Raw genomic sequence first — 126,521 nt, 5'->3', positions numbered from 1 at the left:
CTCACACACGTACTACGTACACGAGATCATGTTCATTCTCGATCAAAGACCCTGCAAGAATCTCGTGAATAGTTCTACGGAGGAGAGAATGCAAGAGGAAAGAGCGGAAGTTGACTTGAAATAAAATTAATTATAGTTTATTTTTGACATGCGTCGATACCATTTTAAAAAATATATATTAGCGCCTCAATTATTTAATTTGTATTTTATATTGCCACACGTATACACACACACGTGGCAAAATATTATTTGAAAGCGCAACAAGTGTTTACGAATAAAGATTACGTTTTAATACATTGTATTTTGATAACTATCTATTCTTCATATATATTATACCGTGTGTAAATGTAGAAAGAATTTTTGTATATTATTAGGACATATAGGACATGCGGAAAATTGATAACATATCATGGTGAAACAGTTTACTTTCCAAAAAAAATGCTGAGGCGTATTGAAGCGATTTAATCATTGTTCAATTCTCAATGCTGCAATTGTTTTCGCATTATTATTCTATATATATAATAATTATATATATATATATATATATATATGTAGGCGTATCTTTTATACTGAACTGTAGCCGTATCTTTTATCGAATATCGAATCGATCAATTAATTATTGATTATTGAAATGTAGGAATGCAGGGGAAGGCCGGATGAATTTAGTTGAATCAGGAAAAGAAGTCAGGTTCGGAAGATATATATATATATGTATTTATTGCGAGTCGAAAACGTCTTCGCTGTCCAAGTCCCGTTTCTATTCTATCTTCCTTCCTGCCGCCTCGATATTAAAGATCGTCTGCCGGTTCGTGAGAGAATGCGTGCTTGTATCTCGATGAAACGCTCCGAAGATGATGTTCTCAACAACAATGTGTTCGTTACTCAAAATCGCCGGTACTTATACCGCTCCTAATTTTATCCCTTCCCGTCAGGCTCGGGCCAATCGCTAAGCGACAGCTAAACTTTACTCGGATTTTGTTATTCGAACGGTCGCGTCTGTTATTTTCTAAGCCGATCGCTTTCTCTCACTGTCACACACGGTATAATAAATACAAATAATCAAACCCGAGGACAAAACGACAAGACGCACTCGACAATAACGTGACAACGCGACACGTACAATACATCCTGAAAAATAATAATGATCGCACGCTTACATATATATATATATATATATATATATATATATAACTATTAATGCTAAAATTGAAGTTATTTTGTTAATAATGAATTTAACGCTTATCTTATGATACATGATAAAAAAAAAGTTAGATTAATTTTGACAATTGAAGACAAATTAATTTTGTTCATTATTTTCCGAACAATCAAGTTTACGTATCACTTTTAGTTATAGTAAGTTTTGTCTATGTCTAAAATTTGATTAATTTGTCTCTTTTCACGTCTCTATCGAATTTTATAGCTATTTATTTAAAGAGCGAATGGAAACAAGTGTTTCAAATTTGACTCATGTATCTAACAATATTTATGCTACCGGTGCACTTGATATAACTATAAAAATATTCTGTATGTCTCTCTCTATAATTATATCACACCTCTTATTGAGCTTCCTAAAATAATTTATTGATGCAGATTACAAATTAATATTGGAAATATAAAATGTACAACATTGTTGCTATAAGAATATTTAAATTAGAAAATACTATTTGTTATTTTATAAAAGAATTAAATTTTCAAAATTATTTATACATTATAAAATAGAAAAATTATTTATTCTATTTATTTAAAAAATATGAAATAAAAAAGATAGAAAAATTTCAGAGAAAATTTTATATTTAAAATATATTATTGTATAATACTCCGAAAAAATAGAGGGGGAGAGAGAGAGAGAGAGAGAGAGAGAGAGAGAGAGAGAGAGAAGCATCTATACAGTTTTTTTCGACTAATTATCTACGTAATGTGACATTTCTGCCATTCTCATTCGCAACATTTCATTCTTATTTGTTCGAGACAGCGTGTAGGCGTCGAAAAAGAAAATGTTCGTTCTCAGAATAGATGAAGAGAATTGACATTGTTTGAATTTTTCGACACTCGTTAGAGTCGTTGCTCGAATGCTGCATTATTAAAAATTAAAATTTAATCTATATTTACAGAAAATTAATTTTATATATGACAAATTCGAGAGAAATTAAAAAAAGGCAAATTAAAGAAGTTTTAAACTTGATCCTATTTCAATTTTCTGCAATCGTAAATTAAACCTTCATTCTGAAATATCTTATTTGAATAGAATATTATATAATAAAACATATTTGAATAACTGTAATTAAGCTGAATATATGTATATTATGTAAAAAAATCTTTATAATTATTTAAATGCTTAAATGCAGAGCACTAAACATTTTTTTTATATTTTCTGGGAGAGAGAATTACTGCAGTAACTTGTAATTAACTAATCTTAAAAACTAATATTAGGAAAAATAAAACTAACCTGAGGAAAGATAATACTAAGAAAAAATAAAACTAATCTAAGGAAAAATAATACTAATATTAGGAAAAGTAATACTAATATTATAGGAACAATGTATTTTTGGCAAGTTCTCTCTAAGGTATTAAAAGTTAATATAAGATTGAGAAATGGCGTGTGCTTTCATTGTTTTAGTTTTTCCAAATTTTAGGATCCAATGTACGATTCATCGTTAGGTATTGACACGTCATTTTTCAATAGGGATAATTAAAATTGAAAATATACAATCATATGGATACCTATATATCAAATTTCAATTCTGCTACAAGTCATTGCTTGTAAATATATGTATATTTTTTCTTGTTTAGCTAGTTCTTAAACTAAAGCAATTATATAAATATATATGGTCATTATAAAACATGTACATAGCGCACGATACACAGTATAACTATGTGATAATTTTTTTTTTAATGAAAAATAATAAAATAATTATTGAAGCAGTTTCTTCGAATCTGAAGAATTAGAAAAATTTATTAAAATGCATTATTCCAATTTACACGTTTATGCATATACATATTATACATATATTATTATATACGTATACCTATCGCGTCAACGAAAATTCCATATCATTAACCGCTAATAGGTAATATACTGTTCAGGCGGAGTGAAATTTTTGCTTGAAATTTTCGATATCGATATTATTGAATATTAAAGGATGATGCAATAGAATTAATCAAAGAACGCGGGACAATAATGTAATTAATTAAAATTGACCAATTATTTATAGCGCCGAAGAGTAATTGGTCATATGTTATCGTGTAATTCAAACAATTAGGCCGAATAAATGAAACATTTAACATCGCTGTGTCCTGATAGGGCGTAATCGTTGATATATCGCATTAAAAAATATTACAATAATAATCGTATTAGCGTGACAACGTGCGCCAAAGTATTTGGATGTGCATTACGCGCGGGAGTGAGTCTCTCATTAATTCGTAATTTGAGACAAACGCGATATTTGCGTATCGATGAAGCCACACGACTGCTTTAGATCACGTGTATTTTGCATTCGATAATACATATAATATATATAAAAAAAGGTTCTCGCATATCGAATCGATTCGCACCAATTAATGTGAATTAACGTTCGTCTATAATTGTTGTGATTCTAATCGATTCTACTTTCTCTTCATTTAAGTATCGATATATTAAGGCAAAATGTAGAGAGAATCGAAATGATAAGCGCTTAAGATGCGATTAAGGTAATTGGCGTTTACGCAGTTGATGAACCGTAACGAGAATAACATTGTTGAGAAACCTGCAGAAGCAAAAGGTTCGCGTTGATTTCGCTTCCGCGGTAAACGTTGATCGAACGAATCGGTCGCACGTGTAACGCGTGCACAACGTGTACATACAACGACACGTTGAACGACATAACGCAGTTATGCGCGTACGCTCTCTTTCGCCGCGCGCGAGTTATTTCAGACTATAATAGACTGCCTCTTACATGCACGCGTAGCGTGTGTGTGTGTGTGTGTGTGTGTGTGTGTGTATAGCACATAGCACACGACTAGAAGTACACATATACATACGGCTGCCGGGGACGGATCGAGACTGGACAATGAGCGGCAGCGTGTGGCAAAGAGCAAGCTCCTATCGTCGGGTATCGTTGCAGAGATTGCAGACTGCGCGACGCTGCGTTGTAGCTGCACGCTGCACCATGCACGGGCGTGGCACCAAATCGCCTAATCTCAAACTAGACACCTATACAAGATATATGCGTATAGGGAACGTGAAAAGATCAAATAAGCAATTATGAATCAAATGTATGCCATGCATAACATATATGGTAAACATTTGAATAATCGTACACTTTGACCGCAACAAAATTTCATCTCGTCCTCTCTTTACCCTAATCTGTTTGCTCATCGCGCCACGATAAATCACAATTTTCCGCGATCATCGTGCTATTATCCGCATTGATTGTAGCCAGGTAGTTAACGATATCAAGGAAATCACGCATACATAATCAAATTCCCAGTTACTGACGGCAAGTTTTGATTTATTACATCGGGGAAAGTGAGAAACGAGGGAAACAATTGTTGTAGCGCACAATCGATATAATAACAGAGGGGGTCTCGCGTCAACTTTTAATTATTCTTTAATTCTTTTCAGTCAATATTTTCCCATTGAGAATTTTGTATACGTGACAGCGAGGTCATTATCTTTTAATTGTTAACTCATTAGAGAATTTTTTTTCCTTCTTTTTTTCAGTGAAATTGTCAGAGACCACTTAAAAAAAAATCAAATTTTGTTCTAAATTGGCAACTCGAAAATATGATTCACGAAAAGTTCTCAATTATTTGTAATGACATTAATGATGTAGAGATCATTGCCGCACCAAGATAGAAAAGAGAGAGGAACACCATAATTTTCATCGATTTAAAAACATGAAGAATCTACAATTGAAAGCAAGTTGATTTGGGGGATACCTCGTGTACGAGAGACGCGACGGCGAAAAAGCTGGCCTCTTCTTCGAAGCAACTTGATCTATCCCTTCAAGGTATAGCGTGGCCGTTCGTGCGCGAGAGCCAGAGAGCTGCAGCGTAACCTGTTTTCATTTTTATCGTCGGTATCAGGTTTCAGCGCAGGTGAGCTACGAAGGTGCTAGCCAGAGTACGGCAAACCAACCTATATTCATGGCACAACATTTCTCTCTTCTTCTTCATCGTCTACAAAATACATTGGCCTTCGAGGTAAAATATCGCATTGGTGACAATTCGCGCGCAAACGTATGTTATATATATGAATATGTCTATCGAAGCGAAATGAGCGCGATAAAAAAACATATAGAATTGAATTATTTTCATTTGCAACGAAACCAACAATCTAATGGAACGTTTATTTATTCATTAAAATGCAAAGCGTATCACTTTTAATCTGGAAATTCTTTTAAATTAAATACTTTATTTTTATGTCATTTTAAATATTTTGTCAAAATTCCTCTATCTATATATTTAGAAGCTTCGTAATTAATACATTATTCTTTTATAGAAACATGAATTCAAAATGGTCCAAAAATAAAATTTTTTATTTAGAATCGACATTCTCTTGATGAAAACGTCCTGAATGGAAGGCAATCGATCGAACAAGTTTTCAATTTTCAATATTAACTGTTCTTACATAATTTTCTCTTTCTCTCTATCTGCTCAAGTTTATTTGAAATTTTTTATATATTATAAAAAATCTTTGATTTCTTTCATTTATCTGGGACTCAAAAACTATTAATTCTTCGATTAATATTTCTAAAACAATTTAATGTGTAAAATTAATAAATAAAATCAAAGTATATATATATATATGTATATAATAAATAATATATTGTATAACAGTATATTCTTATTTCTAAAAAAATACAAACATTAACAAAATATTATCGTTATATATGCATAAAATTTAAAAAATGTATAATATATTCTTGTTTATTTCAATCGTGAGCACGATAAAATACAATTAAATTAAAAAAAATTATTAACTGAAGGTTTTATGTTTGTGTTTATATACACAGACATGGGCGTCCGCAGAGGGATCATTTGCCCCCCCCCCCCCCCCAGGAATCAGTAAAAAAATTAAACATTTACTCTCTTTGTGAATAAACACTGGAATTTATCTGCAATTTTATTTAATATATATTAAAATATATATATATATGATATATAATATATATATATATATATATATATATATATATGTTAAAAATATTAAAATAAAATAATGAAATATTAAAATAAAAAAATAATAAATAGAATTTAAAAAATTAAGGAAAAAAAAATTTAATCATGCCCCTCCCTGGAAAAAATTCCTGCGGACGCCCATGTACAGAGACGTGTATAGATATACCTAGATAGATAGTAAAAGTAAATAAAAAAACTATCGCGCAGAGGTTAATAAAAATTATATATGCAACAAATTTTTCTATATTATTTACCTCGACACCTAAATTTAAGCTATCTAACGTAATTAAAGCTATAGACTCTATGTGTACATACAAGGCTATATGTTTATGCAAAATTGAATGTAAAAATAATATTTCTCTCTCTCTCTCTCTCTCTCTCTCTCTCTCTCTCTCTCTCTCTCTCTTTCTTGTTATCCGTAAACTATATATATCTGAATTATGGCGTAAGAAAAATTTGTAATCTTAAAATATCTATGCAGGTAATAAATCGAGAAGAAAAAAGTATATACTTTTATCGTTTTTCTTCATGGTTAAATAAAACACGCTGTATTGATAATATGTGCTTAAACATGTAATTTACATCATAATTATACATTGTGTTAACGTTTTTCACAGAATTAATAAAGTATTGCGCGATAATAATACGCCCAAGTCAAGAGTGCGATGGAAGTATAAAACTCTAAAATGATCTTTCTTTCTCATTTTATTCTAGGGTATATACCTAGCCGTGTTTCTACGCTTTCTACGCGTCCTTATAAAGAAACGAACGTCATTATTTCTCTAGTTATGTTCTTACGTGTTAGATAAGATGATTTCGATATTTGTTCGAGAGGACAAGAGTTCTTTTCTCTCCTTCTCTCTTATTTTAATCTCTTTTTTTATACGTTTACATTAAAACTTCCCGCGTTCATCTACATATAGCTTCTTTTCCATACCTTCGATAATTACATCACAGCTATAATCTTCATCATCAACGCGTATTTCTGTCCCCTTTAACACACTGATTCTATCCTCTCTGTAAGTACATTAGACACGACCGAAGAGAACATCGAGTATGTAATGTTTTTTTCTTTTTCTTTTTTTTCTTATTTTACTTTGTTTACACGTTATTATGTACAGTTACAAATACGAACGCATTGTGAGTCCGCGGTTCTCACTCGGAGCATCGAGAGCACCAGTTTTTACTTTCCGTACGAATACGGAATTATGAAAGACAAAAGTGCTGCTCAAAACCGGTCGATCACTTGCGAGAGCCTGAAAGAGAAGGATAGCAAAGAAATGGAAGGAAAGAAGGAAAAGAGAAAGAGAGAGAGAGAGAGAGAAGAGTTTATGCTGAACAAAATTAAGAGAAAAGATACAAGAAAGAGGAAATATCCTTTTTCTGATAAATGACAATATATCACGGCTCATTGTCAATTTTTCATCTTAAAAATAAAATCAAAGTCAAATGTGGAAATAGCAACCGATAGCGATAATTAATGAAATCAATGAAGAATAGTAAACTGATGCACACACAATTGTATCGTAAGACGTAGAGTATGCTTCGAGAGTGCGACAATAGAAATAAATGGTAATGATATAACAGGAACTAGCACACACAAGACCGACTCTAAGTTTTCTGCCGCTTCGAATAGCTTCTTGCCTTCTTGCCCCTTTCCTCCTTTTCTTTCATTTTTATTCGAACAATATTTTTGTTGGTTTTTATCGATATCTGTACATTGCACTAACGTTTGCGTATTTTGGTAAAGGCTTATCAGAACACATGATCGAAATGCTGCATTGGAAGTTGGCCAATTGTTGAATATGTTATCGGAGGAAAGTACATGTCGTTCCTTATAAAATTTGGAGTAAATTTTTCTTCGATAAAAATTTCGAGGAAGACTTATCATTTTTCATACAATATTTTTCATTTCAACATTCGATACCTTAGGGACTAAATCTCAAATTAAGATTCTCTATTAAAGATTTTATTTCAAATTAAGCGAACAACAAAGTTGTCTTTTTAATATTTAACTACTTTAATATTTTCATTAACAAGAATCGACACCAAATTTTACAAGAAATAATACATCAGTTTTTCATCGAATCTGGGATACCCTGTAGATACTTGCTTTATGGATGCTTTCCTATGACACGGGGTCATTAATGTCTTTACAGATGATATCGGAGTGTATAAGGTGCACGGGATGTATATATACATTTCCCAAATTATATAATATGTGTAATTGTCATAGACTTGTATAATATACACTGAGCACTCTTATCCGACTATAAGATTGAAAGGCAGAGATGTATTATACAAAGATGCTTTCTGCATCATACAATGCTTACAATGGGGAAATGGCGATGAAGAACTAGAAGAGTAAGAATATGAGACGATCGGTTCTCTTCTTTTCTCAACATCAATTGCACATTCGAACCAACAAAAGTATCTTACACTCTTTATTGTCCTCGCTTACTCTAACATTGGCTTTAAGGTTCCCCAATAGGAGCGTTCTCTCAGTTTATTTATATAAGTCTACAGCAATTATTAATAATCCTGTGTGCATACGTTTTTGTGCAAAACAAAAGAGACTCGAAAAACAAAAATATCAGCTTTTTAAAATAAGCATATTGGCACAATATTTTACGTCAATTGTGATAATATAGTTATCAATCTACCATGATAATGTGTAATTTTTTATAATGGATGAATAAAATTTCTTTTACGTAGAATCAAACGCAACTACATCTTAAATATACGACGTAAATACAGGGTATTGCTATTTTACGGAAATGAAAATTTGAAACAAAAATATCATCAAAATACAAAGCATCATTTGCTTTTATCTTCCATTATTTTTATAATTTGCATTATATTCTTTTCTCCTTTATATGTATTTTGTTATTCTTCCGCTTGCAACATTCCCAACAAGTTGCGAGGGCATTATGACATAAATAGTCTAAACGGTAAAAACTGATTCACCGAGTTATCGCGGTGTATCAATCTTCTCTTCTCTTATCTTGGTAGATAAAATCGATATTTTAACTCGTCTTAAAATTTCCACTTTCAAACACTGACGTCGCGATACCCGATAAACAATTTTGACCCCGATAAAAAGTATCAACAATCCACAGAATGCCATAGAGAAGTAGCAAAAAAGTACATTTCGCGGTATGTTATCCGCATTGGCATTCCACGTAAACTGTCTTGTATCGCATACGTGACAATAAAGAAAAGGTTGTTTAACTATATCGTATTTACACATTATATATCGCGAGATATAAAAATACTAACGAGAAACGTATCTATATAGAGACGAGGTTCCCAGTAAGCAAACTTGTCAGCAGTTTGCCAACAGATTGGCAACAGATTCGTGCAGAAACTGCAGCAAATTGGCATCAATTGCGTTTACATTCAACTTGTGTTTTGCCGATATAGAAATCGCAAGCATAACACAATGACATCACAATGACGGCAGAAACCGAGCAGAATCCGTGATGGCAGATTTTTAACTAATGTTGATTATGCACGTGAAATAGCAATGTTTCAAATCCGCTCGATTTCTACCGTCAATTCGTCCTTATTAATATTTTATCAGCAAGCTTTGCTATATTTCTGCCAGCATCCCTATCGATAGTATTGCATACGACAAATTCTATATTTGTTATCTTCCTGCTGGCAAAATTTATAGCAAACACTTTGCGAAACCTGTCTTTGACAAATTTGGCTGTTCTGGGTTTTTCGTATGCATCGCTTTCTTTAGAAATTAATTAATTCATAGTCAAGTTTGGCAGTAATATTGTCCCTAGCTATTTGCATTCTTATTGTTGCTTACTAGATTTATTCTGTTCAGCTTCCGACATTCAATATTCTTAAGAGACGCACTGTATACAAATCTCAATTTGTTAGTTCCATCCATGCCACTGCATGCTAAAACCTTTACTAACTTGGAAGATTTCCAATTCTCTTCACGGATCTTCAACATATGAATATAAAAAAAAATGCCCTTATTACTGTTACACTATCACACTGGAGGTCGATAATAACAATCACTCGCAAAGATATCCAATTTGAAAAAGATCCAATTTGATGAAGATCCTCGCTGAACCAGATCTTACCGAATTAATAACATTTATGCGTTATTCTCGCTATACAAAAATTGTATTGCCTTAATTAAATCTAAATGAAGAAAAAAGTAAAAAAAGATATAAAAAATGCAGTTAATGACTACGCCGATCGATAAATATATTACTAAAGTCTTCAAAAGAAGAAGGGAAGGAGAAAAAGAGAGAAGGAGAGGGGGGGGCGTAGAGAAAGGAACATTAACTGAGTAAAAAGATGTAATAATACTAGTTTTAGAATAAATTAAGAAAATGCGAATGTTCAGCGAGATATCTCTTTACTATATACTACCATTGTGCTTGTTGCATTTCCTAAAGCAAAGAAATATTTCGACACACACACGCGGACCACTGGATAATCCTAACTCTTAAGGAGAATAATTAATAAAAGATAATAAAATAATACTCGACATATTTGCGTGTCGTAACAACGTAGCTATAGCCTATTCTGCACAAACGGCTCATAATATTCACACGTGTATGTGAACACGCGTGCGTTGAGTGTGTATATATAGATAAGAATATGCATAAGTATTGTATTCTTGCATTTCTAGAAATATAATAAATCTTATAAATATGTATGTATGTCTGTGTGTGTGTGTGTGTGTGTGTATTCGCTCTTGTGTATACAGTTTCTCACTAACACGATTGCAGCCCAAAGCGGGTTAACGCGCGCGTACGGAATTGTGATCCTTTTCCGTAAAATACGTATATACATGTATACGTGGAAGAGAGATATATAGAATAGCGAAACATGTGTGTGTCATGCCGCAAGTACACACCTTTCATTAACACTTGGTTTCCAAAGTCGCTCTCCTAACTTTATCGGGGTATTCAACGTCCAGTTTCTCCTTGACCTCCGAATAGCTACTACCCGAGCCTTCAGCCGATGATGTATGCGGTCCAACTTCTTCCAGAGATAATATCTCCGTATTGGTAGGCGAATAGCTGACGGTAGTCGCTTCACTCGTCGGCGATGTTACGCAACTGTCACCGACACTTCTGCTACGCGGCGTATATCGGGTTTTCTGGAGCTGTTGTATGTTGAGAGACAAACTGGCTTGCATCGACGGTCTTTCCAAAGGCTTCGCAGAAGGCTTGTCTTCGGTTTGTACATCAATATGAGATGGACTTCTCGAGCGTGGAACGTGAAGTGGACTTTCCGGATCTACTGTCAGATCGGATGACAAAATTTTTGAACTTGCGGCTAATCTGCTCGCGCAAGGAGAATATTTTGGCAAATTTATCGTAATTTTATCCGAGCCCACGGTCAATGACGATCGGCCGAGCTTTTTCAACGGGCTGCAAATAAGTTTCTTCTTTTTCAATTGCTTGGCATCATTGTAGGAATCAAAACTCTCGGTAGAATCGCTCTTCTCCTGTTCCTTACATTTCTCGAGGCCCTTTCTCTTAATCTTGGTACACGTGCAACCCCAAGGAAACTTCTTCGTGAGTTCTGTTGTCTTGGTATGTGCTGCTGCATCGGACCTTTTAAATTTCGTAATATTATCCACAATTGAAATTTTATTGTAATAACGTTGCCCGCTATCTTTATTATTAGTGCTATTCGAGTCCAGCGTCGACTCTATACAATTGTACTTGAATCGAGATCCAGGAGATTTTTTCTCCGCTATGGGCTGAGTAAGAGTACCTCCTCTACAATCAGTAATGTCGTTTTTAACATCACTAGAAGCATTGGAAAACGATGCGACCGACTTTTCTCCGATCGCACATTGTCGGCAGTCTTCCACTAGTATATCGATCAAAGCCGTATGAGTTCTTTGGTTGTCTGATTTTTTGTGATTTTGACCGAACGAATTCTTCAAGCTTCTGTGGACAATGTTTTTTTGACTTTGAGCAAATGGATTTTTCAAATTCTTCGGTAGATAAGTATGTTTCTTGATAACTTTCCCAGTATGATTGTAATATTGATAATCTTGACAATCGGACACCTTTTCGACAGCGGCAATTTTGCTCTGCCCTTTGTCCTTTATCGAGGAATCATTCCGTTTAAAGTTTTTACTCTCTGTCCTGACATTCGACTTCTTCGAGTAACTTTCGGCATTTGGATTCTCATCTTTGGAACGTGTTTTCTTGAAGGACTCTGAAGGGCAATTGGTTTCCTGGTTTACAGTCTGTTGCTGCTCGCAAAAGAAGAATACATCATCTACAGAGGCGAAGGATGATTCTTCGTCACAGGGAAGGACAGGTGTCTTCTCCCCTGTGTGAGGCGACTGCTAGACAAGTTTCTCCGTCGGGGAACTTGTTGAAATGGAACTGATGGTGTTGGAGTTGTTGGAAACGGTATGTCCGTGATTGCTCGCATGCATATGGCCTCCATCCTGCCCCCCCTGACTCTGGGAGAGGCTGAGTCGCCGTCAGTTCACCAATTCCACGCTTACAAATTGCTTCAGTCGTTCGAGGTATTGATTGTATAATTCTACATCATTATGGCCAGCACCCTGAAAAATTACATATTTATACATTTTGCTATCTATAGTATAAGTTTAAACACAATTTTAAATTTCAACATTTAGTTAGCATCTAATTAACATTTAATTTTATAATAAATTAGTATTCTGTTTTAAATTAGTATGCTGATAAAGAACGAGTTTAATTCTTTTCTAAAAATTATGAAAATTAAGCAGACAAAATATAATATATAATCGGATATTAAGCAATAGCAACTGTAATCAATGTAAATATGAATGAAAAAAGAAATAACAATTTGAAAACTAGTAATAATTTTTAATAAAAATCCATCTGATACCTCAACCCATAGTGGTTCTACTGCTCGTGGACATCTCTCATAAATTGCCAGACCATGACTAAAATTTATAACTTCGTCTTCGGTACCATGGATGACCAAAACAGGTGATGTTACTTTCGGTACTTTGTCTATGCTGCAAAGAAATAATAATATAATAACAAACATTGTTCTCCTAATGTATAATGATATAGCGTGATTTTCATGTTAAAAAATTTCTCATCTTTTCTATAGTCAAATAGATTTTACATTAACTTTTTTATTTCCAGTTATTTATCAAATAACCCAATATATTTTGGATAAAAAATAACAGTTTGTGATTACAATATAATAATTCCCACATATAGAGTCTTTTATAAAATCAAATTAATAAGCTCACACACAAAAATTGAACATATAATAGATTTAACACATATATGTTATTGTATATATAGTTGCTAATTAATATCAAATATTATGAGAATGTAAAGTTTAAAGACAAAAAAGTCAAACCTTTGTAACGTTTATCTCATATTTTCTAGTAGTTTGCCACTTGTATCTTTGAAAGAGAAATCATGCGCAAAAGTACATTTTCACTCTACGCATGCATAGTTTTGTGGTAAGTATAAATGAGATAAAAGAATAGTAAGGATAACAAAAAGAAAATATATGTAGTACATAAATTTCATGTACTTGTCGCTACATTTTTACAAATTTATAAAAATGTTAATCTCTTATTATTTATTACTTTATTTTATATAATTTCATTCTCTCTAATATAATCACAAACTTGATTCTATACTTTTCTCACCCACTTGTCTACCATACAGTTTGCGGTAACGTTTTTCAATATTAGTGGCATTATATATGGCAGGAGTATAACTGTTTAAAATTGTGATTACAAACAGTAAGTTACGAAACTATGGACAATATGTGTAAAATAAGTGTATTTTTGTTTTACATGAACAAATTATTGCATTCGTGCATGTATATGTAGATAGATATCATAGAATTTGTGCGCTGTGCGAAGAAAGCTAATTAGCAAGATACATTAGACATATTATGCGCCACAAATTTCAAACAAGTGTACATCTGCATAATATAAGTATACATTATACGTTGTTTGAATGCAAAGTCGTGTAACTTTTTAGTACAAAATATTGGCGATTTTACTTAGTCGGATCACAATAATAAACTAATATATAAAGGGAAATGTCATCAAATTGGCGCTAATTAATATATTCAGCGATTTTCTATTAAACTCGATCAATTAATAATGAACAATTGTTTAATTTTTTGCATTTTTACGTACACTTTTTATGTACGAGTCAGATCGACGCAAAAGACTTGTAATATTAAAAAAAAAATTGGAAAGAAAGTTGTACAGTGTCGAGGGAATTTTTGTTATCGAAAATAATGGTGTTTGACGTTTCGTTTCCTCGGGACTTATCAAGGATTTATAACCTTCAAGTTACAATATGGAAAGGAATTTCTAAGCTCTTTGCGCCCCGAAAGAAGAATAAATGCGTATAATTGATCGTTTCGAGCAGAAAAGAGAAACGTCGGGCTCGTCTCGTTCGGTCTCACCTGGTGAAAGCGTCAAAGAACCAGGTCCTCTTGGTTTTGGGAAAAGCGACTCTCATCCCGGACATGAGGGGCGAGTGGAGGACGACCGCCCCGACCTCGTATCTCGCGGCGAGGTCGACCGTGGGAACGGTGCCGATGCTCTGGCCGTAGAGGATGATGTTCTCCGGGCTGATGCCGTAGCGGGTCCGCAAGGCGTGCCACGCGGCGTCAATGTCCGCGTAGAGGTTCTTCTCGGACGGTTTGCCGGCCGAGACTCCGTAGCCCGAGTAATCGTAACTGAATATGTTGCAGTTGATGCGCGAGCCCAGTCCGAGATAGAAGCTCGACATCTGGCCGAGGTCTACGGCGTTGCCGTGGGAGAAGAGGATGGTGAAGCGCGCGGTCGCGGAGCAACGGACGAAGAGGCATGCTATGCGATTGCCGCGGGACGTCCTCGCGTAGAAACCCTCAACCGACTCCTTCTCGCGCTCGGTGTACTGCCACTCGGCCCGCTCCGACAGGGAGATGGAGAACTTGGAGCCCTCGTCCTCGACGAACGTGTACGTCGGCTCGGGCGGCAGGAAGGCCAGCTTGTCGGCGATTCTCGACGGGCAGGGCGGACAGCAAAACAGGCAACACAGTTCACTCAGACTTAACCCGTTCATCGTGCACCAGTCTGCACCGTCGACTCGACTCGACTCGTCACTCGTCACTCGTCACGTCTCCTTGTCGTACTTGTTCCAGTTCAGCCGAGTCGGCCGAGGCATCGAGCGATCGGGAATCGACACACGCGCTCGCCTCGGAAACTGCACAGATTACACTACTTTTTTTCCTCTTTCTTCTCCTTCGCCACTCGATGAATCACGCGCGTCGCGCCGTTTCCTCTACTCTCTACCAGAGTCCCTCACAATGATTCAGCCATGACGGCTCGCGCGCGGAGACGGACGACTTTTTCTCCCACCTTCTTCCTTCCTTCTTTCTTTCTTTCTTTCTTCTTGCCTTTATCGCAAACGCCGTGCCCCCACCCGCTCACTCCGCGTCCCGTATTTTCATCGTGCGTCAGGTGAGACTGGGCGCGAGATAGAAATCATGGTACCGCTGCTGCTGGTCTGGATGCCTCGGTGCAACCGGAACTTTGCCGACGATCGTCGGGGAACCGACGACGACCGATCAACTCCGATCAGCTCCGATCTTTCGTGCAACTTGTTTAGCCGCGTTCGCATTACGTACATTTCATTGCGTTTCATTTAAACATGGAATGGGCTCCGATTCTCGAATATGTCATATGAATACCAATACTTTTCGAAAATAGTCTCCTTGTCTTTAGTGATAATCTCGATTAAAAAAAAAAAAAACAAAAAAAAAATGATTCTTTCTTTTCCCCTTTTTTTTGACATTAGAAATATGGATTTTTCCAATCTCGAGCTTTGCGCGCTCCCGTGTGTATCGGTTCCATTCTATATAACTATATAATAGAAAGAATCGAGATTTACGCAAATCTTTTGTTGCGCGCATGCGCTTAAAAATATCAAGTCTATATCGGAATCTAGCCACAAAAGATTGAGAGAAAGGGAAGAGCACAAAGATTAGATAGATATATTAATCAATCAAATTAGAACATCAAGATTTTTCTTTGTCCGATCCTTATCTGATCGATCAAGTTCCAACTTTTCATACGTTCTTAATTTTTACAGCAAAACTCTGTACGATTGTATACAAAAATTTACTTGTCGGAATAAAATAGCGCTTCATTAATTTTTATGCGCGTGTATATCAGGATTAAGAGCTTATCCAGGCAAAAGTATAGAATGCATAATACATATGTATTACCAAATCAAACTATACAATTACAAAAGTAGCAATATGCCGTTTTATACAATTAATTTCTTCACGTATCATGCATCTATGCGACTTTATTGGGATAAACTCTAAAGGAACAAAGATTCTTGAATCGATCAAATGCTACTCAAAACGTAAATTTTCCAATACAATCGCCTTAGATATTAATTATATATATGTATATATTCTCTGTCATAATTTTTCTTCCAAGCATTCACACCTGCTTATTTGTCAGATGACTCTACTAAATTAAATTTGATGTATGTGTGTGTGTGTGTGTAAATATTTCTCTGTCTCGATATACATTGGTATGAGAAACAAAAAAAAATTCTGTCAACAAAGATTTTATTCGTATATCATTCGCATTCATTAGATGTTATCGCTATCAAAAATTAATTTATAATTATGCTTTCAAGATTCTTGCAAGTTTATTCTTAATACATTGAAAATATCAAGATTTGTATATACCTAGTAATACACCATTAGTTACAACATCTGGAAGACTGCTAGTCGAATCAGCTTGGACATATGGATCACAGTGGAAAGTTAAGACTGGATGATGTCCCAGAGTATTTGGATTATGCATTGTGCTGTTTGTAGCTTTGTATATTCTTGTAAAATCAGAAATGCAAAGATTAGTTGTTGGAAATACATTCGATAGAACATTTTTAATTAAATTCAAATACCGAATTTTATTCTAATTCTAGTTTCATACGTACTACTGCAATTGATGTAAATTGTGATGTAATCTACATTTTGACAACTTTCTTTTTTGTAAAATGGAGAAGATAAAGACTATTTTGAACAAGAAAAATATCAGACACACGATTAGATTGGACACAAGAATTGACTCAAATGCCATATACCGATATCTTTTTCACACATTTAAATTACACTTACTATCGTTTGTTATATAACTTGTTTGATTAAAAATCAATACCTCTTGTGAGATGTAAATCCCTGGTCTTCTATGCCCAAAAAATTGAGAACTTGCTGCTTCGTTGCCAATAAATGTAGCATCTTCTGTATATATAATTCTAATGCAGCTCGTCGTTGTTCCAATACTTTTGGTTGCGAGTTTCTTACTCTCTTTGGTGGAAATGGCGCGATATCTGAATTGTCCTTTTTCAACTGGAAATTAAAACTCTCTTTGATAACGAGGTAACATTAGTCGACAAGTGTTTCTCAAAATCATGTCGCGATAAGAATACAGTAACGAGAGAAAGAGGGAGGGAGAGAGAAAGAGAAAAGTATAACATAGTTTGTCAGTTATTTTATACATAAAATACACACATGTACATATTATTAATAAAATATATATGTATTAAAATCTTTCAACAATGAAAAAAATGGTAATTTTACTTTGATTATAGTAGAAAACATGCGAGTGCTTTTGTGATAAACCCTTCCTTATCAATAATTCTTTAGACAGAGAACGTACCGTACGATGTAACGCACTAAATTCGCTATATCTTCTCTCGATGGAATATCGAGTGCCAGTTTGCGATTCCAAAATCTCGATACAGTAAACATAATAGGGTTTGCCGTGTGACACATCGGCCAAACGGTAACCGCTAATGAAAGCTTCGTACATCTCATTGCCAACAAATTATATGTCTACAATGTAATTAATGTTAATAAACACAGTATTAAATCATACGTGAAACAACACACGTACAATGAACAATGCGAAAGGCAGATGATAGAAAAATCTACCTATCTCCATATCGGAGAATGTATATATTTATAAACTCACTAGATGCGCATAGAAGATGCACTATTGCACTTTTATTTGATGTTGCACATGCACTCGAATGAAGAAAGAAAACTTTACCGTCCTTGTCCCGCGTGGCGTGGCCAATCAAAATTTGAAGCCAATTCGAAGTCGATAATCGATAAATCGATTTTCGATAAATCGGCATATATGGCGGCGCGAAATGAAAATGTTTGGAAGCGTTTGATTGGCTAATCAAAATAAAACGAGTAAATAATTGCTTCATCTTGAATTGGAAGCATCTGTAGCGTTTTACTATAAAACCTTTAGAGCCATTTCACAATAGGTTGCAAATGCTTCCATTGCTAGTTGACAATTGTGAATCGACCAATCAGCTGACGAGTCGCTTCGCTCCGATTGGTCAGTCACGCTCTTTAGTAGATACTATAGGAACTCACTGCGTATAACGCGTAGAAAAATCAACCGTAATTATTTATCTAGGACAAGGAAGAAAAAAATGAACAATATAGAGCATGTTACATTATAGTAGATTGATTAATTATTTTTGTACGCACAAATGCACGCGTTATACATATGCGCTCTCTGATATGCGTTATATATATATATATATATATATATGTGTGTGTATGCAATTGGTCAGGATAGGGGTGCCAGCTGATCGTTCCGCAAAACTCAACCAAGTATAATCGCGAGAGAGAAAGAATCCCTTCGCTTATCTTTCCTTTGAATTTTTCTCGGGCTCGGGCCCGTCAAAATGAAAGCATGGTCGCATCAGTGTCGCAGTCATCAACATCAAAACCGTTCTCGGGGCGTTACTCGGTCGGCCGGGATTTCTTCTCCCTACATAGATATCGGGATTCAGCATTAGCGAAGCTAGTTATCGACTACGATATCTACCACAGACAGTTAGCTATGGTTACCTACGGCTAACCACGGCAACGGAAAGGAAAGGAGCGGGAGCGGGAGCGCGTGCGACGCGCTTGATTATACAGGATATATTGTGGTGTGTGTGGTATCTATGAATGAATCCTGTTGCGCAGACCGGCAACTTCCATCGTAAGGTAGTCGATAAGCGTTTCGCGCTTCGTGGACGCGCGCGGTTCGCGGCGGAGCTCCGAAATTGACGAGAGCATCGCTGTACCGTCACGTCGTCCGTCACCCTCGACTCGTCTAATCGCGCATCATGATACACGATCGCGAACGGAGCTACAAATTTGGGCGTGAGCGTTTCTCCATCAACCGTGCGTCGTGAGAGCACGTTGCTAGCACGGGCTAGGGAGAGCGGTATATTTTGGCTGGAGCTTTCGAGGGGATCGCGAGTTTCGAAGTGTGCGTGTCTCGAGGGAAACACAGGCGTGGATAAAAATTAGTGCGTCGAGTTTCGACTGTCTTTCAACTTTGCGTGTCGCGTCGAAAGCGAGGCGGTGCGGTGGGCGTGTGTGGTGCGGGGATGAACTGCACGGCGAGTGTAAAGTGAAATAAAGAGGTGGAGGAAGAGCGGAGAAGGAGGATTGGGGCGCTTCCTGTCCCTGTCCTGTGCCTGTCTCGGTGCCGATCTAAAAAAAAGTTTCGCAGGTAGAATCGCGCGATCGAATGTCTTTTCGATGTGACGAAAATGATGAAGTGTGGGAGAGAGTGGGCTTTGAGTGAAGGCTTCGATACCTCGAATCATGACAGAGGCGTTGGACGAGTAAGTATACATGTACAACAGAGAGAGAGAGAGAGAGAGAGAGAGAGAGCGCAGTTTTATTCTCTCTCCTTTCTCGGGACTTTGTGTTCCATTTTCTTCGAACATATATCCGCGTTGTTATTGCTCCTTTGCGTTCCTTTCGTGTTAAACACTTCGTTATTCTTTTAGTCGGGTGTGCTTTTACACCTTCATTTCCTCTCTCTCTCTCTCTCTCTCTCATACTTTTTTCCTCCTTCGTTTACTCATTTCATTATGAATGACGCGATTTAAATTTCTCACGATAAATCTTTCCGTAACGTCTCGTAATATGTAATAGTCTATAGCGTATTTGTATACTCTTTTCGATCATTTTTCTTGCTCCAATTTGTCTTTATTTCCTTTTTAGCTCTTTCTTTCTCCCTCCCTCTCTCTTTTTACGCTTTTCTATTGTATGTATAGCTTCCCATTCCTTTCCTTTGCTTTCCTCTTTCATCCCTCTAATAGTGTGTTATCCACTGTTCCTGTATGGACGGCTGTTCATTCATTGAATCGATCTCGGCTCAGCGTGTGTAACATCTGGCTAAATGTCGTCCGCGCGATATGTTCTCATCATTCGCGCAGATATACTACGATCATATCAAGTTTTGAGCTCCAAAAGGCTTCAAACTTGCTCATGCATCATTTTATTTTTTATTTTTAAATATCTAATAGAAATATTGAATTATTTCGATTTAATATAACAAGATGTATTAATCTTATATAATTATATATAAAAAATTGTTCAAGTTCTTTATCACACACACATATATATATATATATATTATAATGACACATTACAAAATAATGTGCCTTTTGTATATGCTCTCGAATTAGAAATTAAAAAGTATAAATAACTCAACATCATTTATCGTAATAAGCAATATATTGTTAATAAATTATGCAGAATATCTCTTACAATTGGTATTAAATGTCCTTTCAAATTCGTTCAACTAATATGAAAATATATAATTTTGTCTTAGTAAAAAGATTAAAGAGTGTCAAAATATATTATTATTTTAATCTTTTAAACCTTTTTAACATTGCACATCTTTCTGTAACTAAATTAAAAGCTTATAATGATCTACATATTTATAGATAAGTAGAGAATATAAATATACTTTTTGTATCAAGCCTTGTTTTCAACAAATTTGATTTTGGAAGCTGATAAATTAATAATATTTTCTCAGCATTCTCGTGAATCATGCTATTTAATCTCGCATATAATTGCTATCTTATTTCATGTGAATTACGAAAAGATGTACATGTATCTATTATATATACATATATATATATATATATATATATATATATGTGTGTGTGTCTATTATTAAGTTTATCAATAATGCGCAATATAGTAAGAATTGTTATATTGTAGTGGTAACTATCTGGTGAGGGTCCGCGCCCAGGTAATGACGAGAGATGATAGTTCAGGTGGTTGGGTTCCTTTGAGTGGTGGTGGCTTGGCAAATGTCTCGGTTAGACGTAGGATTACTTCATCAGGAATACATCAAACAAACAATACCAATGGAAACAGTATTTCTACTACAACTAATTCTGCACATCCTGTATCGAATACTACTGTTGGTCTTCAGAGTCATGGATCTTTTAATATCTCTCCACCAGGCGCAAATAAAAGAAAGCATGAGTACCTTATTTATGGCAAACGCATTACAGATCAATCGGTAAATCTCACAGTTTTTTTATAATACTTTATTACAAATTATATTTTAGAAAGATGTTTAAATATCGCAACATATATTATAATATCTATATGTACAGCACATATTTAAAAAATTTACATATCTCTTATCTTTCAGGTTGTCCTTAGCTGTATAATTAAAAAAGATTTTGAATATAATAAAGTAATGCCAACCTTTCATCACTGGCGAACGGGAGAAAAAAAATTTGGATTAACATTTCAAACTGCTGCCGATGCAAGAGCATTCGACAAAGGAGTTCGAACAGCAGTTGAGGAATTGTTGGAAGGTATAGCATTTTCCTTGTCAAAAAATCAATTTTGAAAAAATTAATAATTATTCAAATAAAAATATCGCATTTAGAATACATCAGAAAGATTCATATTTTTAAGTTTTGGTTCATTAATAATTTCATCTGTTTATATTGTTTTTATTTTTCTCTTCTCTCCATCTCAATACACTTGTTACGTCTCAAGTGTGAAAAGTTTAATAAACTATTGCCCACAGCAAATAAATCTATTATTATATTTATTTTTATTTTATTAAGTATCTTATAAATCAAGGCTATTTTCCTGACACAGAGTGAACGATTTTTTCCATGTGACTGATACTTTTTCATTCTTTTCTATATTTTATTTATTTTATTTCACTCTTACTCATTGTTTTCAATAAAATGCTAATGTATCGTATTATAATGAGCTGTACACTATGTCAAAGTCATTTATGTTATTACAAAGTAATTATATCTTTATAAGTATTGTACAATAAGTAGTGTGCAAAATTTTTTATACAATATTTTATTAATTCATTTGCACTCATTATTTTGCTGCAATTTATTATATGGATTGTGCAAATGGTAAGCTAATATATAATTATAAATGTATATGTTATTATTACTTTCTGAACTCATTGTCAAATTTTACATCTTGTATAATGTAATATAGGCTTGTCTGATTTAACATTAACCACCAATGCTCCAGATGCTGGGGACGAAGATGTTTTTATGGTAAGAAAAATTATGATTTTATTTATCAACATTTTTATTAACTTTAATCAAGAAAATTTTCAAAAATGTTGCGCATTCATAAATAGAGGAGAATAAAATAAAGTTTTCTAAAATTGTAAAACTTTGCAGACTTTGAATTTGCCAGTGGAACCACCTGAGCCACGTTCTTCTTCAGATACACCTCATGGAATAGTTCGAGTACCAAATTATTCTCAATATTCAGAACTTCACGCCGATTCACACCGATCTATTCATCATATTGGTGGTTCTTCCGTTAAGGGTCCACCATCGCAACATCCCTTGGCATCTGCTGCAGATATCGGATCAGATAATTATCCTTATGTGCAACTTACGACGCTTAACCATGAATATTTATACCCAATCATCGATGATCACAAAAGTGAAAGATTAGATGGACATAATACTTCCAATAGTGGAAGTTCTCTGAAGAAGCCAGATATTATAATATCACAACCTTCAAAAAATACTATGAAACGTAATGTACGTTTACGTTGCAAGCATTGTCAAGAGCTATATTCGGAACAGCATAATCCGAAAGGTTCCTGCGAATACGCTCCTGATCCAATTAGACGTGGAATTGCGAAAGTTTCTTGTTTATCATGTGCCCAATGTATGTTATATCATTGCATGAGTGACGCTGAAGGTGATTTTGCACAAAATCCTTGTAGGTAAGTTTATAATATTTCAATTGTCATCAAAAGTGATTGCTCTCTATTATTTTCTCAAATTTATATATGCATAACAAACGTATCACATTTCAATCATTTTTTTTTACTTTATGTTGTACTACAAAAGTTTATATTTCTTTAGAAATTTGTTGCATATTCAATTTTTCACTTGGAGATTGTATAAAAAATATTAAATCAGTTTTTTTAAAAAATAAGTTTGGACATAATACTACTCTTTTGAAACTATATATGCGTTAGTATGTTTATATTGTTACTACAGATTTTTAATTTTTTTTCTTTTGATTGATAATTTTTTCTATACAATCTCCTTTTAAAAATATAATCGAAAATTTGATCATATGATTGAATAAATTATAAAATATTAAATCATGCAGTTGTAGCACAGAAGAGGGATGCGGACGCAGATGGTTTGGTTTAGCCTTGTTATCATTGATCGTTCCTTGCTTGTGGATATATCCTCCACTTAGAGCTATACATTGGTGCGGGATGTCCTGTGGAATGTGCGGCGGGCGTCACCATCCTATGGAATAACTGGAGGAACCCTTTGATGTCTCTGCTCCGTATTCAATTGGATCAACCAACTTTTCTGCATCGTATAATGCAGTCGCCAATGTGTATGAATGTCATGATCTGAGTATGGGTCGTTGTCAGAGATATCAAAGGGGTAGACAACTTCCGGTACATGCACTTATTCATCAACGTCATCTTTAAAACAAAATACAGTCAAAGTGGAAATACCCAATTTAGCACAAGATGTCGCATAGCTCCAACATAATGTATATTCCGTACATTTTGTATATTTTATTAGAACAAAATATGTTATTTAGTCTCACCTGTACATTAAACAATTTGTGGTAAACTAGTATTTACAGTTTGAATGATTAATCTATGGAAAGCACATCAAATGGATTCAGACCAACTATTTGTGATACATGGTGCACATTGTGAGAGTGTAACTTCTGTGAGTTGACACAAAAAAATTAATTTTTCTGTTTTCAATTTGACACTAATTTTTACACATACATATAATATTTAATGGAGAAAGATATAACTATATAAATAAGATAAATTATAAATAAATTTTGCTGAAAATTGTCAGAATGGAGAATGTCAAAACGTATTTGATTATTAGATTCTGATTCAGTTAACAATTTAACTCGCTGTGAGTTAATCTTTATTAATTTATTTTCACTTTTTCTAACATCGTAGAATTAAAAAATAAACTTTCTTACAAGTTTTTTTTTAAATAATATGACCAATGATTGACAAATCTAACAATGTGTATATTTGAAGATAAATACATATACACAGATATATACATATAAAATTGTTATATTAAAATATTTCAGGCGCATAATTTTAAATTTACGTTAATATATTTATTTTTTTACATTATAAAATTTTATTTTAAATTATAAGACTATATATTTTATCACATAGAAGAGAGCACATGTAATATCTAAGTCATAATATTCTTTTTTTAAAGTCATTTTTTATTTAAATATAAAGTTCTGTGCTATTTGTTATTTAATAATATTAAAATTCTTGTAAATATCAATGATAAAAATTGCTACTGTTTTATAAAGTATCGTCGCACATAGAAGTTCATTCTCATAATATTTGCCTTTACTTTTTACTAATTCACGTTTAGTACGCGCGCTGGCACGTGTGTTGTGTGGTATTGTGTGTGTATGTGTATGCGCGCGCGCGCGCGCGCGTGTGTGTGTGTGTGTGTGTGAGAGAAAGAGATTTATTTATATAAATAAATTAACATATTTGTACTATACTTTTTATTATAGATATATGCAGAATGTTACTAAAATATTTTGATAGAAAAAAGATTATATCAAGCTCAAGAAAAGAACATATATGCAAAATTTGCTTAAAATTTTAGTAACATTCTGTGTGTGTGTGTGTGCGCGTGCGCGCGCGCGCGTGTGTAGGATTTATACATAAAGTATGCAAGCTTATTTTCTCGGAAATTAGCAGTAAAATAGTAAATTCATACTCTTTACATATTAAAAAAAAAATTATATATATGTGTACACACGTTATCTAATTTAAAAATAATTTAATTTAATAAGAATGTCTTTATGCTTAAAATGTTAGAAGAAATGATATATTGCTAATTTTAATAGCTACCGAGAAAACAACTTGCAACATTTTATGTAAAGTCTGTATATATAGAAATGTATAAAATGTTTCAAAACCACATGTCCTTTTAATCACAGCTTTTTTGACCAATTTAGAGATGTTTCGCGATGGATTTCATTATTTAAGCGCATTTTTAACATTTTTAACATTACATGTCTTTGCGATGTTATAAGTATAATGTAAGTTAAAATTGAATTATAAGTGTAACATAAATTAAGATTTCTGCAACCATATTGGATTATAACATGAAAAGCAAAATATCTTGTAGAATTTTTGTTGTATTTTATGTAAATAATCTTTTACAGTCTTTGTATTTGTTAAATCTAGATTTATAAAATAAAGACTATCTTTTCTGTTTGTGTATTAATAAATAGCTGTATTTTATCAATTTTAGTCACAAGGTTTATTCCTAGTGGAATATAAGACACGTGTGGCTTATGAATTACATACTACAATCAGTTAGATCATAAAAGACAACTGAAAAAGTTAATTTCAATTAATTTTATTCCAACATATTTTATCAATATATATTATAAATAAGAGTGAATAAAACAGTTCAACAAAGAAATTTAATTTTTCGCTTCTTAAATAATCCAATATGGCTACAGTAAGTATTCACAGACTCTTGAAGAATACAATTATCTATTTTCTCCTCAACACAAAACTTACATTGGGATAATAATAAGTAAATAGACTTTTCATTTATTCAAGTATATATTCTTATTTCTTTAAATATGAGATACCATAAAAATGTAAAACATATACATATATTTGATAGAGAACTTCTTTCTGTTTAAAATAGAAATTTTTTCACGATATTTGATTTGATTTAATAATTCAATTTGAATAATGAAGTGTTTATTTTTAAATTTATGTTACCCTAATATAGTTTGTGTGTATGTTAGAAGTATTTTATTTTCTAGTTAATTATTCGGAAATAAAATAGATATTTAAACATTTTAGTTAAGAAATATCAATTTAAAACAAACCAAAAGAATCTCTGTAATAAAAAGAATATTTTAGGGTTTTTTATGTGTGTAACTAGTGGCACAATAAGAAAAAAAAATGACAAATTTACATAAAAAAATAAATTAAAAATTTAGAACAAATTTTGTATGTGATTTTTTTTTTTTTTTTTTTTTTTTTCAGAAAATCGATTTTAAAGATTATAAAAATTGGAAAAATTAATTTCTTATCTATATTTCTTATAAGTTATTAGATTGGCGCGTCAGGCTTTGGTATATGTTTCATGTGCGTAAATATCATAAGTATCATTATATTCAAATGAAAAAATTTGTGTAGCACTTAAACAAATAAGAACAAGTGCCACTAAATATTATTTTTTAAATATTAAAGTTAAAAAATCAATTAAATTTTAATTTTTTTAAACTAATTAAATAGTGGAGAAAATAGAATTCACAAGATTTCGAATTTATTAAAAAGTAATAAACTTTATATATATATATATATATATATATATATATTGTGAAGAATTCTATAGAGAATGGAAGAAAAATACTATATATTCAATTCGATCAGTAAAGAGATTTTTATATGAAATGACATTATTGACAAGAATTTATGTTATCTATAATAAAAATTTAAAAATACTCTTGTGAGATATTATAATATTCCAATCGCGCCAATCTAAAAAGTTAAACTCGATTTTTAATGACCTGGTGTAATGTCACATATGTTAGCAGCAATATTTCAAGTGTAACTCAAATCAGGTAAAATTATCTTATAAAAAAAGAAGCAGAACAATAAAACAAAAAATATTTAAATTAATTTCATGTGACATGTAAAATATCAATAGTACATTTCGCTTTCTTAGAACATTATTTATTGTTTAATTTTCAAAAATTATCTTTATGAAAAAAAATTTTTGTGTGAAAAATCTTATCCCTATATATAATGAATTTTAATGTAGATATTTATTCTCATATTTAATCAGAAACTTTAAACGTTGTCTTGCATATATAGATAATTTTATATTACAAGTGTGCTTATTGTATCTTCTTCGAATATTATAATAGAAACTTTGTTGATATTAGATTGTTTATTGCTATAAAAGTTACTAAATTTTATGTAAATTTCACACATTACTGTTAATTTTAAGTATTTGGGTGGTATATATTTGTAATATAGTAATTATATACTTGTATATATAATATTTTATTAATGGTGGAAAATATTTTTTTAAATACACGCACGCACACGCACATACACTACACATGCATATATACATATACATATATAGAATAATTCTATTTTATATTGTACAACTGATATATTTTTGAAATTATTTATTTTTAAAACAATAATTTGAAATAAAAATTATAGATATATAAATCGTGTGATTAACATCTATAGTTTTGTTCCATAAAAAGAATTTGAGACTTCTACTTTTTTTTTTAAGAGAAGTAAATTTTCTTTTTTGAAATATATAATTTATATTATACCTATATGATTATCATAATTTTTGTATAAATATCAATTTTACTGATTATTGTTCATACAAAAGTAGAAACACTAAAAAATAATTATCAAATGTATAATATTGATTATTTTATAAAAAAAAAAATATAGAGAATATTTAATGGAAGAGTATATAAGAGAGTACTCTATAAGATATTTCAAATTTTATGTCAATACAATAATATCAAAATAAATTATGAAATAATTTGTATTTTGTAAATTTGGTTTTATAATTTTCTACCTTAATACTTTTACATTTAACTAAAATAAAAATTAGGAAATAAAAATAGGAAAATTGATACATACACGAGTTTCAAAAAGTTTAAATTTCGAAAATCTCTTGAAATAAAACCGTGCTGATTGTATACGAGAAACGTTTTTGTAATTTTTATTTTAAATATAATATATATTGTATATTTCTTAAGTGAATAATTTGAGAAATAATTAATTGAACATTTTAAAATGGGATATCCTATATACACAAATACAAAGCTAATTTTCTCGACAAGTATGTTGTGATGAAATATACCAAATGAAAAAATTGTGTGATAATTCCTACAAGAGCGTATGTAAATGTATAATTAAGTGAGCGTATGGACTTTTATTTAAATTGCTTTAATAACAAAGCAAGTATGATAAATGTGATCAAACTCTAAAAGATTCAACATGTCTGTAAAAAGTTAGAATGTATAAGATAGGAATACAAATTATACACATGAACGCGCGCGCGCACACACACACACATACAATATATAATAAAATCTGTATGATAATATTGGTTGTTGGTGATAATAAATATAGCTAAAAAATGAGTCGGAATATACATATATATCTGAATGCAAAAGAGAAGATTTCATATAGAGAGTGAAAGCAGAAGGAAAAGAAACAGAGAAAGTCAAAAGAAATAAAAAATGATTAAATAAATTAATAAGATTATTAGAAATACAAAAGAAAAAAAGGATAGAAAAGAGGGAATAAGAGCACAAAATAAAAAAAAAGGAAAAAACAAAAGAATATACATATATATAAAGAGAGTGCTTTGGCTATAGAACTATATAGTCAAAGAGAGAATAGAAATGAATAGAGATGGAGAGGAAAATAAAACAATATCTTGCGTGCGTGTTACATGTGTGTGTGTGAGAAGAAATAAATAGAAAAGAACATAATTAAGGAATGCAAATTTATGCGAATGCAGGATATTCCATATATCTTATTACTTATATTATTTAGTATACTTTTCAGGGTAAATATTAAAAAGCATTCGATATTAGTTTCGAGCTATAAAAAGAATTATATTATTCTCATAGTCATGTGCAAGAATATATGGCATTTAACAGTATTATCATTGATTTAGCATTGAGTCAGAATGAAGAATTAAAGAGTTTTGAGAGATTAAATTTACAAAATATGTTGTACACACACACACACACACACACACACACACACACACACACACACACACACCCACCCACATATATATTGTATATATTAGCATTTATCAATTATTAAGTTCAAGTTTCTTTAAGTGATATTTAATCAAATAACACGTACATAAAGGCATCATTAAAAAAATCTGTAATGTGTTTAAACTTCTTTTAAAAAATTGTAACTTTTGTAAGACATAATCTGGGATATCCTGCATGTATATTAATCATATTTGCATTCATGAATAAACAAATAATAAGTTTAAAAGTTCTCAAAGAAAATGAGAAAATGTTTATGGTGCCTGTTTGAAGAGAGTATAATATCTTTAATATTTGTGGCAGCATGTTGGTTTGAAAACTAATTGGATATTTTGCATTAATCATATGTAAATGCTGCAAGAAAAGAGAAGTTAGATTTTTAATTCGCGGATACATTATATCATAAATGTTAAATCTTGTAGAAAAAAGATATGTATCCCTTATAAAATCTAGATATATATAAGAAATAAATATATTGTATTATAAAAAAAAAAAAACGTTTTTTATACATAACACAAATGATATTTGTTATTTTTTAAAGTGTTTGTAGACTTATTTAATTTATGATAATAGTTTTACATATATAAAAATATACACAACACAAGAAGAAATGACGCATTAATTTCCGTAATTGTGCTATTTATTATGAAAAAAATGTACAAATGAATAATATTAATTACAAATGTATTTACATGCTCGACTTAGTTGAACGAAAAAAAAAATTAACTTTTAATAGCTTTTTAATGCGGCGTTGGAGTATGTCCATCCACATAGAAATTTCTAGTTGCCTTCGGTAACTTTAGTTCTATACCATCTAATTTTTTGGTCAAAATTATTTGACAACCTAAAAAAGAAATATATAAAAAGGATGTGTGTAAAAAGGATTTATGCGGATGTGTGCATGTATGTGTGCATATATGTAAGGCTAAATCCATATCAGGTTGTAAAGTAATAATTAGAAAATCATTGTGTCTCTTTCTTTATATTAAAAATAATTTTTTTTGTACTTGAAATAAATTTTTTCATCACAGATTCACACACATTCTGTTTTAATAAAATATTAAATATCAAAGATTTATTTTATATATAGATATGTATATATGATGATAAATCTTGATGGTGAATCTTGAAATGAAATGATCACAAAGTCTGTACAGTTTAAAAAGAGAAATTTTCCAGATACAAAACATCTAAATATATTTTTTTAGGAGTGAACTTTAAGATTGCAAATAATAAATGTTGCTATACCCAGTCTAGAATTTTCCTTCAGAAAAGGTGCTAAGTCTAAGAGATCTTCTTCTTTTTCCTCAGGAACCGAAAGTTTATCCACATAATCGTGATGTACATATACATGACAAGTTGTACATGCTAAGGAAGCTTCGCATGCTCCTTCCATTTCAATCCCATATCTATGAGCCAAATAAAGTACATTGTCTCCTACTTTTCCTTTTATATAATGCTTTTTGCCTTTTTTGTCGATAAAAGTGACATTAACTCTGAAAAGATAATCCATAAACTATTCTTTTCTATTTTACTTTTCTTTTACACATTAGAAAATTATATAGATTTAATCAATATTGCAACAAGTGTGTTAATAAGTAGCAATATTATATTTAAATTATTTCCAAATTTTTCTAAAGAAATATGTAGATTGTGACCATACATTGCAATACATGCATACATACATATGTGGGTGTGTGTGTATACACACATATATTAGGAGTATATAATAAAATTAATTAAGATTATAATCAAAAACATTAACATTAACAAAGCTCTTTCATCAAAAAGAAATTTACAAAAATCGTTTTCTTATAACTGAAAAATTTATGTTAATCTATTCCTTTTAATCCTACATTAACACATATATAAGAAATATAAATTTTATTAATTTTGATTCAAGTAGCATATAAACATAAACCATTTTAAATATATACACTTTTTTCTCATTTCTTCGACTATAAAAAAAATGCATTTTATATAAAATCTCAATCTTGTTATGTAAAAAATTAGTATGACAGATTTATCCATTTTTTAAATAAATTCTAAAAGTGTAAAAATACATTTATTTTACCTACATATCAGCCTCTGTTTTAGGATCTTGCATTTCATATTCACCATGAAACATACCTATAAGAATATTTGTTTCAGTTTCAGTTTTTTTTAAGTGAAATATTAAAATTGTTGATTAATATATAGGAGAAATGTGATTAATCTTTAAAAATGTCTTTAAGTTTAAGAAATCTGTTGTATTGATGAGAAATAGTGTGATATATGTATATATTAAAATTGAAAACGAGCATTGAACTTTGCTATGCGTGGTAAAAGGAAAAGGTTAATGACAATGATTTATATTGTGTGCAAAGTTGTTTGCAATCAACAGCTAATTTAGATCCACGAAATTAATCAACTGATTAATTAATCAGATATTCTACTTTCCACACGTAGCAAAGTATGAAAAAACATCTCTATATTTCTATCCGTGTATATATATATATATATGTTTACATATGCTTAAATCAATTTAATCTCAATGATCATTATAATTGATGATAAATTGTTATAACTTTGAAAAACATTTTTTACGATTAGTCACTCTTCTCGAAACGCATTAAGCAATGGTTTAACTTTTTAAATATTTTATTTTTCGTATAAAGATTAATCAAATAACTATATTTTCGTCTAAATTAAAAGTAAGCGGCTTATATTAAATATTTATTTCATTATTTGCGATATTATCCATACTTACATTTAGACGTATGCATTTCATGGTTAGATAACCTAATCAAATGGTTAGTAGGTACATTTCTTTGTTTCAAGCGGAATGATAATGATCGGAGTATAAATGCCATATTTAATATGATTTAATATTTCACAATCTTAAGACAGTCGTATATATTAATCCATTGATCTTTATCAATAAAACAATGATTTTGTATGTACACATAAATACATAAGAGGTTATGTTAGGTCTGTTCTCATCAGTTGAATTGGCTGCACTAGTTCAGAGTTTATTTCTTTCCTTCCAATGGAGTGGAAAAAGATAAATTGGGTTTGTTCTTTATTGCTGCACTAGTGAATTAGTGTGTACATTGGTGCAGTAAGTTAGAGTGAAACAAAATATATTTATCTCACTTTAACGTATTGCACTAATTTGCCAGTGCAGCAATAAAGAACAAACCCATTCTAACCTAGTGCAGTGAGCTATAAAAAGAATGAACTTATATATATATATATATATTGATAAAAATGTACAGCTTTTTATCAATTTTACATAAAAATGCGATTATATTGTTCTAATATAATATATATTATTGTTCTAATATTGTTTAGTTAAAAAGAACAGACCTATATAATAATTGATTATCTATTGAATGAATAAGTTATTGAATTTCTGCTGAATAAAAATTAATTTTTTTTCAATATTAATTCTTTCATATTTAGAGAGAGAGAGAGATAGAGATACTTATATATATATTGTCTACATGCGTGTCATTATGCAAATAAGACATTTTGAGAGATACGCAATAATCATTTAATTCAGATGATTAATGTACACAACACAGAAATATTTTAAAGTGATTCTTTTATAGGTATATGTAGCTTTGATTTCAATAAATTAGATGCAGATTGTGTATAACTAAATATGCGTGAACTGATAACAATTATTTATCATCACTTTATTATTTATTAATAATATTTATTATACATCGAATTTTTTTATGTTCGTTGCTTTTAATTATGTAAAAATACATGCCGTTATTATTTTTGCATCATGTTAATTTATTATTTAATTTTACAAGTCTCATATATTTTTTAAAAATATACTTTTGATATTAATTCCATGTGAATTCAAACTGAATTGTGTGCGAGAGGAAAAGAAAAAAATATATATATGCACAGAGTAATTATAAAATGAGTAAATTATAACAAAACTTTTCATTGGCAGAATACTGTGTTGAGCAACTTTTTAGTCACGCTCTCGACACCAGATATACGCATTATCGAAAAGTCGCTGCCACGGTGACGAACCTTCCCAGTTCCAATCTATTGGTTTCCAAGGCCATTGCCACATTTGCGTGCACCTTTCTGGATGTGGCATCATCGCCAGATGTCGACCATTTTTAGAGCAAACACCGGCTATGCCATTTACACTACCGTTCGGATTCATGGGATAACGTTCAGTCGGATTGCCGGAATCGTCCGTATACCTAATAAATAATACAACGCATGTACAAAAAGAATGTGATCTTAATCACACTAAACAAATATACAAACATAAAATATCTTACAATGACAATGTTTCTCTTTCTTTCACATTTTTTTCATGAAAAATTGTCTTTTTACGTAAAAATTCGCATAATAAATTAATTGAGCAGAAAATAAAAATATAAAAAGCATACCTGATTGGCAAGCAGTTATTTCTCCTAAGAGATTTTAGAAGCTCCTCGCGAAAAATAAATCTGCCTTCTCCATGAGCCACCCATATGCCAAGAACGCTACCCTCCATTCCTTTTAACATAATCGATGGCGAGTTCTCGATTTTAACAGTGCTCCATCTACATTCGAATCTTTCCGACAAATTATGATCCAAATAAATTCCCTCGTTCATATTTTTTTCGATGTCTTCGTCACCTATCCATCCTAGCAAACTCATCAATTGACAACCATTACAGACCCCCAAGCTAAAAGTGTCTTCGCGAGCGAAGAATCGTTGCAACTGTTCGCGTAGAGATGGATAAAAGAGGAAGCTGGCTGCCCATCCTTTCGCAGAACCGCAGACGTCGGCGTAACTGAAACCTCCGGGAAATATAATACCTCGGAAAATATCCAGGGTAACATGGTCTTTCAGCAGATCTTGCATCGTAACGTCCCAAACGTCGAAGCCAGCTTCCAATAGAGAAGCGACCATCTCTCTATCTCCGTTAATTCCTTCTTCTCTTATCACGGCTACTTTGATATTTTTCGATGGATTCGTTAATATCGAATTAGATCTAACGGGATCGAAACTGAGACGGTAAGCGGGAACAGTTCGTTCTCGTAGCTTAGAAAATTCTTCCAAGGCGCAGGTGACGTTTGTCTGATGGCATTCCAGCTGATAACTGGTCTCTTCCCAAATACTCATCGAATCGATTACCGTAGTTTTTAACGCAATATTACCGCGTATTTTGACGATCACTTCCGAATTCATTCCGAAGTCCGTGGACTCTCCGATCAAGTACACGGGAACTTTGTAGCGCTGAAACATTTCCATCGCTTCGTCACGATACTTTTCGTCAATCTCCAGTATCCAGCCAATCTCCTCGGAAAATAAAATGTTAATAGCAGATGCAGATTTGTGAGTTATGTCGACATTTATCCCTAAGATTCCGGCAAAGCACATCTCTAGAAGGCATGTGATCAGTCCACCATCGCTGACATCATGACCGGCGAGGACCTTTTTATCGGCAATTAATTGTTGCGTAGCATCGAAAGCGTTTCTGAAAGTTTGCGCATCTTCGACATCCGGGACGTCGTCGCCCAATTGATTGTAGACTTGAGACAGAGCCGTTCCACCGAGTCGGCTTTTTCCACCAGACAAATCGACAAAGAGCAGGTAACTTTGCCGTCCTGCGGCAGGAGCCTTGAGATCCGGGGTAATTACTCGGCGAATGTCGGGACACGGCGCGTAACAAGACACGACAAGAGCGCCGGGTGCTTTGACGACATCCTTCCCGACACGCGTGGCCATACTGAGCGAATCCTTGCCACCATCGATCGCGATTCCGAATTCTTTCATCAGGGAACACATCGCCGAACAGGCTTCGTAGAGCGCCGCGCCTTCGCCTGGAAGTTTCGCCGGCCACATCCAATTCCCGCTGCATTTCACGTCCCGCAGATTGCTGATACGCGCGAACACTAGATTACTGAGAGCCTCGGCAACCGTCATTCGAGCGCCAGCCGCGTCATTCACCAGTCCTTTAATCGGTTGTTCGCCGATAGAAGTCGCGATACCTTCTAGAGAAAAATGTGAAATAGCTACCACTGCAACGTCTGCTAGAGGAATATGCAATGGGCCGACACATTGCTGCTGGGCCACTAAGCCCGTTACGCAACGATCCACCTTATTTGTTAGATACCTAAAAAAAAATGTTATATCGATTTTTTTATGTTTTCGATCTTGTGTGTGTAATATTTACATATAATTGACAAAAAGAAATCATATCTAATTGTAAGTTTAATAAGAAATTTAACATCTTTGTTTCCCTCAAAAATATATAAAAAACATAAAACTAAAATGTTCTATTGTAAAATGCAATAATAAAACAAAATATACCGCTTGCTAGCCACCGAAGGTAATCGAAGAACTCTATCCAAGGCGCTAAGAACTGTCAATTCATCGGGCAACTTCATGAGAAATTTCTGCGGCGATATCTTATTTAGATGGAAAACCTTACGAGGCATTTTTCCAAGAATAACTTCTAGATCTAGATTCACCGGATGCTTGCTGCTATCCAGGCTTAGGCTTTCGTCTTTGTTATTAAGGTACTTTGCATGTTCACAATTTTCTTCCTCGGAAACGATGATTTTTCCATTCCCAGTGACAGTGCCAACGAAATTGATGGGGCATTTCTCACGCGTCGCGATTCTTTTTAACAAATCAGCGTCCTTCGATTTACACAGAATCGCGTTGCTCTCTTGATATTCCGCGCCCCAAAGCTCTAATGTACTGATACTAGGGTCACCGAGGTCAAAATTCTTAGTAAAGATTACTGCACCAGCGGGCTCCACTAGTTCCTTGAGGACGTTACCGTTACCACCGGCACCTTGATCGTGAATACTGAGAATCGGATTGTTATCTCCTAATTCCGTGCATGCACGCACCACGCGATTTAATTTCTGTTCCATTTCGGGATCACCTCTTTGGACGGCACCAAAGTCTAATTCGGTACTGTTGTCACCCTGTACCTCTACGGAACTCGCTGAACCACCACCTACGCCGATTCGATAGACGGGTCCACCGATTTTTATCACTTCCATACCCCGTTCTGCTGGAACCTGAACAAGGAACAGCTAGATATATGTCCAGTAAATGATATATAAACTGTTTTTTTTTTCAGCAAAAAAATCATTTCTTACAGTGTGATAAAAGGAACAAAATCTGAAATAATTTCTTTAAATTTGAAATAATTTTTAGATGTATACAGATATTAAGTTAAACATGTGTAGATTGAGCTATATATATTTGCACTTATTAATGAGTAACAATTAAAAAGAAATTCTCTAGGCATAAATATTATCAATTATCGAATACGAATAATGGTTGAATAAATGAATAATTTATTTATTTAAATGTATAGTGCAAAAAAATTGATGATTTTTTACTTTTAACATTATAACTCAGTATGGTAGTTATAAGGGACAAAAAATATAACATAAAATTTAATAAACATTAATAATGCCGAGATAAGTGATCTAAAGAAATTAATTGTTGCAAGATAGATTATCAGCAATACTTAAATAAACATTAGAGAATCTTGCCTTTTTAGCCAAATTTGCATCCATTGTTCCTAATCCTCCACTGAACATTATAGGTTTGATCCATTCTCGTCTCTCTCCCGCGATATTGGTCGCTCCATAAGAACGCGCAAAGCCAGACACGACAGGTTCCCCAAATTTGTTCCCATAATCGGAAGCGCCGTTACTCGCTTCGATTATTATTTCTAACGGCGATGCCATGTTACTGGGATAAATTGCATCCTTTTCCTCCCATGGCAAATCATAGCCTGCAAGAGAAGAATTATGTATTTAGAGCAATTTAGCAATATTGCAAATTTAGGAGTTTATTTCTATTTAATAAATAGGATAATCTGATAAATTTTAGTTTTTTAATCATAAACGTAAACGAATAACTGTAAGTCCAAGATTAGACATGTGGAACAATCAGCATTATATATACATATAAGGATATACATATATACACACACACACATTCACACATAAAAGGAAGGGTTCAATTTGGTTAATTTAATTATTATTAAAGTATATACCTGAAACATGAAGATTACCAACGCTGTAACCTGCAGTGCCCGCTATGTAATTTCCTCCTCTACCAATTCCTTGAACGTCTCTTAATCTTCCTCCAGTTCCTGTTGTGGCACCACTATTACGATATTATTTGTATTTCAACAAGAGGATATATAAAAAGCATACGTATATAAATAAATTTAAATATAATAAAAAATATATTAAATTACTCGTCAGTGATGAAATAAGCTAAATCGTCAATATACATATAATAAATAAAAAAAGGATATAACAAAAGGAAAAAATTTTACAGATTAATTCAAAATTATTAATTACAATAAGATGACATATTACACCTCTAATTTATATATACTATTTCAATTGTCAATACTTGTGTTTTAAATTATCATTCTGCAGTACTTGAGAGATTTAATAAAGCTCATATACAATTTTTAAATTAAGATAAAAACACTGCATGAACATATAATCGAGTCATTAACTTGAAATTTTATTCATTTATCATGTAATTTAAATTTACCTAAAAGGTGCCACACCAGTTGGAAAATTATGCGTCTCTGCTGTAAAAATGAGATGCTGCTTGATGTTTTTTAGATGAAAATTGCTACATTTGTCAGTTTTTACAGGACGCAGGACAGGGACTTGAAATCCTTCTATAGCACTACTGTTGTCGCTAAATTTAATCACATTGTTTGAATTCGAATAATTTTGTGTATCCATAACCAAGTCAATTAAGGATTGTTTTTTTTCTTCGCCATCCAAAATAATACGTCCCTTAAAGAACCAGTGGCGACTATGTTCACTATTAGATTGTGCAAGATCAAAACATTCTACGCTTGTTGGATTACGTTTTAATTTTTGAAGGAACAATTTTGTATAAAAATCTAAATCCCAGTCATCAAATGCCAAACCTGTGAAATAAAATTATAGAGTAAAAAAATTGATATAATTTGAAAAAATATAGAAAAAAGATTAGAACAAATTATTCATGGTGAATAAAAATCTGTACATTAATTTGCTAACGCAATAAAAATGTATTTTATGTAATCTTAATCATTTTCGAGAATTGTATTTATCTGAATACTGCCATTTGTTCCGCTCACTCTTGAGCTTCTATTTTCATAACAATTACACACTTTAAAAATGTTAAAAGATATTTTAATTTTTAATCCAAAGGAAAGCCTTAAAAGTCTAATTTTTCTTAATCACACACACATACACTCTACTCACCCAATTTCAAATTAACTTCTTGCAGAGCTTGTTTTCCTTCTTTGATTAAATCGACTTCAAACCATTTCTCTGGCCTAAAGCCATGATCAAATGTTTCGATTGGTTTTACGTATCTACATTCTGTCATTCTATCTCCCAATACATCTACAATCTATGAAATAATACGTTATTTTAAATAAAACAGATTGCATCATATACATTGCAAGTACATCTAATATTATTAATCATCATAGGAATTTATCACCAATAGTCGAGATAATGTAAAGAATATACATACGTTGCTTTCTACTTTCTCGTCAAATGTCCCTTTAAACTTGACGAGATATCTAATTGCCCTTTCTACCCTCGTGATTTTATTCAATTTCACAGATTTACAAATGGAAACTACATTAGTAGAAAATGCTGTTGAGAAGTTCAACCTATAACAGAGAATTGTTTTATAAAAATCATGAGAAATTGAATTTTATAGTCAGAAATAAAACGCACAATTATATGTATTATGTATGCAAACTTTTACCTGGGTCCAATTTCAATAACAATAGCATTATCTTGAACATGATTGAATACACTGTTATATTTCAAGCATTCTCGTTCGAAAGGGGGTCCCAAGATCCACTTTAATACGACTTCCTCTTCATTCTCGAGCGGCTCGGTGGTCTGCACGTAATAACACAATTCTGTCTCAAGATCGGTCACGGAGGCTTCGATTTCCGACACTTTGTGTAGTTTACTCTTCAGCTGGCCTGCCTTCAATCCAGGAACCTTGTAAAATTTTAAGATGCGCATCTTCGAAAAGAGAAAGATACGGCGAAAGAGAGAGACAGATGCTGACAATTGTACGACAGACACGCAGAACTATTCAAGATTAGAGTGTGGTAGAGCGCGTTAACCATCTCGTTACTCAATGTATTTATGAAATGATATCGCGTATATCACTTTATGAAGCAAGAAATGTTTATGTCGTTTATTACGATCCGAAGGTCTAACTCTGAACAATTTTGAGAGAAAGCAATACACGCGATATAGGAAAATTAAATTACAAAAATCAAGTCAAACAATAAAACATATGCGGCTACATAATTCGATCAGTAATTCAATATTTTTCAAGCATATAACACGCGCAATATAGTTTTTTTTAAATATAAAATTTGAATTACCAATCCTTAGACGAACTTGTGATTTTGATCGTTTCCATAAAAACTATTATATATACACACGTGTATATATATATATATATATATATATATATATATATATATATATATCGATTCAATATTCGATTTTTCAATCTTCGATAGTATCGCAATGATTATAAATCTGTTTGATAAATAACAAGTTTTTTATAAAAATTATATAAAAATACGGTTTTCAAAATTTCTATTACAAGTTTTATTCGCCAGAAAGTTTAATGTAATTTTTAATGTAAATTAAGAAATAAACTATTCAAATAATTTCATGTTGTGTAAAAAAATAATGATAAAATATATATTTTTATTTCTTTTCTATAAAATTCTAGCAAATTTATAAATTAATATTTGTGATATTTTTGCAATTGAAAAATTGTAGATTCGTGATTCGTGGTATGGAAAAAAAGCATAGAATTCAAAAGTTTTACGAACAAAAAGTTCAAGAGTCAATTTAATTATTTCAGTATCTAAGGAGAATATGTATAGAATGTATGTACTGGGTATCGATTCTGTAATTTTTTCTAAAGTAAAAACGTGAAAAGCAAAAAATTTCCACCAATCATGCATTGATTTTAAAATGAAATCGATGTGCGATTGGCGGAAATTTTTCACTTTTCACATTTTTACTTTAGAAAAAGTTACAGAATCGATACCCTTATGACGAAAAGGTCATTGATTGCTATCGATTGTTTGTCGCTTTGTGACTTGTGACGCTCGTGAAGCTAACTGCTTCATATATGATATCAACAAGTTGCTTCATAATTGCTTCATCGACGTTGAAAATATAATATAAGGTTATCATGAGGTCGAAAGAGGTAGTGCCTTTAAATATAACATCTGAAACTTATATATATATGTATATATCTATAAATTAATATATCAATATTATAAATTTCATTAATATATATCTATAAAATTAAAAGTATATACCAATGAGCCATGAAAAAAAAAACCAGTAATTTTTATAAATACTACACACTTATGCACACATACACACACACATACATACACGCACACATACACAATTTTTACACTACATTAATTATGTCATTACAATAATTAGATTTTTTATGCTTGACATTTTCATTTTTTTTAAATATGACGACGATACTTGTTTAAAAAAAAAAGGTTTCATACACATAAACAAGAAAAATTACACAATTCAATAATTTGTTTTAATATAATAATAATAAAATATTATCCAATAATGTTATTAAATATTTTATACATATACAATAGTATCGCATTTGTATGGTGTTTGTGTCTTATCATTAAAATATATTAGTGTTTTATAGTATAGCAAAGATTTTATGTAAGTAGACGAGTCCTTTATATGCAATTTACACAAGAAAAAAAATAACACAAGTTTTTCACATTTAATCTTGGCATGCTAATAAATTTGTATTTTATTCGCAGAAAGAATTTCGTTTAGCTTACTTTCTCTAATTTTTATTTATTCTTTTTAATCTAGTCGTCTCCGATGTCAAAAGAGAAGGAATTGCAAACAAACTGCGAAAACTAAGCAATTAAATTCACATAATTGTTTGTTTGGTAAAATTTATAGAACAAATTTTAAAAGATAAATATAAATTTTTCTAAATGCAATTATGTACATGTAATATAAAATAGATGCCATAATAGCTGCGTCAATATTAGTCATAATTAATTTGGCGCAAAAAATCTATTGTATTCTTCAAATAAAATTAGAGATAAAATTACTCAAGTTTAAATAATTGATGATTAATATATTTTTTACATCTAGAGTTTTTGCACAATTTTTTTTTCTTAAAAATTTTCTTAAAAATTTCGTGGACTTTTGACATAATTGAAAATATATTTTATTAGAAAGAAAAGCTTTATATATTTTACAATGCTTGAATGCAATGGAGTTTTGTCTCTCTACAAAGAATCACAAGACAATATAGTTATAGAAATCGATGACATCGATTTCTGTAACAATATTGTTTTGTGTAAAAAGATAAGTTTTATTATATACTTCAATATAACAAAAATTTATTCAAATAGAATATCCAAAAAATGTTTTTTTTTTTTATATATAAATAGTACTTTATAATTTACTAAACTACTAAATAATTGAAAGTCAATTTTTTCATGTTTAAAACTTTTTCTAATAACTGATCATTAAATCTTCAGATTTTCAGATTAAAAATTTCCTTGAATTTGTACATTTTCGACTTTCAAAATATTTAAATTTTACAATTCTCATATTCTAAAATTTACATGTATTTTTAAATCGTAAAACTTTGTTCTTTAATTATTTTACAAAATTATTTATTTAATAAACGATAAAAGGGGAAAAAGAATAACTTAAAAAATTTTCTTTATAAAAAAAATTTCTAAAATTCGTAAAATGAATAAAAAAATTAGAAAAGATTATATTAGTGATATATATTTGATACATATTTTAAGATATTCTGAATCCACATAAACGTCATGTGTGGATGTGTCTACATATAGCGCAAGTTTATTTAAGTACGTAAACTATTGTCTATTTTATAAAAAAATTGTATGTTTATATTTGTAGATTTTTGGATTCTTATATTCTAGGATTCTCGTATGAATTGTTTAATTCCTAGAATTATTAGAATTATTATAAAAAAATTTTTTTAAGAAAAAATATATTTAAAAATTTATAAAATCGTAATGCTAAAATAATTTCAAGTGCTATGCTCAAATATTTAACAAATTTTGGAAGCCATAAATTGTGCAAAACTGTGATATACAAATTCTCATTATATCTTAATCGTTCTAAGATTTCTTTTAAGATATTCTATGTGAATATCACATTGTAAAAATACATCTTATAATCCACTACTTGTAAGCAGCAGCTTATTAATGCATAATTTTATAAAATTGTAAGAAAATGGCATTCTTTATAAAATTGGCAATCTTTTTTTATCTTTTAATATCTCACAAAAAGACTTTTCTATATTTCTGGTATGAAAAATCAAATATTCACAAGCTATTATAATTTCTATTTTTAAAATTATGGGTGCAATTCTGATTTATGCTGCAACATTGCTATATGTACGAAAAATTCGAAGAAATTAACAATAGTTAATTAACAATATAATCATATTAAAAAGTGTACAGATTTTTCGCACATAACTTTGCTATTAGACTTTGCATATAAATCGGGCTTCTTAAATAATATAATAATAATAATAATAATAATAATAATAATACTAATACTAATAATAATAATGATAATAATAATAATAATATACAGGACTCTCAATTTGCAAAATAACACAATGATATACAAAAAATTGCGTTTGACAGATTAGTGCAGATTATGTAAATCTATTTACATAAAATCTTTGGCAAAAATCATCGATTCATATTTTGGTGAATACAGGAATGAAACAAAAGTTATCAGCTGTTTTACTTTGATACAAACTTTTAAAAAATTTAATGAAAAAAACGAGTTTTATATACTATAACGTCTTAATTAATCGATTTATTGTTAAAAAGATATACGATTCATAAAACATGATATCTATAATAATCATATTATATTATTAATAATAATAATTATACTACCCATATATATACATACATACATACATACATACATACATACATACATACATACATACATACATACATACATACATACATACATACATACATACATACATACATACATACATACATACATACATATATACATACATACATACATACATACATATACATACATACATATATATATATATATATATACACGAGGTAGATCATTTTAATCAATACATGCAGATATCTCAAAAAGTAAGCAAAATTGAAAAATGTTTTATACAAAAGTTGTAGGATTCAGAGGGGGACACTGGATGAAGATCTTGACCCTGACATTGGACAAATTTAGGGGTCATTTTAAGATCAACTTGATTTTCTTAAATAAAATCACCCATTTTTCATATCATATTCTTGTAGCTGATGTCGAGACCTTTATAATTCAAAAAGTACTTAATGGAAAAATGTTTTATTATAATGTTTTGGAAAGGTCTCGACATCAGCTACAAAAATATGATATGAAAAATTGGTGGTTTCATCCAAGAAAATGAAATTTTAAGTTAACCTTAAAATGACCCATTTTGACTCCATTCATCAAGTGAAGACCTTGACCCTTTCTCGTCTGAATCCTACAATTTTTGTATAAAACACATTTTTCTATTTTGCTTACTTTATGAGATATCTGCATGTATTGATTAAAATGGTCTACCCTGTATACACACACACACACACACACACACACACACACACACACACACACACACACACACACACACACACACACACACACACACACATACACACATACACACACACACACACACACACACACATACACACACACACACACACTCTAATCATGTTTAATAATCTGACTTAAGCTGATATATTGTTTGGTACATCAGCAAATAATTTTCTTCCATAGGATTATTCTTGAAGGAGCTTTATATGTGAACACTCTATACATATTTGGCAAGATTCACACTCACATGCACATACACGCACACACATACATACGCGCGCGCGCGAAAAATCACATTGTATATATGCTTTCGGTGTTTTATAAAATAATGAAAAAGATCTAGAAAAAGAGATAATTTGTGAACACAAAATTCTATGTATATATCATATTTTATAACATTATGCAATGAATTCCTATTAATTGAAAGAGATGACAATATATAAATATATGTTATCATCGAAATATATCCTTCTCAAAAATTTTATCAAATAAATAAAACAGCTAATGACTTATTTCTTCTTCTGTATATATATAGTATTATCCGCAGTAAAGAATTGTCTCACACACGTACATATGTGTCGTCCACTTTTCAGTTTTTTCTTCTGCAAATAATTCTGATCTCTTTCGGTATACGAGAACGTTCCAGCACCGCTCATGAAATGCACCAAATCAAGAAGGATATGATCGATGGAACGTTTTCTCAGGTGTGTTTCAGCCAACGCTATCGTCCATCATTTCAGTTTCCGTTTTAAGCTTAAGATTTTCTGTATTCGAATCTCCAATCGCTTCTCCGCGTGCATCGACGAACTCCTGTTAATATGTACATATACAAAATATATTATAAAACATATAAATATAGGGATATAAAACATCAAGAATATTGACAGATTAATCATTCGCTTTGATCTAATCTACCTTTACAAAATTATTCTAGTGTGATCAGATTCATCTATTGTTTAGCATGTAACAAGTTTTTTCATATGTTTCTGATGCTCAAGATTCCTGAGTTCTTACTGCAGCCATATTGGATTATAAAGTCGGATTGTACGTGTATATATTGTTATGTAAAAATAAATAATTTTTTGTCTCAATTTATATTAGATAGAATAAACTCATAAAATTTACTTCTTTACAGAGATGGAGAATAGTTGGAGTGGAGAATTAATGGCTGCGTAAATCGATTTAATTAACTACATTAAGGTCAACTTTTGCTGGAAATTTAGGATACATAGACTGAATTACATATATTTACTAATAAAAGATAGTTAAAAAGAGTTCTCGTTTCATATTTTATCATCAAACGTGATTAGTAAAAAAATTTATATAATTTCTTGATTTTATTTTGTCATTATTTATAGTATTGATTACAATACGAAGCCGACTTAAATTGCTTTGTAAAATTTCATAGTTTTTAATAAATCAATAGAAAATGTATTATTGTCAAATTGTTTATATAAACAAACTGTATAAACTATACAAAACTCTTTAAAAGTTAAGTAAAAGGATCAAATAACAAAAATTATATAATTATAAATATTATATAATTCGCAAGTTATAGATGTAATAGAATATAACAATTTACTGATAATTAAAATAATATATTGACAATTTAATTATTATCTCTGAGAAAGATGAATATCACTTCCAGCTATTTCTATTATCATTCATTTTGAATATAACTTTGGTGAAATAGAGAAGTTTTTATATTCTACTCGTACTTATTAAATAAAAAAGAGAAAATAATTTTTTCAAAATCAATTTCTATACTTTTTACATAAATATAATACTTATAATGTAGATTATAGTTTTCATTGAGAGTAATGAATATAAAAATGCACTTTAATGCAACATATATATTTAATGCATAAAATAAAATATAACAAAGTTAGAAAATCTTTCTTACGTCACGAATGATGTCATCGTCTTGATGCACGTCATCTGTAAAACAACATATTGTACATTATGAAATTATTTTACAATAGCTAATTAAATAAAATTACTACTTTAAATAAGTGTATCTTTTTTTAAACATTTTGCAAATGTAAATCTCAGATCTCTTGTTACGCTAGTGAATAGTGCTTGAGATACTTGTTATAGTATTTTTTAAAGTGATTATATTGTGTTTTGAAATTCATTACAAGTATTGAAAATTTATAATATATATATATATATATATATATGTTGCATTGATTTCCAGTACTGGTGATACATTTCAGAATGCGGCCTATATAAAGTCTGTCCTCTTCAGCTGAACTGGCTGTACTAGTGTAGAGTTTATCTTTTTCCTTTCAATGAAGTAAAAAAGATAAACTCTATACCCAATGCAGCTAGTTCAGCTGAAAAGAACATGCCTATAAATATATCGTGATAATTATAAGAGTTAAAATAAAGTAGAGGACTAACCAGTTGCCGTTTGCGTGTGAGTTGTCGTGGTTATCATTTCTGAAAATTCACGGCGCTGTACGTCAGTATCGAGTGCATGTATACGTTCTCTACTTCTACGTAATTCTTTTCGTAATTTTTCTCGCTCTTCTTCCCTCTCTTTTGTGATTTCCTGTAATTCACTCAAATTTATTATAATATTGGAAAACATAGAACCTGTTTATTTTATAAATATATAGTTAAATCGGCCTAAGAGCCAACGCGCGCAAAAATTAATTCTTTCTTTTTCGCGGATTTTTAAACTTGACAGATTGTCAAGATTTAATTGGGAACTGCGTCTTTTGGTTTGAGACTATCAGTTTCATTCCCCCTTATACCTCTGTAGAAAATCTTAAGCCAATTTAACTATATATTTATGATATTGATATCTCAGAGAGCCGTCAACAACGTTTTTAATATCTGTTTATTTTAGTTGTGTTTTTTTGGCCCATTTCTGTTATCTATATAATAATAGGATATATTAAAAAAACATAATAAATATTAAGCAATTATGAAGCAAATTTATTTTCTCTGATTCAAACATCTTATTTTCTCTTACTTGTTTCTTATAAAATGTCATTAGCATTTTTTAAATATATTCTATATTATGTAGATAACACATTATAAAAAATAAATTTATAGTTTATATATTCTCACAGTTTATATAATTTTTAATTTTAAATTACCTATATAAACAAAATGATAAAGCATTTATAAATGATGTGACTTTATATAATTTATAACTCTAACAGAATGTACACTGTATCATTTTATATTTTATAATATCTTCATTTATCTAAAAGAGCAACAGAATTTCGATTCCAATCATGATGCTTACTATCATTGCACTTCTAGTTTGGTCAGAGACACACATGTAGTATTAGTATTCTAAAGTTAGATAAATGAAGATGATGAGAATGAGAGAGAAGAAAGTAAAGTACTTCTATGTTATATATTTACCAGAAGTTGTGACAGTTGAGAAAGCTGAGATGTGAGATAATGACAAATCGGTTGCATCATTCCTACGATCGATTGCTGAGGATGCGTATGACTTCGATTTAACGAAGGACAACCGGTAGCTTCGCATGCAGCGGGAGGTGATAATGTCGATGATCCGCACGATGCAAATATCGTTTCCGTTTCGCTTACGTTTAATGCAGAATTCAACATTCCCACTAGTTGATCCGCTGTAGGCAAAAGTAAAATGTAACAATGTAACATATATATATGTATATATATATATTATATATATAAATACATATATAAATTTTAATCCTTTTAATGTATTAAGATTTAAAAAAGAGTTTGTTTCTTAATAATACTTTGGCTAATAGCAGCAAGTATAAGTTCAACAGGTTCTTTTTCCACAGTGGATGGGTCGGATGCTATGTCTGCCACATGCTCGAAATCTTCTTTAGGAATATTTAATATATCCGCCATTAATACGTGTTTCTCGAGTAGAGCCTGTTTAATTATTTCGTCCTTACGTCTCAGACATTCTGAAAAATTACAAATGTCTTGTTTCAGTAAAAGTAAATCATAATACCGTTCAAATTCTCTAGAAGATTTTATATTGAAAATTATATATAAATATGTGTGTGTGTGTGTGTGTGTGTGTGTGTGTGTGTGTGTGTGTGTGTAAACTTAAATATATTTTAGTAAAATGATTTAAAATTACACTAAAAAATGCTTGTACCTATTGGTGTAAGAACCGGCTCTGCAATATGCACTGGTGGTACTTCTACATGAACTTCCAGTGGATCTATCAATGAGAGCTGAGTGCACGTGATCATTCGTAATGGCTCCGCTACACCTGTATGTAGTAAAAAAGTGTGAATCACATCTTTAAAAATAAATTAATTTTATTATTTAAAAGTACTCTATAATATTTTGTTAGACTTGTATTATACATATGAACACTGATTGTAATTCATATTTAGAAGCTTCTGATTCTGTCTATATTGCAACTATATTTGAAAGAGCAGCATTTTTTATGACACATTTCGAAATAAATAATCTGTGCGGCGTGGAGAAAAAAAGCGTCACAATTCGCGCATTAAATATAAGTGTATAATAAAATGTGTCAAAGATCACTTATTCAGTTCAGGAATTAATGTCTGCAGTTGTAAATTATGTCCAACTATCCAAGAAAAGTTGGATATTCAGCATACTTTTTACAACAGATATTATTATAATGCAAATTTTTACTCGGAATACATACCTGTCATTGGCGATTCAGTCGATTGCTGTTGCATCCGTTGTTGCGTTTGTTCAGTTGTGGGAGTTTCCGTAGTCGTAGTGGTTTCCTCATCTTGCTCTTGCATCATGTTACCGGCAGCAGCGTTGTGTCCGAGGTCCCTGGATTCTCTATTTTGCGATTGAGCCTTCTCAACGATTACGCTGTCCGGTTCGGAGGACAATCCTCCATCCTCCATCGTATGCGTCGGTTCCTCTGGGAGCATAGTGGGCGGCGTCGGTCTTCTGCCTTGACGATCGCGCGCCTTGTAAGCTTCAACGGCCTCAGAGATGTGCTTGCACCAGAGTTTGCGCTCCGCGGAAGACGGCGCCACTAGATTATACATTTGTGCGCCGTTTTGCGAGGTATTGACCAGATACAGAGAGTCCTTTTCAGCAGCATTGTGGCGTACGAGGACAGTGGATAACTTGACGATTGGACTGAGCACGGAATTGCCTGCCTGATTGGCCGTGTTAATAAACTTTAGTAGATATTTGTCGTCTTGTCGATGTAGGAAGAAAATTGTATCGTCGAGTAGCACTACGTGCAGATCCACTGGCTTTGGTACCGAACGATTCGGCATCGATCGATTCGGTTCGGTGCGCCGCCACTGCAGCGGTCCCTCGTAAATCAGTTTACGCTTCGTGATGTCAAGATTCTTAAATTCTTGCACAGTCGGGTGATCGAACTTGTCGAAAGCCGAGCGATCGATCGTTCGCTGAATCTCAGCGAGTCGCTGATGATCCTCGGCCTCCCTCACCGCCTGATTAACGCGACTCAGGATCTCTTTGCTTCGCTCAAGGCTGCGCAACACGGCTGCCTTTTCTCTTTCGTTACTATCCGGCGTGTATTTGGCGAGATTCTCAAATAGCAACGGGTATTTGGTAAGTCGCAACATGCCGGTGAGTATGTGATCTTTCAACTGAAGCCGACGGCACTGCCGCATCATTTCCACATCGTTTAGGAAAGCGTTCAACTTGGAATCTTTGCGTCGGCGATCGCGCAAAGCGTCCAAAGCGATTTGCTGCTTAGCGCAGTAAGTCGACGCGGCCTTCTCGAACGCCTCACCGGTCTCGCCGTCGAACATCTCTAACAGAAGTTCACCCACGTCGCCTACACACGGGTTCTCCTTTTTCTTTCGTTTCATCGACTGGTTGAAGCGCGAATGGATCATCAACATCTCGTCCAAGTTGGAGAAGAGCAGTTGAATCTGATCCAACGGCAGCACTTGAGATTCCAACAAAGGTTTGTGGAAGACTTGCGAGAGGACATTCAACGCGCGAACGTGAGAGCGTTCGGTGTGAAATAATTCTGAAACAACCAACAAGTTGTCGATTAATAAATATTGTCGCGTGCATACAAGATCGAGGATAGATTAGTCATCGTAATATTCGAATGACAATACTAGGGATTCGGATGGAAATGGACAGTTTGAACAAAAACGTGCACGTTGGAATAATGTAGATCTCTCGGTCTACATATAGATAAATAAGACCTCTTATAATTTTAAAACAAGATACAATTACTCACCGTTGATAACTTCTTGTCTTTTTTTCTCGGAATTGCTAAGTTGCGCGAGTACGTCCTCGCTGACAGCTTGGCTCCAATCCGGCGGATCAGCCTCGACCTCGGCATCACTGTCCAATGAAGTTGAAACCGCCGATGTGGTAGGGTGTACCTGCTCCAGGCTGGTACTGGGACTATCCAGACTCCTATTCGACAGGCTGCTGTTTGACGAGCTGCCGGCCGAATTCCCGGGAAATGTACCGTAAGGCTCGCAATCGCTGGAACCGACTCTATAGTCAATCGTTAGCGATTTATGCATTTCGCTATCGACTAATTAGAACATTTACTATCGTTGGACATGTTATACATATAATATTTCGCACTATCGTATCCATTTTTTAAGCAGGACACATTCGATTTTTGAAAGAAACCCTAAATTTTTCTTTGTTTCTATAATCTATTACTTTTCGAAAAAGTCGATTTAAAAATTTCATATATGTATACCTATGTTAAGATTGTAGAAAATGAAAAAGATTTTGATATTCTTCTCAGCAGCAATGCATTTTATTTTAGCCTTATGTCTCCTTTTCAGCCTAATATCTCTTTTTCTTCTTTTATGAAGTTTGACTTGTTATATTTTATAAATAAATGTTTGCTCCGTCTATTTTACTAATGGGAGATGTTGCTATATAAAATATATCGAATAAATAATTGGTTATCAGGATAAAGGCACTTTTGTAAGATGAAATAAATAATAAAACTGCCACGATATCGCTACGAAAGTAAAAATCCTTTTCTGTTCGCACGATGGGTATTGTAAAAAATACCTTTCGACTCTCGTACATCGCTCATTAAGATAGCACAGATGATCGTGCGTAGCGTCGTCACTCGGCATAAATATTTCGGTAATGCTTTCATCGGTATCCGAATTCTTAAGGGTGGCGGTATCAGCTGACCGATCCGAATGTTGGGTTACCGCCATCGCCACCGGGGGATCGTCCGGGATCTCATTATCGTGAGAACCGGGACGAGGGTGGACGCGTCGCGAACCGTGTTGCCTCATTTCTCTTCTAATCCTCTGACAATGAGGACTTCATCGACACGTCACACGACACGAAGAGAGACACGCACGCTTTGCGTCAACGTATGCAGCGTTAATATTTTCAGATTCTCTTTGGTTTTATTATGTTTAACGTTTACTATACTTTAGCGTAAATTCCATATGTTCATGTTGTATGAAATAGTAGGTCAATTATTTAAAATATTAAGATTAACGAATTGATAGTAAACAGCCAGATTTTAAAGGTCGCTGGTTCAATAGCTGGTTTCGAAGGCTATATAACAATGCAGTGGCATTTCAATCTAAATTGTAAAATGTGTGAGGTAACGCTTCCAATAAAGAGAGACCTTTCAAAGAAATACAGAACGTGAAGGAAATTGTCACGAGCTACATCTTTCTCTTTAATACATTTGATAGAAATTTTGTTTTTTTATTTAAATATTGAAAAAACCTGACAGTGAGAGAATATGCTTAATTCTTGACTTGGCAAGTGCCATATAATCTTTTCAGAGCTTTTAGGTTTAAAAATATATATTATACTATTGTATTAATTAATATTTTAAAATATTCTTTTAGTTTTAATGTGTGATATGTGTGTGCTTCTTCTTTTTTCTTTAAAAATATTTTTTTATTAAAAATATTTTTTATTAAAAATATTTTTTTCTTTTATATATATATCAAAGAAATGATCAAAATCGCGACACTCCATAAAAAATAAGAAAGTTTTGTTTGTAAATGCGCATCCACATTCACAATCATTCTAGACGAAACTTCTAGACAAGGAGAGGCTAAAAGTGTTTATATAATATAATATACATATACAGGAAGAATCTCTTTTTCTCTCTTTTTCTCATTCACTCAAGTAAACGCACCTTGCACTAACATAAATGGCTAAAATCTGTGGTTCAAAGAATTGTGCTTAGTGAAAGACACTTTGTGCAATCGTATTGATTCGAGAGTATCGATCGCTTCGGAAATAAAAGCCAAGACATATCCGTGCTCTGACATCATTCCATTTACCAGAACCCATATTAGAGGAACCTGATAAAAACGGACCGTTTTTTTCCTGTTCACACAATCTCTTATCGATTCTTTAAAGTAGACATAAAATAAAGAGACTTTTCTAAAAAATCATCATTCTGCGAATATAATCGCGGCTCGAAGTTTTAGATTATTTGATCACCTCTGTTAACGTATCATATTTTCTCGTATAAAAATGGTATTTGTCTATATAATTATCTGTTTTCTATATTTAGAGAGAGAAAGAGAGAGGAAGGGGGGGGGGGAGGGAAGAAAGAAGAAAAATGAGAAAAGGACGATTTTAATTTTCCTCATTCAAATCGTGATTTGATTCATATAACTAATTTAAGAACAATTTTTTCCATGTCCACACACACAATACACACAAATTCACGGTTTTTTAAAGATATTAATTTGCATTTTATTAATTTTTACTAAATTTTTTTTATGGTCTTTAATCGCAAGTTAATCTAAATGGGTAAAATGCGCCAAGCATATAAAGAGAATCAAGTACATAATAATAAACCAAAAAATAAAATTGTTTTTATATTCTTACGACACATGACAGTAGCGATAGATAGTTTATTCTTTTTTCATAAAATCCAACAGAAGATATTTTTTATTACAAAGACTTATCTCTAATGTAAATCACTTAATTTTATATATATATATATATATATATATATATATATATATACACATATATACATATGTATATTATATAAAATTATTTAAATACGAAAGCGAGTACAATATAGATTTAAAGTCAATTGTATATTTTTAGAAATTTGATTAAAAATATGTTGTGATTTAAAAATTTGATTAAAAATGTCTATATAGTTGAATTATATTGTACGTAAGTGGTGTACGGTTCTTTTCTCTTCGCGTGTATCTTTTTTTAAGTAATCTCGAAATGATGTTCGAAATGCGAAAGCAAACACTGCAACCAGCATCGATAAACTCGTTCGTCATTTATTAATGAAATTACAAGCACGAGTTCTCTGTCCGCTGTATAAATAATTTTTTTATAATTCTCATGGAATATGCGCTCATGAAATATATATCATTGATCGAAATACTTATTAGTTCTCTCTCATCGGTTATCAATTATTTATAAAACGATAATTGTGCATCTTTCGAATTTAAATATATAGTCAATCGTGCGTTCCTTAAATTACTTCTTTAATTAACTTTCAGAGATAAAAACGGAAAGCTCTGCAGTATTAAATTAGTTGCGACGTTCCATTTAAAAATACTCTCGTACTCATCAAATCAGAATCGTAATTATAATTTGGAACAAAATAATAAATTTTACCGAAATGTCTCGATAAAATAAAATGGACAACTTGTGCGTTATAAAAAATAAGAATTAGGAAAAGTATGTCAAAATACTTTAGAAAAAAAGAAAAAAACGCTGTTATTTTTTCGAAACAAGTAAATTAAAAAAAAAAAAAAAAAAAAAAAAACAAATATATATATATATATAAAGCTTTTTAAATATTTTTTTTAAATAGATTCGAATAACATGTATTTATTTGTCCATAAAACAAAATCTGAGATTTTAAATCTCTATTTTTAAAAGTATTTTGCAGCAAAACTCTCGATAATCAAATCGATTCAATCACTGTATCGTCATGAAACTTTTTAGGAATCTGCACGCATAACTTTATTTGAATGATTAATCCACACATTTTCCATAGATTTTCCCGGAATGATCGAAAGTGCACGATTGGATTAAAGAACAAAGATAAGAGGAACAGCGTTGATTCATATATCAACTCAGAAATCGAATCGACCGATGTTTCTGAATTTTTCAAGCACTACTTTTACCATGGAATAATTGATAAAAGATGAAAAGCGGGACGAGAGCAGATCCGAACGAGAGTGCTCTCGTAAGACGAATCGAATTGTGCCAGACGAAAGCGGCGGAAAAGTTAATTTCAAAAGCGTTCCGAAAGCGTGGGTGTTTCGTGCTGTCGAAGCGACGCAATAGCCATCCGCGGAATTGAACGTTTAACGTCACACTGAAGACTGAAGGCCTTCCGTTCCGAACGAAAGCTCTGTATACACACCTTCGTACGACAAGAAATGAGGCACAAACCGAGTCTGCGCTCTTTGCACGTGTTCATTATGGAAAAGTGATGGGGAGGTGAAGACGGCGAGAAGGAGGAACACTGCCAAAAATTCACAGATCTGCGTTTCATATACGACTTTAGCGGCATGCAGAGTCGAGCCTAGTCTAATCAATCCCCGGCCCCGGTCCGACTCCGTATTTTTAACAGCTCGCTCCAATTCGCTTCGATTCGCTCGAATCTGATTTCATTCCATTTCTTTCTTTTCATCTGATATGATAGTGCGAATATATCACATTCTTTATAAACGCGCAATGAGTTATACTTTTCTACCACAATAATTCACTTATTTTTATTTTATTATTTGCATATTGCGAGATGCATTCGTATGACGTATCAGCTCTTTTGAAAATGCGAGCGTAGAGCGAAAGAATAACGAGAGATAATGAGAGATTTCGAATAATTTAAGTTTTTGCACCATAGCTATAAGATTCGCAAGAAAATACTGAACAAGTTCTTTTCTCGCAATATATTAGTTAATTTTTTTTGTACAAGGAAAAAGAAATCATAATTTTTTCTTTTCGACGTCATTTCACTTCAATAAGGTATTCAATAAGATAAAATAGCGCGCTAAGAACTATTGCATTTCTAAGTAAGTCTGTTTATATTCTATATATATAATATTACTAGATACATATAAATATTTATTATAATAAAAATATACTCACTTTGTTTTGGAGAGATTCGGATCGCTGGTCTTCCTCTTTTCTCTCAGTTGCCGCTGTAATTGAAAATATGCAATTTTAGTTAAAGTTTACTCAAGTTATTATACATAACTATGCTAGAGCAATAGTTTCATTGCTGAACAATGTAATAGTACATGAGGTTTGTGAATATTTGCTTGATTTTTTGCGTTACATTTCTATTGAAAGAATATTTCACAGTTTACAATCTTAATTTTGTTTTACTAATTATAATAGACTAATAAAATAAAAGACCATTATCTCGTTCCATAAAAAGGAAATGTCAAATAATTTAAGAGTTTATAATAATATTCGTTTAAAATTGAGAAAAAGTGTAAACATGTGTCTAATTCTCTCCATAAATTATGTAATAAAATAAATAAAATAAATTGTTGAAACAGCTTGCCTATCCGCAAGAGTGTACTATCATGCTAATAGATGATAAATTTCCTTGATTGTGAGATGACAATTTTTATATTTAAAAAATGTAATACGAAAAATTGAGGCACACACATGTTTATATGGTATGTAAACACTCATGTTTATATGGTATGTAAAATTATTAAACTTAAATTGTATGTCCGCGCGCGCGATTTAAGTATAAAATTACACACACACACACACACGCACACGCACACACACGCACACGCACACATACACACACATATATATATATATATATAGTATTTGACTAAAAACGTAAAATACATTTGATCAAAAACGTATTAAATTCAATATTTCGGAATGTTTCTAAAATAATTGAATTAATGGTAATTGTAACATTATATTGAGTATTTATAAATGATGTTTTTAGTTACCTTATGATGTATCCGCTCCTTGTAACTTTCAGACCTGTTGATGTTTGACGTCTTTGGCTTACTGGAAATATTTTGCTGGACCCTAAGTAATTGTAATTAACAAAGCGTAAATTTTTTACTGTCCACGATGCAAACAAATCGGACGCATAGTGTAAGGAATATTAATTATATTCAATTATACTCGCGATACTATTACATAAGCAAAAAATTATCTGAAAAATCAATAATTTTTGAAAACATTAGATGCTAAAAAAACTCAATAAATAAAAAAAGAAATACTAATTAAATGCAGAGAATACAGAAATTTAAAACTAATAATTCAATTATAATTCAACGCTTATGTGGACAGAATAAAAAAAAGATATACACACATACACACAATCTACTACAAAGAATGCCAGAAAAGAATTAATGTAGGTACATTTTTCTAAGCTTCTCAATTTTAAAAAGATAAAATATAATATCTTTAAAAGTAATTTTATGCGTTACAATTCTCAAGCATCTCGTATTTATACACATCGATAGATTTACAAAAGTTAGTTCATAAAATAGAAACAGAAAATAAAACAATACAAAACACATTCGATTTAAGATCTCAGACATTATACACCGCATTGATTCAAGCAACAATTAAACAATGATAAATAATTGAACTTGGAAGAATAAATGAATATATTAATATGTTTCGCGAAGCATTTCTATGTGTGTGTGTATGTGTGCATGTGCAGAATTATCAGTATGAATAGAAAAACAAATAGGTAGATAGACAAATGTCACTAACTAGATACATACATTTCGGAAATATCTTCTCGAGATGAAGGATTATCCATATTATCGATATGATCATTAGTTCCTCCTAAACCAGAAATTCGTGCTCTTTCGCAACTGCTGCGAGCATTTCCGGTTAGACTGCTTGAGCGCTGTTCTCCTAAAGTTACAAATATAAACGCAGAGTTGAAATCAAGATCGTAAACAAAAAATGTATAATTCAGATACATGATTTTTAACCAAATGTTATTTCTTAATTTACAATTTATTCACTCTAACTATTCTACATGATTTTGAAAAATTGCTATTAATTCCAACATGTACATGTGTGTGTGTGTGTGTGTGTGTGTGTGTGTGTGTGTGCGCGTGTGTGTGTGCGCGAGATTATTAATATTATTAATTAACTCATTATTATCGCCTGTATATGCTATTATTCTGAGTATTTCTGAGTATTAAAAATATTTCACGCGTGCAATTACTTTATTTAGCCGAAGTAAAACACAAATATTTTACATATTTCCACTTGCTAAATTCAATTTTATGTAAATTCCTTAATTAATATTATTTTTTTAACATAAGGATTAATTCCCTTCGCTACGTTGCTAAATTTTCCGTATATTAGTGAGTTTATTAATTAAAAGTTCAATTTAAAATGTTATTAAAAATATTATTTATTATATTTTGTTTCTTAACGTTATTTTATCTTGCTCTCCTCTCTATATATCCTTTTATATCATAATTTTTCACATTTTACAGTTATAAAAGTTGTGCTAAATGAAAAATGCAAGCACTATTTATCGCTCGGTAAAATTATTTGTTTAAAATAAAATTTCTACAAATAACGAAAGGGGGGAAAATCGCGCGAACAAATTTGATACAAGATTGATTTGTTTCGAAACTCGTGGTTATTGCGCTGGCGCGATAATATACTGATATTATTAACAATTGACATAATTGTACTAATATTATGTTAACAAGGTCGGTATTATTTAATAGAAAATGCATTCGATTTGACATTTTCTAATATGTAATTACTGATGTGTATTATTATTTCTTACTTATTATAATAATTCTAAGATGATTTATAAGAGAGAATATTTTACAAGAGAATAAGTTTTTTTTACAAAAATAATTATTATGATCAAAAAATACGCAGTAGTTTTTTCGCATCTAAATATGTAGCATAATATCATAATTCCATGACAATAACAATAAAAAAAGCAAGAAAAAGATGAATAAAAAAGAAAAGAGAAAGAGACTTACCATTTTCTCCATCCGTTAATGTACCGGAATCTTCTTCATTTCTTTTGATTTTGTCTACTGCAAAATAGAACAAAATAATAGTTTTTTTTTCAATAAAGCAACAAAGAAGAGATAATGTAAGCCAAAACGCTAATATCCAATGAACAAATATATATATATATACATACATATATACACATACATATATTATAAAACTTCATTATCTAACACTTTCTGTGTAAAATACTTTGAAATCAAAACTTTCAAATTTTATGATCATTCCTAGTCAGTTTTTTTTCTTTTATCACACAGTAGACGATAGTTTACAGATTAAAAGAGGATAAATATGTAAAATACATAAATGATTTCAACTTATACAAGATGTAAAAATATTTGACTTAGAAAAGTATTATTTTGAAAACATCTTACTTTCATGAAACAATCATGAGCATTAGAAGCTACAGGATGGCTTAAATTTAACATAAATAAAACTAAATTAATATTTATAATATATATTTATGTATTATATCTATAATTGATATTGAGTAATAAACGAAAAATTGAAAAATGATTGACAATGATAGATTGACAATTAATAGTCTAGACGTTTCATAAATAATTTTTAAATTATTTTCACACCGATTTTTATTAGCATTCTGGCTCGCTTTGTTTTTACTCACACTACTCATAATTTTTAAATAACAAGTTATAAATTTGTACTGTTTTATCTAAAGTTAATTTAAAACTGCATGTGACTCTAGTTTTGAAGTTTAACTTTACGTGAGAAGTTCAATATATAAAACAAAATATATTTATTTTTAGCAAAAAACACGCGCGTGCGCGCACAACGTGGCAAAACGCCATATTGTTGTAACTCGTAGTAAAAAAATGTAAAAAAAAGCTTTTACACATAAAGCAGTAAAATTTTTTTGATAAATGTTTCTATATTAATAATTTTATTATGCAGTTATATAAATAACAAAAAGCTGAATCCTCAATAAACAATTAATTGTCTTTGTCTAATTAAATCTATTATAAGTTAATTTTAAATATTAAAATATTGAAAACTAATCTTACAATGTAATATATGGTTCTGAGAATGATGATGATGGGATGGAGGTTTCCTCTCTGGTCGAATACGCTCCATTAGTTTACTGATTCTAGGATTGGCTCTTTCTTTCCGCATCAAAGGACCCGGACAATTTTCCTCTACCACACGGACACATTGTCGATGTACGCTGAGGGAACAATCTGTTAATCAATTAATGAACAATATAGGTCCATTACTATTGTATTATACAAATATTATATTGTATTATAAAAAGAAAAAACTTACAAGATATATATCCAGTTATTCGATTAAAAAAAAATGAGGTAAATATCATTGTAATGTAATAATAATGAAAGTACAATATATACATATGTAGATAAAATACTTGATTTGAAAGTTTAGTATCAACTTTATCGAAAAGATAACCAATATTAATTCTCATATGAAATAAAGAAAAATAAAGAAAAGTAAACTTGAGAGAACTATTCTGATATTATATATTAAATGTTTTTAATTATTTTAAAATTTACACAATCTTATCTTTTTATAAATTGCCTTATTAATTTGAAATTCATTCTTTATTAACAAAAAACATCAAGAGATCAATATTTTTAATAATTTTATAAGCGATTGAAGATGAAAGATTTGAAAAAAATTAAAATTTTTAATAATAAACTTTGCTTGAATAACTAACATTTCTCTCACATTCAATTCTCATTCAATCATAAGTTGTTCCAGGTACACTTCATTCTCTATACTCTATAATATAAACTATTATGGACAAAATTAATTTATGTAATAAGTAATGAATAATTCACAATGTAAATAAATTTCAACAACGCGATTACATTCCTTTTTTATTCCAATAACAAGAACTAGAACACAAAGATTGATTGTTTGTAAACAATACGTTTTACAAATAATCAATTAAGAGCTACAAAGCTATTTGTATTTTCCCATGGGTCTTATAAAGATTCTAATTATGTTATCATATGTACATTTTACGTACCACTACACAAATATCCTTGAGGACCAATACCACCAATGATAAGTTGACAATGATTGCAGTAAGTTATTGTGAAGTATTGATGTGCCACGAAATGATGCCCTCTAATTGTCATTTTACGTGTTTTTCCAGTGAGTAGTCGCGCTTTGATGTTGGATTTGTCTTTCGCGACAAAAGTAGGCACTCTGTCGGCCCATACCGGTCGCAATTGAAATATCTTTATTAATATTGTAGCTAGACCAGCTGCCGTTGTGAATAGCCGCAAATCCACGTGTTCCTTTTCTATATCCTCCCTGAAATTTTGTATAATTTGTTCACATTATATTATTGTCCGATACAATAATGTATGTCTCTGATCAACGTTGTCAGTTGTATACAATGTTGTGCTTATAATTAGATTTTAAAATTAGCTAGATAAAAATGACATAAAAAATAAATTCATCTTAGATAAGATGAAAATGATTTTGTTTTAAATATATCTAGATAAAAGATAAAATTATATGACGATTCATCTAGATAACTTCCAGATATTTTTACATAACATCACTTATGTAAACAGTTATAAAAAAAAATATAAATTATAAAAAATTATAAATTATAAAATTATAAAAAAATATAAATTATAAAAATATATTTATATTTTTATAAGTTTTTATCGCTTATTGCTTAAATTCTATTACTTATGTATTTTTATGATATGACTAAACTAAACTATCTGAATATTATTTTAGATAATTTAGCAAAGATAACACTTTTTGTCATCTAAAATCCAGATATAGATAATACATATTTTTATTATCTATATAAAGATAAGATTACGCCAAAATTTCATCTAGATGATCATCTATATAATTTCATTTAAACAACAAATACTGGTTGTATATCTCTTAAATATACAATTAGTATATGTTATTAACTTGAGCTCATTGAGCAATTATAAAGAGTAAATCTAAAAAGTGAAACATTCTTAAATATAATTCTTTTTAATTAGAAGATAAAAGAGATTAAAGAAAACAATCTTACAAATAAGGTTCCATCTTTGGCAGCAGGTATGTCTCAATAATTTTTGTTTCACGCGTTTTGTCGGATATGCTCTCATCGAGCGAAATATCGGTCGGGCCAAAAATCGTAGCCAAACCTGCGGTTCTTTTTTGCTGGAAATGTGTCAGTTGTTCGTTCAATTCTTCCTTTGCTCTATTTCGTGCTTTCCAAAATATCTGCATACAAAATATTAAGATTTTATCAAAAGGTCTATTGCATTTGTTAAATTCAAGAGAAAAAAAAACTATCAAAAGAAGTTTTACTTTACTGTGAAGTTTAATACATTACTGTATAAAATAAAGAGTCGCGGGGAAAGTTTAATTATTTAATTTTTTCATAAATATTTATAAACTCTCAATAAATTATAAAATTGAAATTTTTGCGGATATCTCATGTATATAACATACATAAAAAAAGGTTTACTCAATACCTGTGACATACCTTTCTAAGAATTTCTTCTTTATCAGATTCCTTTAAGAGAACGTCGTCTATTTCATTCGCAACATTTTCATCTACATTGTGCAGACGTAATGGCTGAACCAAAAGAGAGAGTACTATTTATCATATCAATCAACATAAGGACAAATATAAAAATAACACGAATTTAAATTTTGTTAAATCAGATAAAGTACACATTTAGGTTGTAAAGTTGTTTTATACAAGAGGTAATTAAAAGATAATACAACAAAATTATAATTATATATTGCAAAAAAGGCTATTAAAGAATGTGAAGTAAATGTGTGCATAAGAAAAAAAATTACAAAATAATACTTCTGAGATTCTTTTTTATATTATCAATTGAGTGAAAGACTTACCGCACCAGGTACTAAAAAACTAGAATGAATCTCGTATGCCCATTTTCTCATTTCTTTGGCATTTCCCTCCTTGTATAAATCCGTTATTAAATAGAATAACTGCAAAAATATACCAATATATTTTATAATTTACATTTTTATATACAATTGTGTTTTATATTTTTGAATATAATAAATGTTCAACGACAATTATACATACCAGGCTAGAAGGATCGCTATTAGATAAAACGTAATTAATAAATACAGCAAGATGCGCATGATGTCCCCATAGCCTGGATAAAGATTGGAACGGTCCGTGATCTTCTAATTGACCCTGAAAATATTAGAAAATCAACATCTAAAGATCTTGAAAGTATTTCAGACACGCAAATTTGTAGATAACTTACAATTTCTTGATCACTGACATCATCCTCTTCCATTGACATAATAGGCTGTTGGAACGCTGGCAATCCAGGAATGATATCAGTTGCAAGTGTCTATTACAAAAAAGTTGTTATTATAAAAAAATACATCAAAAACAGCGGTGAATATTTACAATATATTATAATTAAAAAATTATTTTACATGATTATATATACAAGGTGTTAAAAAGCTAAGTACTATAAATTTGTGTTATGAAAGAAAAGAGCAATATGAGCATTTCAAATATAGGAACAATGGGCTAACAAGGTTGTTACGAATGTTTAATTGAATGGTTACAACGTCCTTATATATATATATATATATATATATATATATATATATATATATATATAATTATTATAAACTCATAGACATGTAATAATATAACTTTGAAAAACGCCACCCAGAAGCAATTTTAAATCACGATATTATGTCCCTCTCGAGAAATGCTATAATTATTATATGAAACATTTTTCCCAAAAACATTTTATTTTTAAAATAATTGATGGCGTCACTTAAAATAAAACATGTCTATTATATTAATGATACAATCAATCGAGTCATAGAATCGAGCCATAAAAAATTAATTAAAAATAAGAAATTGAAATAGAATAACGAATTGATTTTGAAAGTAAAATCAAAAACTATCTTTTTATTTAAATTAAATTTCCAAGTTTATCATATAAATAATATAAATATTTAAGATTTCCGACTATATTGGATACATAAAGGTGCAAAAATTAATTAAATTTTAACAATGCAAGAAACAAAATTTACAATTTTTATAATTTCCATTTAATACATTGTAATCCAATATAATTGCAATAAGAAATTAGAAGCAATACGAAAATCAAGTAAAATATAATGTAAGGAAATATAAATTGAATCAAATATTTACATCATTTGGTGTAGATGAAAAGATATCTTGTCCTAAAATGGGGGCTGGATATGGCGGCGGTGGTGTCCCCGGTGGTGTAATATGCGGTAATTCATTGATATCAATATCATTGTGTCTGAGGTGTCTTGGAGGTGACAAATCATTCATTGATTCAGATGCAATCAGGCGTCTACTAGCTTCTGATGGAGATATGGCTGTAGTTCCTAATTGTTCTGGACTCGATTTTGTTCGCTGGTGTTTAGTGAGCGCGTTTGAAGCACTCAAATTGGCATCTTGGGAAAACTAAAAAATAATGCATTATGAATAATTATTAATATATGTAATGTATGTGTAAGTTTTTAACTACTTATTCCAGAAACAGTCATTATAGAGAAACAGTGTTGTATGAAAATTATATTTTGTGTTATAATGATTATATTTTGTTATAGTTTGTATGTAAAGTATACTTATATAATTACATTTTATTATATGTACATGTATACCTATTTTGTGTGTGTATACCACATACACACACACACACACGCACGCATGCACGCACGTATGTATCAAGTACATATATTTTTCTACAGAATATTTGTTAAACTCTCTAATATAAATGTTTTGTTTTCTAATTAATATATATATATATATATATATATATATATATATATATATATATTGTTTAGAGTTTATTTACTGTTTCAAAGTGCAAAATCAAATTGTAGAAAATGGAAAAATTAGATTTGATGTATTATAAACAACTATAGTACTACTTGTGTCTAAGTTAATCTTAAATCTTAACATCTAACTGAGGGAGAGCGAATAGTCATTTTAAAATTTTCTCACTCTTAGATTCCCTGATTTTCTTGTAATTTTACTGTTATACATACACATTTATCAGCGCGAGCACAAAACAAATATAAAACAATGGATATTAATGTAATGGTATCGGATGATTAGGCTACTTACAGAGTTAGGAATACTGTGACTGACTGTTGAGGACGTTAAATGAGTCAACAGATGTCGGTCCAGTTCCGGCTGGGCTGTATTTTGCATATTTGTGACGGGTGGAGGTCTAGGAGGCAAAGGCGGTGGAGAGAGACTTTGCATGGATAAGGATTTACGCGAGGGCAGTGGGGGTGGCACGTCTGCGCCACTGCCGTTATTTGAGAGTGGATAATAGCCCGAGGAGCACGAAGTGTTTGTTACCAATGAGCAAAGCTGTAAGACACAACAAAAGATTGCTGTTACCGAAAAGGCAAAGCTGTAAGACACAATAATTGGTTAGCAAAAGTGGGCGAAAGCTTCGGTGCATTCACTCTAATGTTTTAGATCATAGATCGATATACAGATTGATCTGTTGTCGCCAGATCAGTCGCTAGTGCAACTGGAAAAAAGACAATTGTAAAAAAGTGTAAAGTAAATATTTTTTATAACGTTTTGTTTCTAAAACAATGCTTATCTTGCAATATACACATATATGTCTAATGCATGTCAATAGTACTTATCAAAATTATAAAAATATTAAAAATTTTATATATATATGTATACATATACATATATATATATATATATATATATATATATATATATTATATGTACATAAATAATAATAATAGAGAATTAAAATTATCAAATTGAAAACTATTAATGTTATTTTTGCTTTGTTATTATATTTTATTCATATTCTGAGAATAGAGCTATCCCATTCGTTAAAGCAAATTCATTAATCTATTCTCACATTAGCAAACGTGATGTGACATAAACAGAGAAAAGATATTTTATTTTTCAAAATTTTTGAAGTTTTATATAAAAAAAAAATTCATTAAAAAAAATACTTTTTTTCAGAATTACTTCATTTCCTAGTGGTTGTATTCTATAATAGATCACTCTGTATAAACCCATTTGCCACTAATAAGAATAAATGTCAGATTTATCAGGCATTTTTTAGAATCTTATATAATAATACAGGAACGAATGAAAAAACATTAGCTTGGGATTGAGCTAAAAATGCAATTCTCAGTAAAAAGATCTTATAAAAAAAAGCTTAGTTGAAACATTATTGTTCCTAACGATATAAATACAAATTTTTATCATATTATATGAAAAAAACATTGCACTCAAAAAGAAAGTTTGAGACTTGTTAGCAATAATATTTTATGAAAGTATGCTTTTTTTAGACACATATTACCATATGTATCACAAGATGTATCATATTTCTTCAATTCTGTTATTTCTTGTATAATCTGTTTAAAATATCTATCTTCAATATAATAATAATCGAAATACATCTAAATTTTTTTACAATAACAGATGCAACATATTATATCGTATATTAGTAAATCTTGTAGCAACAAGCACATGTTTGTAGATATATATTTTTACTGGAATTTTTAATATAAAATTAATTTTTTAATAATACAAGCTAATGCCGTTTCATTTAATTACTATCTGTATTTTCAAATTCTCAGATGCATTAGATACCCAGATAACCAAATCTGTCGAGAATATATTTTACAAAGTGTATGCTACAAATTTTGTTGGCAGGAAGGTTATTATTGTAGGATTTGGAGTATATGCAATGCTGGCAGAATACTGGCAGAAATGTTTCAAAGTGAAACAAAGTTTGTCGACAATATACAACGGCACAAATCTAGAAGATTCTGGTATACTTGAGACATAAGTTTGACAAATTAGCGACAACTTCTGCCGATAGAACATAAGCAATTTAATACCGCTAACAATTATTGATATACCGCCAACATTTTGCTTGCTAAATAGGTTAATGCTCTTCTCCAATAAAGGTGCACGTAAATAGTCTAATGTTGAAGAAATTTAACATACAAGGGAAAGTATATTACGAGAAACGCGGAATAAATATGCAGACCTGTTCGTTAGTCGTGCTAATCGCTGCGAGCTGTTCCTGCAAGGTGCGTACTCTTCTCTCAGCACCTGCTAGCTCTGTCTGCACAGTCGCAACGTTGATGTTTCCACTGCCAGTGCCAGCCTTTGCTAACTCACTCCGTAACTTATCTACATAACTTTGTTCTTTCTCCAACATAAGCTGGAATGTGTGAACTCTTTGTGTTTCCAATTGTCGCTTCTTCTCAAGCTGTAAAAGATAAGGATAATATTTAAAACAATAGCAATATATAGACATGTAGAAAACTGTATTGTTACTATATTTACAGTTTTCTTTGAATTTTGAAATAATTTAAGATAATTACTGATATTAATTTATACATCTCATGATTTTATTTTTTTGTTACAGAGGCTCTAAAATGTGTTGTGCAACATGTGTAATAACGTCTTTGCATCTTTCTTGTCATTTAGATTATCATTTAGATGTGTTTTGTTTTATATTTTCCAGCCACATTGTCAAATATACTTTATTGTTTAGTAAAAAAGTCAAAATGTGAGAGTCTCTCATTCATAGTTGAAGAAACTGAAAGCACGCTCCTTGTACTTACATCGACTGGTTGTGGAGCTGTGATTCGAGCATTACATGAAGCACCGCCCGCCGGTGCGGTGGCTGCTCTGTGAAGAGAGATGGTCGTTTGCGAGGGTGACATATTTCCGGCCGCCGACAAACTGACTGGACGTTGATGCTGCTGTTGACTCACGGTACTGGCTACTCCGACTTGCAAACCGGAAGCTATCGTTGCTGTTGCTGTCGCTGTCCCCGTCACTGCCACTGCGTTGTTCGCTGGCACTGGCTTCTGTTGCACCGTTAGTACCACTTGTGTCGATGCTGCAACAAAGTTCAAACCTCTCAGGCATGGTGTATCGTCATATAAAATGTCATGTAAAAATAAATAAAAAAATTTAATATTTTTTACAAACCATCTTAATCTCACCACATTCATCCCTTCGCTTTTCACATTCTTTTTTTCTTTCTTTAAATAATTTCTTTTACCTTTTTATCATTTACTTTAATATCACACATGCGCATACACATAACTCTGTTCATATAACAACTTATCTTATTTGTAATAGTTTTATACGAAGCAAATAATGCTATTAAATGCGATTATTTTTTGTGTAAATGTGGATCTAAAAAATATGAGATCTGTGCAAATGCTAATCGATACTCTAGATAGATTTAAAAAATAAAATTCCGAGAAAATTTATAAAAATTTATTTAACAAATATAGAGTTGTTATGATTATATTAGATTTAACTGTTTATTTATTACTCTTTCTTTTTCTCTTACATTTTATTTGAATGTTCCAATAAATGTATAATTAAAATTAAAAAATATAGAAATTATTAAAATTTGACCTTATATTGTTAAATTATTCCCTATACTATACTAGTATCCGTTTAAAAATAAAAAATTAAAAAATTTTTAAATTTAATTTAATGTGTTATAAGTAATAAATATTAAAATTTAAACGGGCAATATAAAGTCACTAATATTAAAAAAATTCACACGATATACACATAGTATGCATCAGAAAATAAACTTGAGTCAGACACACACACACACATACAAACAAAAATACGCACGCGCACACACAACATACAATGTATGTATACATACTTATATAAAAGTATTTCCATTGTAACGTTTACAACAATTAGCAGATATACATCTTGAATGTCAATTGTCAACAATTGGAAAAAGAATTAAGCGAATAATATTAATATCGTGCGCGATATTACGATTTCTGAGTATGCTTGTAGAAGAAACATAAACAGTAATGTTAAAAGCTTGTGTATGCGTCACATCTGTATGCAATAGAGATGAAATAGACGACTGAAACGATCACTGCTATAAACTTGCATGCTTACATCACTGCAAATTATTCTTATGCTTGAATTTCATGTATATTTGTGTATGAAATTGTGTACAACCATAATTTCAATAATTCTTTTTATAAGAAAATTTTGATAAAACAAAAGATACTTATATTTATGACAGAATCCTTGTCCACAAATTATTCATAAATTATTATTTAAAAAAAAAAGAAGGAAAAAAATCACAAAATAATACCATTTACAAATTTATACATTGAAATATTTCATAATAATATATACAAAATTTTCTAATATAGTAAATATAAAACTATATATAAGAATATAGAATTATTAGAATTATAAAATACACACAAACATTTTCTTCTAAAATACAGTTCATTCTAAATACATCCTCACACTTTATAATACCATTAACATATATCTTAATAAATAATAGAAAGTAAAAAATGAAAGACAAATAATACCATACCTTGCAGCATCAATTCCTCAATCTAATAAATAAGTAAAAATTAAGAATAAACAAAGGATACTTACATTTTATGAGGTGAACCACATCTGTGTGTGTAGACTGCATCACGTTGACTCCATTCACCTTTAATAAAAATAAAGAAAAAAAAACTACTTATCACATCATATGTAACAATTTATTTAAACAATAAGGTTATATATTCTTTTAATTCAAAAATTTCTCAAAGAAATACATTTCAAGCAATTTAATATTAATAAAATTATATGAAATAATTCGTAATCAAATATATTCTTTATGTATATTCTATCATCTTTTCTTTTCACGCTGTTCTAGCAATATAAGACTATTTCACATTTACACATTGATCTTATAATCTTAGAATAACAATTGTTGTCATGTGTATAATCAATGTAAATTCATTATGACATTTTTGGAAAATAATAACAATAATGGTCATTTTTCAATAGTTTGTGTATAGTATCCTAAAAAACCAATCGCACAAAATATTGAAATATTGCTCAAAGTATATTATATTCTATTTGAAAAATTGAAACACTTAATGATTCTAAGAATCGTTTAATGTATCTGTAGATTACTATATAAGTTAAAAATTGACAAAATATTACTAAAATTTGCTTATGATGACATGGATCATCTATATCTTTATATCTGCGTCTAGTGTGCGTGTGTGTGTGTGTGCGCGCGCGCGCGCGCACATGCATACATGCATTTACAAGTCAAAGTTTCAAGAAACAACTACCTATGTATTATAACAAAAGGTTTTTAGTAAAATCCTGAAAATTTAGTGAATAATATAGATTTATTATACATTGACACTTTAAATTATTTGAAACTTTAATCGCTATATATATATATATATATGTATATATCTTTTATTACTTAATAATTTAAAAACTCAATGTTTGTATTTCTATCAAGGTAACAAAATCTAAGAATAAATTAACCAAAGAATCTTACCATATAAAATTTGGATATAAATTTGGAAGGATTTACAATACATACATATCTACAAATATGCTATTGATTGTAATGATATAATGCAAGAAACGATACAAGCACAAGAAGAAAACCTACATGCAATTATTACACCGAGTGTTTCAATGTATATAAATAAAATGTTTTCAGAAGTAAATGTAAAATTGTACACAGCTAAAAGATAATTAAAATAAGTAACACATATAAAAGAAAAAGTAATAAAGAGATCTTTGTGCTATCCCTTTCTATAAAATGTTAATAATTAATTTTTATTTACCTTTATTATCTTATCACCCGCATGAAGACCGGCTCTTGCTGCTGCGCCACCTGCAAAAATCATATTGTATAATTGTAACAATATTCAAGTGTATGTGTTAATAATGCAAATATTAATGTAAATGAATGGAGGAATTTGAGTGCGAACCTTCCTTTACAGACTGAACGTAGACTGGATTGTCGCCAGAAACTTTCATTCCAAATCCAGCATCGTCCTTGTATATGACAAGAGTGGCGATAGGTGCTGGTTCAACGGCTCCACTACCGATGGCGCCTGCCTGACCAGCCCCGACGCTGCGCCGCAACGCTGCCGTTCCATTCATCCCTTCTTCAAGCTCCACCCCCGCCTCGCCTCTGTTGCTTTGCTACCGACCTGTCATTTACAATTGACTTTATATCAATTCAATTTTTATTTTCAGACTTTATATCTTATTATTTCAAAGAATACTTAACTAAAAAAAAAATTGATTATTTATGCGAGATATTTTGATGAAATCAAACAAAACTCAGTTTTCATTATTTGCTATGTGAAAAAGAGATTCGGTTAATCAGTGATTAATTAACTAGTGTATACAATTGTCTTCAATTAATACATTTTCTAATTATATATAATTTCTAATTTTATTTCTACAATATTTCCACATGCATTAAACAAAATCATTTTATTTACATTATCTAAATATTATTATATTTATATTAACAGTAATTACATATTTATATTAACAAAATACAGATTGCTAGATAAAGTGAAAATTTGTTAATTAAACTGACTCTATAAATAATAGTTAATTTCTAATAGTAAATTGATTAATTTGATTAAGAAAAATTATTAAATAAAAATACATGTGTCAAATTTTAAAAGTACATGATAAAATATACTCTTCTATTGTTATAGTCTATATACATATAATATATATTTCATACAAATAATTATTAATTGATTTCATTTATTCAAAATGATATTAATATTGAATATGAGATAGCAAAAGATCACAATAAAACGTAATAAATTAATAGATAATAAAATAAATTATATTTAAAAAGTCAAGATTAAAGATTTGAAATCAAAATAGTATTGAAATAAAAGATGGAAATATTTTTTTAAAAGTCTGGCTGTCACAGCCAGTACAAAAACCATAGGTACAAGTATTGTATCACATAATAATTAAAATGTACTTCTTATTCTGTCCTAATTTATTTCTCTCCTCATCCCTTTATCAGTAAAACTTCAATTTTTCTAGTCATGTCATTCGATTAAAGATCGACAATTAAAAACTAACTGATAATTAATTGCCAATCTAAAAAATATTTGAACAAAAATCATAATTAATTTCACTACAAAGAACATAATACTGTGTATATTATAATACTATATGTATATATGTATATCTATATTATATAGCAATACTTAATTTGTGAACCTGTACTAGTCTACATCTCTTTTTTTGCTCTCTCTCTCTCTCTCCTTCTTTTCTTATCTTTTTTTTCCAAAATAGATATATTTTTACAATATAATCTATATAACTCAAATTTGATACCCTATAGATGTTTCGTTGTATAATCTTAATAATTTTTAGTTGGATTTCTAACTTCTTTGATCTTTGTATATATATATATATATATACACACACGTCAAAACATTTATAGGTGGTCAATTACTTAGAAATATATGTATGTATATTATAAATTTAAGAATAAAATATTTAATGTATTCAATGTATTGCTTTGTCTATATCAAACTTTCAATAGGATTAAATCGAGGGGTTGGTTACTAGTGATTAGTGTACAAAAAATTACCCTTGATATGGATTATCTTTAAATTACCTCAGATTACCTAATACTACCATAGATTACCTAATACTATCTCAGATTACTAAATATTACCTCAAATTACCCAAGATTACCTTAGAGTCGGATGATCATTAGTGGTTATACTAGTTTACAAAAAATTACCCTTGATATGGATTATCTCAGATTACCTAACACTACCATAGATTACCTAATTCTACTGTAGATTATCTAATACTACCATAGATTACCTAATACTATCTCAGATTACTTAAGATTACCAAATATTACCTCAAATTATCCAATATTATCTTAGAACGTTTAAAATTACCTCAAATTTTCTAAGATTACTCCAGATTTTTCCAAATATCTTCGAAAACATCGATTTATCAATAATGTTCACTAACTTCAAAAATTAAAGATTACCTCAGATTAATACAGACTATTTTAAGAATACCTAGAATTACCTACAGATTATTTGATATTACCCTTGGATTACTTAGATTTCCTATTAGATTACCCAAGATAACCTAAGATTACTATAAATTATTTAGAGTTACCAAAAATTACCTTGGATTACCCAAAGTTTCCTTTGGATTACCGCTGAATTACCTAGTCCTTGTACGAAAAATTACTTCAGTGACCAACCCCTCGGATTAAATTTTATTTCAATTTGAATCTTTTTGTTTTGTTTTCTCAAAAATCATTTTATATTAAGTCTATAAATTTTGTATAAATGTTAATAAATTATTGATTATATAGATGTATATACATAATTGTTTCGGAGTAGTTTTGTGTGCAGGTATGTATTTGTAGGACAATTAACAAGATGCTTACTCAAATATCAGGCAAATGATGCATTTTGTTTGTATCTGTATTAATATGTATATATATATATACATATTAAAATTACATATGACTCACTGATTGTAAAAACTTATATTTTACAAATATAAACATTTGAGTATCAAAAATCAACACCAAAATATATATTTTTGCTTGTATAATAATATAATTATTTTGCACATAATATATTACGCGTAATATAATTTTCCAGTTCTAATAATGAGAATGTATATACAGTATATAAATAACCTACATATACAAAATGATGAGTACGATGTATATATATTTTATATATAAATATTCTTGTAGCAGAGATTATCTGATATATTTGAAATTACAAACAAATGTCACATTCAAATGTGTCATTTACGATTCGTATATCTAAATATCCAAGAAAACTATAATGTTAAATATTTAGAAATATCTCATTCTTATATTAAATATATTTAAGAAAAAGACAATAAAAACGATTTAAAGCTCTTGAAATTGAAACATTTCGCAAATAGGTCCTTCAAAATGATACAATTTAAAAATCAGTAATGAGGGATAAGCAAGGTCAACAAGATATATAAGATGCTCAGTCAACTGTTGAAAAAAACATGTAAATGATAAAAATTGATTACAAATAAGTAAAAATGTACAATGTAGTACAATTACCTTTCATTTAATCTATACTTGATGGCAGCAAGTAAACGTTAATAAGAAGTTCAACAGGACGAGATGAGACGAGATGAGATGAGATGAGATGAGATGAGATGAGATGAGATGAGATGAGATGAGATGAGATGAGATGAGACGAGATGAGATGAGACGAGATGAGATGAGACGAGATGAGATGAGACGAGATGAGATGAGACGAGATGAGATGAGACGAGATGAGATGAGATGAGACGAGATGAGATGAGACGAGATGAGATGAGATGAGATGAGACGAGATGAGATGAGACGAGACGAGATGAGATGAGATGAGATGAGATGAGATGAGATGAGATGAGATGAGATGAGATGAGATGGGATGGGATGGGATGGGATGGGATGGGATGAGATGGGATGAGATGGGATGGGATGAGATGAGATGAGATGAGATGAGATGAGACGAGACAAAATGAAACGAGAGGAGAGGCGAGGCTAGACAGAGCGAAGGCGAGGTGAGGTGAGGTGAGGTGAGACGAGTGAGCTAAGGTGAGATGAGGCGAGTGAGGTAAGGTGAGACGAGGCGAAGGAGAGGGCGAGCGAGGATGATGATGGTGAGGGCGAGGGCGAGGGCGATGGCGAGACTGAGGGCGAAATGAAACGAGACGAGACGAGACGAGGCAAGATGGAACGAGGCGAGGCGAGGCGAGGTGAAGCGAGACGAGACGAGGCGAGGCGAGACGAGACGAAGCGAGATGGAACAAGACGACGCGACACTACACGAGACGAGACAAAACGTAATGAAACGAAAGAATTGTTTATGAAAACCGAGCTGCATCGATGTACACACAAGACTGCTTCAATCGAGTTATGCTCGGGCGTAAATATTGTATCACGTTGTCACAACAAGACACTCGATGAACATGGCTGGTGACGGGCAACTGTTCCGCCTTTCACGCACAGCATCCCAACCGTAGGACATACGAAGCGCAAAATATTCCAAGGCGATTTTTAATTTCCGAGCACGAATCGCGAAAACACGCGGCACACGGCACCGCTATGTGAACATACGCAGAACGACTTTTTTTGCAAGATACACATCAAATTTAAAGAATACGCTACTAACAAGTGACAGCCATCTTAGTATAAGCGATGCATAGATGTCACTATATACATAGTATACAGCTGTTATGGTAAATTCACAGACTGCATTTAACGTTTCACAGTATCCCGTAGGAAATGTGTAAATTATAATTGACATTTTGTCTTTAGAAAACAAACTCATCTTTTGTTGGATATCAAACGTCATACATAAATTTCAGTATAAAGACAGATAGTTAAGCCCCTTGCACAATACCAGACAACAGGCAATAAGAATAATAAATAGAAAATATAAGGCCGGATCTACAATAGGTGTGATAAGTTCTAAGCTTGAAATTCACCAATCACAGTCGATTATTTCCTTCATTCTTGACTGTAAAGGCCGTTCTACAATGGAGTATCGTAGGTGGTAGTCGTAAGAAATTGACCTATCACAATTGATTATTTTTGAAATAATCGACTGTGGTTTGTCAATTTCTTACGACTACGGCCTACGACACTCCATTGTAGAAGACCCTTAAGGCCTTCAAATATTATTATTATTTCAAAAATAATCGATTGTGATAGGTCAATTTCTTACGACTACCACCTACGATACTCCATTGTAGAACGGCCTTTAATTGATGAATTTTTTCAAGATTTAGAACTTACTACATCTATTGTAGGAAAGCACCAATTCTTTAGCGGGGAGCAGCCACTTTTGCATAAGCACATAAGCATATATGCATAAGAAATTCTATTGGTTGAATTTTTTATGCATACGTTTATAGACCAATCAAGATTCTTATGCGCTTATGCAAAAGTGTGTGCTTCCCGCTTAAGGCTGAGTTTCCACTGAGCGCTTAAGGTGTCTTCACTTCCAGGGGAGTGCGGAGGGGGGAATTGAACTCACTTTAACTTTTTCCTACTTATAAGAATGACAATTTTAATTTACAAATTAATATACAGTTTTTTTACGCATATACTTGCCTTACACCAAAATATTCTACATATACTTAATTGTTATACATATATATATAATATAGATATAAAATTCTTTGACATGTAATCAAGAGCTAATATAAAAAGAGGAAACAAAAATTTTGTCATTGATTGTAATATAATTAAATTGAAAAAATAGTTATACACATGCACATACATATATATGTATGTATATATATATATATTAAGTATTTACATATAATGTTACATACATAATTAAAAGGACAAATACATTCAATATTTCTATTTTGTTCGAGCCATTCAAAAAAGGATAAAAAAAATCATACGGTAGCGTGATGTCCAAATTAGGTCCACCAACAAAATGATATTTAGATGGCTTTGAAACGTCGTAAAAATTGACATGGGTAATAATGTCAATATGAAGAATGTCTGTGCAATCTTTTGGTTCGCATTTTGGCCAACTAATATCTTCTTCCTTGCCGAACGTAATGCCAATTCCTAATATTTTATAATTTATTAAAGTTTTCGGTTCCGGCATTTTCGAATAAAGAACATCTAAGTGCATAGATGTAAATAATCCTGAACATAGGATTCGTTTCCCGATTGCATGAGCAGTGATGATGCTTTGCGGTATCCTGTCGAACCCAATTCGCAACCAATCGGTTGTATCTTTTTTGGAGACATTACCCAATTTGGAAACATAAGCGTTGTAATGTTGACTCGCATTTAGCAAAGAGTCCTTCATCAAGAAATGCATAGTTAAATTTTGTAGTTCTGTGCAAGATAATGTGGTAAATTTTTTTATTAATAATTTAGCAGAGCATCTTAATTTAACATCTTCACCGAATGCAATAATATGTCTGTTGATTTGGTCGCACTCTCCATTTTTTCCAGCTAAGGGTAATGTGAGAAATCCGTCAGTTCTGTTGAAAAAAATCTCGTTGCTTTTATTAGTATGAGAAATGCCAAAAATGATTGGCTTGCCCATTATGTAACCAGGATTTCCACTACGAGCAAAAACTTTTGTTTTATTTGCATCTATCCAATTGTATTGAACCTCAAAATATTGATAAAAGGCATGAGAAGTATTGCCTATATCAAAATATGCATCAATGTTTCTGATACCAGCGGAACCGTTGTGAGCGATTATATATTTTAAACCCTTTACAATATTCATACAGGTGGAGTTTATGCAAAAACTTGATCCTATCTTGGTTTTATCACATACGGAAAACGAATTTAGACAATAATGAGTCCTCACTGACAAACAAATATTATTTTGGCATCGCTAAAAACATAATTTACGAACTTAATTCTAATAAATGTATCGATATAGAATAAGAATAGTGTAAGAAAATCAAATTAGAGAAAAATAAGGAAGAAAAATATCGACTGCATGCGAAGCCTTATTATCATTTTATCAAAAATTCTTTTGAAATTATTCTTTTGTTATTGTAAAACTATACCTGTTTATGAATAAATGTGTCGTTGAATGATGGTAGGGAATTTATAACTGTAAAGTTATTGAACGTCGTGGTAAACAAATAACGATTCATATTTGTCAAATCATTTTGTATGCATGCACTTTTCCAATTTTCCAAATATCTTAAAGTCTTTTTAAACGAACATATTTCAGTAAATCCAGGTTGTAAAAGCTCTGAAATAATACATATGCCATTAATAAATGTTATGTAATTTTTGTTTACTTGTTTTATTTAATTATACATGATTTAATAATTAAAAGATAGAAAATAACGACATAATCATATTTTTTAGTTAATTTTGAATGTTTTATTTGAATTTAAAATTTATTAGCTAAAGAAATATACATAAAGATATTCATTATTAATTGTAGTTATTTTAAGATTGATTGTTGTATTCTTATCGAGATTCAATTATTACTGAATATATATAAACGACTACAGTTTAAAATCAATTTCAATTAATATTATATATGGTTCTTGTTAACAACTTTGTTTATTATTTTACAGTTTTGAATTTTTCCTTAAATATATATGAGTTTCGTTATTAATGGTGCTCTATATAGAGTTCCAAAAATAGAAGAGAGTTGCAATAAATTATTTGCAAAGATTTTCTATTAATAATATGACAGAAGTTAGATGTAGTATTATGATATTATGTTGAGATAAAAGATGAGTACAAATGAATCTATGAAATGAAATGAAGATTTTTAACTAATCTCGAATATTTATTCGTGTTATACAATTATTTGCATAAAAATAAGGATAATTCTTTAATAATAATAACTGAATCGAGAATTCAGATTTTTCAGTTTTTGATTGACTAGTTATTCTCACTATTTTGAGTTACTCAGGCCTTCAAAAAGAATTTCGAAGTCCAGAAAATAAATTAAAAATGTTTATAATAATTAAAAAAATTCATATTATAATTAATTTCACACAAAACGCTTCAAATTAAATATTTTACTCGTAAACTGTATCTTTTTATTTTTATCAAGTCCATTATTATATAATATATATCTTTTCCTTTTCCTCTCTTTTCTCTCATGTTCTTTTGTTATTATTTATAAATAGGCCATTATCATATATTTTTTATTTTACCTATTAGTTCAATAGATTTGTTATGCAATTTCCATACTATATCTCCATGTTGATAATATTTAGACAAATTGTATTTGAGCAATCCTCTATTATCTTCCTCTATTATTTTCCATTTGTATCTTTCTCGTATCATTTTCCACAAATCTTTTTCATTATTTACTATCTAAAATAAAGAATATTTAATAATTAGCAATAAATTAAAAATTAAAATCTATGTAATACCTATATAGAGAAAGTGTTAAAAAGATATTTTGTGTTATTAATATGTATACCAAGCAATTATAAGAGCAACTTTTATTTTAAATTATATGTTAATAGCAACCAAGTATAACAATTTTTTTTCTTATATAAATATTTATGTACTAGATCTATATTAAATTTGTTTTAAAATCTTATAACTGATTTTGTATGACTATAATTATATTTATCAAAATGATGTCATAATAATTACTGTGGCTATCTCGGAAGTATATACAGGTCAGTCCATCAAATAAAAATTAGTTTTGGGCGTCACTGTCACCGATCTTCTTGAAACTCCGTAAGTTTGTTATTGATATCGAAAAAAAATCTGTGCAAATTTCAAATTTTTTGAGCAATTATAGTTTCTCCACAATTATATGGAGAATTATATGGAGATTTTTTTTCGATATCAATAACAAACTTACGGAGTTTCAAAAAGATCGGCGACAGTGACACCCAAAAATAATTTTTATTTGATGGAATGACCCATACATATATGTATGTGCACTTAACAATGGAAATATTTTGATCCACTTATTTGATTTACTTACCAAGTCGTCAGAGTTATATGCAGATGGAAGATTGTCATATAAAATGCAAAATAAATTTTTTCCAAGTTTTTCGAGAATAAAAGAAGTGTTGTTTCGTTGTATAAAATTTCGATTGTAACAATACCGACTGTCATAAAGCTCTACATGATGATTTTGGCAGTGCGAAAATGCAGACAGATGAAACTGATTGCAATCTATGTCACAACAACAATTGATGTCGCATGAAAATTTCTACAACAAAATGGTAATGTGTAATAGAATCATAATAATTCTTTCTTTATAAATACATAAATAAATATTATTTTTATAAATATTAATCATTAATTACTTTAAAACAATTAAAAATGTAATAATATTTATCTATATTACGTATGTAATATTATTAAAATGTATATTTCAAATGTATTATTATTAAAATATTTATTTTCTTTATTTAATACACACATAATTTAATAGTTTATATCAAAATCAAATATTTATTATTATTATTTGCGTACAATCAAATTGCACTCGCATATTTCTCTTTCTTCGAGTATAAGAACTTCGTCATCATCTGGATATATAATTGGTGAGGACAGTGTTATTAAAGTTGATTCTAATTCTTGTTGCTCCGTTACATTAGAATTTATTCTTGAAGATGTTATCTCTATAGGAATGATAGTAGTGAATGAATTATTCTCTTCTATATCGTTTGACGAATCTCCTTTCATTGGAAAAGTATATATAGTTGAATCAATTGATTTTTTGCAATCTGTATCATTTATACAGATTAATGTATCTTCAATTTTTGTTACATACGCCATATTAATGATACACGATAGAAATAACACTAGCGAAAAGAACATTTTGCTGCAAAAAAAATATATTGATATTGTTTAAATATATTATCGTAAAATTTATTTTAAATTATACATTTCTTCATGATGCTAGATTCGATTCGCACATCACGTTAAGTCATAATGGACCGCTGATCTTCAAATGTATGTATGTACATAGTTTTCATTGTGTTTGCATCTTTTCTATTTGTAATGCGCGACCTGAATTTGGCATCATTGCATCGCTTTTTATACATGAAATGTTACTCTTTGTAATTTTCTTGGAATCCTGCTTTTTGGCATTAAAAATCAACTGCTCGTAATTTATATTTGCACAATTTGTTCACAACTGACATCCAAATTTATCAAAATTTTTTGCTAGAATATGCAAATCAACGATTACTGTTCCCACACTTTGCGTAAATATTTCAAATCTATCTAATGTGTTGATTAAAACACTTGGTGACTTTAATTGTAAACTTCGTCCCAAGAATTTATCATACAATCTATCTTTCCATGTACCTATACAAAAGTTGTTACCGAGAGAATATAATAATTAGTTTGGTTTTGTAAAAATTAAAAATTTTATAAGTTTAAAATTATGCATACCAATAGGTTTCCATGTATGACATTCTAATACGTGCAAACCAGGAGATAATGGAACATTGTATATTCCATATGCAAGAAATAGTATCCTTCCATAATTATCTCTATAAAATACTTGCAATAATAATTTCGGAGAGTTTTGTAAAGTCTGAGTTGTATAATGCAAATCTATGGGATGATCCCAGATTGGATTATTAGTATAAATATCGCAACTCTCTTGTGTTTGTCCTTCTTCTTGTCCTGATATTATTTTCCAACCATTACCTAAGAGATAATAATAAAAATATTTCTTTTCTGCTATATATATCTATTAAAATAAATATATATATATATATATATCTATTATATTATTTGTAAAATCATGAATTTGTTTATCTTACCAACATAAAAATTCCATTTGCAGAGTAGATGCGATTGTTTAAAATTCTTTGCGGATGAAATATGCCCAATTAAATGCAATTCGGCCATGCCATAAAATCATACTCTATGTGATTTATAAAATATATAAAAAATATACTAATTATATTTATAATACATCTACCTACAAAGATTTTTATAAAAGAACAGCGGATCTTTGAAAACTATACAAAAAAAAGATGAGATTAACTTGAATGTTTTCACTTTTTAAAGTGTCACTTGTACAATAAAAAGAAATAAGTTTTAAAAAAATGTGCAAATTGGAAACTTGCACATTGCTTCTTCACCATTCTGATTCATTCCTTACCGAAGTAGAAAAATAAGGAAGCAATGTATGTACACACGCACACATGTGTCCACACACACACATACACATACACACACGCGCAGGCACACGCACACGCACAGTGTTTTATAAATGGTTTCATAAATATAGGTAAAACTTCAGGAATGCATTCCTAACACTGGTCAACACAATTTTGTCACAAAAGGAATGGCAGGTGATTTCGATAGGATTTCTCGTAGATTACGAATCTGAACCGGAAAATGTTCCATCACGTTTTTGAAAAAAACGGGGTTAAGTATCAAAAACCCGTTTTCAGCATTTTTTGAACCTTTGTGTCACAAAGAAACGGGACGTGATAGAATACTTTTTGAGGAGTCAAATTAAAGCTTAAACTTTAAACTTAAATGTTATGAAGCAAAGAAATATATATGTGACAATATTATGAAATTGTGTAGTACAAGTTTTTTGACTGAACGCGCGCCAATTTTGATCTCGCGTTTGACAACAAAACTGATTTTGAACTTGGTATTTAAATTTAGAATAAAAAATATCGAAAAAAAATTAAAAATTTTGTCAAAATACTCATATGTAAATGACGGAGTCAAATTAGTTTGTTCAATAAATAAATTTTTTTGAAAAACACTCCAAGTAGTGAGAGGTGAGAGAAATAATTTTATGATGCGACCCCGTAATTTACACAAAAACTTTAATAATTCAGAAATTATAATATCATTTCCAGACTTATATTGATATAACTTTTTTTTCTTCTCTAAGCAATCCATTTCTGAAGTTTTGCCTATTTATAAAACACCCTGTATATTTAATAATTCAGAAATTATAATATCATTTCCAGACTTATATTGATATAACTTTTTTTTCTTCTCTAAGCAATCCATTTCTGAAGTTTTGCCTATTTATAAAACACCCTGTATATATAATCATACATAATGTATATACCCAGATAGCCACAGTAATTATTATGGCATCATTTTGATGGCAAATGATGCATGTTGACATCAAAATGATGTCATAATAATTACTGTGGCTATCTGGGTAGTTATTGAATCATACCAAATCTTTCTATACGCATTATAGTATTTTGTTATGTATCTGTAGAGTTTAATATTATATATATCTGTAGAGATATATTCTTTCACTCAGAAATAAACAAATTATATATATAATAAAATACGATTTTTTAATATTTTATAATTAAATATAAATGTAATTAAAAATATAAAAAATATTATTCTTACCAATTTTTGCAATAAATTCCATCCACTGCGAAAGAGTTGTTATCTTTATAATGTATTAAGATCTTTTATTTGTTAGAACGAAATTATTTGAGAATATTCACACATACAATAACAGCAACATTTTTGTCAATTTTTATTTTTTACTATATAACTTAATTTATAAGATTGCAAAACTGTATTTTTTTGTTTTAAGTCGACATTAAATTAACGAACGATGTAAAAAAAGTTGAATAAATGAAATTATTTCATACTTTTTTATGTGATATTACATATATATATATGTATATATAGGTATATATATATATATATATATGTATACTAGAAATATACTAGAAATATACTACAATACAATCTTTTCAAAAAAATTCTGCAATTAAAATAAAGTTTCTATATAAGCACACACAAAATATTTAAATCCTATTTCACGACCAATACTAACTGATATGATGATGACCGATGACTGATGCAAGATGCACTTCATTCAATGTTTACGTACGCGTTGTTATGACAACGCGCTAGTAACAGTAAGTTTATTCGTTTTGCTTGCACTTTATTTTACATTCAGATCTTTCGTTCTCTCATTCAACGTCCGAATATACTATATGGTTTTATATCATATAAGTGCAGAAAATTCTAAGGAATGCGAGTAAAATAAAACTAATAAATTTTTTTATAAAATTTGAAATATATTAAAAATATACTAAAAGAAAGTTCATCATTGAATGTATTCAATATAACATTTACTGATTGAAGGAGCTTATAAGCAAGAAAACATAGATAAACACAATGTGATATGATTGGCTATCGAATAGAGAATTTAAAAAATCCCGAAAATTGTTCTATTTGATAACCAATAACCATGTGTAATTGTGTAATATTAGGTTTCTTGGTCGTGGCCTTAAGTCGTCTTAGGCCGGATCTACAACAGGTGCAGTAAGCCCTAAGCTTTAAGAAATTCGCCAATCACAGTCAAGAATGAGGGGAATAATTGACTGTGATTGATCAATTTCTTAAGGTTTAGAGCTTACTACACCTATTGTAGACCCGGCCTTAAAATTCCATTCAAATCAAACGTGGCCACATAGCATCTCAAATACTGTTCTTAAAAAAAGAGGAAGTGTCTCGATTGACCACGTTGATATTGAGCACAGTCAATTATAACGGCCAGTACCTATAGGGTTTGTTGCTACATTAACCGATTGGAAGGTTCTGTGGCCAATATGAACGTGGTTAAATGGATCCCATCTAAAAAAGACGATTATATATATATATATATATATATATATATATATATATATATATATGTATAGATTATACATGAACGATCTTAAATAAGATCGGCCTATGAATATCACCCATAGATTATTCTCTACTGATATTATATGCGCGTAATGTCAAAATTTAAAAAAAATTTGAAAAATTCAAAATAGGTAAGTCTCGCATAAACGATATGACAATGTAGCAAAATTCATGTATGTTCAACAAATATATAATTCATCGAACACTCCAATTATCATTTAATAATTTCAAGATCGATTCAATTTATAATATTTATGAATATATACGACTTAGAGATCACTCTAGAGAATCTTTAATATGAAATATTTATATGTATATTACAAAGGAAATTTAAATTAAATTAAAATAAACATTGTGAAATTTAACATTTGCAATGTGTCACGATTTATATATTATATATTAAAGATTTTCAAATCGAAAATGTGAGATATATGAAGGGAATATATCAAAATATTATCAAAGCTTGGTTAATTCCATTTAATTATTTATATTTTACTCCAAAACTATGTCATGAAGAGCGCAGATGCGTTATTTTATTTTCTGAAAAAAAATACACACTGACTTAAATGGCAAACATGTCATAGCTTTCGCCCACACAATTCTTGTTTTTCGTTTCTGTCGCTACTTAATTGTAATTTTTGTGTTTCTTTCGTCTCTTTTTTCTTCTGCATATTTTCTTCTCTCATTCACTTAACCATTCATTCAATACACACACACACATTGCTACTTTTTCTTTCCTCAATCAGATCATTCAACTGTTATATGCTTAAAGTTTAGTTAATGATATTCATTAACTAAATCGTTTTTAGTTAATGATTGTTAAGATTATTGTAGATTATTAATTAGTAATCATTAGAATATAATATAATTGATGTACACATGTATCGTTGCGTGTCTATAATGAAGAATGTATGAATACCTGGATCCTTGGATTCGAACATTTATAGATAAAGAACTCATAGATGTTTAGATATTTGCGTTTTAGTTTTGGACTTTAAACTCCTTAAATTTCTTGCGTTCTAAAATTTTATTACATACAAATATCCATATGTTTCGTAAATTTATTAGGTCCATGAATTTCTAGGTCCTTGAATTAAAAACTCTTTAAATAACTAAAAATCTCGAATCTTTGGATTCTTGTATTCTTACCCATACAGCACGCATCATTATAATAACATTGCAATGTTGTAAATTGCAATACAACATTACAAAGACATTGCAGCAACGTTGCAATGTTGTAATTGCAATGCAACATTACAAAGACATTGCAGAAATATAGAGCCACAAAATATCAGCACACTTGTACCAACATGATATTAATATTTCAGAAACATTGTAAAATACAAATTTTATATATAATAAATTTTTATAATAAATTTAAATAAAATATTTTAATTAAATATTTAAAGCTGAACGGCATATCGCGTATTTGTCATTGTTAAGAAATAGCTGATATCAAAACCATTTCCAATAAAAACATGCCTGCATCTCACACCGCATTACACACATTTTAATTAATATAATCTATCTTCTTTTATTATATTATCTCAAAAATTTCACATAATATTATAGCTATACAAAATATATAATACTATATAAATAATAACATTTTTATTTTTTTCTAATATAAAAAGAAATTAAAATTGTTTTAATTTAACGTTAACATGTTATGTGCAAGTAATGTGCAATTTTATGTTATTAACGTTAACAAAAGAACAAATAAAAACATTTAACTATAATGTATCGTCAATAATAACATTTATATACCCAAAAATAAATATACATGCAGTATTGCAAATTCATTACATTGCAATATTGCTATAATATTTTATTGTAATCTTCCTAAAAGCGGACATTTTATCATTGCTGCAATCCCACAGCAATGATGCAGCAACATTTGCAGTGAATTTGCAATGTTGCAATATTGCAGTGAAAGATTGCTGCAATGTGTATGCAATCTTTGTGTGCTGTATAGGTAGATTCATGGATCCGCGAATCCTGATTTTCAATTTGAATAATTTTTGCATTCTACCTTTTTTTATACATTCTATGTTTCCGATTGGAAGTATGTGTGTATGTACATTATTCGTAATTCATACTATATATGTCTCACTTTTATAATCATTCAAACATATCGAAATGTTCGCTGCACGTCTTTTTTACGTGTTGACGCATTTCATTTCACAATTCTATTTATATGCGCGCGCGCGCGTACACACGTGTATAATGTGTGTGTTTGTGTCTGTGTGTGCACGTGCGTGTGCGTGTGTGTATGTGTGTGTGGCGTGTGCGCACGCCCGCACATAAGAGCAAGTGTCTCTCATGTACATGTGTTATTTTTCGTGTGTGTATGTGTGTGTACATATTATGTATACATATATGTATTTATAAAACGTTCCAAATAGAACTAATATTTGCCGATTAAATCATTCGGACAAAAATTTCGTTACTTTTTTCTTTTCTTAAAACGTACAACAATAATTCAGTCTAATACGTTCCAAAGCACCAATTTATAATTATTCGATCATAAATTCATATATTTTTAATCTCGCCATACCAAAGCACATATTAATAAATTTTATTTCCGTTTACTTTTCACTAAAGAGACTAAAATCGAATTGCACTTAATGCAAAAGTCGATAAAAAACTTTTCTTTCACTTTCGTTTGTGATAACATTTTTTGTATGTAAATTAATATTTGTAAATAAACGCACTTTTGAATATAATGAAAAAATGTATCAAAGGTTTATGAGATATGGATTTTCCGCAGCAGGAATTTACCATAAGGATGTATGTACAGTATCAAGAATTTCTAGTAACATCGATATACAGTGTGTATAGAAGATTTAGTGTCAACAAATTACAATGTTAAGGAGATCTAGGGAAATAAGAGTCAACGACTACTAAAAAGATCTGTGCGCTCATGTATACTGTTTTAATGCCTATGTGCGTGCGCTTGTATCATTGTGTTTCTCCTGTAAGTAAGTATAAATGTGAATGTTATATGAAAGTACTAGTAATAGTATAGGTAATAGAGTAATATGATAGTAAAATGTAATAGCGATAGAGTATCTCAATAATATTAATAATAATAATAATAATAATAATAATAATAATAATAAAATAATAATAATAATAATAATAATAATAATAATAATAATAATAATAATAATAATAATAATAATAATAGTAATAATAATAATATGTAGCAGTATTCGCGCGTATCTGCGGTAAAGTCTAATATAGTAACAGCAGTAGAGTTGTTGTAGTTATAATAAGTGTAATAGTAGTAGTAATAAGAGAATTTTATGCAAGCAACAAATGACGCGTTTGCAATGATGACACCGAATTATATGAGTCATTTTTATAGTAATTCTTGGAAGCTAGCCGATAATTTATGACACAGACACTTGCCAAGTGCAAAGTTTTTTAGTGCGGAAAGAACGATCGAAGTCTCTTGGATCTGAAATTTTTTAGGTTTTATGTTTTAGACACTAGATATTTTAGTTTAAAGTTTAATCGAAGAAACTGCGACAACAATATATCAAGTCATACATTAACTAAGTCATTATTAAATTTTGAGTTATTTCTCGTAAAAATTATATATATTAAAAAAAACTGTCGATCCAGTTTGTAATAGAATGTAATATAAAGAATGTGGTATATATTACGAAATGTTATCTTATATTTTAAATGTTTTAGTATATTATTAACTCAGGATCTTCGATCGCGTACAATTTTTCCGACAAAATGGATAGACACAGAGATACGACGCGCGTAAGTTTAGTGCACTTAACTGATTACGAACGTGAGCGCATATTTTGTGTATATACATACATACATACATACATACATATATACATACATACGCGCGCTTCTGTGTATGTACACACATATATATGGACGTATTACAGTTTTAAAAAAAACACAGAAACTCGATTCTACACTTGGCAGTATTCTGAACAATCGCCCGACAGGCGTTTAATTGTTTTTCTTTATCGCGCTGTTTTTGTCTTACATGCGGTTCTGAAATCTCGAAAAAGATGACAACATCTCAACAAGACGAGAATGACGTAGACGATAAACGTCCTTGGCAGTGATCGTAGAATTGCGTGTTCATTTTTGTCATTTGTTATGCCTTTTTCGATTTCTTCGTTAAATGTGTTTCATGCGATTTTAACAATATTTTTCTTGCAACTAAGTAGCATGTAATATTATAAGCATTGTTAAGTTCGAGGAAAGTAAAGCGAGATTAGCTGGAAATGCGTTTTATGTATTGTAATATATATAATTTGTCGCATAACTTGGATTCCTAATATCCTTGGATTGTTAACAAATTTATAAATTTGGTCGTCAAATTGATTAAATATTTAATTTTTTTTCAAGTTCTTAAATTTCTGGAGTTTGAAGATCTTTACTTCATTTAACTATAAAGTTTTTGAGATTCTTGAGAAATTTATTAATTCTTTCGATTCTTGAATTCTCGTATATCTGCTAGATTTTCTTTTACTATTAAACATTATTTTTTACGTACATATTTTAAAATAAGAAGAGTAAGAAATAATTATTTATTTAAATTATTGAAAAAATATTTGCTATCGAAATACTAGAAGAGTTTTGACTCGAATTTTATTTTACTTTACATTTTCTTAACCTCTTATTTTATAAAATGTTAAGAAAATGTAAAGTAAAATAAAAACTTTGTTTTATACACACACGCGTCCGCGCGCTTACATGCTGACGCACGCACGCACACACGCACACATAGACGTACACGCATACACTTTGGGTGGCGTTACTATTTAAAACTATATGTTTTCTTTACGCCAATTGATTTTTCTTATTACTTTGTGCATAAAAGTATTGAGATAAGATCATCGGAAAATAAATATTTTAAGAGATATTTTCATATAAGATCATGTTAAACTAAAAAGTATAAAATATCTCATAAACCATTCAGTTTTTAATCATTATACTTTTATAACTTCTTATATCGAATATTACAAGGAATCAATTTATGTAAAAAAATCATTTAAAAAAATTGTGTTGACCTCTAAATAATTTTGAAAAACACTATTCAGAGGCAACTCTAGGTCATGATATTATATTCCCCTTGAATCCCAACTTTTCTAGGAAATACTTTTCTCAAAAATGTTTTATTTTTAAGATAATCGATTATATCATGTAAAATAAAACATCTTATATAGGGTGTTTCTAAATAAGTGTCAAAACCTTAGAAAATGATTCTTTGTCAAAAATCAAGGGAGGTATTTTTATATTAAATATACTTCCTCTTACTAACTTCCTTTACTAACATCTACTAAAAGGCAAATGAAAAATATAGGCTCGAAAGAGTCTGAATAGCTAAGTTGGTAAGAGCAGTCGCCCGGAAAGACGCGGGTTCGATTCCCGCTTCAGCAACTTTTCGGACCTATATTTTTCGCGCCAATTTCTCCATATGTAAGTTTTGAGATTAATTTATATATAGAACTTAGTGATCTCAAACCAAGAGATAGATACAGTTCCGAATAATTAATTTTTCGTGCTTTGGCTCTGTTGGCCGATTTAAAAAACATCATAAATATACTCCCCCCCTGAGGAGTTATCTTAAAGAGGTAAAAGTTAGGTTTTTATTTTTTTCTTGAAAACTTCATCATTTCTTAAAATTTGTCGCACTTATTTAGAAACACTCCCCCCCCCCCCCACACACACACATCAGTAAGATATTTGCTATAGAATAAAAATTGCATATATATAAGTTAATAATATATGTATTTGATCAAAGTATTGTATTTTATATCAAAATATTTTTATAAAATTTAGGCTTGCAATAAGAATCGAAAGAACTAAAAAATTAAACATTTATTCAAGAGTTGAATTATTTAGGGATTAAATTATTCAGATGATTTATTAAAGGATTAAGAATCCGAGAATCTTAGAATTCGAGTATGTTGAGGATTCAAATTATTTAAGAATAGAGGGAGTTTTAAAAATCTAAAGATTCAAGAATCCAAGAATTTTGTCACTGTCTGTATTTTATCCTTTAATTCTAATCATTAAAGATTAAATGTGTTATATTCTGTTATGATTTCTGCAAACTATAAGAACTTTTTTCATAATTACTTAACTCTCATCTTACAATCCTCGTTTTATAATTATTTTTTTCAAAATATTCTATATTAAGTAATATCCAATCTTAATAATCTTAATAATTTACTTTCGCAGTCTATTCTTTATGTCTCCCATCTATCTTGCTTTTCCTCTTTCACTTACTCACTCTCATTCTCTCATTCACTCTCTCTCTCTCTCTCTCTCATTCTCACAACACACACACACGCACGCGCGCGCACATACACACACACACACACACACACGCACGCGCACACACACACACACACACACACACACACACACACACTCTCTCTCTCTCTCTCTCTCTCTTTCTCCATTTTTATCGATATAACAGTGCTCCAAACTCGCATGATTTCACTTACAATTTTCGTAGCAAGTTTCTTTTTTTCATTAAAAGATTAAGACGGACGGTTAATTTTCACGTATTCTTTATTTTCTGTTTGTGGTGAGCCGATATCCGCTGCTGAAGGCACAAGGCTTTGCACTAGAACTCGGTCACCTAGCTCATTCATCTACGACCTACTACCAAACTAGCCTCGCGTTCTTATGGAAAATGGAAGATTTAAATCTCAAGTGGGAGCATATATAACACGTTGATTAATCAATATCTGAAAAATTTTTGATAAATTTTCTTAATAAAATCATTTAAAAAACAATTTTTCATTATTTTTTTTGAAATTATATATTATCTGTTACTGTTTCTATTTTTATAAATACAACATATACACAAAGAGGTTTATTTTTGAACACAGAAATGTAATCTGGAACAATATATCAATAACAATAATATAATGATAAATAAATGCTTAAAGGGTGCCTAATTATTATTTTAAAAGTGCGCAGCCGCTCAAGAATTAATTCAAATTAATGAATTTTAATTACTTTTGTTTTAGTGTATTTCTTATTTTATTGTATTTCTAAATAATCAATCGTCACGTCAGTTTCTCTCGTTCGATTGCTTTCGATATTTCCATTAATTTGTAACAAAAGGTGATCGATTTGTCTCATCATCAAGCGTATAATGTATCATTCGTCCTATTTCTTAACTATCTTATAAAATTTAATCTTCGATTATTTGTAACGAATCTTGGAGAAAACCGATTTTAAATTTCGATTCATTTGATCGAAAATTGTATTGTAAATAGTAATTAAATAATATACTAATAGTTAACATATATAAAAAAGTTCTGGAATTTTTAATTCCTTATAGCCTTAAATTCATTGATTCTCAGAATCTTCATTTTTTTAAACCATTAATTTTTCAGATAATAGCATATAAAATATTTCTTCTTACACACGTGCACGCACGTGTAAAAACAAACAAATAAATAATAATAATAGTAATAGTAAAATAATAGTAATAGTTGTGATAAATCACAATAAATTATTATATAATTCGCAATTTACAATCTTCGATTCAACAAAATAAATTCAAAATTGGTTTTACTCTATTTACTTAAAATATATATATATATCTCTTTTCTTTAATAAAAAAAATATTATGTATTCCCATATTTCTGTTTGAGAACAATCGGAGTGTCCTATATCATTACATTAGAGTGTCCTAAAAAAGATATTATTCTTGAATGAATATTGTTATATTTTCTCACATAACTTTGTAGGACGTCCCACACACACACACACACACATATATATATATATATATATATATATATATATTTCTTAATTTCTCGCATATTAACGATGAAACTTTTCGAGATCTGATTAAAATCAAAGATCATATCGAGGCGAACATTGTTGGACATGACGGATTAAAACACGCGTTAACTGCTCATAAACTCCCGATTCTGAATAACTAAAATTAAATTCGATATTATATAAATTTTTTGTATTTTAATAATTATACTGATGAAGACCGCGTGCGGTCAAAACGTTTATTTTATTATGTTAGAATGACTGTATTTTTTGCGTAAGTTAATATCGAATGATTGTAGCTTAATAATTTATACATGAAATAAATGTTATTGGAGTGAACAACTTAAATAATAATTGCTCGATAAGTTGGCCTTTCATTTATCACTTTTTATATATTTCTTTCTTAAAAACATATTTTTTTGTTAAAACTTTAGCATAAAAAATGTATGCGTACAAAAAAAATGATTAATACATAACACAAAAATTTTTCTATGCCTCTTGCCTTACTCATTTACAAACATATTTTTGTGAAAAAAATAATGCATATCAATCAAAATTTCTGCTTTATAAGATTTCAACTTAAACATGTTATATCATGTAAAAAATATATCTCGCGAAAATATTTTCATTTTTTTAGCCCGTTTTTTTTGAGAAGGAAAGGGGACGTCCTAAACGATTTTATGATCTGTATTAGTAAAAATATTAATATATAGAATTCCAAGACGCGTTATCCTGCTGCGGTGTAGATCCTTTTCAATCTTTGACTTTAATTTTCTATTTTTTTGCTCTTAATTTTTCTCTCTCTCTCACTCACACACACGCACGCACGCACACACGCACACACGCACGCACACGCACACACACACACACACACACACACACACACACACACACACACACACACACATACACACACACACACACACATGCACACACACGCACGCGCACACGCACGAATTCTCTCTCTCTCTCTCTCTCTCTCTCTCATTCTCTCACGTATTCGTATACATGCATGCACCTCGTTCTCTCTCTCTTTTTCTCTCTCTATATATATATATGAACAAATGTATATGCTAGCAAGATATATTATGCTGTATGTGTATGCGTGATATAGACTCTATGGTATTGTTATGTATTATTTTTTTTATCTTCGCGCTCCATTTGTGCGACGCTGCTCAACAGCGAACACTTTACGGGCTGCAGTCATCTTTGCTTCTTTTATGGTCAAAACTTGGGAGAATATTGTATTAGTGTTGACTAAAGATTTTAATTCTCGAACTTTCTTTTTACTAGCGGTATCGCTGATTACTTAAACAATTTTTTTTCGTCATTATCACCGATTCTTCTATTCTCACCCTGTTAACATATCTTTCTATTCTTTCCCTATTAACATATCTTTCTATTCTTTTCTTCCCTTATATTAACTACACTTGTCATTTTGCTATTCATTTTCTCATCAATGACAAATGTGATTCATTTGCGGTATCAATACCTTATATCATATAATACATTACATTTACATATCGAGTGTATGTAAGGATGTATCCAAGTAGGAGACATAGCGATAAAATGTAAATTGCAGGTAGCTTTCTTCATATATCTTCATTCTCTGTACTGTTCTTTTTGTATCACAGCCTGGGCCGCGCCACTGCCTTTCTTTCACAATAGAGTATAATCCTTTGCTCTTGTTTATGCTTCCTCTCTTGTTTGAAATGCGCATCTTTTCGCACGTTTCCAATAGCAAGGCTTTTTTCTTCATTCTCGAGCCGGCCCTACTTTTCTTGCGTGGGTTTCTTTATGCGAACAACAAAATATGTGTGTGATTTTGCGAGCAAGAGCAAATACCGATACGGTTGGCTCGTGGTTCATAGTGAGCAACTCGATTTAAATAAAATCTGTGATAGATGAATATTATAGAGATTAGATTTTAGTAAATAGGTGGCTGGACTTTTCCAAAGATCAGTTTCTATGGATTATACTGATTTGATATCATTATTATTTATTATTCATCTTTATTTGATGCCATAGATCTTTGTTAGCACGAAACCTCGTTTCTTTGAATCTTTTGTTTCATAGTACTATATGGATCAGCTTTTATCACAGGTGTTTTCTTCTTTTTTCGATCATATATATCCTTATTAATATATCGCTCTTAAATAAACGCACCATTTGTATCATTTATCATTTTTATAAAAAATTCTCTACATTTTTCTTTCTTTTTCACAGTTTTACATCTGTATATGTGTGAATCACTTTTTTGCATCACATATAATAAATTACACGCGAGTGGTGCAGGGCCGGCTTGTTTATACTTATCCTTACAAACCATATAAAGATCGATCAGTCCAGGATGATACCTAGAGGTAGTCGATCATCAAGAAAGAACAAATGATCGTAATGAATCTAGAACAGCGTCTGATACAATATGTTGACTTGCGACGGTGAGGCAGTGGCATAGTGGTGCACTAGTACAAGAGTTGCGCAGGCCGTTTTCCACGTCCATGCGTCCAATTGACGCCGTTGTTGCAGCTGCTATTACGACGTCAAAAGATTTGTTCAGCCGACCGGCGCAATCGCCGTTAATCGGCAACTGGGAAACTAGGGCATCACGTCCCAAATTTCGGCGAGGAAAACTGGCAGCTTCTTGTTCTTAAATTTCAAGTTCAAGCACATCTCACTGTTTTGATTGCCAAGGGTTCTAAGTTCGGTTAAAACTGACAGGAGCTTAGCGAAGATTGTACCAGACGATTTTTCGTGCCGGCGACGATTATCTACGTACGCTTTCAACGTCTTCAAATAGATCTCTTGAAGCTTCTCCACTTTTCTGCTTTCCACCAGATTGGGTCTCTCTGCAAATAATTAATACAATAATTATTAAGAAATTTTAATTATACGAAATGATAGAAATAAGGAAATTTAATATTAAAAGAAACACATAGTTGTTTACAAGGAAAAAGATGTAATCTAGTTGCAATTTACATACTTTTTTCAAAACAATTGTATTTCATTTATAATTAATTTCTTTATTTGATTTCTTTTATTATTTTGTAAAAGTATTAAGGTAAGATCATCAGAAAATGAATATTTTATATGATATTTCATAGTTTATGTAAGATTATGTCAAATTAAAATATAAAATATCTCGTAAACTACTCCTTTTTGGGCCACCTTATAACTTTTTATGTCGAACATTGCGAGAAAAACTATATTTAAAAAAAAAAAATGGAAATAGAGTCTATGAGAGCCGAACGCGAATGTATGTGTGCAAAGACCGCGAAAATTTAATTTTTTGCTGTCTTTATAATTGTGCACAAGGCACGAAATTTTGCTTAGCAATTGCTAAGACTTATTTAGGATAAATCTCTTACTTGATATTATTATTTCACGCCCGCTGAAAAAAGGCGTTTGTTTATCAATATACATAAGCGAGAGAAAGATATTGGTTCGTTTAAATGTTTAAATAGCTCAGTGGTATAAGAGCAGTCGCTCGGCAAGCAAAAGACTTGGGTTCGATTCTCGATTCAGCCGACTTTTTCGGACTGATATATTTTTCTCGCATACATCACTTCAGGGGGGTAAAAGGAGAACTTAGGAATTAATATTTCAAGTAAGAGATTTATCCTAAATAAGTCTTAGTAATTGCTAAGCAAAATTTCGTGTCTCGTACACAATTATAAAGACAGCGAAAAATTAAATTTTCGCGGTCTTTCACGCACATACGTCCGTGTTCGGCTTTCATAGCCTCTCTATTTCTAATATTATTTATCAATATAGGGAGCCTTACTTTAGTACTTTAATATTAAAAAAAAAGATAGTTCCATAAAAAAACCTTGAAATGACTTTGAACTAATGGCTAAAATGATTAAAGTGTTTTATATATAATATGTTAAATTATATAGAATAAAATTTAAGTATTAGTTTTAATTTTGAGATTTTGAAGATAGAAGAGATATTATAAATGATAATCAATACGATACATCGTGTATTATCATCACTTTAATGATATATTTAAAATCTATTGGAAAATACATTTTAGTTGTTATTAATTGTGATTAATATTAATATTAATCGCTTTATTTCAACTAGTTATTTATTTAATTATGTATAATGTTACTTGCTTGTAATATACAATATAATATAAAAATAAAATATACGAACCTGAAAAAATGACAATAGCGGTAAGTAAAGCGTACTCGGCATTATTGACCTTCATGGCAAACATTTGACGACAGAATCGTAAAAGATCCTCGATGGTTTCTCCCATACCAGCAACATTATAGCTATCACGCGTATATGGTTGATTGTTTGCAAAAATGATACTATCGGTTTGTACGTCGTATTTTCTTGCCATTCGCAGCATCATCACTTCACTGGAACATGCCTTCAACAGGGTAATCTGATCTTCGCGCATTAGCTCGTTGAAGCCGGGTAACCTCTTTGAGAACTCGACGATCAACTGAACAGTCAGAATTGTAATTTCAGTGATGTGCCTGAATCTATAGTCACTTGGATCTTCGCCCTCCATTGGTTGATTCTGAGAGACAAAGAAACACATTATATTAAATGTTAAATCACGTAACGCATTAATCGTTAACATTAAATTAAACATTTGTACAAGATCCTATATAATTTATAAAATCTGTACAATTAGATATAGATTAACGTGTATATCACGATATATTTTTGTTTAAAATTATGTACTCGTATATGCGCGCGCATATATATGTATTGCATTACAAGTATGTTGCAAATTCAGTTTTTTAAAAAGTTTATAACACTAGCGCATATAAGAAGACTAATAATACAAAATTTATAATATAAATAATATAAATAATACAGTCACACGAATGCACAATAATGTAGGATACATACGGTGATTCTTTTCAGATCCTCTTCACTTGGTTGTTCAAATTCACATTGGAAAGACACGAGTCTATTTATTAGTTCCTCTTGTTCAGGACTAATAGGTTTGATACAAGTATAAGGGCTGACAGGAGTAAGAATGCCACTACTTCCAGACATAGACAACGATTCGGTTTCCGCTGGCTCGATTTTAACTCCCATCTGATCACCCATTCCGGCGCTGCCCGGCGAACCATTCATCGTCGTACTGTTCGGCTTGTCCTTTTCCTGTAACGACACATTACACAAGACATAAATATATAGTAAAATATTAAAAAATGGCAGATATTGCCGTTGATGTCAAATGCAGAGTTGCTTTTTTACATTACCCAATATACAATTTATATGGTTCATCTAAAACAAAAAACTCGATTAATTCTTTAAATATACAGAGATAAATATTTGTCGTAGCAAATTTAAAAAATTCGCAATATTTGTAAAATGACACTTATTTGAATACAAGAACAAATATTTTGTTTATCGTTTTTTGACTGTTAAAAAAACTAAGGCGTTTAAATAAAAATCCTACGACAAAGACTAAAGAATCAATCAAAAAATTTTTTTTTGTTTCAAATGAACCATATAGATTGCATAGGATGGATACCGTAAAACGCAACAGTATCTGACGTCAGCAGCAATATCTAACATATTTTTTAATATTTTTCAATAAAAATTTTACTTTACATTAGTAAATATACATATAATAGTCTGGTGAAAACTCTATTATAATACCTAATCCTAATATTTTCTGAGAAAAAAATCATAAATATAGGATTATTTTTTGGTACCTCTGGGTGTATATTCCCTCTTAAGTTTTAATTTTTTCTTAACCCTTAGTCCCAACGGTTCTTTTCGGCACCTTTAATCCCGACTCATGGGTCGTTTGCGTCTTTGCGTTATCTGGATCAGTAAAAACCTTAGAGCATATATAGTATACCTAGGGGGAATAGGAGCGCAAAACTGTGTCCAAGTTGGGTGCGAGAGGACCACGTTTTTAAGGAAAGAGAAGGGTAGATTGTTACCTCCGTTCGCAATGCGCAAACGCGAATTAGCGAAAGCACCAATTACATTTCCAGTTTCAAACGGCGCGGTGAGCGTGACGTCCCGTGACGTCATCTACGTTTGCGCATTGCGAGCATAGGTTAAAAGCTATCTTTCTCTCTCGCACCCAACTTGGACACAGATTTTTAGCACGACAGACAAAGCAATTCCCCCTCCAGGTATATATGCTCTAAAGTAAAAACGCTTTAAAAAATCTGAAGAAATTCATGGAGCTTCTTGCAACCTTCAACTTGATGTCCCAATCATAATATTTCGATAAAAATTATGTTTTTACATAGTTCTATTAAGAAATGGAGGTACCTAAGGAAAAATCACTTGTTCACTTAAAATATCATAACTTTAAGCCAAAATTTTTCATAAAAACAATAGTACAAAAAATTGTATTAAAAAAAAATGCTTAATTTTTGAACCTCAAAATGGCGAAAATTTGGTCCGCGGTGAGATTGTCGTGCTCGCTGTGACGACCTGAGGGGGACTGACGCTCTGCTATTCCGTAGGCGGGTCCTCGGGGTGCATAACCTTTTTTAGGTAGGGGATATGGCGCATTCCGTACCCGTTTTCAAAAGTTACAGCACTTTGAAATTTCGTTTGGGTCGCAAACGACCCATGAGTCGGGACTAAGGGTTAACTTTCTCCAAAACAAATTATTCAAATAAAGCTTTGAGGCTAAGTATGTAAGAAATTAAGAATATTTATAAAATATATTTGGCCTAGTTAAAATTTAATTTACTATTTTTGAGCTTTCAACATTAAGCTTTTATTCGATTAGATTTTACTCAAGATTTCATGAATCGTAAAGAAAAATTTCAAAGAGTATCACGAAAATATTCACATTAAAAAAAACTATAATATAACAGAGATATTATATGTATAATATAAAATAATGTTAGGATTGTGTGTGCTTTCTCTCTACCTTCTGTGCTTTCTTCTCCTTTCTCTTTACCGCACATTGGTACTCGGGCACAACGCATTCAGGTCTCATACCGACCGTCAAGCATTTCTTTAGCCTGCACTCCTGACACTTGCGGCGCATATACATGTCGATTTCGCAGCCATTGCCATACTTGCACTGGTATACAGCATTTCTGGTGATGCTGCGTCTGAAAAATCCTTTGCAACCCTCACACGTTAGAGCGTTGTAATGATAACCAGATGCACGATCGCCGCATACAAGGCACAATTCTTCCTGTTGCCGTGGCGTGGGTCCTTTTCTTTTCTTTCCGTCACATCCTTCACTATTACCGCTTCCACCCCCACTGCCATTGCCACCTCCGCTGCCATTACCACCCCCGGAATTATTTCCATAACCGTTTATTGAACCCGACTGAGACAGTTCGTCCCTACCTGAAATACAAAATTTGAATTTATATTGACAAAAATTTTAATAAAAGCACAAACTTTTTTTCTTTAATATAAATAAAATATAATATATATATATATATATATATATATATATCTTATCGCAACTTTCTGTTTTTGTTGCTCATATATATAAAATAGTGAATAGAAACTGATACTATATAGTATAATTTTGACGAAAAACTATTGTATTCGATAAACCTTTCAAATATTTTCAATAAGTTTATATATTAATTTAAATTTAATTAATTTTTTAATTCTAACGAAAAATTATTTAGTTTCGTTAGGATAACGCATTGTCATCCGCGATTTGGCTCTTGTTGCCCGTCTTATACGTTAAATTTATATTTATATTACAGAGCCTTGTTAAAACTCTTATATTTGATACACGCTGGCTTAAAAAATGCGTTTGTTTACCAACATTAATATATATAACAGAGAAAAGTATAGAATCGAAAGGATCTGAATAGCTCAGCTGGAAGAGCAGTCGCCCGGCAAGCGAAAGGTCTCGGGTTCGATTCCCGATTCAGCGATTTTCGGATCTATATTTTTCTCTTGCATTCATTTATTTATTTTCCGTAGGGGGGTTAAAGGGGTATTGAAATTAAATCTCAAAATATGAGATTATTTCATATTTAAAATCTTGGCCGTGTCCAAGTAAAAATTTGGTGCCTTGTGCACCGGTATTTAATTCTAACGAAAAATTATTTAGTTTCGTTAGGATAACGCATTGTCATCCGCGATTTGGCTCTTGTTGCCCGTCTTATACGTTAAATTTATATTTATATATTAAATTTTCGATGAATTAAATTATATTGCACACTTTTATATTACATATTGCAATATAACTAATATAACATTATGTTTATAAACAAATAGTGTATATGCGTGTATAATAATTTTCAGTATATAATATATATATATATATATGTATATAATTTGTTCATAAATATTTACAGGTCTCATCTATAACTGGTATTCTATAAATATGTATATCAATATTCATAGATGTCTCTTCTAAATAAATATAAATCCGTATTAATTCATATTAATCTATTAATAATAAGAATATTTTTAAGTCAGCTCCTTAATTTTTAAAACTACAATCTACACTTCATTCCTCTCGACCAATAGAGCCAAACGCGATGTTATTGCGATAATTAAGAAAGAAAGAAAATTTGGAAATTAAGGAATTTGAATCCTAATGGTTAAGATCTCAGAAATTCCCCTTGTTCCTTCTCTTAACATTCCCTGTAAAGAAATAGGCGAGAAAAATATTGGTCCGAAAGTTTTTGTGATGTGACGGAAAAAAAAGAAAAGGACCCACGCCACGGCAACAGGAAGAATTGGCCCGATTCAGCCGACTTTCGGACCAATATTTTTCTCGCCTATTTATTTACAGGGAATGTTAAGAGAAGGAATAAGGGGAATTTCTGAGATCCCAACCATAGGATTCAAATTCCTTAATTTCCAAATTTTCTTTCTTTGTTAATCTATTAATGTTTAACAACGTTATTCAATTAATCAATCCTAAATGACTATATTATGTTGTATTTGTAATACAAAAAAAATATATTTTAATATATTTATTGCATTATATTCAAAGGTAATGGCTCTTGAAAGATATATTTAACAGAAAACTAATATACATATAATTATTATATTAGTTTTCTATGTATAATATTAAACATAATACAACATAAACATGATTAAAAATTTAGGTTAGCTTGGGTTTCTTAAAAATCGGTAATATAATATTTTGCAATGATGTCAAATATTATTAAAAATGGCCATGTGTGATTGTGATCTGAAAATATATGTGCGTATCCGTATCAACTCTTCCTTACTACCAACCGGATAGACGATAGACGAACAGGTTTCCGTAACCTTTATAGCGATATCGTTACGCGTCTCTATTACCTCTTTTATCTATTTCCATTCGCCGAGTAAAGCGTAGACATGTTAAGTTAGAAGTCATGGCCGGTGAAAGTATGAACACAACTACACGTATTTCATAGATGCGTATATGCTCAAATATATGCTGTATAAATATATATATATATATATATATATATATATATATATTTATACAGCATATATTTGAGCATATACATATATGTGCACATTTATATATATGTATATATATATACAATATACATATATACGTAAATATACATATAAATATATTTCATATGCGGGCGGATAAAAGTTTACCAATGATAAAGCTAATCTAAACCATATAATAAATAGTCGCATTTAGTCTCGTGCTATTTTCAAGAGAATCGGTTTACTGTCTCTACACACACACACACTATTATGTATTACTATGCTTATATATCTTATTATATTTAACAATAAGCATGGAAATTACTTATAACTTTATTTCAACAAGTAACACGTACATCTGTATCTTGTCTATTTTCTTACATTGTGCGTGTCTTGCAATATATATATATATATTAATTTTTCCAAATTATTGAATTATTTTAAGATTTCTCTCTCTCTCTCTCTCTCTCTCTTTCCCCACTATATACAGTTAAGAGAGCACATTATTATTATCATAATAATTTATTTCAACATTAATTAAATTATCTGTTATATTTTCATAAATTATATGCACGTGCATACGTGTGTTATAAACATTTTTTGTATTATTATAAAAAGTTCTAAAAAAATAAGTATTTAGGAAAATAGAGATATACATATATACAAATGTAGATTTCAAGTTATGATTGGCAACTACGCATGTGTTTCCATACTAAGTAAGAAAGACTCGACGCGCGAACTTGCGCGCGGTTGCTGGCTTCAATATTCTTCAACAAGGTTTCCATGTTGGTTAGTACCTCTCTCTCACGACATAGCAGTGAGCGGCCTTGACTCTGGCTCTCTTGGTGAATATCTATACAAACGGACGCACACAGCCACTCGTGTCCTCCTTGTTCTCTTGTCTTACCTAACAAATGGCGAGTTTTTCCCTCTCTATTTCTCCCACCATATCACACTGTGCTCACAGTGCTGAGAGACGAAAGCTAAAACAGGCCAGTGAACACTGCCTCGTTTCCTTCCAGAGATCAGAAGAGATGGTAGACTGGTTAAACGAGCGCGCGAAAAGAGGAAATGGAAAGATGTAGACAAAAATCCATACAAAGCGGAAAAAAAGAAATAGATTTACGTATAGGATCCCGTAAAAATATATATGTATATTGAACAAATACGTATGTCAACAATATATATTCCCGATTCAGCGACTTTCGGATCTATATTTTTCTCTTGCATTCATTTATTTATTTTCCGTAGGGGGGTTAAAGGGGTATTGAAATTAAATCTCAAATATGAGATTATTTCATATTTAAAAATCTTGGCCGTGTCCAAGTAAAATTTGGTGCCTTGTGCACCGGTATTTAATGCTAACGGAAAATTATTTAGTTTCGTTAGGATAACGCATTGTCATCCGCGATTTGGCTCTTATTGCCCGTCTTATACGTTAAATTTATAAATATATATTGCTCTTTCTAATTTTTTTCAAATTTGTAAAAGTCATAAAGCATTTTTGTCAAATGGAAATCTGGAAATACAATATTAAATATAGTACAGAAATTCCGAGCATTAAAAAAGATTATAATATCTAAAATATTTTATATTTAATATTTGTAACACTAAAAATCAACATGTATGTCATTAAATTTTTCTTTAACAAACATAAGGAAAAATAATTGTTTGACATATAATATTTGCGAAATTTTAAAATCCATATTTTATTAGTAGTAACTGAATCTCAAGTTATAAATATTTAATTACATATTCAAAATATAAAAAGCGTTAAATATTTATTAAAAATTGTTGAAATTTTACATGCGTAAAATTTAATTTGCAAAGAGTTTTTTATATATTTTTATTTATATAGTAGCACACAATTAGAGATGTACTCATTTTTCGATAATCTTATCTTTTTCCTAAAAAGCGATTTTTGAAATCATTTAAAATCATTTGATTTTATTTGTTTTTTAAAAATGAAATTACTTTAATTTTTTATATAAATCGATTTCTTACAATATTCACAGTATAAAAAATTATAAGGATAAGATGGTCAAAAAGTAAATAGTTTACGAAATATTTCATACTTTAATTTAACATGATTTTACATAAATTATGAAATATCTCTTAAAATATTAATTTTTTAACAATATTAGCTCAATAATTTTATGCATAAAATAATTCAAGAAAATAATCGGTGTAAAAAAAATACATAGCTGTTTGTAAAAAAGTGTGTAACTGCTAGTTGCAAATTACATACTTTTTCTTACAAATAGCTGTGTTTTCTTATACAAAAAATTATGGTAGTCCCATTAAAACATAAATGATCATTAAATGACTTCGAAAATTATTTTTTAGGAAAAAATCAATAGCGCCAACTTTTTTCTTCCTCTAAATCCTACAACTTTTGTACGAAACTGTTTAAAAGAATTAGGAAAAAAGATATTTGAGTTAAGTCATTAAAATAACTGTGTGTGTGTGTGTGTATGTGTGTGTGTGTGTGTGTGTGTGTGTCATAAAACATCTATAGTTTTATAACAATGTAACAACATTATACTCAAATATAAATGTTTAAAAAAAGTTGATGCAACAAAATGTTAGTAGTATACCGACAATTTGCTAGAAAATTCGATTAAATTATTGTGGCAGATTGGATACTGCATTAGACTTAATTTTGATTAATAGATTGCTATCAATGTAATTTGACTGCAGAAATATGGTTGTTGATTTTTTTCGATCTGCATTACACACACATATACACACACACATACACACAAACTATACTTGCCAGAGATCTGTTTAATTTTTCGCTTTTAATTTACGCCATTATATTTTGTTAGCAAAATATCGCATTCTATTAATATTTTGTCGATTAGCATGATATGATAGCATGCTAAATCTTGTATATCAAATTCTATTTTTTTTGTCGACAAAGTAGCATAGATATCATGCAAAATTTTTCGATAAGCTTGGCTGCCTGAGAATAATTATCGATCAAGTTTTTTGATCTATATTTTGCAATGTAAAATAAACACAGCTTGTGCAATAATTACATTGTCATATAAGGATCTAAATATATTCATGATTTTACTACTATACTACGTTTTTCCTTCTGTATACATATAATAATCATCAAGTTTATTATTAATAAATTAATACAATTGTCGCTCGTATATTGAAAACAAAGTGATAAATATAAGGCCAACTTATCGAGCTGAATATTCGAGATGTTCAGTCAACTACCATTTATTACATGTATAAATTATAAAACTACAGTCATTATATTAAAACTAACGCAAATTACAATCATTCTATAAACGTTTCGACCGCACGCGGTCTTCTTCAGTATAATTATTGAAATATAAATTCTTACAATTCACATAATATCGAAATTTAATTATAGTTATTCAGAATCAAGAGTTTTTGAGCAATTAACGCGTGTTTCAATCCGTCCTGTCCAACAATGTTCGCCTCGATATGATCCCTGATTTTGTTCAGATCTCGGATAGTTTCATCGTTAATATGCGAGAAATTAACCCGTTCCGTAGGCGCTATCATCGTTCTTCTTGACAATTTTGCTACTTATTAACAGTTATTAAGGATGACACATAACAAACCAACAATACAGAAAGACAGCTCATTTTAAACTCTTCAATTGTCAAGAAGAACGATGATAGCGCCTACGGAACGGGTTAATTTCTCGCATATTAACGATGAAACTATCCGAGATCTGAACAAAATCAGGGATCATATCGAGGCGAACATTGTTGAACAGGACGGATTGAAACACGCGTTAATTGCTCAAAAACTCTTGATTCTGAATAACTATAATTAAATTTCGATATTATGTGAATTGTAAGAATTTATATTTCAATAATTATACTGAAGAAGACCGCGTGCGGTCGAAACGTTTATAGAATGAGTGTAATTTGCGTTAGTTTTAATATAATGACTGTAGTTTTATAATTTATACATGTAATAAATGGTAGTTGACTGAACATCTCGAATATTCAGCTCGATAAGTTGGCCTTATATTTATCACTAAGTTTATTATTATTTTTTATTTAGCTTTATTATTATTTATTTAGCTCACTCAATAAGCATAACTGATTTAATTATTTGCGCATTTGAAGACACAAGTGTTTATAACGTTGTATAAAATTTAAAATATAAAAATTTAAAAAATTTTGATCTTTTGACATTCCAAATTATTATAAATATTTTCGATCGTTACTTTTTATAAATCTTAAAAATATTTTTCAGGTCATATTTGGAAATTTCAAAAGTTATTTAGAAATATAAGTCTTTTAAAGATCTGTGAATTAAATTTAAGAAAATTTGCAAGACGTGTAAAATACTTGAATATAGTATTAATCGCGCAAAGAGCAATATATGTTATAATTTCACCATCATGAGCATTGGTTGAATTTACCTTGGATAGAGACAGGGAACGGTGAGGTTGGATGATCGCTATTAGTTAATTCCGCGGTGTTGGTATCCGCGATAATAGTATGATAGTCAATAGTGTCCGGTTGTGCTCTAAGATCTCGATGAGAATCGAAATCCATCCAAAATCCTTTTTCACGCACTGCAGCGTCCGAATCCACTTGAAATCTCGATGAGAATGTATCGCTACTTGACACTTCCGGACTAGATTCTTGCAGATTTCCGGTGTATTTATTACCCCATTTTCTGCGAATCCCCGCAATTGGTATCCGTCGCATTGTCTGCAGCATCTCACCGTTCTCCTTCTTTCAATGTTTTTTTTCACTCTCTAATATAGTATTAAACTTTGATGTTTCGCAATCAGTTGAAAATCGTCTCTTTAACAATCTTTACATGAGATCTACAAGATAGTTACCAGTGAATATAATAGATTGCACATGGACGGATGTTTCGAATTTTTTTGCGTTTTTCAAGGATCGATTTTTGTTCTTGTAAAATTCTGAAGGAAAGGATCGAGCATTTTGAAAATTGTTCTTGTATCTGAAGTTTCTTCCATATTTGTATATTCTTGTATTCAACATCCCGCAAATGAGAAAATGATATATGTAAATACACACACACACACACACACACGCACACGCTCACGCACACGCACACACACACGCGCACACACGCACGCGCGCGCGCAATCGAATAGTGAAAGAAAAGGATAACATAAGTTGTAGAATACAAGAATCAAATAAAAATCTTATTTTGTCTCTAAAAAAAGATCTAAAGGCCTTAAAAAAATCGTAAGAGATGTAAAATTTGAGCATATTGTGTAATTTTTTCTTATATTCCATCAAAAAATTCTTTTAGAAAGATGAAGCAGCGACAAAATTTTAGGTTGTTATTATCAAATTCTAAATATAATAAATTGTGAAAAAATTCAGAAAAAAAAGAAATATATGTAAAAAACATAAATATATATTTAGAACAATTGATAAAGATACAGATCACATACAAGTAAAACTTGAGCAAATGTTATTATTTGATCTAAACTTTTAATCTGCGCAGAACAAGGGCTCCAATTTTATATAATCGCTTGATAAAAATTTATAAAATGTATCGTTAAGATGAAAGATAATTAATATTTATAATAATTGAAAGATACACATTATTTTACAATATTATATATTCATATTCAAACACTGGAATCCAAGATACTTTAATAATACATATAATCGATGTTAAATAAATGTATTACAATTTTTTTGAGATATTAAGATAAAATCAGCAAATAAAGTGATTTCACTGATGTTCACTTCTATATCGTAGGAATTCAACAACTCACCATTCCATGCTGTTGTATAATTAGTAAGAATCAGAAATTGAATTAGCAGATAAATTAGTAAATATATATTTTGTCTAATAAAAACTTATTAAAAATAAGTTAAATAATTTATATTGTTCAAAAAATCTTTAAAGAAGATAATGCGTAAATATATATAAAATAAAATAAATATAATTAATTTCAAATAGATTTTTAACAAAAATTTATTTTAGTTAAAAATATAGTTATAAAAAAGAGAACACGTATGTCTAATGTTAAAAACTGCGGTTTTGAGTTTTTTATTAAATCAATTTAGAAAACTCATGTCAAATTAGGTGGACATAACGAAATCTGTAGTTTAAAGAAATATCCGATAATTATATTTAGAATAATCATATAAAATACTCGTATATACTAATACGTGATCTTCAGGCAAAAATAGGAACAAGCAATAAATTCAAACCCAACTACAAAGGCCCCTACATAATTGCTAAAACATTGAGCAAAAACAGATACGTTGTTAAGGATTTAACATCACTCAAAACTTTTCCAATTCGATCTTATTTCCCAATAAGCTAAAATTGCATATATAATCTATATATTTATAACATTTTGAATATTTAAAGATAATTAAAAATTTATACCTAAAATTGTCATAAATTACTGTATTAGACAATGTAATAATCAAGCTCGTATCTAATGAAAATTAATACAATAGGAAAAGGCTTTTACACGAGCAAATATGGATGACTAAGAAAAATTACTGTATTTAAATATAAAATTCACAAAATCCGTGCAAGACGTTTCGTCACTTACTTGTGACTTCTCAATCGCAAAATTCAATACAATTACATATAATAACGGTTTAAAGATTTCATCTTAAAGCTATATAAAGCTATATAAAGCTATATGAATATCATATTCAGCCTAAAAGTCGATAAAGAATAACACACGATAATGGAGATCGAGGCGAAAAATAAAAATATATCGAACATTAATTATTTCTGAGCACCGAAATTAATACGAAGAGCATGGACATATTAGTATATTTTATATTACTAACAAGACAACTATAGCTTTAAGATGAAATCTTTAGACCGTTATTATATGTAATTGTATTGAATTTTGCGATTGAGAAGTCACAAGTAAGTGACGAAACGTCTTGTACGAATTTTCTAAATTTTATATTTAAATACAGTAATTTTTCTTAGCCATCCATATTTGCTCGTGTAAAAGCCTTTTCCTATTGTATTAATTTACTGTATTAGCTTATGAATATACAGGGTGTAACAAAGCGACCGTATCGAGCGTTTTTGAAGAAAAATAAACATTTTCTTGAAAAATGTTTCGAACAAAAGTTGTATTATGGCTTCAAGGGGCACATAAGTTAGTGGCAAAGATTTGACCTTGGATAATCGCGTGAAGGTCAAATAAAGGTTCCTTTTAATTTCTTAAATGGAACCTACTATTTTTCATTGCATATATGGATATTCTTGTAATTTATCTCAAAAACTTTCCGAAACACTATAATAAAGTTTTTTTCTCTTACGTACTTTTCGAATTATAAGGCTTGAAATTATAAGGTTTGAAGTTAACAATTTTTTGACATCAAATGTCTTGTAAAATATTTAGTTTTCGGTAATCCTACTTTAATACTTTTATGCATGGAATAATGAGATCAATCAATTGGTGTAAAGAAAACAGTTGAAAGTAATTGTTAAAAAAAAGTAATTTGCAACATGCAGCTGCATATTTTTTCTTAAAAGCAACTTTGCTTAAAAGCTCTCGCAGTAGCTATCAAAATATGCATTGAAATATGGGGGTTTTTATTTAAGAAATTGAAGGTGACCTTTATGTGACTTTCAAACGACTACCTAAAGTCAAATATTTGACACTCTTATGTGCTCCTTGAAGCCATACAACTTTTGTTTAAAACATTTTTCAAGAAAATGCTATTTTCCTCCAAAAATGTCTGATACGATCGCTCTATTACGCTCTGTGTAATAAATGAAATATTAAAGTAATAATATAAAGAATAAATATAAGGGAGAAAATGGCAATGGAAAAAAATTATAAACAGATTTAAGACTTGATTGACAGATAGATAAAGGTGGAATAGCAAGAAATAAAAGACAAGAGAGAACAACACTTGCACTATTTTAGAATAACGGTATAATAATAGCAAGTAGATTTGACCGCAATCTCTCCTCATGGAAGTTGTGTAAGATAGAATATAAGGAAAGTACAGGGGTCAGCATCTTTCTTCGCTCTACTTTTCCATTTGTGACTGCTACATCCTTACAACTCGTTTGTCGTTGTTCTTCTTTCCATCTATTATATTTTCATATTAATTTATGTAATATTATTTTATTTTAAATTAAAAAAATTATCGTCGCGTAAGTTTTTTGCATATATTTTGTTCTATTATTTTTTGATACTTTATATATAATATGTTTATTTTTTGTTTATATAAAGTAATCTTATTCATTATCACAATCATCTTCATATTAAAATTTAAAAATTAAAAAAATTAATAAATAATGTACTATATATCTGAATGTGTCTGCCTATTCACGTGTATTGTCCTCTATTTGCTTTTCCATTTCATTATATTTTATTTCATTGCTTTTTCATTGTCTTCTTATCAAATAAAAACTGTATAGTATCACTAATTTCGCATTTCAAATCGATAAATATATAATAAATGTTTATTATAAATGTAAATTCTATTAAATATAGATGTGTATATTTAATAAAAGTGTAAAGATTTAAGTGCGATTCGAAAATAATAAAAGTACGAACTATAAATTCATTGTAATACAATAACACAGATAAAAATTACATAGTTTCTATATTCTAGTATAATTATACATATATTTCAAATTTCAATCACAACGGAATTGAATGCGAAATGAAACAGAAATGAATGAAAGAGCACAAATAAACAAACGGGATTGCTTTATCTTGGGTATTTGGGTCAGTCTAAAGATTCTAAGCGAAGCAACAGCAATAGCAGCTGCTGCTGCATCATCGTGTTGTGTCCATGTGTCCATTAGTGGGGGGGTGTGATGCCTAACACACGCACGTGTATTCTCGTTAGACACGCGCGAAAGTATGGCTCCGATCTCATCGATGTACCATGTTTCTAAACTAGCAACAATCGCGTACACCGCTCGTTGTATAAAATTTGGCTCGCGCTAGAATTGGTTAACTACAACAATTAGCTTGTCAAATTTTAAGGCCATTAGATCTTTTAATTGACGAATGATTTTTGTGATTATATAAAGTTCGAACTTTATGAGTTGTAATTGTATATGTATGTATATTGTGTTTAATTCTTTGACCTGAATTTAAATCCGATACCTTTGATAATACAAACGCGCGCAGGATTATAATTATTCGTATATATACATGCACTGTCACACGCGCATCGATCATTCGAGATTCATTGACGTAATAACGAAATTGGAAACGAGCGAGATATAATGAACACGAGCGTCAAAGTCGCACACTGATGGTTCACCTTCGACTGAAGCCAGGCGGATCGCAGAGAACGAGTGGAGTGGATGGACACAAGGGAGAGCTAGCGGCACCAGTAGCAGCGGCTTACCGAAGCTGGAGTGGATTCGTCTTTGAAACTTTCACTGTCAACGCGCATCCTATACCTCATGCTTCGTGGCTGAATAATCTCTCTCTCCCTCTCGACCCCCTTTGAGCGCGCGTACATGTGAGTGTATTTATACTTATACTTATTTATCTCATAATAGGACTCGAATAATCTGAATCTCATCGATTTAATTTATTAAATACTTGCTCTTTCTTTTTCTAAATCTCAATACACTTGATGCAGATGGATTGAAAATGGAATTACTTAATTTTAATGCAATATAAAATAATTGGGACCAGATGTGCGAATCTAAAGGATTACATTCATGTTTAACAGTTTTTAATTAGATATGAGCGAACGACGAATAATGTACAATTTTCAATGTGTGGTGTTAAAGTTTGCAAATACTGCATTTTCGCAAAACTTGTCCTTTTCTTTTATACATACACAATAATCTTTTTAATTTTAAATTATTTGGATATCTTATAAAATTTTAAATGTAATTTATTGTATGAATAATTTTTAAATCTTTCGAATTAAAAATTATATGATAATGTAGTCATATTCTTTAATTTTTATATTTTTTTTAATTCTTTGATATTCAGTTCGATTTTGAAAATGCATAAATCTTAGTAAGAAAGAAAAAAAAAATTACTGCGCCTCGTAGGGATAACTAATCTGTCTGACGTCATCCACCTGTTACATACTGCGCGTAAAATTGGCGAGTGAATATAAGGTAGTTTGTAGTTATACACGCATACATTCTATGCGAGAATGCGTTGCGCATGTCAGGATAGAGCAAACGCGGGGGAGCATTAAAACGGGGCTGAGAGCTATCTAGCTACTATCTAGCCGGGGGCTACCGGGGTGGGTCATGGTCAGAGAAAGGAGGACAACCCTCGGTTGTATCCAGTCGAGCCTGGATCGACTGTGCTATAAAAAGAATATTTTGGAAGCACGCATGTCGAGAATTAATTTTCTGCATGAAAACATAAAAATACAATAAAAGATCATTCCAATATTTCGATTTATTCAAGAGAGGAATAACCGATATTTTTTATATTTCTTCAGATTTCGTGCGGTTCTCATAAATTAAAATATGTATGTCCAATATAATCTCTCACTCACTTTTACTCATTCTCTCTCTCTCTCTTTAATTATATAGAATCTTATATAGTGTCTCTCTTACAAGTAAAAACTACGAATTCTTTTATTGCAAACCGATTTCTTTACAAAAAAATCCACATAAATTTTAAATTATGAGCAATTAAAAATAAAATTATATTCCCAATTTTTAAACCTTTTTATTACAATTGTAATTTGAATCTTACAATTAGTGTAAAACAAACAATATTAAAAGTCGGAAAGTTGCGATAAATAGTGATTTATCTCTTGATTGCGCGACAGTTATTGAAGCTCTTTTGAATTTATTAGAATATGAGCAGCAGTCAGATGTAAAAACAATACATTCGATCTAAAAATCTAATGTTTAAACAAATGTAAATGTTGATCGAGTAAAAGGTTTATATTGATAAATATATATAAAAATCACAATCAGTACCTTTTGTCATATTAATTTTTTAGACAATTATACGTCGTTAACAAACGACTTTTATACGAAATATAAACCAGAATTCTATAATTTGCAATAACACAAGCAATTCATAAAACAAGTAATTTCCATGATGTATGTATTTATGGTTGACAAGTATATTTTTTATACGTAGGAAGAATGTATATTTAGTATTTTCATACAAAAATTAACAGCAAATTGTTCATAGTAATCATAAATAATAAATTAGTAATAATAAATGTGTGTAAGGAAAAATAAACATGATAAATATACATTTTTCTTAAAAACACAGGGGCAATAAAAGGATTTACAAATTTCAGTGCAAATGCAAAATCTACAAAGTGAGAACGTAGTTGAAATTTAATTTAAATAAGCGAAAAAATAAGTTAAAAATAAATTAAAGTAAAAAACGCTGCAAAATATGTGCATTAGATAAAATAAACGAATTAGATAAAAGTGTACGATAATTTAAATAAAAATATTAAAATATCAAAATATTTAATCAGAGAACGGCCGTTTTTATATCTTTTTATTTAATCTTAAAATATATATCTATTAATCTCTTTTTGATTTTCTAATAATTTTTATAATAGATTTTATAGTAAAGAAATTCGGAATCTATTACATCTATCACAATACGCTAATACAATAACTTGTTTTAAAAAGACTTAATTGCAAACAAATATATATTTTTTCTCTTTTACACAAATTAGATTATTTAAATTAGTGAAATTAATAAAATAAGAAAAGCAGAGGCACTTGTTTGCTTTGTTATATTTTTATAAAAAAATATTTCAAAAAATATAATTTAGACATACATACATATGTAGTATAGTCACATTTCCTATTTTTAAGACAGCTCTTTATTCTATCTCTGTAGTAATATAAATCTCTTTAAATCTTTGGAGACTTAAACTTTTTTGGATTGTTCTCTCTCTACTTTACGTGCGATTTGTCATGCGATTACATTTTTCATAATACATACGCATACTATAGAAATTCAGAGTCAAAAGTCATCAAGTTAATATACCTATATAGATTGCACAAAACAATATGTAAATTAATTAATAAAGCTCATTCAGTAAAATAAAAATTTAGTTTCAAAAACTAACACACTTATTTTGGTTTATTTTCGTACAAATTGGTTTATAAATTATATTATCTAAATTATCTATCTAAAGTATATTGTCTGAATAATTTTGATGTACTCTCTTGTGAATACTATAGACTTTGAGAAATTCTTTCATTCTTTTTTATCTTAAATTACATTATACGTATATGCGTACGTTCAATCGGTATTCCTCCTTTAAGAATTCTTGACATCTGCATCCTCCTTTTCTTTCTTTTCGTATGCGAGCGCTTGTTCCCCTTCCTCTCTCCTTCTCTCTCTCTTTTTTCCTGCTGGGAACGCAATTTTCTTACTCGCTCGCTCTCTTAATCAAGATTCTCGGCTCAAGGCCGAGAATGGGCGCGGGAGGCACACCCGAGAACGTTAATGCACGACTCGCTGATCGACGATCAGCACGATAACGCTGACTTTAGCGATTCTGTTACAATTATTAACAACAATACGATTTTAATGAAAATGGTAATGTGTGAGTTACAGCACGGAGTACACTTTGTATACGATTAAAGATCACTTTTACGTATATTTATATTTAAATTTTAAAAATATTTCTCCGAAATATATAAACTTTGGTGTTTATCTTCAAAGCATAAATTTTTAAATTAATTATAGCAATGAAACTTATAAATAATTTTTTAGTTGATGAATTGAAATTTTGTGAAATTTCATAAGCTTATATTACTTTTTATACGCTATTAATAAAATCTTATATTGTCACATGGCACGAAACTAAACATAATATATTTAAAAATAATTAATTTTTTTAAATATTTCCATGTTTAATAATTTAATATTATTAATATTAGATTAAGAGAATTGTTTATATCTATATTTTATGTATACATATATGTATATACATATATGTATACACACCCACACTTTTATATATTTTTAAATATATATTGTACAATATGTCTAGACGTTTTCTATACTTTAACAAATTGAATCGTTTTTATCGTTTAAACAAATATCGTGAAATATTATGAACGGCGATGGTATCATTAAAACGTGAAGTCTATCGCGGCCGATGGTAAGCAAACCGGACACGATTACAGAATCTCGTAAAGCTTCGTTGAACATTGCGAGGCCTCCGACACGCATCGAGGCTTCATCGTTTCTTTTGCTCGCTCTCACTCTTTCTCTGTGCAACTCATTTTTGTTTTCCAGCTGCTACATAAACATTAGTTCAGACTATACTTCTAGAATTACGTACTTCAAAGTCCCAAATGACAAGATAGCGTTTCGCACTAATTGTAAATCACGTATAGCAATAACAAGGCGGTCCATCAAGAGACACGGTAGTGTCTTGCGCCAAGTGTGGGCGCAGTCGAAGGCACGCGGATCAGCAACAAGGCACCCCGTGTATTTATATCTACGTATACGCGAGTCGTTTAGTTAAAGTATCTCTGATTATTGAATCTCAGTAACGGCTAAGCCAATTCAATTCTTAATAGGTTTAATTTCGATAATTGGAATTTCAATTATATAAAGAAAGTCTCTTTATTATCGTTCTGCGTATATAATATAAACAGAAATATTATAATACAAAGTCTTAATGTAGATATAATTAATTTTTATTTAAAAAAATTTTTTTTTTTAAATATTGTCTTGATTACACACACACACACACACACACGCGCGCGCGCGCGCGCGGGCGCGTATATATTAATATAATACGTTATATTATTCATTAGAAAGGATATTAAATATTCTCTTACATATTTAACTTTCGTCTGCGGTGCGAAATTTCAGTACTAATTGTAAGTATTAAATATTTTTCTTATTTTATATGACGGCTATATGACAATAAAATGATAAATATACTATTTAAGAAATTGCTCTAGATAAAATGCTGGCATTTATATTTGATTTGTTTATAATTGTTCTTTATTTTCATATATATACGACTGCAATCTTATATTTATGCCACTATTATATTTACATTGTAAATTGAAACTTTATTCTAAAACACAAAACTCATAATAAAATTCAGTAATACATAAATTTGGCAATACAATCCGCAAATGATACGATAGTGTTTCGCACCTAATAATCTTTTTAGTTTTATCACAGCATATAAATAAATTATAACGTATAAAATTCAACATTTTTATAAGAATGCAAACTGCTTATAAAATATTAAAAATTTCTTATACATGTTGGATAATATACTTGGAAAACTGTATTAAGAAATGTATAAAAAGAAATTTGTAAATTCCTGAATTTGTATACACAAGATTTTAATTATTTTATAATTGATAAAATTTTTGAATAAAAGATATGTTAGCAGTAATATTGATATTGATTTCGACATTGAGAAAAAATTGCAACGGGCAATGTCACAAGGCGACGAGAAGTTTGTCGGGCCGAGCTAAGTGGCCGAACAAGAGATAGCTATCGAGGACAATGCTCCTTCTCAAGGATAGCCACTCTTCTCGATAGAGAGACAATCGGGAGACCGAGAATGCTAACGCACACATGTCAAATTTATTCATTGATGAGATTCCCGATCTTAAGAGAAAAACGAGAAACATAACAGATACGTCAAGATTTGCTAAGATTGAATTTATACATTTTACAAGGACATATGTGATGTCAAGTATACCATATACATATAATAAACAGCTTTTCGTGTTTTTATATAAGAAACATATTTTTCTATTTTTCCCGACTTCTGTTCTCTATTTCACATACCTATGCGTGGCGATATTTCATTTTTATTGTTTTTTAAAAATAAAACATTTTCAATCTTTTATCTTCTCACATAAACGTTATATTACACGCACACGCACACACAATATAATATCTATAATACATATATATACAGAGAAAAACAATAGTTCAACAGCAATATAGTGGCGCTATCTGTTATCGTGATAATAATGATAAAAGTCTTTAGTATATAACAACAGATGGCGTACATCGTGTTTTCATCATAGATATGGGTGCTATACAGGGTGTTTGGTAATAAAATCGCTCCACCCATCACGTGCAAATAGAGCGGGTTAAACCGAGTAGGAAAGTCTATCATTTTGTGATCTTTGTAATAATTAATGAGAAATTAAGTAAAACAAATCGGTCAATCATAACAAAGTATTCGGCCTTCGTGTCATTTAGAGTACTATTGTTGACATGCGGTTTTCTTTATTCGCGTGCCATACAGGATAATGGTATTGCGAGATGCTCCGTCGACTTTTAGATGATTTAAATATATATAATTCGAATCGAGAACGCGCAATAAAACAATCGAATCACAGAACGAGTAAATAAAGATAAGAATATAAGCTCCTCATGGAGAAGCTTCATGATACATTAAATGTCTAATAAATAATAATTAATTTCTATACCTGTATAAATCTAATAAATAATAATTAATCTCTATACCTGTATAATTTAATATTCTGCGTATACAGGGTGTCTGGTAAAATAACTGTCGCATTTTTTGTGCAGATAGATCGAATTAAATTGAGCGCGACGACGCGTTGAAATTAATAATCAAGTTAAATTACTTATTACACCTAGCAACCGCGTAATATTGGACTGTCTCTTTTCGCCGCGGAATTGTGCTCGTACGGATTGACTGAATCTGTTTTAATTAATTTCGCAATAATTATTGAAGATTGCAAAACGTAAAGAAACAATGTAAATCTAATCTTTCCTACTTGCTTTAACTCGCTTTACCTACGATGGATGGAGTGATTATTATCGGACATCCTGTATAGATACTGGAATGTGTTTATTTATATATTTTTCGTACAGAAAAAAAATTAAGAGAAAAAATCTCAAAGTGAATAATCATGTTTTTTAAGCGCATGCGCACTGAAGCTTTATAGAGACCTTATTAATATCAAATATACCAAAAGTACATTATAATAAATCGTCTTAGCTAATTTAGACATTTATATTTCATATAGAATTCTCATTATTAAATATTATCTTTATTCTATCGAATACTGATCTCATAAAAAGAATGACAAGAAATTTTCTACCGAATTTATTTTTGGGATAAAATAGATTCTTGTAATACATTAACGGACCCAATGTAAACATTATTTGTTTACAATGTAGTTACAGTAATGCAAATTATCTGAAGTTAATTTACATTAAAATTTTGATTCTTCTTTCCCGTTCCATTAGACAGTAAACGTTTACGTGTACCATATGTTCTTACAAAAGCAATTTCTATAAATTGCAACTTTTTTTATCGAAACAGAAAGTACTCACCTACTTTGCCGTTGGGACTATATGGATCGTAACTGCCTGTGCTCATGGGACTCGCGTATCCATTATTGCTAACTTGCTGCTGTTGATGCGGACTGGAATGCGCTACAGGAGGTTGTTCCGACAATTGCTGTTGAGAGGAGGTATAGACCACATGCTGATTCTGTAGAGAACTCTGCGGTGATTCAGGACTGAAGACTGCCCAATCGTCTGATCTAGTCGTCTTATTGCTATTGGTGATACCAGCGAAAAGGCTACTTCCGGTACTGATCGGTCCAGCAGTCACAGCAGCCACCGTCGATGTCCCCGCTAGATGATCGGGTTTTTCGGCCTTAACCGTCAAAGATGTGGCGCTACCGACGACGGAGGTGATTGCGCCAACAGTTGCAGCAGCAGTGCTATTAGTAGTATCGATATTCGAATCACTATTGATATCCATGCTGGAAGTTGTTGTTTCTATCGTCGTCGTCGTCGTCGTCGTCGTCGTCGTCGTCGTCGTCGTCGTCGTCGTCGTGATTGATGGATTAACTGTTCCTTTTAACCTGGATGAGGTTGCCAGGATGACATCCCTCGTAATAATAACCTCCGACCCTTCATTATATCGCACTGTTACGTTGCCACTTAGTAGACTGGCCACCGTGATGAGGATACTACTTTCGATTCCGTAATATTAAATGCTTTCTCTAAATAATGTTTGCTTTTTCTTATTTTTATTGTTTATAATTTTAAGTTTTCCTAATTATATTTTAACTTCTAGTTGCGTGCACTTCTCAATAATAAAACATTTTTCGATTAGTTTGCCGTATTGCAAATTTAATTCTTAATTCTTTTAATTAAAGAACAAGAAAAGTCCATATCGATATATCGATCATTGGAAAATCTTTAAAGAAATCAATGATTTCATATCATATTTAATATACTAAAGTAATCAATCGATTTAAGATTGCGATTTATATTGTTGAAAAAGTTAAGTTAATCACAGCCTTTTTTATCGCATCTTGACGTGCGCGAAAGTTTGCTGTAGCTTTATAGTTGAAATTGTTGCCTGCTACTGCCTCGAGATATCCTGTAACATAAAATAAATTGATATCTTAATTGACATTATTATTCGACACACATTTAATAACTATGGTAATTACGATTTATGGTGCTTCCAAGTCTAAAGAAAAAGATGGATTAATTTTTTTTATAAATAATTTTTATCTATAAGAATGACAAAAACATTTTTTTATATACACGCATCTTTTTAGTTTAACTTTGCTTTATATTTCTTTTTATATTGATATTAAAAAAATATAAAAATTTTTCTTTTATTTCTAATTTCTATGCAAGAAATATGGTTCAATCTACACATATATAATAAAAATATACATTATTTATATTGTACATTATGCACATATATAATGTATATTTATGAATTGTGTGTGCGTGTGTGTGGGGGGGGGGGGGGGGACAATCGATAAATATTACTTGAACAAATTACACCGTCATTGTCTTGACAACATTGTCAATATCAAAATCCTTAGCATAATTTTTAGAATAAATATATGTTAAAATTTGTTGACAATTTTAATTTTGCTTTCATTTTTGAAAATAAATTCTATTAATGCAACCGTTGAGTTTAGACATTTTTTTGTAATTGTTTTTTATATTTTTTTATTTTTTGTGTTTCTCAAGTACTCAATAATAACTTCTTAATTTATTTTATATGTATATTATAAAATAAAAATTATACTAAAAGTATACTTTAATTCCTTTGCAACGTTGCTATTAATAAAGTTTTACAAATAGTTTTTATATAGCTTGTTTATTTTTTGATTAATAAGTCTTCAATAGTTCTAAGCCAAAACTATGATAAATGAATTATAGATAAAGTGGAAGATAATCAAAAAAGACTGAAAAAGAAACTTAAAAAAAGAAAAAGAAAAGAATAAAAAATAAGAAAAACAGTAAAAGATATGGAATAAAAAGAGAAAGACAAGAGAAGCAAAAAGAAGATTATAGATAAGGATGACGAATAAAAGGCTAGGGAAAATAAGAGCTTAATGAGAATACTAAAATACTGGAAAACGTAGCAGAGAGAAGAAAAAAGAAGGAAGAAAAATCGAATACGAAAGAGAAGAAAGTACGTTATATTTAATTTAATAGAGAAGTTATATTTTATTGAAAAGTAGTGATGTATTTTACTTGAATAATACTTGAAACCCATACAAGTTTCGTATCGATCGAGTTACCCGTTTTCCTCTATTTCTCCCCTCTCATCTTTCCTCGCGACAGAATTTAGTGCGGAGGAGGAATCTAACCTAACCTAACTTTCGCTAACCCTGACCCACCCTATTGGTCGACCTGACAATCTATTTTTTCCGTTTTATACTAATATTTAATATTATGCTAATGTAAAAATCGCTATTTGAGAAATTTATTAATACTTCCTATTATTAGACTTTAAATATAAATAAATTAATTTCAAAGTTTACAAAAAGAACATATATATGCATATAAACAATGATATATGCAGCAACGGTAATAGTATTTTTATATGTCAATATGTAATGTAGATTATAAAAGAAAATGTAAAAATAGCAACTTTAAAATATATTATTTGAGATTTTTTTGTACGATATTTAAAAACGGATCTAATGCCGTTATTTAAAAATGAAAAATGTAATGCTCTTGATAAAGTATATATAATTTAAAAATAAAAATAGATAACAAAATATGTCACCTCTTAACTTAATTCTATTAAAATTTTCAACCAATAGAAATAATTAAAAAAATTATTTACATTTAATAAGTATATTTGGCATTGAAAATTACTTTAATTTTAAAAAATACGCAATAATTTGAAAATTATTAAAATTCAAGATTCTTAAGGATAATCCAAAACTTTTATAAAATATATTTAAACTTTCGTAAACAGAACTATTTTCTGATGTGCGAGAATTATCTATAAGTCTTGTAAATCATTTAAGGGCTTGAAAAGTTACAATTAGCTGCTATAGCTTGTAAAATTGTTGAACAAATTGAATATTGATAATTGTCTTCTTTCTATAATTATTATTTTTGTTAAGAATAGAAAAATCTACATCACCTTACCGCACTTAAATTAAAAATATAAATAATTAAATAAACTGAGTAAAATTAAATCGTGTCGAGTTGAATTAAATGATTTTTTTTCTGGATTCTCATATTAAGAAAAGTTGTTTTATAAATGTTTTTACAAGTTGCCCTAGATTATACAATTTCCGCGCGCTTATTCGTATATTCTTCAAGTAGAACTGCCATCACGCGCAAGCGTGATATTTCTGGGCCATCTTATACATCCACACATCTATATATGGTCTTTTTCTCTCGTCTCACTCTCTCCTGGTAACTAGGGCATCGGATCGATTCTGCAACGGCGACACAGACGCCATCACTACTGGCACTACTAACGCCATCATTACTAAACTATTATCGACATCATCATTACTATTACAATCATCACCACTAGTACCGCCAGCACGCTATTCTCCTCTATTATCATCACAATCGACAACTGAATATCACTAATATATAATTATAAATAATTTATTATTATGTAACAAAATTTGTAATACAAGAGAGAAGATAAAAGCGTGCGAGAGAGAGAGAAAGAGAGAGAGAGAGAGAGAGAGATTTGCAAAGATATTTACAATTGAGGTTTAGTTTCTCTTATTTAGAAGACTCGAATGGATTTCAGAGTAAAAAGACATTTTTGACTTGAGCTTGCTCTACATGCATTTAAAGGGGAGGAGAAATAAAAGTTATTTTTAATTTTAGTTGTTTAAATTAGAGACCTAATTTAAATTAAATTTCGCGAAATTAATACTTTCAAATTTACAATAGAGAATTGTAACAAAGATTTATATTTTATTTGACCAATTTTTTTCATACAAACATAATACTAAAATCTCTAAATATTTAAGACATAATAATTTGTATCTATTTAAGAGTAATTTTTTGTATTATATATAAAAAAAGTATTGCATATAATATAAAAATACTATATATAAAAAGATTTATATTATACATAAAAATCGTACACTTCAAATATTTTATTTGTAGCTTTCATATTTTAATGTGAATTCACATTGTGTGTGTGTGTGTGTGTGTGTGTATAATACTTTTCAGAGTTAGAACGTTTGATGATGCAATGTAATAGTATGTTTGTATGTATGTTTACTTCAATTTGACCTAAATGCAAAATTTGTGCTTGATCTTCACGAACGCATGCATATTATTATCTTTTAATACTATGAAAATTTTTACAATAAAAAAACCTAAGAAAGATGAATGCTGCAAAAAATCTCTCAACAATCTCGAAATGTATAGATCTTGTCTATTTTTGTCTTTAAACACAAAAAATAAGTAATAAATCTAACAAGAAAAAATATATGTACACACATACATATATACATATAAATTTTCGGAGTAGCTAGCAAAGCGAAGCTGTCTGTGCTCTAGTTGCAATGCGCATGCACTCTGCGTATGAAAATTACCGAGCAACGACGTAACCATCACGGCTGACGCCGATGCCGACTCTGACGCTGACGCTGACCCCGTCGCCGCCGACACTGACGCTAACGTCGCCAGGACATAAGAGAGAAATCGATTTCCGCTCTATCATAAATTCACTTTTCAATAAGACCATTGACCACATTTACAAATGTATAAATACAAACAATATTTACAATCGAAAGCAATTATATCTTATTTTCATCTTTTAATTAGCAAAATATAATAAGTGATACATCAGCACATTTTCTGTTAGAAAAAACAATATTTTATGATTGCAGTAAAATATTTACAATTAGTTATAATAAATAGTTGCAATAAAAATAAATTATATGAATTACGATAATTTTTACAAGAAATAATATTAATAACAATTGAAATAAAAGCATATTTATTTTAATAATAATACAATAATAAATAACAATCTTTTTTAAATTTCTTATAAGTTAAAAGAATATGTGTGCATAAAAACATTAATACAAGAAATGCGCTTTAATTTTATTTTATTTAAGTCTACCAAAAAAAATATATATAGTCATTTTAAAGTTATATTTTGCACAGATTAAATTAGAAACTCTTCAATACTACAATAAACACATTTTTTATATTTTTTATATTTTTTGTCATTTTATTTTCATAATAAAATTTGAACAAGATTAGTTTTCTAATCATCCAACTAATATGTATTTCAAATGTAGAAAATATGGTATGTCAATTGATTAATCAACTATAAATTTTGTTCAAAAATTTCTTTACATGCAAATAAAATATGAGAAAACGAAAATAAAAATATTTTTGGAATATAAGTATGCTGTCTTCTAAGCCGGGCAATAGAGCCAAGGAAACAAAACGAAAAATTAATTAAATATTTTTACTGTAATATTTAAAAATTTTTAATTTTAAGCTGTGCATGCACGCTATCATAACATACAAAGATTAATAATAGCATATTTAAACGAATTAGGCGTTCTCAATAGTTCTCAATAGAATCTTTTAAGGAAATACAAATTTAAAAAAAATGTGAAAAGAAAAAGATTTATTGCAAAGTCTAAAGTTAATCATGTATAAAAACGAAACTATTAAATATATATATATATATATATATATATATATGTGAAATCAAATATAGCGAAATATCAAATATGTGAAATATCATACCTAAGTCAGCATTTTCAATTAAAATTAGTCTTTGATTATCTTATGAAATACACTGTAAAATCTGAGAGTAGCACATGCAAAATTTATGTAAAATAAAAATAAATATTTCAAAAGTTTTTAAAAGAAACTGTTTGAGAAGTCTCATTCAGAATACGAGAGAAATTCAAAGATAAAAAAATAATCATTATATATACATTTAATAGATTGTGCTACGAGAATTATTTAAACCATATATAATATCTATATAAAAACGTGTGTGTGTGTGTGTGTGTGTGTGTATTAAATATATACATATATACATATATGTACGTACAACGTGCATATATACATACATACATAGAAGGTGTCTTGTAAAGATCGAATCAATACTTAAGGGTAGATTTCTGGGATCATATATCATCTTTATAAGCCTTAAATTAAAATTCTATTAAAGTACACTCTACTTGAAAATTAATTGAAGAATGTGGTTTTGCTAATATTTTATTTTCACAAGGCTTAAGTTGCGAAAAACACTATATTTTTTCAATTGCTTATAACTTGAAAAAATTATTGGTGAGAAACACCATTTTTGCTCGACATTTTTGCTAAGTAAAAATCATCTTCAAATGATCCCAGGAATTAACTGATTTCTTAAGCGTTGATCCGGTCTTTACGGAACACCCTATGTTATGTATATACAAGGTGTCCTATTTTAATTGTGCACCCCCAATAATATCAAACAGAAAGTAGTTGGATGAAAAAGTTTCAGACAAAAGTTGTTGGATTTTGAGGGGGACATTCGATGGTGACCCTGACCTCATCGCGGATAACCTTGATCAAGGGGATTTCAAGGTTAACTTTAGTGTTTCAAATGGAATGACCTATTTTTGATATCGGAAATTGATAGAGCGGAAAATATTTTACGTTAAAAACGTAAAGGTGATGTCAGATTGACTCTTAAAGATCATGAAGGTCATTTTGCTTTGAAATCATCTTGATCAAGGTCATCCACGATAAGGTCAGGGACGTCAAGGTTATCATTGAATATCCTCAAAATTCAACCATTTTTGTCTGAAATTTTTTCATCCGACCATTCTTGATGTTATTGGGAGTGCACAATTAAAATGGGACACCCTGTATGTGTACATATATCTATATATATGGTTTATTTGTCTATGTATTTTATTCTATTTATCCTTCATTTTGGAAAATTGAAAGTACACATTAGATATATGTATATACACAAACACCGACAATATATATGTAACTTTGCATATAGAAAAATAAAAAATATTAATTTGTAGAATTTAAGTTTTTAAGTTAATATTGATTTAATAAACGAGAAAAATACCTATAAATTTAAAGATTTAAAAGTTTGACGAAATATTCTTCTATATTATATAATAATATAAAAATGTAAGAATCTTTCAGAATCTTCAAGAATCTAATAGAGAAAAATATGTAAAAATTTAAGAGAATCCAGGAAACAAAATATTAAAGAAGATAAATTGTAAATGCAATAATGTATGGTATAGAATTTCCATACATTTAAGAATAACGACCAATCCAAGAATCAACAAATATCAAATCAGAATTGGAAGCATCTAGAAATTTGTGTGGATGTGCTACAAGTTTGATCCCGTAGGAATGTAGTTGGCCATGAGTGGAAAGATGCGCGAAGAAAAAAAGGTGAGGAAGAGAGTAAAGAGGAATATAGTCTATGTTTCGCCGTTTTCCGTCGGCAACTATGAGCAGCGAAAGTAAGAACCAGCGGTCATAATCGGCCTTGAACCTAGCAACAGGATCGATGATCTCATCCCTGAATGCGTTCTGACTAAACATGTTAACTTGGAGAAATTCGCGCATGAGCATCATGCATGAGATATATCATCGTATCGAGAAAATAATTATTTCATAAAATTGATAGGTAATTATCTCAATTAATTACAAATAATTGTTATTGTATGTATATTACATTATTATTAATTATATTAGTTTTATAAAAAATCACAATTATACATATAATTAAAAAAAAGAATATACAAAGACTTTTGTATAAGAAATGTAAATACTATTGATAAAAATATAAATATATAAATATAAAAATAAAAAGAATGTTAAATATAAAAATCTGTGAAATTAAATTGTAAACTTAAATTAAAAGCTAATGTAAATAATACAAAATTAATTTGTGTGTGTGTGGGAAGATTAGACAAAAAATTCTACATTAAATAAAATTATATACGATTATATTTTATAAATGCATAATTTGGAAGTCTAAAGATACGTACACAGGTATACGCAAAGAATAATTTTTGATCGTAATGTTGCTTTAAAATTTTTTCTTTGACAAATTTTCCGATTAGCTTAAAATTACAGTACAATAAAATGCTTTTAGCCTTAACGACAAAAACAAATGCATTGTTGAAAATATCACGTCATGTTGCACCGCAGCATTTCTGAAATCTAAAAAAATCTGTAGAAAAATAATACATAGGGTGTTGAAAAAGATAAGTCTAAAATCACATAAAATAAACTAAATTGTAAATAATGAGCATTCATTAATAATGGCGTAAATTAAAATTAAATTACCGCATGAATACAAGATAGAAATGTATGTAATAAAATTAACAAATTTACATTATTTGTTCATCTTCAAAAAATAAAAGTTCAACAATCCGAATAATTACATAAACTGATTACCTAGAAAACAAACTTGCCATTTGCAACACATAAGAGGAACGAATCGTTCCAAGGATTCTTGCTTGTATAGCCTCGATCGATAACATGATCTTACCTGTTCCATCCACTCGCACTTTCGCGAAACGAAAGAGAAAGAGGGACCGGTTTTCCATATCGGCCATAACGGATGTGAATATGGACAACTTGGCCGTGCCTAAGTATATGCTAGCAGATTTGCTTTCTAACTTGTAATGCAACTATTGTATCTCAATATTTAATAGCGGCATAATATAATTAACTTTTGTATACAGATAAAAAGAATTGTTTATAGATAATTGATATTTGTATACAAATGTATAGAATTTTTTATACACATACACACATCTACTTATATCAATGGTGTGTGTGTGTGTGTGTGTGTGTGTGTGTGTGTGTGTATGTGTGTGTTGTGTGTAATTAAAATTGAATAAATTTCCACATTTTGCGTAAAATCGCTTTTTTTAACATATTATAAATAAAAAATAATAATTTTTGTGCTGTTAATATTCTTTTCATACATTATTGATTATTGAGAAAAATTGAATATACAGAAAAAAAACTGTAATAGAGGTTTTCATGTAGATTAGTTGAGTTGAGTTGAAACAAAACACTATACACAGTGTGTATGTTGCCGACAATATAGCTACGAGGATATTGATTTCCAGATATAAATAGTCTGTAGTATCTATTATTCAAAATGCTCTCAACCTTGTTGGGTTGATGGTATCAGCGCGTGATACCATCAACAAGCATTTCTTCTCAAAAATTTAAATATGTGTATAAAAAGTTTAAGAATTAAATGATTTCAAAATTTTTATAAAGGTAACTTTTTGAATATATAAAGAAAAAGGTTTTTAGAGTATGTGCTGGTAGCATGATAATATAATCTTAATTAATAGCTATGTATTAGTATTTAGTTTATACGCAATTCTACATGTTTATACATGTATGAATTCAGAGATTTAAAAATTCTTAAAAATGAAAAAAAATTGTGTATTGTTTGAAAATAATTAAATAAATAAGTAAATAACGAGTAAATAAAGGTTAAATAAAGGTTTAAAAATAATAAAAAAAATTAAAAATTAAAGTAATTAGAAGGATAAATAAATAGATGAAGAGAGAGGGGGGGAGAAGAGAGGAGCAGAGAGAGAGAGAGAGAGAGAGAGAGGAGAGAGAAGAGAAGGAGAGAAGAAGGGGAGAATAAAGTGGAAAAATAAAGAAACAAATTAATGAAAAAAATTAATAACTTCTACTATTACACCATTGATATAAGTAGATGTTAAATTAGTAAAAATTTGATAGTAAAAAAACATCTTTGCAAAAATCTAACTTTAAAATTCTTCAGAGAAATTTTTGAACATATGTTTCGAAAAAACAGATATAATAACTTTGCATTTATTATATCTTTAGTTTAGAAATATTTTTTATTTGTCTATTTCTGAAATTACATATGCAATAAAACTTTGTTAATTTTGATCTTGAGGAAAGTACGAGAAAATTCTTGGGGAACAAAAATGAGCAATTGATGAGCATTTGCACAAACAGCTGCACATAGAAAATTGCGCCTACTATCGTATAATTTATTTATTATAATATAGAAAGACATAACATTAATGTTTGTAAAAGTACGGGAGTGGAGAAGTACCAAAATTAATAAAGATAAATGTAAA

The 126,521-nt window shown here is 30.2% G+C and overlaps 9 protein-coding genes and 1 long non-coding RNA gene across 21 annotated transcripts; 2 read left to right on the top strand and 8 right to left on the bottom strand.

The window, feature by feature from the left end:
• Nucleotides 1–12,432: 12,432 nt before the first annotated feature.
• Nucleotides 12,433–15,892, bottom strand: LOC114939533 (alpha/beta hydrolase domain-containing protein 17B). Its single transcript, XM_029313847.2, has 3 exons — nt 14,599–15,892; nt 13,036–13,168; nt 12,433–12,727 (listed from the first exon to the last, which is right to left on the bottom strand). The coding sequence occupies exons 1-3, from the start codon at nt 15,240–15,242 to the stop codon at nt 12,644–12,646; spliced, it is 861 nt and encodes a 286-aa protein (XP_029169680.1). The 5' UTR covers nt 15,243–15,892; the 3' UTR covers nt 12,433–12,643.
• Nucleotides 15,893–16,744: 852 nt separating this feature from the next.
• Nucleotides 16,745–18,190, bottom strand: LOC114939534 (sorting nexin-22). Of its 3 annotated transcripts, none has more exons than XM_029313851.2 (4): nt 18,173–18,190; nt 17,858–18,033; nt 17,357–17,547; nt 16,745–17,027 (listed from the first exon to the last, which is right to left on the bottom strand). In XM_029313851.2, exons 2-4 carry the CDS (start codon nt 18,008–18,010, stop codon nt 16,868–16,870), a joined length of 504 nt encoding a protein of 167 aa, XP_029169684.1. In that variant the 5' UTR covers nt 18,011–18,033; nt 18,173–18,190; the 3' UTR covers nt 16,745–16,867. The 3 variants fall into 3 exon arrangements, with proteins under 3 accessions (XP_029169684.1, XP_029169682.1, XP_029169681.1); XM_029313849.1 differs by lacking the exon at nt 18,173–18,190 and adding an exon at nt 18,095–18,166; XM_029313848.1 differs by lacking the exon at nt 18,173–18,190 and having other exon boundaries at nt 17,858–18,166.
• Nucleotides 18,191–18,783: 593 nt separating this feature from the next.
• Nucleotides 18,784–24,387, top strand: Spred (Sprouty-related protein with EVH-1 domain). 2 transcript variants are annotated; one of them, XM_029313943.2, is made up of 6 exons: nt 18,784–19,841; nt 21,235–21,541; nt 21,677–21,845; nt 22,537–22,562; nt 22,692–23,251; nt 23,647–24,387. In XM_029313943.2, exons 1-6 carry the CDS (start codon nt 19,822–19,824, stop codon nt 23,801–23,803), a joined length of 1,239 nt encoding a protein of 412 aa, XP_029169776.1. In that variant the 5' UTR covers nt 18,784–19,821; the 3' UTR covers nt 23,804–24,387. The 2 variants fall into 2 exon arrangements, with proteins under 2 accessions (XP_029169776.1, XP_029169775.1); XM_029313942.2 differs by having other exon boundaries at nt 22,501–22,562.
• Nucleotides 24,388–29,989: 5,602 nt separating this feature from the next.
• On the bottom strand, nt 29,990–32,545 carry Fdx1 (Adrenodoxin-like protein 1, mitochondrial Ferredoxin 1). Of its 2 annotated transcripts, none has more exons than XM_085481616.1 (4): nt 32,117–32,545; nt 31,446–31,497; nt 30,616–30,776; nt 29,990–30,211 (listed from the first exon to the last, which is right to left on the bottom strand). In XM_085481616.1, exons 1-4 carry the CDS (start codon nt 32,217–32,219, stop codon nt 30,108–30,110), a joined length of 420 nt encoding a protein of 139 aa, XP_085337742.1. In that variant the 5' UTR covers nt 32,220–32,545; the 3' UTR covers nt 29,990–30,107. The 2 variants fall into 2 exon arrangements, with proteins under 2 accessions (XP_085337742.1, XP_029169718.1); XM_029313885.2 differs by having other exon boundaries at nt 30,616–30,863; nt 32,117–32,544.
• LOC146725273 (uncharacterized) lies at nt 32,343–33,364 on the top strand. Its single transcript, XR_014924507.1, has 2 exons — nt 32,343–32,419; nt 33,317–33,364. It is a non-coding gene; the product is annotated as an uncharacterized LOC146725273 (long non-coding RNA).
• Pfas (phosphoribosylformylglycinamidine synthase) lies at nt 32,998–39,782 on the bottom strand. The gene is made up of 9 exons (XM_029313884.2): nt 39,140–39,782; nt 38,900–39,041; nt 38,623–38,773; nt 37,913–38,303; nt 37,398–37,510; nt 36,889–37,133; nt 35,684–36,405; nt 33,771–35,486; nt 32,998–33,578 (listed from the first exon to the last, which is right to left on the bottom strand). The coding sequence occupies exons 1-9, from the start codon at nt 39,406–39,408 to the stop codon at nt 33,338–33,340; spliced, it is 3,990 nt and encodes a 1,329-aa protein (XP_029169717.2). The 5' UTR covers nt 39,409–39,782; the 3' UTR covers nt 32,998–33,337.
• Nucleotides 39,783–40,962: 1,180 nt separating this feature from the next.
• RhoGEF2 (Rho guanine nucleotide exchange factor 2) lies at nt 40,963–74,099 on the bottom strand. Of its 4 annotated transcripts, XM_029313860.2 has the most exons (28): nt 73,783–74,099; nt 72,957–72,968; nt 69,814–70,038; nt 69,667–69,716; nt 68,459–68,516; nt 66,634–66,914; nt 66,051–66,275; nt 64,133–64,384; nt 63,185–63,466; nt 62,271–62,360; nt 62,084–62,197; nt 61,885–61,983; nt 61,511–61,603; nt 61,052–61,245; nt 60,032–60,321; nt 59,049–59,222; nt 57,993–58,049; nt 56,754–56,889; nt 55,962–56,043; nt 55,129–55,181; nt 50,273–50,538; nt 48,728–50,053; nt 48,203–48,319; nt 47,829–48,005; nt 47,467–47,693; nt 46,489–46,639; nt 45,989–46,023; nt 40,963–44,895 (listed from the first exon to the last, which is right to left on the bottom strand). In XM_029313860.2, exons 3-28 carry the CDS (start codon nt 69,986–69,988, stop codon nt 44,797–44,799), a joined length of 5,103 nt encoding a protein of 1,700 aa, XP_029169693.1. In that variant the 5' UTR covers nt 69,989–70,038; nt 72,957–72,968; nt 73,783–74,099; the 3' UTR covers nt 40,963–44,796. The 4 variants fall into 4 exon arrangements, with proteins under 4 accessions (XP_029169693.1, XP_029169692.1, XP_029169694.1 ...); XM_029313859.2 differs by having other exon boundaries at nt 72,957–74,099; XM_029313861.2 differs by having other exon boundaries at nt 50,273–50,526; nt 72,957–74,099.
• Nucleotides 74,100–74,995: 896 nt separating this feature from the next.
• LOC114939511 (tectonic-3-like) lies at nt 74,996–79,494 on the bottom strand. Of its 2 annotated transcripts, none has more exons than XM_085481184.1 (6): nt 79,431–79,494; nt 78,846–79,197; nt 78,349–78,579; nt 77,558–77,720; nt 76,442–76,632; nt 74,996–76,263 (listed from the first exon to the last, which is right to left on the bottom strand). In XM_085481184.1, the coding sequence occupies exons 2-6, from the start codon at nt 79,191–79,193 to the stop codon at nt 75,199–75,201; spliced, it is 1,998 nt and encodes a 665-aa protein (XP_085337310.1). In that variant the 5' UTR covers nt 79,194–79,197; nt 79,431–79,494; the 3' UTR covers nt 74,996–75,198. The 2 variants fall into 2 exon arrangements, with proteins under 2 accessions (XP_085337310.1, XP_085337276.1); XM_085481150.1 differs by lacking the exon at nt 79,431–79,494 and adding an exon at nt 79,292–79,326.
• On the bottom strand, nt 79,220–83,418 carry LOC146725272 (B9 domain-containing protein 2-like). Of its 2 annotated transcripts, none has more exons than XM_085481279.1 (5): nt 82,168–83,418; nt 81,729–81,771; nt 80,150–80,253; nt 79,773–80,033; nt 79,220–79,685 (listed from the first exon to the last, which is right to left on the bottom strand). In XM_085481279.1, the coding sequence occupies exons 3-5, from the start codon at nt 80,235–80,237 to the stop codon at nt 79,507–79,509; spliced, it is 528 nt and encodes a 175-aa protein (XP_085337405.1). In that variant the 5' UTR covers nt 80,238–80,253; nt 81,729–81,771; nt 82,168–83,418; the 3' UTR covers nt 79,220–79,506. The 2 variants fall into 2 exon arrangements, with proteins under 2 accessions (XP_085337405.1, XP_085337442.1); XM_085481316.1 differs by having other exon boundaries at nt 81,729–81,753.
• A 71-nt stretch (nt 83,419–83,489) lies between these two features.
• Ecr (ecdysone receptor) lies at nt 83,490–117,124 on the bottom strand. 3 transcript variants are annotated; one of them, XM_029313865.2, is made up of 6 exons: nt 109,294–109,468; nt 104,605–105,018; nt 97,693–98,123; nt 95,688–95,945; nt 94,974–95,349; nt 83,490–93,664 (listed from the first exon to the last, which is right to left on the bottom strand). In XM_029313865.2, the coding sequence occupies exons 2-6, from the start codon at nt 104,906–104,908 to the stop codon at nt 93,414–93,416; spliced, it is 1,620 nt and encodes a 539-aa protein (XP_029169698.2). In that variant the 5' UTR covers nt 104,909–105,018; nt 109,294–109,468; the 3' UTR covers nt 83,490–93,413. The 3 variants fall into 3 exon arrangements, with proteins under 3 accessions (XP_029169698.2, XP_029169699.2, XP_085337337.1); XM_029313866.2 differs by lacking the exons at nt 104,605–105,018; nt 109,294–109,468 and adding an exon at nt 116,461–117,124; XM_085481211.1 differs by lacking the exon at nt 109,294–109,468 and having other exon boundaries at nt 104,605–105,184.
• Nucleotides 117,125–126,521: the final 9,397 nt, after the last annotated feature.

Source organism: Nylanderia fulva, unplaced genomic scaffold, assembly GCF_048542155.1.
Source record: "Nylanderia fulva isolate GAGA-0341 unplaced genomic scaffold, ASM4854215v1 Scaffold1, whole genome shotgun sequence".
Lineage (NCBI taxonomy): Eukaryota > Metazoa > Arthropoda > Insecta > Hymenoptera > Formicidae > Nylanderia > Nylanderia fulva.
Note: the sequence above shows the minus strand (reverse complement) of the source record. Positions and strands in the feature narration are given on the sequence as shown.

Bases quoted from the DNA above. Each gene is read 5' to 3' on its own strand.
- Spred (XM_029313942.2), top strand. From the start codon at position 19,822: ATGACAGAGGCGTTGGACGA. The intron at 21,846-22,500 runs GTATAGCATTTT...AATGTAATATAG, and splicing joins AGTTGAGGAATTGTTGGAAG to GCTTGTCTGATTTAACATTA. The intron at 23,252-23,646 runs GTAAGTTTATAA...TAAATCATGCAG, and splicing joins TTTGCACAAAATCCTTGTAG to TTGTAGCACAGAAGAGGGAT.
- RhoGEF2 (XM_029313859.2), bottom strand. From the start codon at position 69,988: ATGAATGGAACGGCAGCGTTGCGGCGCAGCGTCGGGGCTGGTCAGGCA. The intron at 60,322-61,051 runs GTAAGATTGTTT...ACAAAATTTCAG, and splicing joins CCAAAGATGGAACCTTATTT to GGAGGATATAGAAAAGGAAC. The intron at 58,050-59,048 runs GTAAGATTAGTT...TCTATTTTGCAG, and splicing joins TCAGAACCATATATTACATT to TAGACAAAATCAAAAGAAAT.
- Ecr (XM_029313866.2), bottom strand. From the start codon at position 116,896: ATGGATATCAATAGTGATTCGAATATCGATACTACTAATAGCACTGCT. The intron at 95,946-97,692 runs GTAGAGAGAAAG...GTGTCGTTACAG, and splicing joins AGGAGAAGAAAGCACAGAAG to GAAAAGGACAAGCCGAACAG. The intron at 93,665-94,973 runs GTTCGTATATTT...AATTATTTGCAG, and splicing joins CGCTATTGTCATTTTTTCAG to AGAGACCCAATCTGGTGGAA.
- Pfas (XM_029313884.2), bottom strand. From the start codon at position 39,408: ATGCGCATCTTAAAATTTTACAAGGTTCCTGGATTGAAGGCAGGCCAG. The intron at 39,042-39,139 runs GTAAAAGTTTGC...TCTCTGTTATAG, and splicing joins GTTATTGAAATTGGACCCAG to GTTGAACTTCTCAACAGCAT. The intron at 33,579-33,770 runs GTATGCTTTTTA...ATTATTTATTAG, and splicing joins AATAACTGCTTGCCAATCAG to GTATACGGACGATTCCGGCA.
- LOC146725272 (XM_085481279.1), bottom strand. From the start codon at position 80,237: ATGGCCGAATTGCATTTAATTGGGCATATTTCATCCGCAAAGAATTTT. The intron at 80,034-80,149 runs GTAAGATAAACA...ATTATCTCTTAG, and splicing joins CAAATGGAATTTTTATGTTG to GTAATGGTTGGAAAATAATA. The intron at 79,686-79,772 runs GTATGCATAATT...ACTTTTGTATAG, and splicing joins TCATACATGGAAACCTATTG to GTACATGGAAAGATAGATTG.
- LOC114939533 (XM_029313847.2), bottom strand. From the start codon at position 15,242: ATGAACGGGTTAAGTCTGAGTGAACTGTGTTGCCTGTTTTGCTGTCCG. The intron at 13,169-14,598 runs GTGAGACCGAAC...ATTTCTTTGCAG, and splicing joins TTCTTTGACGCTTTCACCAG to CATAGACAAAGTACCGAAAG. The intron at 12,728-13,035 runs GTATCAGATGGA...GTAATTTTTCAG, and splicing joins TAGAACCACTATGGGTTGAG to GGTGCTGGCCATAATGATGT.
- LOC114939534 (XM_029313851.2), bottom strand. From the start codon at position 18,010: ATGTACGAAGCTTTCATTAGCGGTTACCGTTTGGCCGATGTGTCACAC. The intron at 17,548-17,857 runs GTACGTTCTCTG...TTTAATTTCCAG, and splicing joins TTAGTGCGTTACATCGTACG to TTGAAAAAGGACAATTCAGA. The intron at 17,028-17,356 runs GTATTGATTTTT...TGATTTTACAAG, and splicing joins GGATTTACATCTCACAAGAG to AATATACAAAGCTACAAACA.
- Fdx1 (XM_029313885.2), bottom strand. From the start codon at position 32,219: ATGGCATTTATACTCCGATCATTATCATTCCGCTTGAAACAAAGAAAT. The intron at 31,498-32,116 runs GTAAGTATGGAT...ATATTCTTATAG, and splicing joins TGAAATGCATACGTCTAAAT to GTATGTTTCATGGTGAATAT. The intron at 30,212-30,615 runs GTATAGCAACAT...TTTCTTTTTTAG, and splicing joins GAAGGAAAATTCTAGACTGG to GTTGTCAAATAATTTTGACC.
- LOC114939511 (XM_085481184.1), bottom strand. From the start codon at position 79,193: ATGTTCTTTTCGCTAGTGTTATTTCTATCGTGTATCATTAATATGGCG. The intron at 78,580-78,845 runs GTACGCAAATAA...ATTTTGTTGTAG, and splicing joins TATGCGAGTGCAATTTGATT to AAATTTTCATGCGACATCAA. The intron at 76,264-76,441 runs GTATAGTTTTAC...TTATGTTTTTAG, and splicing joins ACACATTTATTCATAAACAG to CGATGCCAAAATAATATTTG.